This window comes from Astatotilapia calliptera, chromosome 11, assembly GCF_964374335.1.
Source record: "Astatotilapia calliptera chromosome 11, fAstCal68.1, whole genome shotgun sequence".
Lineage (NCBI taxonomy): Eukaryota > Metazoa > Chordata > Actinopteri > Cichliformes > Cichlidae > Astatotilapia > Astatotilapia calliptera.
The window spans coordinates 31,723,961-31,849,556 of record NC_137432.1 but is presented as its reverse complement, the minus strand read 5'-3'; the positions used below and the strand labels follow the sequence as shown (position 1 = coordinate 31,849,556).

The following is a 125,596-nucleotide window of genomic DNA, read 5'->3' as shown; positions in this document are numbered from 1 at the left end:
TGTAGGTGGAGCTGTCTGCTGGTTGCTGTGCATTTATTTTCAAAGACTTGTACATGGAAAAAGCAATTCCTTTTTTTCTTTTTTGAAGCATGTATTTACTAAACAGTTATAAATCTCATAGGTTTATGTAGTGACTGAGACCACAGTTAGAATTTCACAACTATCATATTTAAAAAGTACCAGGTGCTTGTTTAATCATCTTTATTGTACTAATGTGCTAACTTTTGTTTTCTTTTGCCAACACAATATAAGCCAAGCTAATTCTGGTTAATTCTGCTTAACAATTGAGGTAAAAGACTGTCAATTCAGCATTGGTTGTAAGACTTTAACATGTACATATATAGCCATAAAGCTTTTGATACATGCAATAAATTATTGGCGTAGAGTAGCCAAATAATTTCTTATTCTTAATTCAATTGTTACATTTTGGACATTAGAACTTTTTAGAACGTTTCAAGGTTGCTGCTTTGGAATTGATAGCTAACCCTAATGTACATAGGAATGTATCCTTTCCCTTTTCAAACAACACATTTTTCAGGTCTGTCAGTCTTTTTACAGATGTAGTTAGCATGTGATTGCATTTGATGAATCTTTGTTCAATCAAAAATTGCATTGATTTTGCTTTTTATATAAATATATACAGCAGGAAAAAATTTAGCTTTTTATATATATATATATATATATATATATATATATATATATATATATATTTCTTTTGTAGCCATCCCACCCCACCCTCACCCCTTAAAGACACACACACACACAAGCTAAAAAAACATGTGCCTCAGTAACATTCTCACCATTGACAGAGAGAATGCTCACCTGATCATTTTCATCTTGTAAATATTTAGGTCAAGGGCGTTTGTGTGTGCACTGTTCATTCTGTCATTTTATCTAGTTCTGCGGATTAGTGTCACTCAAATAATGCACTCTTTTTGTGTGTAAACTGAACCGTGTAGATGCACTACGCACAAAGCTTTATTATGCCATGAGAGAAGGATGTAGGTCTAAGGATGCAGCATCCACATGTTTGTCTATTATTTGATATCTTGTAAAAATGACTTTTCAGTGATATGTCATTAAAAGCCTACATTTAATTCTGGTGTGTATCCATGTACGATGATTTATTTGCAATGTTATTGAATTAGAGTGTTTAAAAAGCATCTTATCTCTGCCAGCAGATCTTTACCTGAAATTATTCTATTGTTGAAAAAATTGGCAGCTTTTAGCTTTTTTTACATAACGAAAGCGGTAAGTCTATTGTGAGAAATGGGTGTTTCAGTTTGATACAAAACGTAGCCTTGTTGCCTCACTGTAAGACCGCAAAGCTACAGCTGGCACTCAGCCACACAGATGTACATTTGTGTTTTTCTTTTCTGTGAAGTTGAATGATTATGTGTACAGAAGAATGCTGGTATGACTGCCTTTTATTTATTTATTTATTTTACATTTTTTTCCAGAGCCACGTGTACCACATACAAAATTACAAATAATCTATTTAGTTAGACATTTACTGTCTTTTTCCTTCCTCCTTACCTGCATACATAATTTTTAATGCTGACTCTCTGTTCACAACACAATATTGTCCCTGAGTGTGAGATAAATGTTAAATAATGAACCCTCGTTTCACCTTAGCACTCTTCAGAGACTTGCAGTAAATTCACTGGACAGAAAATAATTTTGTTTGTCTAATGCAGTTGCCCAGAATAACCCAGAAAAATGGAGGACAAAAAATGATAATCACGTGTATGAGCAGAGATTTAAACCCTTTTGGATTACCTCTGCATGTCTCAATCTGTTATATAGGTCTGTCTGGCGGGTGCTATCCTCCAGCCCAGCTTGGCCCGTCATATTATCTATTTTAATACAACTATGTGCTCCCATTGGACAGAAAGCCAAAAAGGCAGATTAAAGTGGTGTTTATAAGTCACTCCCCTCATGACTGGCATGCTCACACCACTGAGAACACCGTGGTCTTTGCTCTTAGTTCGTTTCAGACTCCTCTATTTTTAATGTAACTATGGAAACATTTCTTTACAACATAAGGTGCATTTTAAATTTATGACGTTGGTATTTATTTGACACTACCCTTAGTGACACGGGAACAGGCTTAACACCCAGACCATCTAAACTACAACCAACTAACAAAAGTCTCAAAGCAGAGTACTGGTTTTTTATTATTATTGTTCTTTATTTTTATCTTCAAAGAGTGAAAAGTCAAGCTCCATTAATTTAGAAAACACTTTTATCATGATGTTTTGTTGGGGCTGATATTCTTAACTATTTCAGTTTTGATTTAAAATTGGCTTTGTACCCTTAACTGCTGTAATTTTCTCGTTTTATCAGGTGTGACTCAGTTTCAATTGTCCTAGTGTGGACATAAACGGTCTCTGCAGCCCTTTAGATAAAAGACCCTCAGAAAAGAAAAGAAAGAGAAAGAAAGAAAAGACCTCGCTGGCAGTATTACTCTAACTAAATTGAACATGATGCTACATTTTCAAACAGAAAAAGGTGGCTTAAGGCAGATAGCAGGCTTTTTTGATATGAATGAATTTCTAATATGATTACTCCTTATGATGATTGCATACTAGAAAAAATAGTAAAACTACATTGTATAACAAAATGCTGTTACCACAACCAGATATTTTACTGCAAGATTTGCTATTTCATTAGAAAATGAACAACAAAGCTTTATATGTAATACTGACATGCTCAATATGAATATTTTTTCAGGCTTTCTACACACGTTTCTTTAAAGAACTGTTAAAACATTGAGTGAGTAGCAGTCAAAACGCAGGCATCAGCTCTGTTTATTGATGTTTTGTCCATGTAACTCATAGCTTTTTTATGCTGCTGAAGTAAATTACTGTGCTGACTGTTTAGTCACAATTACTAACTCTGTTTGATCACTAAACTCTTAGATGTTCTTTTATTTTATGTTCTATCCTGGTCTTATCCCAGCGCAACACAGTTGAAAAATGTTGGTGGCACTATGAAAATAAAGTCAAGTGAGGGAATCACCAAAGCTTTCAGGCCTAATCCTCTTTAGGGCATCAAGACTTGTACCAAATCTCATCACAATCCATTCAATATTTTAGATTTCTCGCCACACTGGACTGACTGACATTACTGTGCTGTGGTGTGCAGGATTTTTATTTCACCTGCTCAAAGAACTAATGAGCAATGCTATCAGTAATAATACATTACAGAATTTTATGTCACTTTATGACTGTGATATGAAATAACCAAACAAGACTGAAAGTATTCAGTATTGCCTGTTTCCACTGTTATTCTGCAGTTACTCCTACTGCAGAATAGAATAACAAGCATACTGTTATTTACATCACTAATCTTTAAGTGTTTCGTAACACTCTCTAAATAACCATTTTGCATCATTTAGCTTGAGAACCTTTGAACTAAAAGGGAAGAATTAAATTAATTACAAAGAAGACATAGGCACATGCACATACTCACACAAGGTATTTGCTAATTTAATACTAATTTACATGAAACTTTAAGTTTTTCAAATCAAGTTTTAATATGCTTACTTTTAAAGCCCGATCATTATACCTATGTAAACAAGTGCTTAACTAGATTCATTTTAGTTGGTGAGTTTTATTTAATGGTAATAAAATATCTTTCAATAATTTTCATTTTATTTTAATTAAAAAAGATTTTAAATAATTAATAAGTTATTACAATGTCACAGTCAGAAATCATTGTTATTTACCACGACTACAAACTGTGTTGTTAACTGGTTGCTTCACACATTAATGGACTGGGACCCTTTGATGCAGATGACAGTGTTTGAAATATCTATGTGACAGTTTTAGGCTTGTTGTCTGTCCAACTATGGAGAAAACAAAATGAGCAAGCAAATTAATCATACTATCTGTTAAAGGTTAATTCATTATCATTAAATATCAGATTTATCTTGCTTCTGTAAATTGTGTTAACTGTAAACTGCAATTTGACAGAAAGACGGTCTTAAAACTGACAGGACAGCCTTGTTGTAATCCTTAGTTTTAAGTAATTCCCAAAAGGTTGATTCTGTTCAGCGTTTTCAATGAGAGAAACGTTTCCTCACTCTTCCAAGTGACTTCTTCAGTATTAGTTTGAATTAATGAAACCAAGACTAAAAACCCTGCTTTTGGCGCCATCTGGAGGTTGAACATTATACACCCAAATAAACGAGTACATGCATTATTTCATTGTTAAGCGAGGAGATTTGTTTAACAAACACATAAGGGTTTATTGTGTTAAATTGCTATTTGATCAGTAAGGAGTGAAAGCATAAAGAGTGGGAAACCAGTTAGCTAACTGTAATCTAGATACAGTGCATTACTGATACCAAAGCGGAACGCATGCCTCAAACAGACATTTTTTTCCCCTCCATGTCATACATGAATTGAGCCTCTGGATTTGCAAATATGTCTAGATTTGAATTGGTTTGTGGCATTTTCATGCAAAGCAAGATGATGTTGCCTAATTTGTATTATCTAGTTAAAGACTTCTTCCATGAATCCAGATCAAGACTGAGATCTGGATCAATTCCATAAAGTAATCACTTTGAGCTTGGGCCAAGCCCTACCTTTAGTAAATATTTCATGCAAATTTAACCTTAACTATTAACCTTAATCTTACAAAAATTGCTGGTGGATCCATTAAGGATAATAATAAGTAAACATACAGACCAAACACAGTACCGTACAATGCAAAATATGTTGCCATTTGATGGTAAGCTGTTGTGGCCTGAGTGTCCTAAGTTACGTATGTTGTGTACAGTCTATCTGAAATCTCCATATGCTTTTAATAACCATAAACATAAAAATAATAAATAAGTAACTAATCCACATATGGATCAGAATATATCCCCCATGTGCCCCTGTGTGAATTCAATAAAAAAAAAAGCCAATTATGAATGAGTGTGTAGTTGATCTTCCATTAACAAGTGAGGGTGACTCTCTGACTAAGCTCAAAGGCCTTGATTATAAGGGGTTACACAAGGAGACAGTAAAGGCCTTTGAAAGAAGTTAAAAATGGTAAATTGCCCCCCTAGTGGGCGGGATTTCAGAGGCTTGTTTCTTCCAGGATCCACCTGTGTGCCTCATAACGTGCTTTCTCAGTGAGGGAAACACAGGAATGCCTCTAATTTGTTTCTCAATGTGCTATCCTGCTGATTTCCCTCCAAGGAGCTCACTGCTCATAGAAATTTCTCACAGAAGCCCAGATGAAGGTTTAGATAGTGCCTACAGAGAACGATTTTATGAAAATGGAAGCATCTGTTTAGTTGCCTACACTAAGAGGCATTCACCATTAAGAGTGGTTCAGTTTTTCAAATTTGAGTTAGCTTCCGTAATGCAAGCGCAGCAGAGTAAACCTGCTGATTCATTCTTATTCAGGCACTCAGGCAATTTATGGAGACATATTGATTAGATATTACAGTGAGGAAGTTGCTGAAATATCATCATTGGTTGATGGTAAAACTTGATATTTTTTCTGTTAAACTTCCAATCCCAGACATTTGGGGTCTCTCTGATGGTTGCTATGGGTTTCTGGGTATCTTGGGTAAAATATATCAATAGTGTCAAGGTTCGAGTTTTTGAGGAGGAGACAAACGACTGCATGGTCCTCAGTAGATGTCAAAATAGTGGTTTTTATTATACACATCTACATGTGGGGAAGATGAGCATCATAAACCTTTCAAAGCTGATCTCCCCCGAACAACCATGTCACAAGGCTTTTATTGCAATGATGACGTCAAATCACATGATAAGTATCAGTCAGTTGTCAGAACTCAAGAAGTTCTTCTTATATGGCCTCCAGATGTTTCCACTCAGTCCAGCACTCAGAGAAAACCAGTGTGTGCGGTGTGTATATCTATTCGTTTCGATTGTGAGTGTGTGTATGTCAAACAGGGAGCATGTCCTGAGACGCCATCACAGTTCTCCATAAGTGTGTGCGTATCCTACATGACTATGTAGGTGCGTGTAGTGTGGACTTAAATGTGTGTACTCTGTGTAAGTGTATTCAATTGTTGTCCAAAACCAAATATGGGGTTGTCTTTAGTCGGCCTCAGTTTTGACAGCATTACATTGGAATGTGTGGGGAGTGTGTAGTGCATGTATCTGCAGACCTCTTATTATTGCTCAGTTTAACATAGATATAAATCAAAGATTATTCTGTCAACTGATTCGACAATGCTAAATGATTGATTAATTATAGTTCTGACTATAAACTGTCACCATAAGAATACAAAATAAAATATCTCTTGTCCACACTAGGCTTCTAAAGAAAACTCATTAAGTGAAAATGCTGACTCTTTTGCAGAATTATCAACCTCAAGGAAATCCTCTGCAGACATGTAATGATCATGTTACAATGCCTATAGGTGCATAATAGACTGGAATTAAAATTAGGTTGCTTATGATTAAGGACGTTTGAATAATTTAGTTTGCCATATATTTAATTGGCATTAGAACATTTTCAAGGCTGTACGATGACACAAATGTGCATTATACCTTTAAGAGATACCGTGTACGATTCAAAATATCTATGAAAATCATTTTTTATCAGCAACAGGTATAATGTGTAATGCCTACACGCGCCAGCTGTAAAGCAAAAGCGACGTGTTTGCGCTCGTTTTTGCACTCCGAGTTTTCATTCCAGCGCCCCTGCTGAAAGGCTGCGCTCCCCCCTGTGCCTTTTGTTTCTGAGGTGGAGCCTGATACCCCGACTTTACCAAACTGAATTGCCGGCGAAACAGACGGACAAGACAGGACCGGAACCAGCAGTCGTTCTCACGGCTCTGGGACGTGGCATATCTGGGGGGTCAGGCGGCTGCAAGGAAGAAGAAGGGTTTGGGGGAGCGCTTCGTACGGTTTAGTTAATTTCACAATCGACTTCACGCTACAGAGTGACGGGAAAGATGAATTATTTCGTACTGCTGTCGCTTTTCGCCACGGTTATCGTCGGAAAGTCACCTCGGCTGAAATTTGTTCTGCGTGGTAAGTAACTGCTGTAACCTTCATATATCGTGATGTTCTAATACATGCAGCAAATTATTTTTAGGAGTCAAGAATGTTTTGTGTTCTTATTTTGTGTACGGAATGAATGAGTGAATACTTGCACTGCTGGAGAGATGGACGGATGAGTGGATGGAGGGATGAGCAGATGTGAGTTATGTCATGGGGTAATGCACCCGTTTTTCAGTACTTCCTATTATCTTTTGTTTTCCTTTAATTGAAAAAAAAAACCCTGCACACATAAAGCCAATAAAAACAGGGCTACCTCTGGATTAATCTCTGAAAACACCCCCTCCCCCCCGATGTCCAAGTAGTAAATTACGCGCTCCGCCGTTCAGGCCCTGCACACATGTCCCCGGGCTATAATAAGACGAGCACCAAGAAGAAAGCGATTTTTTTTCCTGTATAAATCTCAGTTTTAACAACTGTTAATCTAATGTAGGCCTACTGAAATCAGTTTCTTTGTGTTACCATTTTTTCAGGTTTCTCCGTGAGCACGGTCTGTCCAATCTGTATAAATTGGATATAATTTGTGCAACTCGTGCCTTTCTATCCGTCTTTTTGCCAACTTGTGTGTTCCGTTTATCTCAGAGCATTACAAGTTAGCGGTGTGTTCGTGTCTAGTTTGCATAGACTCTTATTGTAGTGGCTGTCCCTCCATATCTTCACATCTTCCGGACGCACAGAGCGGAATAAAACCACAAGTGCTTAAAAGCAATATTTCCTCTGCCAAGAGGGGGAACATGGCGCCTTTCCCCCCCTAACGCACGTCAAGGCTGTACCCTTTAAACACCCGTCTGCCGCCGCCGAAAAACATCATTACTGTGAAATATGACTCTTTGGAGGTTGGCACAGTCACTGTGCCTCCCGCGTCCTTGCGGAGCTGCAATGCGGGACACGGCAGCTGCTTCACACTGCAGAGGAAGGGTCCTATTCAGTGAAAAAGAGAACTGCTTTAGTGTAGCAGACAAAATAAATAAATATATCCTATATGTGTACACATGTACAGAAAAGCCAAGATGAGGACAGGGAGTGTGGAGCAACGAATGGAAAATTCCAACCCGCCTCCTTGTTATCTATTCCACTCACGCCTTTTTACACCTCACACAGTCCTCTAATATATTCAACAATCAATAGAGATGGGTGCTGTGTGTCAAGGTATTGGTATCTCTAACCCTCCCCGCGGATGTACAAAACGCACAAGATGACGGCCTGGACGTGCGTGTCATATCAATCAAATTCATTGTTACGCAATTTCAGGGTTAGCAATGAACGCCTATCCTTAGGACACACAAATCCAGAGACACACACAATTACACATGGAACACTGTCAGAGGAAATCCATCAAAGGCGCAGTCTGAAGCTTCAGCACCTCGGACAGCTCCGAGGTGCTCTAATGGTGAAAATATTCTCATTTTGTAGGCGTTTGCCAAATGAGGACATTAAACAGGGTTTCATACCTTCACAGAGTTGTTTGAAGGTTATAATCTTTCTTTTTCTTTTTTTTTTATAGATTAAAATAGTAGTGGTTAAGATAGGAGCTGGTGCTTTTGATTACGATATTATAGAAGCAAGGGTTGGAATTACTTTGCATTCATTTGGTATAGACTACACCTTTGTCCAAGTCCATTACAATAAGTGCATTCAAGCTAAGCACAGCAAGCTTTCATCCAAACTGTAAATATCTTCCCCCCCCCAAATGACAAAGAGGATGCAGGTACAATACATTTGAATTTTATGGTGGTCATAATTTTAAGTTGTGGTTTTTAGAGTCTTGACCCTAATTAATTTAATTTGGCTACACATTTTCGATATCCATATCTCAGTATGAATCAAAGCAATGCTACTGCCCAATAAAATACAGCACCCAGAAGGATCTTTGGGCCGAAGAATGGTAAATAAATGGTAAATGGCCTGCATTTGAATAGCGCTTTTCTAGTCCCTAAGGACCCCAAAGCGCTTCACACTACATTCAGTCATTCACCCATTCACACACACATCCACACACTCTTAAGTAAAGTTAAGAAACACCTCTTTAGAATAGTCACTAAAATCAGTCAGTCGATATGTTCTCCATTGTTCTCTTTCTCTTTTTTGTGTGGATGTGTGGACTACCAAGGATGATACAGAGAATTAAACGACTAATAAATCATCATATCCAGTGCAATTATAGTATAACTTACATGTTTTTTTGCAGAGTGCTGTAAGATGTTAATATGCCAACTGTGTGAAAAATAATTGGATTGCTTTTTTACTTAAGAGTGGTCTTTCTGACTAGCTGATGATTCTAAATTGAGGAGTCACTCTATGTTTTCCTCTGTTTTTAACAACAACTACTAACAAGTTAAAATGATCAAATTAAAGGCCAGTTTAACCAAAGCAGCTGGCTGAAATATGCCAAAAAACAAAGCAGAGGGAAATTGCAGAGTAGCATGATAATGCTTTGTGAGCTGTACATAAAAACTACAGTTTATTAGGTAGACCTTGCTCGTACAGGGTTGGACACTGTTTTCTCTAAGCATAGATTCAACAAGGTGTTGGAAACATTCCTGGACATGCAAAGGAACAATAGGAAGGCTGTTGCCTTTAAATGATTCTAAATAGATTGTAAGGGGTCCAAGGTGCACCAAGAACATATGCTCAAGAAAGTGACACCACCATCAGCAGCCTCAAATGTTAATATTAGACAGGATGATGGTGGTTGTGGTGTAATGGTACTTTTAAGGTTTCATGTTGTTTATGCCAAATTCTGACCCTGTCATGGTCCTGCATCATTGCCTATTATTTTGAACTAATTTACTGTGTCATTTCTGTTTATTGATAAATATGTTCTGTTTCATTCTTAGTTTGCTTATTGTTGAAGTTTCCATCTTGTGTATTTCTTTGTTCTTTTGAGCCTCAAACCATTATTTCCAAATTATATTAGAGTTTATTTTTTGTCCTCAGTATTTCTTGTAACATCTTGTCATCTCCCCTATGTTTGGTTATGGTTCTCACTTTCTGTTTTATTTTGGTTGTTCCTTGTTTCTAGTGTCTTTTGTTGGGTTAATTCCCCTCATGTCTCATTGTCTTTCATTATTAACACCTGCGTCTCATAACCCAGCTGTGTTCACTTTCCTTAACTGCTCTCTTTTTGCTAATTTTTTGTCTGCACTTAACCTGCACTTGTGTGCTCCCTGTAAACTCTGGATTCTATTTTCCCTTGCAGATTTTGTATTTTTTTGGACTTTTTCAACTACCTTATCAAATGTCACTATTTGGGTCCCAATTCCACACTTCATGATAGCTGTTAGTTTAACTTCCTGTTACCTTCCTGCATTCTGACCATCCTCCTCTGACATTAAAAAGGAATCTTTGTCCAGAGAACTGCAGCTCACTGGATATTTTCTTCTTTTTTGGACCTTTCTCTATAAACCCTAGAGATGGTTGTGTGGGAAAGTCCCAGTAGATCAGAATTTTCTTAGATATTTAGACCAGCGCATCTGGGATAAACAAAAATGCCATGTTCTTCCCAATTATGATGCTCAGCTTCAGCAGGCATCGTGGCCATGTGCATTGAGTCACTGCCATGTGATTGGCTGATTGGATTATGAGCAGTGAACAGGTGTACCCACTCATTAGTGTGTAATGCACTAGTGAGTGTACAGCACATTACACATAGAGATTTAAGCCAGATATTTATGTAGAATAGTCATAACAGCAGCTTTAATATCATATCAGTAAAGCAGAAACCATCAATATTCACCCACTGTTTTGTTTGCACTTTTTTGTTTAATTGGGGAAAAACTGTTCTGTTCTCCTCACTTCCTTAAGGGACTGAAACATAATAAGGATTTGGAATAAGGTTAACAATAGTTGTTGTTTTTTTTAAAGCAAGCTTAAGCCATGCTTTCCTTTATATTGTGTGTACATACCTAATGAGTGACAGTCACATTTGGCAATTACATAAAATGCATATATTGGCAAAGTAGGACAAACAGAGAAATCAAGAGAGAGGAAGACAGCCAGCAGCAAAAGAGAGTGAACACAGAAAGATAATTTTAAAGAAACACCCTGAGAGAGAGGAACAGCTCCTCCTCTCAAATATAATTTGACATGTACAGCATCTTAAATATCAGACAATTTCCCAGAAGTTCAGCGATCTTTTGTGTTGACCTTTCTCTTGGAGACTTAAACACATCAATACAAAATACTCTTGAACTATGAGTCTTATGGATATTCTCTTGTCATGTTAATAATGTGAGACGTTGAGATCCACCTTTTAAAAAAAACTGAATTAAAAGCTTTTATGCAAGTAAAAACAAACAAACAAACAAACAAAAAGCAGCAAACAGAAAAGCTTCAAAAGATCCCTTACCTTGACTCTGCTGCTATCTGTCTTGCTAATTTTAAGACGCTGTTAAATAAACAACTGTGTTCTACTCTTCTTTAATGTGCACATTTTAGTGCAAATAGAACTTAGCTTCTTTAAAAGTGACTCACTAATATGAAAAAAAAGTATTACATGCTCCTCCAAGAAGTTAAGTCTTCAGCCACTGAGTTTAATGAAGCTTTTTTTAAGCAACCAGCTAAAAAGGTTGTTTTTCTTAGTTCCTTGAAAGCTGACCTTTTGAAAATTCACGACTTCCAACCAGTAGTAATGATTAAGTGTCTGAGTAAAGAAAAAGGAAAGATACACACTGACACAGAACAGCAGAGAACATTTAGGAGCTCAGATTACACCCAGATGTGTCTGGCTCTTTGAAAAATTCTGTGGAGACATGGAAAAAGATGCTGTTAATATGAATGCACAATATGTTCCTACGCTCTGCTTTTGCTCTCGAGGCAGGCCACAGACACTCATATTCAAAAATGTTTTCTAATAAAGGATAGGTGGGGGAGGAGACTACCTGTAGTATAATTATGTTAACCCCTTAATGTCTAGTGTATCGTGTTTAATACATTAGTTTTGGTGGGCTTTTGAGACGTCTGCATCATTAGTGTAATTAAAAAAATTGTACAATACAATTTTATTCAATAAACAGAAAAAAAGAAGCTAAGTGTAGTGAATATGGTGCAAATTCATGTTCTCAATTATTATTTACTTTGTATATTTGCCTTCCAAAGAACTTTTTGTGTGACAATATCTCCATCAAATGTTATAACACAACCCACGAATAAGGTGCAAGTACCCTGTACTTACATGCATTTTCCAGGCAAAAACTCAGGTTTTTGCAGGAAACAGTGAAACAATTACACTGTAAAACCTACAATAAAGGCGCAAATACCCTACTTGCATGCAATTTGCGAGCAACAAGGTGCAAGTAACCTGTACTTATGTGCGATTTGCAGGCCACAAATCAGGTTTTTGCAAGACACAATGAAACAAGTACACTGTAAGTACCCTGTTCTTTCTGGGGTGTGGGACGTGTTCGAGAGCGACTAAGGTGCATGAAATTTGCAGGCAACAAGGCGCTAGTACAACGTACTTATGTGTAATTTGCAGGCAACAATTGAGGTTTTTGCAGGATACAATTACGCTGTAAGTAACATGCATTTTCTGGGGTTCAGGCCTTACTACGGAGTCACTTAATCTTGTCTAATTTCCAGGTATTTTACAGGGAAAGAGTGTGAGGTTGAGCATTTTTATAAATCTTACTTTATGTGCATTTTTTGTGATTTTGCCTGCAGCTTGGTTGGCAGTGATGAAGCCCAAATTGGGCAGGCCGCTGTTACCGTTGCTCTTAGTTTAATTCTGCAAGTACACAGTTAGATTTCACACCTACATCTCTGAGGGCCATGCATCTTTAGACTGTCTAGATTAGGAGAAAAAAAAAGGTGAAGGTCAGATTGAGTGCAGAGATGTAGACACGTAACCAGGGTAAAAGTCATTATACAGAAATAGGAGAGGGATGTTAGTATCCCAGATGCGACCTCGTCTGACCATGGGAAGTGGAATGACAAGAGGTTGTGACCAGCCCGTCCACCAACAAGGGAAGGCCAAGTCTTAACCACGGCCTCTCCCCAAAGTTTTTACCAATTAGATGAACCCACAATTCAATATATAATCCTGTGTAATGATAAGTTAGGTTTTCACTTTCAGGAAGTCGGCTACAGCTAACTGCTTGTAGACTGTGGTTTTCTGCCAGAGGGGGAATCCATGTACATGTTTAAGTATTTATCTGCTTGAGGCAAATAAATACTTAAAGACTGAATTGAGACTACCTCCCACTTTTATCTCAGAAAAAAAAAGAATCCTCAACAAGAGATGCAAATTGTACTTTAAATTATTTTAAATATCATAGCAGCCTAAGTAACTACTGCTTAAGTAATTTTCTGCATAATTTCACTATTCAACTGACTTCATATATTACCTATAAAACAGTAATAATCACTTTTCTCCATTTACTATTGGAAATTATACTTTGTTACGTACAGTCAAACTTTGGAGAGCATAGGCATCATCTGAGCATATAAACAATACTTACACTCAGAACAACCATGGAATTCACAAGTATTTTTCTTTTCAACTTGGAAAATGTCTTTTACTTTGTGACTAAATGTCCAAATCTTTCCTCTGACTGTCAGCATATTTTTGCAGAATCTCCCCAATTAGTAGAAAAGCAGACCAAAACTTTCTCAAGTGATTCCCAACTGTACGGACAAAAACTTAAGATTAAAAATAAATCTTTTTCATTATCATTTGGAGACCCAAAAAGTACAATGTGCAAGGCTAAATCATATATTTTATTTTGGCTTTTACAAACAAGCCATTACTACTACACTTACTGGCCACTTCATTAGGTTTACCTTGCTAGTACCTTGCTGGGCCCCCTTTTTCCTTCAGAACTGCCTTAATGATTCGTAGTATAGTTTTAACATGGAAACATTCCTCAGATATTTGTTCACCATATTGACATGATGGTATTACACAATTGCTGCAGACTTGTCATCTCCACATCCATGATGCAAATATCCAATTCCACTACATCCAAAAGGTGCTTTATTGGATTGGACTTGGTGGATGTCATTTAAATTCAATTCAATTCAATTTTATTTATACAACACAAATCACAACAACAGTCACCTCAAGGCGCTTTATATTGAAAGATTTAAATATAACACCATAATTCTTAGCGCTTCACATAATATGAACCCAATAAGATAGTGTGGATAGTATGTGGTTTAAACTGGGACTTAAGCCTTGTTATTAGATGGAACATAACATGTAATAATAAATATTGCATATTCTTATGATAATATTTAAAATATATATGTATATTTTTGTACATCAATCCAATACAGCAAAGAGAAGATTAACACATTCAGATCTGTGAGGGTCACTGGATTTGTGACTGGTTAAATCCATAAAACAGATCCAGCCTGTGTAAATATTATTTGTCATATGGTATTAAAAAAAAAACACTTCAAAAACCTTAGAAACACTGCTCTGATGTATTGTAATGCATGATTATATATAAGGTCCAATTACTTATTTATTTTTTTAATCAAGCAAAGACGTGCCCACAGTTTTAGCACTGTACTCTCAGGGGAAACATTTTAGACCATTAGCTAAGGAAAACCACACTTAACTGAAAACTGATAAAGCTACTGTTCTGTTTTATGGTATATTCAGATTATGCCACGTAATAATCAGGAGGAAAACAACTCTGAGAGATTAATTATTGTTTTAGATCTTCTACACTCTTTATTCTTGTGGGGTGCAAAGTGACCTTCAACAACAACGGCTATGCTGCTAATAGGAAATGACATCATCTGACTGGTGGCTTTCATAAAAAACAAAATAAAATAATAAAATTGTTGTGCTGAGTAGAGAAAGCTGGGTTTACTGAAACAGTGTCTCAGATGTGGACCAAAGGTTCCTAATTTTACATTTTTGGAAGTCCCCATATTAGAGAAGAGGATTAGGGCCACTGCATGTGGTAAAGCTGTATTTGGGTGAACACCTTTCAATTTTATTCTGATTTTTTTTTTTTTAAATGTTTGCTGTTGTCCAATCCAAGAAGCTTAACTGTTTTTTCCTCTTTCGAAAAAAGAGTGAAGTAACATAGCCTTAGGAACCCGTTTTGCTTCTGTTAACTGCTAAAGCAAATATTCATACAAATCTATTGTGTTTATTCAAATCTGCACGCTCTTATGTCTGCCTTAAGACTATCACTGTGAAACTATACTCTAGTTTCTCTATAGCCCACTTCTTTGTATGTTTCTCACTTCCTTGTGAAGTACCAGGCTCATCAAGTAGATTACTGCCAATAAAAGCGGCCGCTGTTTCCATAGAAACTTGCCAGCAACCTGTATTGCTACCACTCACCACTACTGCATCCTGGTTCCTGCTATCAAACTCGATGTCTTTTTCACTTCAGGGATAAAAAGAACATCTAGTCTCTCAGAAGCATTTATGGGGGCATGATAGTTTTTGATGTAAAGCTTTCAGAGGTTTTTCTGAAGTATCTTTTAAGCAAATAAAATGTTGAAATATCTCCTGGAGCAAAGACTAATCAAAATGAAAAAGGATGGCTGCATGAGATGTTTTATACTCTAATATTTTGGTTCCATAGCATTCACTATCAGACACAGCTTTTAAGAACTCCGGAAAATCATTTGGTGCCATTCTTTATTTAAATTTGTCTTTTAACTAGTGGGTGCGGTTTTAATCTATTTCTAAACACAGGCACAGTTGCAGTGTAGGTAAGTGTGAGTCTGATTGGATCTGTGATTCAGAGATGCCCAAATGTACTTTTGATTCAACCAACAATCTGTGATAGGATTTGCCCACATGATTATTCTGGAGATTTCTGTGCTCCCACCAGATGCCCTTTTCCTCTGACACATAAGCAGGGTTGACTCACTGTTTAATGTAAAACCACAAAGGGCAGTACTACTGGATCAAGTGCTTTGATAAATCAAAGCATTCTTAGACAGTACTTTCTAAACTACTTTCTTGAGCTTTTGTTGCTGTTTTTGACCTTACAATAATAAATTTTTCTATTGATTTCTTATGAATTGGAAACAGCTTTTAAAGTATGATTTGAAAAATCTACATCTCCTTACTTCTCTTTTTTATTCTTAATTATTTTGTAGTAGCTGTGGTATTTTAATAGTTCACAGGTAAAAAGACACACATAAGGAGGAAGGTCCAGAATTAAAAGTTGAATGTTTTCACACAAAAATCCAAGAAAAACATGAAATCAACCTTATAAGAGTTCTGCAAAGAAAACAGAAAGGGGAAGAAACTTTGAATGTGGCGTGGGTGTTTGTGCCAGATGGGTTGGTTTGACTTTTTCAGAAACTGCTGATACAGTTGAACCTTATTTCTCTAGGGGTTTACAGAGAATGGTGTGAGGGAGAAAATACCCAGTGAGCAGCAGTTTTATGGTGTTGTCTTGCTGTTGTCAGAGGAGAATGGTTAGACTGCTCAAAGCTGAAAGGAAGGTAACATTAACTCAAGTAACCACTCGTTACAGCCAAGGTATACAGACGAACATAGTTAAATACACAATAAAGCAGAGTGACACTGGGTTCCCTGTTCTCAGCTAAACCCAAAAACTGAGGCAACAAATTTGACAGGCTCAGTAGAATTAGATGTTATTTCAAATTTGCCTATTACCCGACTATTGTCTATCCCTTTATGACCACAGTGTGCCCATATACGCTATGATGAATTAAGGCCTTCCTTTGAAGGTAAAAGGAAATACAACGGGTAAACAAGAGGTGCACAAAACTGTACTACTGAATAATAACCAAGCATTAACCAAGCAAGAAAGGAGAGGAAATGATGGACAGCAGTAATAAGAATTCAAAAGCTTGACAAATATGTTTATAGCAGTAGGAACGGATTTTATTAAAAACTGAAATGTTTGCTGCTGTCATTGTTTTTTTTTTTTTTAATCTTTTACCACAGGGAGCATTTTAATTGTACATGTTAAAACATAAATTTTCATAACAAAAACAACAATGTACTCTGACAAAGCTCTCATTTGTTGGCTCATCCCTTTTATTTGTCCCTCAGAGCCCTCCAGGTTCCATTTCAACAGACCAGAGAACTATATCAGCATGTACCACCAGGAAGGGAGTGACACCCTTTATGTAGGCGGCAAGGCAATGCTCTACATGTTGACGTTCACATACAGAGGGGTTCGTGACCTGCAGGTACTGTTTGCTTTTAGCTGATTTTTCTGACTTATACCCAGGTGATTAAATAAAGTGGTTCTTTTAGGATGGTGTATTATTATGTATATTTTATTTATCTATTTTATTTTAGATATGGAACTGTAAAGTAAATATAAATGATAAGACAAACTGCCACATAAATACTTCCAAACCTTGACCCTGTCCACCACCTTCATAAGCAACTTCAGCAACTGAGTTTGGACGTGATGTCATTAAAAGTTGTATGACTCACAGCAGAATATTGATCTAAGTAGAGATTTAATTAGGGAGACTGATTCTAAATACCTCTATCCAGACCTTTAAGCCAAATGAAGAATCATTTTTTTTCCACAGCCAAAAATTAGAGACATTCTGCACCAGTTAGTGGGCAGCCTCCAGGTGTGAACAGGGAAGTCAATGTTAGCACAGACCTGCCAGTCTACTCTGGATAGAATAGGAGTGAGCTATTAAAATTTGTTTAGTCACTTTGGAACATTTTCTTTACACATCTACTCTAGCAGATAGTGAGCTTAACTTTGCATAAAGACTCAAGAAGTGGAAAACAGGGGTGTCTGACCTTTTTTATGATAAATTCTTAATGGACAACTGTGTATTTATTCTTAAAATCCCTGGTTTCAATTTTTTGGAATGAATGAAGGTCTAATTAATGAACTGCTTTACCAAAGTTGTCAGGAGGTGGACATTATTGCATGGTATTATTTTATAAGGTAGCATATGAGATTTGTTGAAGAAATCTGTTTGTGGTACTAGTAAGCATTAGATGATGTGTTTATTGTGTTTCTTGGAAAATGAACTGTATTTGGCACTGGGAATTAAATGTAACCAGAATTCCTATACCTGCTGAAAATAGACACCCTGTAAATGCATTTTAATTCACAAAAGTCTCTTGCTTTTGAAAGTATGGCTAACCCTCTTACTGTTTGATATGAGCTGTGGGATGAAAACAAATATAGCTGCTATCCTGCTGTGAGGACGACACAGAGAGCCAAAGAGGGCAGAGAGAGAGAGAGATCACTAGTCTGCTGCTGGCCCATTAAAGCAAATCTAGTCAAGACCAAGGCAGTTAGGTCAGGCATACATTCATTTCTTTCTATGAGGATAGAAAACATAATTCACTGAGCTAATAAGGTGAGGATACTGTAGGCACGAGATTACACTGTGTGCACTACAGCATAAACACTGACTAGCCAAGCAAATTGAAATTGACTGTAAACTCAAATAGTTTGCTAAAAATAAATATGTCCTACTTTTTGGAATGATCGAAGGCTTATTTGGTGGTTGTGACTCAGAGAGAGGTGATGTATTTGGCAATTAGGAGATGCTTTCAAGTGAAATGGTGTGTTTCTACGTTTATTTTCACAGCAAGTGACAGTTTGACAGGATGAGTTACGTGCAGTGCAGCTTAGAGGAGTTGTCATGTCAGTGTGTGGAGAGAGAGAAGAGAGGACCCAAATGCAGGCTGGTGAAGGATGCGGACGGTGTTTATTACAAACACGAGAAAAACAGAACATAAGACACTGAGTGAGTGAGTGAGTGAGTGAGTGGTGAGTGAGTGAGTGAGTGAGATGAGCTGACCTGGAAGCACGCAAGAGATTGACGATGACAAGACAATGAACAGAGGGAAACTGAGGGCTTAAATACACTGATGATAAAAAACAGGTGAGAACACAACTGAACTAAGTCTGACTAATAACACAGGAAGCAGAAATGAACATAATGCACACAGACAAAAACCTAACACAATAAAACAGGAAACAGGGATGGAAAACTAAATGGTGACAAGGAGTATAGACAGAAGAAAATAAATGCCTAAGAGCATTATACATCAAATCTTAATATCACTGACACAGAATGAAACAGTGAGGGATTGTTTATTGAGATTCAACACTTGTAGAGTCAGACATTTGTGGTAAAAGGTCAAAAAACCCAGTTATTTACTTTGCAATGAAGAACCAAAGCTTGTTTGACAGATACAATGCACAAGCATTTTTTTCAAAAGGATAATTTTGCTATGCAACTTAACACTGCTCATTCGTGGAAGGACTGTCCCAGGTAAGAGTGGAGGAATTACACTACACAGTCGACCTCCGCACTATTCCTGGATTCTTCTGTAGAGCGTAACTCCAAATTAGTCAGGGAATATTCAACAATCACCATGCATACCGGAAGTTGACTGTTGGTCATTTGTCCAATAAGGTTAGTATGACTTACAATGTACAGTAAGTGTAGCGATTGTAAATTGTTTAAATTAATGCATATAAAATATGCACTGGTATCGTTTTAGATGGTCCACAAATTGCCAATTCAAAGCAGAGAATTGAGCTAAAACATTTTCATTGTTGTAAAACAGTGTACTTTACCCTGAGAATGTTCCTTTCAAATTCATGGCCATTTCTGTAGGGCTGTTGAAGGATATTCTGTGAAAATGTGGAAGCAAGGTAAGGAAGACGAGGACTCCAAAGTGAAGCTGTCAAGTAATAAAGTGACTCTTGAAGGCACTGAAAAGCCGTAGTGTCATATAATATTGTGTGTATTGTATTTTAGAAGCTCCAGCCAGCTCAGTGCATGCTGAAACAGAGAATATTGAAGTAAGTTGGCACAAACTAAACAATCACTCCTCCCACAGATCCCAGTGGTATCGGATCAGACTGCAATTGATACCTGCAAGGCAAAGGCTGCACCACTCGAGGTAGAAAGTCCTCTTCACCGTCAGCACCTCCATCACTTCAGCAACACCCCTCATCCATAATTGATATCATCCTCTTTCTTATACCATCATCATTATTATCATCCGCAGCAAGGTTTGTGTCCAATGTCAGAATGTTCACGTCTGACTTTTCAATTCAATTATTCACATAAAGCTTATGTTAAATCTTAAGAACTTAAGACACCAAATAATTCAAATGAGCATTGTAAAAACATGCACTAACAAACAACAGCATAGAAAATGATAATCCATGCAGATGAGATAAAATTACACAGGAGACACTGTCACCTCGATAAACAAACACTGTGCAGCTGAGTGAGCAGTGGATAATTACATTGAATAATTTGTGACTCCACAGAGAAAATGAGAGAAAAGCAGTATTAAAACAAAAAAGTGGCAAGATAAATCTTCAATTGAGAGTTTAAATACTCTGAGAATAAGACACAATACGTTCCATTAAATACTGAGGGTCAAAATCTGCATTTGTTAAGTAAAGGAAATAAGGGGATTATAAACCTTAAGTTGAATACTTACCACCTACACCTACCAGCTTTCATTATGCAGGCAATGTAAAGGTCAACGTATAGTTTTGGGACTATGATGCCACAAGAGTCCATGTGCTGTACAAAGAAATAATTCAATTCCTGCTGCATGGAAGCACTATAATACCAGAGCAGACAGAGGAAGTCTCTCAATTCAATATTTTATGGAACAATAATTAAATAAGTTGTGAATTCAGTTCAATGCAGTTGTGTTTATGAAGTATACATTCACAACACCACTTATGAGCAACCACTTGTGAGTGGTGAGAAGTAAGCTGCCATGCAGTGGTGGTGTGCAAATGTTAAGATGCTGAAAAGGAGGAATAGAAAAGAAATGCTCAGTATTCACTGGAAGTCACCAGAAGCCTGAGCCTACAGTAGCATAACTAAGGCCCCGGTCAAAGAGGTCTAGAGAGAAGCACCCACCAGTTCAGTGAAAACCCATTGCAACTGGTTGCAGGAGGTAACTGGCAGTCTCTGTGAAATCAACTGCTAAAGCCCCATTCACACAGGCCTATAAACCAATCAGTGACACACTTTAAGCAATCACTAGGGAAAAGCGTGTATTACATAGGTGGTTGGTGATTGGTTGGTAGGGGTTGCTGGCAGTTGCTAGTTTAAAACTTGTCACAACGAGATATAAATTGTTGCACCAAAAATGTCCTTGCACTAGCTTTGTGCAGTAGCAGATTGCTGCAGATGCCCTTACTATAGATGGGAGAAGTTTACATGTCTGCAAACACTGCCAAATTACTCACCAGGTTCCAGTGAAACTGTGAAAAGTGTGACTCAAGCTAGAGATCTACTGGCTTCAAAAAGTTTTTGAAACGTGTTGGTTGCAGTGGCAAGGCACACTGTTAAGTTTGAAGGCAAATGTGCTCCACTTCTGATTTCTGTAGTGAAGCTGTAAGTGAAACTTAAAGAAGCTTCACTATAGCCCAGAAAATAAATGGCCAATATTTACAGACGAGTCAGTGTTTTCCATGCAAACCATTTGTGACCCCAGCAATCTGCTAACAACCAAAGAAATCACAACAAGCGCTTTGGTTCAGCACCTCTTACATTCTTTCCCTAGATGAGATAAATAGAAGGTAAATTACAAATTCTATAGTGATTACTCTGTGCAAAAATGCACTTCTGAATGTATGTGATGGTAACATTTAGTCAGCCTAGAATTCTACTAAAGCAAAAAATTACCCTTCATATCACAAGGCAAAAACCGATAACAAAAAGATGTAGCTGAAGTTATGGCACAGAAGAAAGGGCAACCAGAGCTAAAGCTTACAGAAAGTCTGATAATGACAGATGGTGGAGAATGAAATACAGCAAAACCTTGTCCCATGAAGGACAAGAGGCCAAATTTTCAGTAATTCACAACCACTGAGTGTGTGAAAAACAAGTGAGATGAAGGTTGAAAGTTATCCGTAGGTAGCAGACTGAGTGTAATTTCACAGACTGATCGCATATCCGAGAAGGTTTTAAAGAGTCTGTCCACTTCAACATCAGTCATCAGCACAGTCATTTTACAAAAGCTATGCACAATAAATACACACAACAACAGAAACAAACCATATTGAACACAACAAGAAGAAACTAAAACTCTTTTTTGACACTGTTCTGAATGGGACAGCTACAAAGAAATTTTCTGCATGTTGAAATGTTCTGATTTTAAACTTGAATCTACCAAACCCAAGGACAGCCACTCATTCCATAAAGTAGTTTAATGATGTGGTTTGTGCCTCTGGAGGAGCTTTGTTAGTTCTGAAGAAATGACTCACTTCCCATCAGTTAGTATAGCATGGCTTGGGGACTCTGATATGTGAAGAATGGTTGGTAGTTTACTCAAAAGTACCTCTTGCTTGCTTCTTGAGGAACAAAAACTTGCTTGTTCCTCCGCCAGATAGCTTATAGCATTTCAGGCATGTAACTTGACATTTAAACTCACTTACTTTGACTTCACTCCTGCATTTTAGCCTGAACAACTGAAAATCACTGCCGAAAGTAGTTCTCAGAAGAATAGAAACTTGCATACGCTCAGTGAAAACCAAACATAAATAAATAAATAAATGTCAGCCCACACTATTGCCTACCCAACCACCTACATATCCACCTACTCACACTCACACAAGCTCTGGCCCCAGTCTTTGGATTTTGCGATGCACCTTCACTGTCTCCAGAGACCCATTTGGATTTGTGATAGATTGCTTACGAAAAAAATACACATCTCATTTTTTATTAAACGCACATTCCAACAAACATCTATTAATTGTGAGGATACTAGGAATATATTTTCATCTTCCATCTAGCAGTGGATTTGGGATAGGAGTCTGTTTTTTGTGCTTAGTAAATAAGTCATGCATATGGAATATTGCAGTGATGTACTGCAGGTTTAAGCCTCCTGAGTGCTGTCTGCCAAAAATGTTTGGCGCATGAATGGCTTCCAATTTTTCTTAAATCTCTTTTGGTAATCCACTCTTTCTCTCATAATCTGCCGTGTGTTGTGCTCTTGCTTTGTCTCTCAAGCCCTCTATTCCACATTGGGCTCTTTCCCTGTTTGCTTTTTCAGTCCCTTGGTGTGTTTTTTTGTTGTCTTTCTCCCTTTGTGCTGTACCTTTCTCTCTAATCTCTTTTTCACATACTCTCCTCTGTTTTCCCTTTCTCATTTTAATCTGTAATCCCTCTACCTATCTGCACTTCTTCCCATTTTCATCTTGCTTCTGAATCATTTTCTGCCTTTGTCTATGTCTGTTTATCTCACTCATGTGCCTTTTTCTCTAACAGCTGGAGTGTGATAATTTCATCACAGTCATTCAGAAAGTAAATGACACATTCATAGTATGTGGGACAAATGCTGGAAACCCCAGGTGCTGGATGCTGGTAAGAGATTTCTTTAAGTACGTGTGCTTCCCTTTGTAGTGATGTGAGTGCTTCACTTAGAGTCTAAGTAATCCATGGATCAATTGTAATTAGAATTTATTTATCTTCTTTCTTATTTCCTTAGTTGGTTAGATAAGGGCTGGGAGTTTTTCTTTCCACAGAGAGCATTTTCACTTCGTGATGAATATGTTACCCCATGGCTAAGTTGAAATGTTCTAAACTCTGTGTTGTAGTAGAAAGATAAGTGGGTGCTGGGTGTAATACATTTAGACACAAAATGAAATGAATAGAGTTTAAAAGCTACACCTCCACTGGGCTTGATTGTCTTTGCCTTCTTTCTGCAGGTTAATGACACAGTGCTGACTGATGTACAGGGTGCTGGGCAGATATCTTCAGCCTCTCACATATCACCGCAATTCCCTTCCCATAGGGCCATCAGCTTGCCTGCAGGTAACACAAAAAAGACCTGCAGTAGTGTAAGTTCATGTGTATATGATAGAAAAGAATACTGTTTTGATACTAGCAAATGAAGGCACTGCAATAAAATATGCCTGACAAAGCAGACTCAGTAGACCCAACAGATCTCAGCTATAGGCAACATACAGCATACTGGCGTCCAATGTGGCTTAAGTGTTCAAACCAAAGGAGAGTTTGTGGTAGTTTTTGATGGTTTGATCTGAAGAGAATGACCCTCATCCACACCAGCAACAAAAAGAATATAATTTACAACTATAAGAATATTAGTACAGTGGTGGTAGCTATTAACTACACTAACAACTAAATCCACAATCCAAACTTAGCCCTCAATTAGGATTTGTTGCTTCATTTCGTTCTGTCTTTTATTTAGTTAAATCACAGTAAAGTCTTGGGATTCACTTAACACAGTTTACTATGATGAGCTTGGTTCAACTGCATCAACATAGAGAATATAGGCAAAGGCTACAGGAAGCGCAGGTGTTATATACTCCATGTGTCTTACTATGATACTACAATCCCACCTATATTTTAAAGAGCAAAACTACATGTGACATTTGTGAATTACTGAGCCCATAAGAGCATGTGACTTGAGAATGGTGCAAAGGTAACGAAAATAATTTATATAGCTGTAAAATAAAATACATCTTCAAATTTTGAAGGCAGTCAATCAAATATACTGGCGTTTAGTTTAGTTATGTAAAAAAATCTATCCTGTTCAATTCATTTTACTGTCAGTATTGATGTTAGAACTGGACATCAAACTAGCATCTTATGAAAGCAATCAAAGCTCAAAATTAATTGTGCTACAGCGAAGCCTGTAATCAGAATGAGACTGAATGATGATTACAGGTGTGATGGTTACCAACAGTGAAATACAGAAAAACTCATCTGCAAGCAGCAATAAGAGGGCAGGGGGTTCAACAGGGTTCAGTCACCATGGCAACTCATGTGATCTTGTTAAACGTGTGTCTGCAAGCACGTGATAAGAAAGAAAATGCATTTTTGTGTTCATTGCAGCGCTTCCCAAGAAATCTCGAATGTCAGGGAACAGTGCTGCATCTGTGGACCAAGTTTGGTACCAACAAACAGTTGCTGAAATTTGATCTCACTTTCTGTCTGGTAGTTTTGCTGCCAAATTTCATTGGCAGTAGGAAACAAATGGCTTTGAAAATCTTGAATCCATCTTATAATTTCACTGAGGGTTGGCCTAAAGATAATACAATCCAATTTTAATAAAGATCTGAAGAATAAATGTGACCTGTTAATAATTATTGACATCCGGCAGCTATTCATGAAAATTCGATATAGCTTACATCACAAGTTGACCTTGGGATTAATCATTTGGCCTTTGGGCATCTTGAGGCTTCTGGTTTTGAGAATAGAATAGAATAGAATAGCCCTTTATTGTCATTGTACATGTACAACGAGATTGTGGGTTGTTTTGGGTTTGGTTTTGTTTTTTAAAAGTAGAATAGCCTGGCTGTGGCTGTGGCTGACAACTGATTTTAGAAATGCCTTTAAAACAACCACGACCACTAAGTGCTGTACAGAAGAATAAATGAAAGATGTATTTAAAAAACAAAAAAACAATGACATACCAGCTCACATGAGGTATAAATTCAACTAACAAAATGAATAAAAGGCATAAAACATGAGCAGAACAGCAAAAACCATAATAAAAGGTTAAAACAACTATGGGTGCGCAACTTCACTGCTTATCCCCAGTGATCATTCTTTTGGGATAATAAAAGAAGAAACTGGTAGTAATGATGAATTAATGTTATTGTTTTTTGTTTTTTTTCTCAAATCTCACTCGGTTCATTTTTGTACGAGGGACTCTTACTTTCTATGGCAAAGTGACAGCTTTGCCAAAGATCTTATTTTAGAACAAAGCCACCTTCAAATCTTTATATTAACTTTGCTCATTTGCGACAGGAGCAGCAGTGTGACACTTGTGTGCCTCTGACTCCCAGGAGCCATCTGTCTCTTATTATCAACCTCTATTCATGTAATGCAAATGAGTGAATGCTTTTATCTGAAGTACCTCACAGTGTTTTAAAGAGTCAGTGCTTTACAGGACTGATGTGTTTACAGATTTTAAAAGCCAATGTGTTACTTTTCTAGAGCACATGGTGTCTGGATTAAATCTGAGTCTTCTGTTCAGTTTGCGCCATCAAAATGACGTAAATGCAAATAGGTTTGAAACTATTATTGTACTTTAAGAATGAATAATTACCATCTGGGTTAATTCCTTATTGTTCAGATTTTAAATAGTTTCTTCAGCATAACACTTTTGAACAAAAATAAATCATGACTCATTTCTAATGACTCCAATCTAACAAGTACAGACCCACTTGTGCAACCACATAATGTATTATATAAAGCTTACTGTGCAATTTATCACTGTCACCATGTGCCAGTCATTAATAAAATGCTATATGTGGACAGGAGCCATAGGCCAGTATATTGGTTTTGAGGTTATAAAAGTAAAACTAATTAGCCAGCCTTAGAATATATGTCATCCATTAATTAAAGAATTAATGACAAATCAATAAAGGAAGTAATGAAAGTAATGATTTATTAATTTAATGCCTCCAGCACTTAAAGCTGTTAAATGTTTTTTGTATGTTTTTATCCATCACAGTTGAGCAACATAAGTCATTTCAATCAATTTTATATAGTTAAAAGTAACGCTTAGTGGAAGGCAGTTGAATGAACATGGCATTCACCACATCAATCACTTAATGAGTTTACTTACACAATAATACCTATAGCATTTAGGTGCACGTAAAAGAGGACACAAACACTAAAGCATTGATGTAAAGTGCTGCATCTGACACCCTGAAAAGCTCATGTCTTCTTGCTACCACCAACTATGCTCAAAAGGTTTCAAAATTGTTTGAAAATGGAGAGTTTAATGTGTATTCCTGTGCCTTAATAGATCATGCACATAATTAAACATCCACAGACCAGTGAGTGTCTGTTATGTGAGTGAATTTATTTATTTATTGTTTTTCTCCAATTATCTCATCTCTGTTCATAGCAGCGATGATGGATTTCTACATACCCTCTTGAGTGGCAATCCCAGTTCATATTTGGTGAAAATGCAGATCTGCTAATGAACTGTAATGCTCTTAATTTGTATTTCTCCTAAATCAAAGGCAAATTTCGGTGATATAATTCACCCGTTTCATGAGACTGATTTACAAGACCTAAATGCCCCGCTTCATTCCCCAACAAATAGAGCTCCTGGTTGTGCGGTTATTTGGGATCACATTAACATAATAGAGATGTTTCTAATTAAACTAACATTTTATTGGTCATACTGCCTGATGAGAGACACTATCTGTTAAACCGCACTCTTCAGAGGGGTTGTTTGAAGAAACACTCAAATCAGTGAGAGGTCGCACTGCAGGATGCTCTTTCAGATTGGGATCGATTGTGGAAGCAACGAGCCGGCCCTTTGCTTGAGCTGAGCAGCATTCAAATAAAGATCAATCCTAATTAAGATGTTAGTGCCATGATTTCAAATGCTCCCCTCTGCATTGCTATGGAGACGGAGCTCTAACTGGGGTTTGGTGATTGGTAGCTGCTCATCAGTGCAGTGAGCTATTCTGGCTTGATGTCTTCTTTGCTCTGGCTATTCTTTCTCTCCCCTGGTTTTTTTTAAAATTCTGTCTTTGTCCCCTGATCCTCTTTTTTTTCTCGACTCCCCTGCTTTCTGTTTAATGTTCTCTTCTCTGTATCTTTCTCAGTCACTCTTTTTCTTGTGTCACTCCAATCTCTCTTCCTCTCCCCTTGAGCCTTGTACAAATCCATCAAGCTCGCAGTATGCCTTCTATTTTTTTTACCCACTGTTCACCCTCTATTTTCTTGTCCATTTTTCTTCCTCGCCATCTCAGATGGGAGTCTGTATTCTGCTATGTCGTCGGTAGAAGGTCATTCCGGCTCGATACGGCGTACGTTTGGCTCCCAGAAACTCCTGAAGACAGAGAACGTTTGGCTGTTAAGTGAGTAGGAGGAGGGAAGTCACGCAGAAACCGTACAGGTTTAGACTAATGCATATGGAGATGGTGGGTGGTTCTGTCTGTAAATCATCTACTATTATTCCCTTGGGAAAAAACATGTAGGTGTATTCACTCTCAGAAATCTAACTACTGTGATTAACCGTTTACACAGCTACTGATTCTCCCAATTCTTTTTTTTCACTAATAAAATATGTTATTATGTAAAATAATCAAGTGTTGCTTATCTGCCTCATTATCAGATCCACAGTTTGCTGGAGCATCTATAATCCCCTCCTCAGAAAAATACAAGGAGGAAATCTACTTTTTCTTCAGTGAATTCAACAAGACAGCCAGAGTGGACGAGGAGCCATACAGGGCTCGCATAGGCCGAATATGCATGGTAAACATCCTGCTCGTTTTTGGAAATTTTCTGCTCTCCTATGTGATTCCTGACTGACTCACTCAATTGATTGTTAAATGAATTTCAAAATAAATAATCCTTAATGAAATTATTGATGGTTAAAGAAAAACATTGAGGCTTTCATTGATTACCGTTGCAATTAGGAGTTAGGAAAGTGTGTCAAACTAGAACATCATAATAAGTCCTGACCAGTCTCTCTTTACTGAGCAGAAACTCAAAGGCTCAAAGACTCCTGCCAAGTGCTTAGTAATTCATAATTAAGTCATATCCTTCCACAGACAGCTTTAGAATATTGTGGAGGTGACTTTTAGGAGAGCTAGTCCACCCTTCTCCATCAGTTGGTGTGCATGTTCAGTTACAATAAACAGCATTAATGTGTTTGCTGACTGCTTGTTCAGTGGCTCTGTCTTGTGTCCCACTTTGCCGAATGCACATAATTCAGTTAAAAGAAATCTGTTAGAGGGCAAGTTTTAAAAAGTTAGATTTGATGTGCCCACCTGTGTACTGTGTACTATAGGTTACAGGACCATCCTGTATATTCAAGCAAAATTACTCTTTCCCAAACTGACAGAGAGAAGAGAAAAGGATTGCTGGTGGCCTGGATTAGAGGACAATATCTTTGCAGAGGACACTTTAATTTTGTTCTGGTTTCAGACCAAAATTCAAAGGAAAAAAATCACCTTCAGGACATTGTTATGACCGTCTTTATTTATATTTCAAGGTTGATGAAGGGGGTGTCAAAAATCTGATGGCAGACTCTTGGACCACCTTCTTGAAGGCACGGGTGATGTGCGGTGCAGGAAACACTCAGCAACAGTACAACAACTTGAAGCAGGCAGTAGTACTGACTGCTCAGGATAAAAGGGCTGGGGTTCTGTATGGCCTCTTTTCCAATGCATGGTAAGTATGAATTACCCGATCCTGCTTTTTTCTGATTCCAGATCTGGCATATCCCTCACTGTGAGGAAGAGATGGGAATTTATCTTTCAAGTGCAAAGAAATATTAAGCTCAATTTTCCCATCTTATAAAATAAAATGTAACAATTGAATCCACTGTAGAATAACATCAAAGGAGATAGCAGAAGTGAAATAGTTACATAACGTGGTGTTGATAAGAACCCTATGTTAGCATATGTAACTTAAAATCTTAACTAACAAGTGTTATATCAAACCAACATCCTTCTGGCTTCTTATATAAGCTCGCTGATTGAACATAGAGTGAAAATGAAAGAGCTCTTGAGAGACAGCACTGGATCTTTTTTATTCTTGCCAGCTCACTTTGACCACAGTTTACAGTTAAGTAATAAATAAATAAATAAATAAACATACAAATAGAAGCTGCTGGTGTAGCAGCATGAAGTAATCCAAACTGCTGTCGCTCTGATGTTAGCTTATGGATCAGCTTATTGTCACCGATATTTGATCCAGCTTTTTTGGTCAGTATCGGACCAGTCATAATCATCATCAGCATCATCATCTCCTTCATCTTTGTGATTGTCTTCATCATCTTCTCCTCCTCCTCTGCCTCCTTCTCCTCACTGCTTTCTTTAGGGTTTGCCACAGCAGATCATCTGCCTCCATCTCACCCATCCCTAGCATCCTCTGTCACACCACTCCTTTGCATGTCCTCCTTTATTACATCCATACATCCATGAAAAGAGGAAGATCGTGTGATCACGTACTGATCAAGCTTTTAGGAAAATAAAAATGAAAATAAAATAAAAATGAAGGGAAAATAAAATGAAGCAGATGTATAACATAACAAAGTAACCTACATTTCTCCACCCACACAGTACACACCACATACCACACATTTGCAAGAAATGTTCTTGCCAGAGAACATTTTCTTTCCTTTTAACTTCAACAGAAAATTTGTGTTGGATTCCAAGTCCGTTAAATAGTTTTCGGTAAATGCATATTCCATTCCAGAGATATCAGTTGCCATACACAAAACAATATCATAAACCGCTGGAGGCATACATTAATTGTTGCTCATATTAAATTTAGTGCAAAGGAAATTCCAAAATAATACACACAAGTTTGCAAACTGTAACGTATATGGATCCATATATCAGCTAAACATGAACAATATATAGTGACTGCCCTTATTTACAGTATTATAGACATTTTACAACCTTAATTATAAAAAGTGTAGTTGTATAGGCTTGCTCAGTGTAAATGTGATAAGCATTTAATCAAATCGTTAATTGACAAATGCCCTGTATTAGATTAAACACTCTAATGAAATACAAAGCTCTTTGTGAGGATTGGGCTATAATACTGAACAACCGATCTATACAGGGAGTGCAGAATTATTAGGCAAATGAGTATTTTGTCCACATCATCCTCTTCATGCATGTTGTCTTACTCCAAGCTGTATAGGCTCGAAAGCCTACTACCAATTAAGCATATTAGGTGATGTGTATCTCTGTAATGAGAAGGGGTGTGGTCTAATGACATCAACACCCTATATTAGGTGTGCATAATTATTAGGCAACTTCCTTTCCTTTGGCAAAATGGGTCAAAAGAAGGACTTGACAGGCTCAGAAAAGTCAAAAATAGTGAGATAACTTGCAGAGGGATGCAGCAGTCTCAAAATTGCAAAGCTTCTGAAGCGTGATCATCGAACAATCAAGCGTTTCATTCAAAATAGTCAACAGGGTCGCAAGAAGCGTGTGGAAAAACCAAGGCGCAAAATAACTGCCCATGAACTGAGAAAAGTCAAGCGTGCAGCTGCCAAGATGCCACTTGCCACCAGTTTGGCCATATTTCAGAGCTGCAACATCACTGGAGTGCCCAAAAGCACAAGGTGTGCAATACTCAGAGACATGGCCAAGGTAAGAAAGGCTGAAAGACGACCACCACTGAACAAGACACACAAGCTGAAACGTCAAGACTGGGCCAAGAAATATCTCAGGACTGGTTTTTCTAAGGTTTTATGGACTGATGAAATGAGAGTGAGTCTTGATGGGCCAGATGGATGGGCCCGTGGCTGGATTGGTAAAGGGCAGAGAGCTCCAGTCCGACTCAGACGCCAGCAAGGTGGAGGTGGAGTACTGGTTTGGGCTGGTATCATCAAAGATGAGCTTGTGGGGCCTTTTCGGGTTGAGGATGGAGTCAAGCTCAACTCCCAGTCCTACTGCCAGTTTCTGGAAGACACCTTCTTCAAGCAGTGGTACAGGAAGAAGTCTGCATCCTTCAAGAAAAACATGATTTCCATGCAGGACAATGCTCCATCACACGCGTCCAAGTACTCCACAGCGTGGCTGGCAAGAAAGGGTATAAAAGAAGAAAAACTAATGACATGGCCACCTTGTTCACCTGATCTGAACCCCATTGAGAACCTGTGGTCCATCATCAAATGTGAGATTTACAAGGAGGGAAAACAGTACACCTCTCTGAACAGTGTCTGGGAGGCTGTGGTTGCTGCTGCACGCAATGTTGATGGTGAACAGATCAAAACACTGACAGAATCCATGGATGGCAGGCTTTTGAGTGTCCTTGCAAAGAAAGGTGGCTATATTGGTCGCTGATTTGTTTTTGTTTTGTTTTTGAATGTCAGAAATGTATATTTGTGAATGTGGAGATGTTATATTGGTTTCACTGGTAAAAATAAATAATTGAAATGGGTATATATTTGTTTTTTGTTAAGTTGCCTAATAATTATGCACAGTAATAGTCACCTGCACACACAGATATCCCCCTAAAATAGCTAAAACTAAAAACAAACTACAAACTACTTTCAAAAACATTCAGCTTTGATATTAATGAGTTTTTTGGGTTCATTGTGAACATGGTTGTTGTTCAATAATAAAATTATTCCTCAAAAATACAACCTGCCTAATAATTCTGCACTCCCTGTACAGCCATGAGCTAGGTGCAAACACAAATACCCTCTTTTGTTCCAGGTTTAATTACAACATCAACACAATAATTTGGTAACAAACACAAACTTAAGTTTAAGCTCAACCCAAGTCTGCGCTGAATGTGTGTATATTTGTATAGCCGTGATTAAAGCTCACTTACAGCAATATTTAAAACAAAAGAGTTAGAGTTGGAAGGTATTATAGGGGAGCAGTTACTGACTATGTGGTAGTGACAAATATTATCAAATTCAGTGAATGTGGATTCACTGAAGACAAAGGAGACAAAGGAGAAAAGTCGGAAAACATAAACTGTAGCAATTTTAAGTCTTTGTACAATTAATATAATTACTTGAAATGTTGTATCTATAATACATTGACCTCAGACACAGACTCAAACTTCTTGTCTTCTACTTAAAAGCCATTTTCCATGCCTTTATTGTGGTTGTAATTACTCCTTCCTTGCTTTTGTTCAGGGGCAGAACAGTGATCTGTGCCTACTCCATTGAAGATACTGAACAGGCCTTCTCCACATCTAAGCTGAAGGGCTACAGCGGTCAACTCACTGGCACACGCCCTGGGACTGTAAGTAAAACCTAACAACCATCAATCCTGCTATTTTTTTAATTAAAGCCCAGTGCAAAAAATGTAATGAGTTAATTCATATTTTTAAATATAATTCAGGTGTTATTTATAAAGGAATGACTCAATACAAAATAAATTATTTGGAGTCCATCGGAATAGAGTTCGTCACTTTTTCCCTTAGTGTCTCCGCAAAACCCCCGGAGCAGCGGAGAATCAAAACAATGTGAAAACTCTTGGGGTGATGAGATACCACCCAGAAATTGAGGATGTGATCCGGCCTGTTGGTGTGGCTCCACTTGACCTGCCCTCAGATGACCAAATCACACATACAGTGGCGGACATCGTACGGGCAGTTAACGATGAACACTACAGCGTTCTTTACCTTGGAACAGGTGTGTGTCTGAGTGTGTGTTTATGTACAAGCACATGTGCTTGTGTGTTGTTATGTGTGTTGTTAGCTTACAATGTCTCTTGTCATGCTAAAGGGTTTTGTTAGCTATCTGAAAGCAACTAATGAGTAGCTATTTTCTGTTCTTTAGCTGCACTGTCCCCACATCAGTAGTATTTACATTTACCTCTGCAGTCCTTTCCTTAAGAATTGTTTTTCTTTACAATATAATATTCTGCGCTTCACTTCAAATACTGCTTCTGATGAGCAGCATTTGCATATTAGCCACTCTCTACTGTCCCGGTTCAACATGCAACACTAGATTAGAAACGAAAAACAAACACAGACTAAAATATGATTTAAAAAAAATTACCGCTAAGATATTCTTAAATTCTCAATACAAGCTGTGAATATTAAATGTGAAAAACTGACAAACTGTCAAAATATTTTCTTCTCAAAATCTAGTCAAACAATCCATAGCCTTCACAAGACTATTTCTATTTGATCAAAGCAGCAATTCTGAGCTGCTGCTTCCCATAGCAGTTACTGGAAAAATTGTGTTGTGCCTAAGGGAGATCACTATGGCAACCATCACAAGTCATATGCTCGTGTGTCCATGAGTGTCTCACCACTCAAGTTCACCAAAGATGAGTGAGTGTCATCTTTCAAAGTGCAAATTGTGACTGCTGCAGTGTATATGTGCTTGTCATTCATAAAGCTTTTCTGGTGGTATTAAAAAAGGCAGATTGATTTCCTCTCACTATGAGCTCTACAAACTGTGCCAGTAATAGGAGGGAAAGGATGGTGAGCTATGAGCAGCAATGGGTCTCTATGGTGGCCTAAAAAGAAAGTAGAGCAGTTTGAGTCACACTGGTATCTGAGGCTGTGGGAACACATTGTACTGCTGTTTCCTACTGACAAAATATTTCCTGTTTCTTGTTTTTACTTTCAGGGACAGTAATTGGCATGCAGAACAGAGCTTGTGTTATCCATTACAACACAGGTTATATGTTACAGTTCAGCTTTTACAATTTTCAGATTCCCTTTGTGATCACTTCTGAATTGTCGTTTAAGAGCGTTCATTTTCCCTTCTGTTTAATATTGCATCACCTCCACCTCAGAGTGCTGGATAAATATTCATTCTGTGTATCCCGTCAAGCTCATCAGTCTGCATAAATTATTTCATACATGCTCTTGTATCTGTGTAAATGATGGTGAGAAGCTGCCTTCTTAAAATAATTCAGTCTTTAGTGAGTGAAGAAGACAGGCAGCTCATGCATAGTTGGGTAGTTGCATTGTTACAGTCTTAATTTAATAAAAGGGGTACAAGTGATGAGCGCATGTCCACCTCGAAACCACAGACAATGGAATCATAGAGAGGCATTTTCTTCAGACATTAGTCTTTCTTGGTAAAAACCCTGGTAAGTCTTATTTAACTTATTCTGCCTCATTTACCTTGCTTTAATTTAATTATGTGCAAAGTTCTTCTTAAATGAAAAAATCATTTAAATTAAAAATATCTTACAAAGCTGAGCTTAAAAAACAAAAAGAAAAGCAAAGCAATAATTAGTAGGCAGGACAAAAAACACCACGAGTGCTGCAATGTTCAATATAATTACTCCCAGTAAGGAGTGAGCGGAAGACCAGCTGAAGCTGGCGTTTACACTTTGTTGTACACTTTGTTAGTTTGCTTTAAATCTGTTATGTTGTATTTGCTATTGTTTGGACAAATTCATTTAGTTTGATAAGAATGCTGCAATTCAAAGTCCAAAGCAGACCAAACAACCACTTTGATTCAATCTAAAATGACATGACTGAGAACACAGACATATGCTAAAGTATTTAGAAAAAGGATCGTCTGATGAAAAGTTTTTGTTTTTTGTTTTTTTTAATTATACAAAGAGAAATTGTACAGAAGCAATCAAAAGAAAACATTGCAACAACAGCAACAAAATAACAACCAGTTAGGTTGTTGGCAATAGGTCAGAAACAAAAATTAGGGTTTAAAAGACCATGGGAATTAAAGTGAAGAGAGGGAGGGATTTAGCACTCCCACTCACACTTAAAGGCTCAAGTAGAACGACAAGACTCTTGTTGCTGTTATGCAAAACACCAATTTGATGGCAGTTTCTATGGAAGTGGAAAACATCACTTACTCAACTTCCTCTCATCTAATTTCTGCACCAACCTCTTGTTTATTCTAGTCACAGCTCTTTGCCAAAGTGATGTATTTGAAGGCTAATTGAACTCCCTTTAACATGTTGACCTAGAACAAGCTGACAGGGTGGTGCCCAACTCCTAATTAGCTAAATAGTGCACTGTATATTTTGCTTTTTAAACCCATGTAACTAGTCTCAGTGGGACTACACTATAAGATATAAACTGACAAAACACAACAGTTTTTGACAGAGTGAGTTTCTTAGTCTTTTGATCTCTAGCCAACAAATATTTCAACAAAATTTATGCATATAATAACTGGCTACTTCAATAACTGTAACAGGATATTTTCTGCAAGCTGCTGCAAATCTGCTTTCATACAGCAGAGTTATTGTAGTGCTAGAGTGGTATAGATAATGTACCCAAATCTCAGCCAGGGGTTGAGTTTGATAATGTACAGTAGGTGCTGGGTTTTCACAAGGACGAAAATTACTTGGAATAGACAAAATGTTGTCTCTAGCTCCTGTGTGTGGATTTGGATGCCATTTTAGTAGTAACCTAATTGATGGAATTTAAAAAATGTATCCCACAGTCTTAGCTACATGTAGAGAAGAAACCAAGAGCCAGGGCTACATTTAAGATAAAAGTCAAAGTCTTGGCCAAGGGCAGCTGCAGCCTGATCCCAATCTGAATGAAACAAAGCTAAGGTGGCAGGAAACTGACTCTTTGAAAGTTGCTGAGGCATCAGGCGTAAAAGGAGAGATCAAATAACCCCTTCAGCAGAAAAACTGTCTCAACATAGCTGTGTGGAGAGTAAAACAGTAGACCCAGAATGCAGAATGCGGAGGAGTCAAGCAAAAGCTGTTTACTAAACCAAAAATTGTAACTTAATCTAAGACACAGAAGAACAAAATACTCAGTCAATATGAAAATAGACACGAAGTCAGACAGAGAAATGTAGGAAGCGGAACTAAAACAAAACATGATAGAAAACTAACACTCTGAACCGAAAACAAGGCAAAAGAAACTAATAAAGGCACGAACACTAACACCTTAGAAGGAAACACATTAAGGCCAGAGTTTAAATGTGAAAACTGACACAAAGAAATTCTGTCGAATCCACTGTAAGATTCAATAGCACCGTTTTAAGACACACTGGGACAGTTATCACTGTCACCTCACAGCAGGAAAGTTCACAGTTCAAACTAAGCTGCCAGCTGGGACCTTTCTGTGCAGAGTTCGATGTTCTCCCTGTGCCTTTCTGGGTTCTCTCTAGGTACTCCAGCTTCCTCCCATAATCCACAGACATGCATGTAAGGTTAATTGGTGATTCTAAATTAGCTGAAGGTGTGAATGTGAGAATGAATGGTTGTCTCTCTCTCTCTCTGTGATGGACACTTCCACTTCTCCAATTCAGGGTGGAAAAGAGGGCTGAAAACTATTCCAGCTCCAATAGGGCGAGAGGTAGGATACATCCTAAACAGGTTGCCAGTCTGTCACAGGGCTAACACAGAGAGATAGATCATTCCCGATCATTCACACTCATATTCACACCTATTGGGAATTTAGAATCACCAATTAATCCAAAAACACGTGGAGAGTTGGTGGTTTTGAACCCAGGACGTTCTTGCTGTGAGGCAACAACTACTGTTCCACCATGATGCCCGAATTGCATAATTGATTCAGAAAAATGATGAATGAACACGGGTTTCACTCTCCAAGCCCAGTGTTTTAAAGTATTCTCTCTGTACCTTTTCTGCTCATGTAAGCAGACAATAAAAGTTAGCAGTTTTGGATGAGTTTTAAATGAGGGAATTCAAAGATGTTAATGTTTAAGAAAGACTGTAGTTATGGCAAGGGAAGCTTATGATGGATGTGATTACTACCCCAAGAATCATTTGTTCACAAAGAACTCTCTTTGTTTTATCACGCCTAAAAACCGTAGAAGTTTCTTCAATATGAAAAACATTCCTGAGATATTCTGATATCTATAAAGACATATAGACTCAGTGTTATTCATGTATACAAAGGGGAGAGAAGGAAAAGTGAGCTGCAATTGGCCCCTGAAGTTCAATAGCCCAAAAAAGCAACAAAGGAAAAATAGATCGCAACCTTTGAGAGGCAGTGGAAAAAGTGGAGCATTTAGCCTTTGTTACAGGGGACTACTTGAAATGGAGCAAAGCTAAAGGACAGTAGTGAAAGATTTGTTTTCCTGCTTTACCTCAGTGACATAGTGAACACTACAAGATGCAGAACTGCCTGGACCATTTCAGTCATCGAGGTGATATAGCAGAAATCTCCCTTGAGGGATGGAAGAAATGTCATCTGTTTCAAGATGACTTTATGTTATTTTCTGTTAAGACAGTGGCACACGATGTGTCAGTAACTTAAAGGTAAGACACAGACCAATGAGCTATCTGACTAGAAAAACAATCTGGGGAAGTGAATGTACTGAATGTATTGTAACTTAGAGAGAAGAGAGTTCAATCTTGTTACCAAAAACAGGCCCATTTTAATTATCGTTATCATACCTGGAAAGCTTTTATATAATAGGTGCACATAACTGCAAAGTTTTAAAAGGGTACTGGGATAAGAATTTACAGTAAATGAGTATGATGTGTCAGCAAACCTCATCTGAAAAAGCTAAATATAACAAGAAAAAAACTGATTTACTCAGCAGATGCCACTGAGTTCAGCACTGTCACCCTTTTCCCCCTCAGAATATCTTGCGGCTGTCTTTGTGCTGATATACACTGTTTAGATAAAGGAGCTGAAAATAGCATTTGACGGGATTAAAGAACCACATAAGAATAAATTAGATAAAATATGAAATGTTATCTTTGACAACAGGGGATAAAAGATTTGAAGTTTATGAAAAAGAGACGAGGCAGTTTGAGGACAAAGGAAGTCCAAGCGGCAGCAAGAACCTGCCTGTCTAATTATAAATGAGAAAGAGCCTCACAGAAGGAGCATTCAGGAAATGAGGATGTGAGAAAAAAAAATAAGGTATCACAGTAATCACATTTTCACAGTAGGGAGAAAAAACATTGAGAGAGGAAAAAAAGATGCAACAAAAGAATAAAACAAGTTTGAACTGTTTTGTTTTCTGGCATCAACAAAGGCCCATCGAAGTGCATGTACTGCACTGAGGGTAGAACATTTACATTTCAATTTTTATGAAACAGTTTGCAGCAAAAAAAGAACTAAAAACAAGGAAAATATGCAGAAGAGATTATGAAAAACTTGGCTGTTTAGTAGTGTAACCTGATTGTACAAATCAAAGTGGCTCAAAGCTAGAATAGTGACTTGTCAGTTTTCAAACTCAAGCTGAATGCAAAGCAACATTATTAACCAACATAAATTAGCAAAGCTAAAGAATGGTGTACTAAATCCTCCAAATAGGGCTTACTTCCTTCGCTCTAAGTGACAGTTGGATCAAGTATTTACATGGACGATGTGCTGTGAACATGACTTTGCTCATTTGTGCAGCAATAAAAATCCCCTTTCCATGTTGGAAACACAAATGCAGACAATCCAAAAGAAGAGAGAGCAGCTAACAGTTAGTAGCAAGGATACAGTTAATGAAATACAAAAAACACATTCAGTGCATTTTCACTCGAGCTCTGTGTTATTGTACGCAGCAGTAATGAGAAAAACAGATGTTTAGTAGAAGTAAGTTGTTTTGCAGCAAATTCGGTGGCTCATAGTAATAGAACAATAATAAATCGAGGCTTGCAGAAGCATTTTCACACTAAAAGCTCAAATTTGAAAGTTGCTTAAAAGTATGACTTCTTGTCTCATTCTTGAACTCATTAAACTTGCAGTAATTATTATTATATATTGGAGGATTAATCTTCCGACAGCCACTGGCTGTTTTTAATCCATGTTCTTTTTGATGTTGGAATACTATCTGGCATGAGGATTGCTGAGTGGTAGTTTCATAGAGGATGAGATATGCATGATGAGATATGTAAGAATAAAGTTGAAATAATGCAAGTCTTCAAACAAAATGTTGACATGTGGCCCTTTTAAGACCTTATTAATGCCAAATGGCATTGTGTTCTACTGATGCATGTTGATGTAATGTGTTTAATTAATAAGGACAGACCATTTGGAACCTGATTTGTGCAAACCCGGGGCAATGAATTGAGATTTACCATAAGTCTGTGTTATGGCCAAAATGTTTCAGCTCAGTTTGCAAGAAATGTACTTTTAAAGCGAAACTGCATCCTTTGCTTTTGAACATTTAGTATCCAGAGGGGATACTAAATGTTCTCGGTTACTAAAAGCTGTGACATTTTTATGAAGAACAAAACAAAGTGCCTAAGTTATGAAACCGATCCAAAATTCATTCAGAATCCAAACCTCTGGGTTGATTTCCCCTGCTGCCCATAGAACTCAGACATTTAAGGTTACATCACCATTGGTAACATGACTTCCTGTATTACGTTATTTTTCCAGGTAATCATTTTGCACAGTTCAACTAAAGAAAAGCTATTTTTGAGCTGAAATTCTTATCTGCCATTTTGTATTTGGACCACCTATCTGTCATAAAACCTCAACAGAAGCATAACAGGGGCTGGAACTCAGTTTTAACAAAGAAATTGAAAAAGAAAATACCACAAAGAATGTGTGGCTTTTTCATATGTAATCGTTTCCTCTTTTCTCCTTTGTCTTATACAGAACAAGGCAAAATTCTCAAAGTTCTTCATACCAGTGAGGATGTCTTCATCATATCTCAATACTCTCTGTTTCACAATGAAGGCCCTGTTCTAAACATGGCTATTGATACCCAAAAGGTATGAGTAATTATGTTGATTTGTGTGGTAGAATGTGATTTTAGCTACATTTGTCATTATAAATATGCATTAGGGCTTGGGCTATGCTAGGAACGGCCACAGCCTGTGAAACATTCAAAGAAAATTAATTGTACTAGAGCTGGTTATCCTTGCCACAGCACACAAGCTACTTCATTAGGTACACCTCTCTAGTAGTAATTTAGAAATTACATGATTTACAGTCCCCAGTATGTTAAGATGGATCTAGTTTCTCTTTGAAATTGCATTTAAGGGTTTTTGTTTGTTTGTTTGTTTGTTTTTTCAGAGAATCATGGTAAATGTGAATACTACATTATGAGTAGTGGGCGGGGCATCCTGTTTGCCTTCAGAACTAACTTGATCAACAAGTAACTGAAAATATTCTTCAAAGATTTTGGTCCATATTGACATGATCACACAGCTGCTGCAGATTTGTCAGCTGCAAATGTCCTGTACTGAATTGAGATCTGGTGACTTTGGAGTCCATTTGAATACAGTGAACTCATGGTCATGTTCAATAAACCACTTTTTTAACTTTTTAAAATTGTGCATTATCCTTCTGGATATGGCCATCGGACGATGGGTACGCTATGATCATACAGGGATGAACATAGTTAGCAACAATAAACATGTAGCCTGTGGCATTCAAACAATGCAGTTAGTACTAAGGTACTCAACGTGTGCAAAGGAAATATCCAACACACCATTAAACCCCAACCAGCAGGGACCATTTTTACAAGCCAGGGTGGAAACATGCTTTCATAAAGTTTATGCCAAATTATGAGCCTGCTTTTTAAATGTTGCAGAAGAAATTGAGACTCGTCAGACTAGGTAATTTTTTTCCAATCTTCTATTGACCAATTCTGGCGAGTCCATGTGAAATGTACCCTCAGTTTTCTATTCTAAGCTGGCAGGAGTGGCACCATTGTGATTGGCTAATTAGATATTTGAATTAAGAATCTGTTGAATAGATGTATCTACTGAAGTGGTCAATGAGTGTATTACACTGAGAGATTTGGGATATTATATTATTATATAAGCTTTGTGCAGCTCACAATCCTTTTTTTTATTATGTATGTAATGTATGTAATGTAGCTTGAACAATATATATAATACAATACATGTTGAACAAATTAATCATCCTTTTCTCCAAGATGATTAAAGACGCACTGGAATACATTTATATATATGTGCCACCTCATCAGCTATGCAGTGCAGAAAACTTCTAGAGATAGCAAGGACATCTTCCCACCATCAGCATTTTTATTTCCATGGGGGATTTTTTTGGGTGGATATTATGCAACAAGAGCTATAATAATAACAATGAGGAATAGTTCATTTAAAATTGTTCCCTGAATAAGTTTCCCACATGTCAATTGCCTTTTTTTTCATTTTCTAAGCATAATTAATCTACAAATACATTCTCTATTTGCTATCTTATTGTAATTTGATATAATTGAGGCTTAAATTGTTAATATTAAATAGTCATTTGTCCTTAGTTTGTCCCATGAAATTATGTTAATTTGGGTATTAGTTTCATTGTCAATCAAGATGACTACTTGCAGTGGTTTAAGTATAAAGATAGCTCTGTCTGCTATTTATGGCTTTAATATTGATGCTACTATATTGCATCATCCTCCAAAGGGACACCTGTATGTTGCTACAGCGATGGAGGTCCAGCGACTGCCTCTGGCTGACTGCAGTCGCTATGGTGACACCTGCAGAGAGTGCATCCTTTCCCGGGATCCATACTGTGGCTGGGACAAGTCCAGGAGGAAGTGCGTCGCCATCCCACCCGCGTACAATTCCTCAACTGGGTATGATTAGATGTGATGTTACTGCTATTGTTGGTTTTTATTTGAGCAGACAACAGGCTTTCATTAGCAATCTTAACAACACAGCATCAATTCCAGCAGAAAAATTACATTTCATATATTTTGATTGACAGTAAAAATGGCTGCAAATACAAAGTAGCTTCAGTTTTGGGGGGGCATGACATGCTACTGCTACTTCCACTGTTTGACATGATTAATAAGTTTTCACTTGGTTTAATACATGTTGTTTATTTTCAGTTAGAAAACAAATTACAAGTTAATTGTATAGAGTTTTAAACCTTTAACTCCTTTGTCCTTCCTCTGCCACATTTTGGAGTCATTTGTCTGCATGTTTTAATTTTTAACAATGCAGTGGCTCATAAACCATTTGTGGCACTAATAAGAAATTTGTCCTCTGTCTTATTTTCCAACAGGGGAATCATTCAGAATTTGGACGATTCAAACTCCTCAGTTTGCGAGGAAGCTGCTGGTGAGCCTTTATCAACTTTCTCCCACTTTCTCTCCATCTTAATTAAACCAAAATAGGAACCTTTCTGAGCAGCTACAGTAAAAAAGATGATTATCATATAATTGAGCAGATTCCAAAAACCCAAAGGGACAGATTTTTTTTAGCATATTATAGCTTGCCCTGTTTCAGAGTTCAAATCCAGTTATGACCTCATAAAATGATTGCAGTTTGTAGTCTCTCAAGAGAAAGCAATCTACTCAAGTGATCTGACCTTAGCATTGCATTTATTCCAAGTTGTGCCACTGGTGTCAAATGACCTTCCTATAAACACAGTAAGAGGTTGATCTATTTTCTTGAAAAACAGTATACAAAGATTATGAGAAGCAAACGCCTTTAAACTCATGTCAGGATTAATCTAAGAAACAGCAGTAATGCAAACCAGTGCCAAATCTCATAGCACGCTACTGCCTGCCAGGCTTTCTCGCCTCAAAGGGCATGCTGTTTACAGTGATAATATTCAAAATGCAGATCTAGTTTCTGGTCTTAAGACAAAGCAGCCTTGCTTCCTTCATCTTTATGAGTAGGTTGAAAAATTCAGATGAGGGGGTTTGTTATCATTTTCAGTGACTTCTTGGACAGTTGGTTACATTATAATTGTTTTAACTGTGAATTGTGTAGTGGAAAACAGTAAGAAATATTGAATATGGAATTATACAAGTCAACAAGAAAAAATTAGAAAATAGTGAATATTGAAATCTGATAACCACCAGAAGCTGGATGATGTTATGTGAGTAATGTGAGTTCTATATTTGGTATTTTCCAGTACTTATTGGTCTTGAATATGATGTGTATTTCAAGATCTTTTGGTTTTTACTTCTGTTGAACCAGTCGCATTTTATTCTGCTTACTGTAACTGAACTTTTGCAAAGTTATTATTAGATGAACTCACCAGAGGCCTCAGCCCAAAAATGATCTGTGGGTCCATTTTGAATACTTGAAGAGACAGGAAATAATATAGAATTAGCCTTGGGCTCCAAAATTATAATAATATTGTGCTGTGTAAAAGTTCCCAATCAAATTTGCACTTGATTTTAAATAATTATAAACAAACAGGAGGCATAATGAATATGCAGACTTCAGATTTTTGGGTGCCTGAACATTTGACAATTGTCAGATTTTTTTTTACTGTTGTTGCTTTTTTATTCTGCCTCAGCAACAATTTATAAAACAATGCTAAAGGTTCAGAGCTGGAAATATGAAAGATGAAAAAGCGTTACGTGGGTTCGGTTACCAGGTGTCCACGGAGAGATCTTCACTCAGCATTTACAGCTGTAATGTTAAATTGTGAATTTCAGGTATAAAATTCCTTATCTCTCTTCCTTGACAGCTCTGAAGCTGCGTCGAACTTCCCCTAGAGAAGTATTCGTGCAGTCTAACACATCAGTCTTTCTCCCTTGCCCTGTGCACTCCTTCCATGCCACTTATCGCTGGGAAAAGGACAACTGCATTAAGAACTACCCCTGCATTTTTTCTGGAGACTTCTGTGTCCTGGGGCCAGTTGTTGACACACCCCTAAAGGAAGGTGTCTTTCGCTGCATGGCTACCGAAGACGGATTCAAGGTGGAGGTCATTTCCTTCAGGCTGGTAAACGATGGGAGGCTTCTGGCTGCCTCCCTTGCCTTCACCTTGGGGCCATCACTCCTGCTCGCCATGGCTACCCTGTGGCTTCATTAACTGCAGCTAAAACTAATGCTAACTCCTCATCCTTACTGGCTCCCAATGACAGGAAAGACAAGGAGCCATTGCTCAGAGATGAGGTTCGCAGAGCATTAAAGTGCACAGTTGCGTTGTACAGCGGCAATTTGCCGTTTTCTATTTCGGTTTTTAGAGAGGGTCCAGAAAATATCAGTGAATACGGGGTTTATTCTATATTTTTTAGAATAAAACAAAATAGCCGCAGCTTTAGCTGTCTTAATCAGATCAAAAATAGAAGACGGATACAATGCCATTTAAAATAAAGTGATTAGGAGTTAGTGTCCATGAACTCACATGTTTTGCAAGTTTAAACGTAATTCAACCATAAAGTGCTTTGCGAACCTTTCCTCTCTGACAAATAAAGATAAACATATCTTATAAGTTTGGCAAAAAACACCAATACCAGGCCACTTCTTTCTACCATTTATCTACTTATTTTGAAATTGATTGATTGTGCTTATTTGTGAATGTGTAAACCTTTAATACTGCTCTTGCATCTAATCATTCATCTTGTTATACTTGTAATGAGCTATACATTGGTATAGCTCATTAGTACTTAGAAAAATGTCTGGTATTGAGATTTCAAAAGCCTTAACACTTCTGGGACATAACTCCTAAGCACAATTTTGCAGTTGAGGCAGAATACTGCAGACTCAGTTGGACTTGGCGCTATAATTAGTGCAGCTGAGTCTAACAGCATTGCTGGGAGGAAGTGTCAGCTTTTTGACAGGAAGTAGGCGGGTGAGCGCGAGCTCACCCTCGAACATCACTGTGTCTCTGCACCTCCTCTTCTGACAAAGCAGTTCTTGCATCTTTTAAGAAGATTTTATCAGACATTATTACGCCTTGTTCACAGCTTTGTCCATTTTTTGGTTTGTTTTCTTTTGATGCCCTAAACATCAGAATGTGAGAAGTATCACAACATTGTTTCTAGCATACAAGGGTTACTTTGTGAGAACTGCAAAGCAAACTGCAATTTACAAGCTTTTAACCGAAAAATCTTAAATCTTAAATATAAGTATTCAGTAAAGACATTAATCTCTGCAAAGCTGCATAAATAACTAAAAGCTGTGTGAAAGTTATGTTAACAATCATCATTGAGCTGGTTTTGGGTATGCTGTCTGGAGGTCATTAGTCTCCTGTGTCCATTAGGTTTTTGGAAACAGAGCTATTTCTTCTAAAGTCAAGCTAATGTGCTGCACATTAAATACAACATCTTCCAGCCTGGCAATGTGTAAAGATGTGAACAAGGTGTTACAGTATTGCAACTTTAAGAATGACATACTTACATTATCATAGGGGCAGATGAAGCTAAAAGGAAAGCATAACAGAGTTGCATTCAGTTGTTTTTCAGCAGAAATAAAGGCTTGTACTTAGATGTGAGATATATGTTCTATATTTTATTGTTCTGCAAATGCTGATTTCTACCATTGCTGCCTACATATGTGATAATTTGTCTTGATGGTTTGGGTTTTTATACCATAGTTAGAATGTGAAATGTGACCATTGATTGCTTTACCTCTTTCCAAGGGACATCAGAGCAAACAGACAAGACAACTGTTATTTTTCCACACTTGTATGCTGTGAAACAAAAGGCTTATTGGACATATTCAAAAAGTATTCTTTACTAATGTACAGCAGCAACCACTACCAGGGGTGAGAACAATGGGCTTAGAACAAAACGTCTCACTTGAAATGCACCTAGTGCATCGTCTTTTAATTTTTTCTGATAACATTGGGGTGGAATTATAAGGAAAACAAATTAAAGCCAAATGCAAAATGAATGATTTGTCAATGTAGCTGCAGTTGAGCGGTACTGAAGTGCCCAAAACTATGCCCAACCTTATGAATACTGATCAGCTGACTAAAGAAGTAGACTTGTGTGGTAATGAATTATGCAGTGGATTAGCATGTCCTCCAGAGCTTTGAGAATTATCATTCACTAATGGTACATAAATCTAGCCATGCCGAGCTTTCCACAGTGGCAGAAATGTCATTAATAGCTAATTAGACAATAGAGCTGGCTTGTCATGTCCTGTATTAAAGAACTCATTTTATATCATGAGGGATAGGGCCAGCAGACATGTTCCCAAATGTGAAAATTGTGAGACAGACTTACATTTCTCACTTTTCTTGGTTGTGTGTTGCTGCTCAGGGATCTGCTTATTTTATGCCTTGCACTGATGCAGCCTATTGACTGTGCTAAAAAGGAAAAAAAACAATTGAAAAAAAAACAAAGCTGTGTTGAGCCTCATCCGCCTGGCACTTACCGCTTCCTCTTATGCTTATTTGTGAAGTCCCGTGCTCCATACCATGCATAATGTTTCCTGTCAGACAAACCCTGAGCACATGTACAACATCGGTCTTCCTCTCAGCCAAACAACATACGCAGATATACTGCAGGTCTAACATGCATATTAGTTGTGTCTCTGTGTTAACACCAGGTTTGGAATATAACACCAGCCACCAGCCTGGTAAACTGTTAGTAGAGGCTGTTAACAACTTTTATCCTGCCAGAGAATTTTGGCATCAAACTAACTCGGCATACAAAGATGTGTTAAAATAATTTCCTCGATAACCTTATCTATATTTCGACTAATAAGTACTGTATGGGTCGATGTAATTTCATCCAGATAGTTGTTTTGCAGGACACTTTAAGAAGAATTGCCTATTCTGTCCAGTTCTAACAAGCCAAATGATCCTGATATCTTAAGCTTCATCACTGCGCCCCTTGTCCATACAATCTACTTACTGAAAGCAACAGATAAAGAAAAGCTTTAGTCATTTGTTCTGATGCTTAAGAATCAGTTTATATTCTCAAATTTACCTTACCTTATGGATAATTGCTTTCCTTTACAAGTAGCATAGACTGACGTAGCATTACATTGCTACTAGAGCATGGCATATGGTTCATGTCACTGTGAGAGCGAAGAAGTGGTTAATTTTAAGATGAATGTGAAGATCTAAGGTGGCAGATATCATTTTCAGAGGAAGTTGTGGATGAAAAGTGTCAAATTAAACTTCTGAAAAATCGTTATGAGAATGAAAATTTTTTAATCTTCTTAGTGAAGACTGGTTTATGTGTAACTGCTAGCTCTTTTACTGTTAAAATCTACTTTGTTAAATGTATTCTTCTTTTATTCGTATTGTTGTAGTCAGGTGCAAACCTTGTATACAAGCTTTTGATCCTGCAGTGATATTTTTCCTCATAGTTTGCTAGGTAAATTGTAACAACAGTTTCTAAACGAGCATAATAACTCAAAAATAAATACAGTACTGCAGTAGATGCATTCACAATAGTTACTTACCTAACCAATGACTTCTTCTGATAGACTGGTGACTACAATTGTGACTACATAGGAATTCAGTATATATAATCATTGCATCTGAGAATAGGATAAAAAGAAAAAAGTCAAGAGATTGTTGACCACACTTTTATGTTCAAGTCTGAGAGGTTGTTAAGTCTCTCATTCTCAGCCTTTAGTTTTTCTAGAGTATACTAGACTGCTCACAACTTTGCTTTTGTATGGATTTGGGACACAGGGTTCACTTACCTAGCAGGAGTGATTACCTTGTTACGCTGTGTTAAATATGGTTAGTGATTTGTTGTTCAATGGAGCTGATTCCCCTCTTCAGGCTTCCTTTATTCAAATATCCACAATGAAGGTAGTACAGCATTTAAACCCAAATAGCATCTTGAGACGACATCTGCAGTTTATTTTAGGTCTTGCTTTAATATGGATGCTCATACAAATGCTGAAATTAGGTTATTTCACACTCATAACTGTCATTGGAGCCAGTTTGATCAAGGCTAATATCCTTCAAATCAAGCACTTGATTTGCGTCAGGAAACCATTTTTGGTTAGATCATGCTGTTTGCTGTAAATGAGCGAGGCGGGTCGCTGTTTTGTCTGCTCTGGGGTTTTGAGTACACTGTACTGTACATGATGTGTGCCCATGATTCTGTGTCTTAATATATCTAATTTTAAAAGTAACATGCCAAACTCTATTATATAAAAAAGAGATTTATATTGGTGCCATGCCAGTCTACATAACGTCATCTCATAACATGTATTTTTAAATAAATGATATCTATAGTACAATAGATATTCATGTAACAAATCCATATTTGACATGTGTTTCCCTGAACATGTGTGGTGAACATTAATAAAATATAAGTATAAATAAATGATGTATTGTTTTTATTCGAAAGCAACAAGTATAAATATAAATAATTGATGTAGGAAGCATAATAATTATTTTTACATATATTTTATACATTTCTTTTACAAAGGTCTTAATTGTTTTATGCTACCATTACTACTTATTTGATAGATGTTTGCATTTTGTTCAAGTTCATTCAAAATCTACTTGTTGTTTACACCACATTTTACAGTTCACAAGAGGTTGCCACTCATTTGGATTTGCCTGTCAAGACAAGCAGGTTTTGTCATCTGTTGCCCAATATTTGGCATATTGACAAGAGTATTACAAAGGCTTTACAGCCCTAAAGGATTCATAAAACCAGTCTATAGTATTTATTTCCTTCTTTGTTTTTTGTTTCCATGCCGTTTAATTTTATTAGGTTGCTTCCATGTACCTTCAAAGCATTCAGCTAAAATCCTTAAATCAACAAAACAATAATCTGCAGGTCAAACCTGACTTCGGCAGTAATCAGCAATGAAACAGGTCATTTCTCCCATAAAAACCTCAAGTGCTTTATTGTTTGTGTGGGCTGGTATTTAGGTGAGTCAGGAAGTAAAGTATTTGACGGAAAAGAGCACAGAGGCTTTGTTTTGATTTCTCATAACTTCATTTCCTCATCACAGTGGGCCATTATGTAAACAAACAATGAACAGTGAGGCGATGTTGCGCTGCATTAACACCTTGGCATGTGCATGATAGGCACACATAAATAATGACGTTTCATTGTTAATTTTCAAGACCTCTGAGTCTGACTTATGAAAAATAAATGTACATGTAATTATATATAACTTTTACATTACTATACAGCTTTAAACTCCATATTTGAACTACTACAAATATTAGAGGGGAAAGGGGATAAAAAAATAAATGTCTAGTGCTGAAAGATGAAAATAAAATGTTCACCGAAGGTTTCTCACTGAAGGCCACCGATGAATTGTCTCCAACACTGCATTCTCTAATAGACTGCAATCATTAAGGAACAGTAAGTCTAACTAAAGCATGTACATAAAGGCAAAAATTAAGGTTTTTATAAGCAGTAAACTCCCTCCCATGGCCAAAACTAACTATAAAACAAAAATTAGGTCAGTAGAGAAGCTGAGCTTTCCATTACAAACAAATCCAGATTACTTTTGGAATGTGCATCATCACAGACTTCAAACCATTAAACTCACAAAAGGCTCAGAAAACCTGTGACTAAGCACAGCCTCAGTGAGCTGAACAGGCAGACAGTACTACAGTTGGTAGTGTATGATGAGAGCAAAAGCAGGGCTGAATCAGTCTCACTGAAACCTCTGGAAAATGTCTGCAATGTCTGAGTCATACCATAAAACAGAAGGTATTACAATGAAAGCAAATGAGTCAGCATACAGCAGTGACCTTGTAAAAGGAGAGGAAGCACAGTAAATGAACAAAGCTATTAAAAAAGCATAATAAATGGCATCTACTGGAAATACCTTTAAAGTAGCTTTAATACCAAACACAATACTGTCAAACCAGCTGTGCCACATTAAGTCACACCTGCAGCAGAATGGCTCAAGAAGGACTCATCATCAATCAGCTGATCAATCAGCTCATTATTGTAATCCAGAGAGAAATAATGTTGGATGGACTGCAATAAAATTGTGTACAGACATTTATCTTCCACGGAGGAATTATGGTGTTGACTTTGATTATCTAACTTTCCACTGTGGCATTTCCTTTGTGAATCTCAGCAATTACTGGATGGATTGCCATCAAATTTTGTAGGAATTCCCTGGTGAATTCTTTGTAATAATGTCTATGCCTATGCTGGAGTAAAGCTTTGCAGAACCCCCTTTGACCTGAAGTTATTTTTCTTGCTTAGCTATGTGAAATAATAAAAGATAATGGGCCTAAGTGTGCAGTAAAATGAGCATATGTCTCCTCAACCGAAGACCCTTTAAGGCAGCCTTAAGGGCACACCTTTGATTTTAGCAATAATTTGGCTCATGCTTCGGTCTTCTTTTTAAAATGAATATAAACCACTTGAGATCTTCCACAGCTAAAAGGGGACTTTCTTTTTCCCACAGGTCAATTAGTTTTTAGACTTTCCACTTGAGAACAAAGAGACACTATCATCAAGAATCTTGAATATGAATTGCTGTCTTATTCCAGAAACTCGCTATGCAAATCTTTCTCCATCGACAACCTATTTTCATAAAAAGCTCTAATTTCATAAAACAAGGAAAACCAATAGTCATTAATAGCCACAAATAGCCATTAAATAAAACATAAGTCTGTCATGGTCTGCAGTCCTTCTGAGGTCCACCTTTTTCTCTCTTTTCCTTCTCTATTCTTCCTGTTCTTTCCACTGATTTTTAGTAAGCAGGTTCTTACCACCTTCCTAGATCCCTGGAAGGTGTGGCTGCATACCAGTCTCAACAAGGTTTCTAACAGGTGCACCTGCTACCCAGCTCACTAGTTTGCAGCGTATTTAAGGCTTTGTCATAGCATCCATTTTTCACCACTGCTGCCATATTTGTGGTAAAAATCTTCCATGCTTAGTGATTGAGTTAGCACTTGTTTTATTATTACTCATTGTGTTAGTCAGTCGGTCTCTGCCCAGCTATCTCTTACCATCTCTGGATCGTTTACCACTGGAAAAGAAAATAACAACCCCACTCTTCCTCCTCTCAGGTGACATTGCCAGCCTGCTCACTTGCTCAATCCTCACTGTTCCTTCTTCACTGCCTGGATTCCTCCTTTAACTGACAGCGTGCTCAGTGAATACCTCAGGCAGCAGAAACCCAAGAAAGTGGAGGAAGGCAAGGAACCATCATGGAAGGACAGGCCCCTGCACGGTATGTACCACCGGCAGATAGAGGAGGTGGCTGATATCCAGAAATCCTACCAGTGGCTGGACAAAGCTGGACTGAAAGACAGCACAGAGGCACTAATCATGGCAGCACAAGAACAAGCTCTGAGTACAAGATCCATAGAGGCTGGGGTCTATCACACCAGGCAAGACCCCAGGTGCAGGCTGTGTAAAGATGCCCCAGAGACAATCCAGCACATAACAGCAGGGTGCAAGATGCTAGCAGGCAGGGCATACGTGGAACGCCATAACCAAGTGGCCAGCATGGTATTCAGAAACATCTGTGCCGAATATGGTCTGGAAGTGCCGAGGTCAAAATGGGAGACGCCCCCAAGGGTGGTGGAGAATGACCGAGCTAAGATCCTGTGGGACTTCCAGATACAGACGGACAAAATGGTGGTGGCTAACCAACCGGACATAGTGGTGGTAGACAAACATGAGAAGACAGATGTAGTGATCGATGTAGCGGTTCCGAATGACAGCAACATCAGGAAGAAGGAACACGAGAAGCTCGAGAAATACCAAGGGCTCAGAGAAGAGCTCGAAAAGATGTGGAGGGTGAAGGTGACGGTGGTCCCTATGGTAATCGGAGCACTAGGTGCGGTGACTTCCATTCTGGAACAAGGCTTTAACATGATGTGGAATAAGTGATGTGCTGTGAATACTTTCTGGACACGCTCTAATTTCCTATATTTCTCAGTTTGTTGATGTATTTAGAGACAAAACCTCACTCATAGTTTTATAGGGATGTAAACCCACAGAGGAAATGACATAATAACTAATAAAATATACAAATGAATAAGACAACCAAACTGTGAAAATGGCCCGAGGGCAGAGATGAACTGAAATTCCTCCACCCAACAGATTATCTTCATGGGCCTGTCTAATTACACAGGCAGTTTTTGGCAGAGGTGTTCACTGAAACTTGGAACAGCGTGGACATGCTTCTTCTTTTTTCAGCAGTTGTTATTTTTAACTTTTTTGTTTTTGCTATCAAAATAGTCTTAGCACATACTCAACCTTTATTTTTAAGTGGGTTTTATTGGGTTAGATTTAAAAAAAAAAACAAAAAAAAACAAAACAATATCTCAAGGTTTTAACAAAATAAAATCAAATGTATCTGCATGACCAGAGTAATGGCTATGATGAAACTGATATTTCCCAACAGTTCTGGCTCTAATGTTTGTGTTACAGAATAGCAAACATGATTAAAAATATGTGGAGCCTCTGAGGCAAAAAAAAAAAACTACTTTCCACATTCCTGAGCGACACACACACACACACACACACACACACACACACACACACACACACACACACACACACACACACACACACACACACGTGCTCATGCACAAAGACTGAAGAGTGAGTGAGAGAGAAAAAGAATCAGACAGAGAGGGAGGGCCAAAAACACATACAGACTAGCAGAGCTAACAGAGTGCCCATAAGCTTACAGATCCAGTGGTGAGTCACTTCTCACTAAGCACTGACAACAGAACAGGTTAGAATGTGTTATGAAAAGTCCAGCTAAGGAAGACCTGAGCCTGTCCAACATGAGGTGAGTGTAAACATATTGTTTTCATGTCTATTTCAAGCTTGTTTTGTCTCTTAACATTTAAAACAATCTACCTGGATCACTTGTAGTTCCAATCTTTCAGCACATTCTAAATGTTGAATAATAATTCTAATTGCTATATTTGAATTAGAATATATTAGAATGGTAGCATGGCTCAAGATCCTAAAGAGATGTAGTTTATTGTGGAGGCACATAAAATTCACTAGTTGATCTAAGGGGTGGAAAATGTTAACTTGATGGACTTCCTCTACTTGATAGTAATTCTAATTCAATACAGTGTTCCAGACAAAATAGCGTCCCATACTTATCATTTAACAGTACACCAGTTAGACAGGAAGTGGGAAAAGTGGCAGGTTTCAATGCCCAGTAGTAACATTTTGTAGGTCGTTTGACATATTGACTCTATCTTGGCTTAAATATTTGAGCCCAGACACAGCTGTAGTTGTCCACTAGTTCAGGGATAGTTCAGTAGGTAGAGTAGTGGCCCCATGATCGGAAGGTCGGGGGTTCGACTCCACTGAACGGCTACCCTGAGGTACCCCTGAGCAAGGTACCGTCCCTACACACTGCTCCCCGGGCGCTGCATTGGTGGCTGCCCACTGCTTCACTGGGTGAATGGGTTAAATGCAGAGGAACTATTTCCCCATGGGGACTAACACGCACACTTTTTACTTTACTACAAAAAATAAATAAATAAATCAAACAAAAATAACTAACTAACAAAAACAATCTCTTCCAGTGGTCATGCAGTAGCTTCCCTGGATAAATGGGGGTTAAAGAGGAAATGAAACTCAAACTGACATAGATGTAACACTGTCTGTGAATTTTTTAAACACGTTTAAACAAGTTTTTAAACATGTTTAGTGCCATCTTCTGTCAGTATGTTTATGTTTGCTAGTGACAGAATGGATAACTCTGAGGAAAATCAGGACACTAAAACCAAAAACCAGTCTAAAGGGATCACTTTTGGGCTGCCCCTGGCTGCAACAATAAGTTTTATGTCAAGCAATAATTGGCTCTAATGTTTGATGGCTAGCTGCATTCAAACAGGAAAATCCATGTGTTTGCTGTAATGTTCATTGTTTTAAACCACATTGTGAATAAGATAAGTGTGGAAGAGCCTGTTTAAGTCATGTGACAGGTTGTTCACCCAGACCGACATGCTGGAGTTGGAAACTGAGTTTTCTTTCCTTTTTAAAGGTTGCATTGCTTAAGGTTTCCTTAGTATAGGAAAGCAGGAAGGTGTGCATTTTTCACTTCCTCTATTGTTTTTATGTACAGCCTCACACAGCTGGTAGCATGGCTAAAGATCCTAAAGAGATGTATTTATCCAGTTATTCACTGAGCATAGAAAAACACTGAAAATCCCTCTTTCCAATACCTCAGCTGTGTTAGAAAGGAATGAAAAGGGTATTTCAGTGCTATGAAAGGTGTATAAGCTCTTGTGTTAGGAAGGAAGTGATATAACACAGAGCATCTTGTTTTGTAACAAATAGGATATTTAAATCACAAAATAGCATTAAAATATGACTTTCTTGGGTGGAACAATTGTTCATCACAATGAAAATTAAGTTTTTGAGACATCTGGAGTATGTTGGCCTGGAGGCATTCACTATTTCAGCTTTCACTACACAGGCTACAGGTAAGATGGCTTGGAGTATCTCTGCTTATATCCGTTTTTCATCTTTTAATGAGTTGTGTTGATAATTATAAAAAGATAAAGATTTCAGGTTTACTGTATGCTTAGAGACACTCCTAAGGCAAGCAGCCTCCTTAATTGCTGGCACCTGTGAAGCCCCTGTGGTAAATAAGCTAACATTGGGGAGATTTGAACAGCTGCTGGTGTCTATGTTGCCTGCCTGATGGTGTATGTAAAGTCTTCTCTAAAGATCTGAGCGGCTTAGTCATTTTGAGATTACAGGTTTTAAGGTATATTTAGAGAAAGTAGAAGGAGTGTCCAGGATGTGGTGATTATTCAGGGATTTGTTTGTATACTGAACTCACTGGATGTCTCCTGCTGCTCTGCCCTCTTAAATGTTTTTCAAACAGTTTTACTTTTCCCTGTGTGATTTATTTTAGTTCTTTAATGCTTCAACTTATGTTGAACCTTCGGTTATTATTTAACTGTAATGCTGAATGCTCAGAAGCCAACCCAGTTAATCTTCTTATCTTTTAACTGAGAAGATGTCCAGAGAAGCTCATCCTGAGCAGATATAATAGTTGATGCAGTAGTGGACCTGTGCCCACTGATACTGCAGCAGCTTAGAGACGATGAATGCAGTACATGTGAGTGCTGCAGCTCTGCCCTACTGCAGCTGCCTCCCTTTTCCCACTGTATCTAATTAGTTTTTCATTGTAATCAGATTTTATCTCTATGGGGGAAAGTAAAATTATCACATAGCTACTATTTTATCTTTATAATTAATGTCAATTTTCATGGCAATATCTAAAATGTTATTGCATATTTTATGACTTATATAAAGATATGATCAAGATGTTTGACAAGAACACAATTATCATGTTTCTCAACAGGGAACATTTACTACAAAGCAGCCTTCTGTGCTTGTGTGTTGTTGTCACACACATACATATACACACATTTATGGCTTTAGAAAGCAACAATGGAGGCTGCTCAATGAACTAAAGTGAACCCCTGAATCCCCAGAGTGCTGGATCACTCTAGGGCTACTTCAGTTAAAAGGAAGCTTCTTTAGTAAATAATAAGATTTTCATCAGTCCTTTGCTAGTTAGTGACATTACTTTGATATTTTTTTCATATGTTTCATGTCATATTCAGTGCCTGGTTTTAGTCAGTCACTGAATATGACCATTCATTGATTACTCATTCTCTGGCAGCATTAATAGGACACAAAACAAGGGCTTATAGGTGGAGTCAAGTGCCACTGAGACAGCACACATTTCTCTTTGCTGAGTAGTTTTTCCTTTTGGGTTTTGCAATAAGACAGAATTCATTTTAAATCCCTCTTGCTCTTTGTTTGTAAACTCCTCCTTAAAATGCCTGAAACCAAAGCACTTAAACAAAACACAAATCTACCCACACTATCCTGTTTAATAGAGCTTTTACGTGGTGGATGCTTTGATTTGTTGGGTGTGACTAATGACATCTGCAATTGTTATGTTCCACTTGAATGTAGTATTTTACCACAACATTGAGCGAGCATGTGCAACTGGAGAGCACTAGCAGTGAAACACGGAAGCAGAATTTAAAGTTCGTATTGTTTTCTTTAATGCTTTCCTGACCAGAGTATTGATTTGAACAGAGCAGACTGTAATGATTTAGTAATTATTCAAGACTCTCCAGAATACTTTTGTTCTGTTTTGCTCTAACGCCCCAATATAGTATCACACTCTTTCTTTTCTTTACTTGTCGTGTGGTAATAGAAAGAATTTGTCTCATCAAGCACAGGTGTTACTTCTATCAAATTGTGACTATCAAATATTTAACATTTACTAGAATGCTTTTTCTGTTCTTCTAAATCTAAATGTCTGTTGTAACAAAGCTGTATTGAGTTTGAATAATTGTTGTTATTACTTTTCTTTTCCTAGTTTGAGGGATGCTGATGGGAATATACAAAGGCTTTGTGATTTAACTTGACATTTCCCTTCAGAAAGAGTCATTCCTGCCATTTTTATACCCAGTCATCTGTTAATGGATTGGATGTTTTTCACTGTTTGTATAATTTGTGATTTAGTTCTTCAGCTCACCCTTCTTTGGCATTTCTCCCTCTAGAAGTGTCTAGTTAGTAAGCTGTTTTTGCTGGTATTTGTTCAAGTTTTCCTATCTGTCTCCCTTATGGTAGAAGGCTTTTATTGGAAATTCTTACAGGAAAGTCGTGATTCTTGAAAACAACTTTCACAGTAAGCGGTTTCTTTAAAAAAGTAACTGTCAGAGTCAAAGCGAGAAGACGATAAGCAAGTGCTTTTGATGATAGTTTAGATAACAGCAACTTAATTTCATTTAATGTATTTATCTTACTGCTCTTTGTCTATACAGCAACAGTGCTGGTAAAGAACATTTGATATATGATAGAAAAACAACCTGTGCGCATAAACATGTGTAGCATCTGTCCCTGCGGAGGATGAACATGATAACTTAAACAGAATCATCAACCAAGTGCAGCTGTGTTTGTGCATAGCATGTAAACAGCCTCATTAAACCAGAGTAAAGAACACTCATTAGTGAAAAAAGTCTGCTGCCAGATACATTTGTCATATCAGGGCAGTGGGCCCAGCACTGCCAACACATGTCAATGAAAGAACTGTTTGCCACCAACTATTGACTGCTGGGTAAATATCAGATGCAGTAATAGATCTTTACACTTACTGGATGACGCTTTCCATGCATATCAGAGAGATATCGCGACTTAATGAATGATAGAACTGTTTGCTGTGTCTTTCACAACCTGGTTACTAATTTAGTGCATAGCTACCCTTGTCAAAAACTTACATTGTATTGTAGAAATTATATATTACCAGGAGAAGACTGACTTGTTGATATTCATATATATATATATATATATATATATATATATATATATATATATATATATATATATATATAGCCCTTGGTATTTCTCCAGCTTCTCGTGTTCCTTCTTCCTGATATTGCTGTCATTCGGAACCGCTACATCGATCACTACGGCCGTCTTCTTCTGTTTGTCTACCACCACTATGTCCGGTTGGTTAGCCACCACCATTTTGTCCGTCTGTATCTGGAAGTCCCACAGGATCTTAGCTCGGTCATTCTCCACCACCCTTGGGGGCATCTCCCATTTTGACCTCGGGACTTCCAGGTTATACTCGGCACAGATGTTCCTATGCCGGCCACTTGGTTATGGCGTTCCATGTATGCCTTGCCTGCTAGCATCTTGCACCCTGCTGTTATGTGCTGGATTGTCTCTGGGGCATCTTTACACAGCCTGCACCTGGGGTCTTGCCTGGTGTGATAGACCCCAGACTCTATGGATCTTGTGCTCAGAGCTTGTTCTTGTGCTGCCATGATTAGTGCCTCTGTGCTGTCTTTCAGTCCAGCTTTGTCCAGCCACTGGTAGGATTTCTGGATATCAGCCACCTCCTCTATCTGCCGGTGGTACATACCGTGCAGGGGCCTGTCCTTCCATGATGGTTCCTCGTCTCCCTCCTCTTTCTTGGGTTTCTGCTGCCTGAGGTATTCACTGAGCACTCGGTCAGTTGGGGCCATCTTCCCAATGTATTCTTGGATGTTCGTTGTCTCATCCTGGACTGTGGTGCTGACACTCACCAGTCCCCGGCCCCCTTCCTTCCGCTTAGCGTACAGCCTCAGGGTGCTGGATTTGGGGTGAAACCCTCCATGCATGGTAAGGAGCTTTCTTGTCTTTATGTCAGTGGCTTCTATCTCCTCCTTTGGCCAGCCTATTACCCCAGCAGGGTACCTGATCACGGGCAGGGCGTACGTGTTGATGGCCCGGATCTTGTTCTTACCATTCAGCTGACTCCTCAGGACTTGCCTGACCCTCTGCAGGTACTTGGTGGTTGCAGCTTTTCTAGCGGCCTCTTCATGGTTCCCATTCGCCTGTGGGATCCCCAAGTACTTGTAACTGTCCTCTATGTCTGCAATGTTGCCTTCTGGTAGTTCAATCCCCTCAGTTCTGACTACCTTCCCTCTCTTTGTTACCATCCGACTACACTTCTCCAGTCCGAACGACATTCCAATGTCATTGCTGTATAGCCTGGTAGTGTGGATCAGTGAATCGATGTCTCGTTCACTCTTGGCATACAGCTTGATGTCATCCATGTACAGGAGGTGGCTGACAACTGCTCCGTTCCGTAGTCGGTATCCGTAGCCAGTCTTGTTAATGATCTCACTGAGGGGGTTCAGGCCTATGCAGAACAGCAGTGGGGACAGAGCATCTCCTTGGTAGATCCCGCACTTGATGGTGACTTGTGCTATGGGCTTGGAGTTGGCCTCTAGTGTTGTACGCCACATCCCCATTGAGTTCCTGATGAAGGCTCTTAGGGTCCCATTGATCTTGTACAATTCTAGGCATTCCAGTATCCAGCTGTGGGGCATTGAGTCATAGGCCTTCTTGTAATCAATCCAGGCAGTGCACAGGTTGGTCAGTCTGGTCTTGCAGTCTCGGCTGATTGTTCTGTCTACCAGTAGCTGGTGTTTTGCGCCTCTGGTATTCTTGCCAATTCCCTTCTGTGTCCCGCTCATGTATTGACCCATGTGCCTGTTCATCTTAGCCGATATGATGCCTGACAGGAGCTTCCATGTAGTACTGAGGCAGGTTATTGGTGCTAATGCAGCACTACGGGCAATACCTACAACCACGATTACCGACACTAACAAGCTCATATATATATATATATATATATATATATATATATATATATATATATATATATATATATATATATATGTATATGTATATGTTGCCTTGCCAGAAGGCAACATTGCAGACATAGAGGACAGTTACAAGTACCTGGGGATCCCGCAGGCAAATGGGAACCATGAAGAGGCCGCTAGAAAGGCTGCAACCACCAAGTACCTGCAGAGGGTCAGGCAAGTCCTGAGGAGTCAGCTGAATGGTAAGAACAAGATCCGGGCCATCAACACATACGCCCTGCCCGTGATCAGGTACCCTGCTGGGGTAATAAGCTGGCCAAAGGAGGAGATAGAAGCCACTGACATAAAGACAAGAAAGCTCCTGACCATGCATGGAGGGTTTCACCCCAAGTCCAGCACCCTGAGGCTGTACGCTAAGCGGAAGGAAGGGGGCCGGGGACTGGTGAGTGTCAGCACCACAGTCCAGGATGAGACAACGAACATCCAAGAATACATTGGGAAGATGGCCCCAACTGACCGAGTGCTCAGTGAATACCTCAGGCAGCAGAAACCCAAGAAAGAGGAGGGAGACGAGGAACCATCATGGAAGGACAGGCCCCTGCACGGTATGTACCACCGGCAGATAGAGGAGGTGGCTGATATCCAGAAATCCTACCAGTGGCTGGACAAAGCTGGACTGAAAGACAGCACAGAGGCACTAATCATGGCAGCACAAGAACAAGCTCTGAGTACAAGATCCATAGAGGCTGGGGTCTATCACACCAGGCAAGACCCCAGGTGCAGGCTGTGTAAAGATGCCCCAGAGACAATCCAGCACATAACAGCAGGGTGCAAGATGCTAGCAGGCAAGGCATACATGGAACGCCATAACCAAGTGGCCGGCATAGTGTACAGGAACATCTGTGCCGAGTATAACCTAGAAGTCCCGAGGTCAAAATGGGAGATGCCCCCAAGGGTGGTGGAGAATGACCGAGCTAAGATCCTGTGGGACTTCCAGATACAGACGGACAAAATGGTGGTGGCTAACCAACCGGACATAGTGGTGGTAGACAAACAGAAGAAGACTGCCGTAGTGATCGATGTAGCGGTTCCGAATGACAGCAATATCAGGAAGAAGGAACACGAGAAGCTGGAGAAATACCAAGGGCTCAGACAAGAGCTCGAGAGGATGTGGAGGGTGAAGGTAACGGTGGTCCCCGCGGTAATCGGAGCACTAGGTGCGGTGACTCCCAAGCTAGGCGAGTGGCTCCAGCAGATCCCGGGAAAAACATCGGAGATCTCTGTCCAGAAGAGCGCAGTCCTGGGAACAGCTAAGATACTGCGCAGGACCCTCAAGCTCCCAGGCCTCTGGTAGAGGACCCGAGCTTGAAGGATAAACCGCCCGCAGGGGCGTGCTGGGTGTTTTTTATATATATATATATATATATATATATCTGATCTGCTTCTCAACCTTAATAATCAGAAATTTATTTACCCTACTGAAGCAACCATCTGATGTGAGGCCCTCTATATCATCAATCAAGTCCTAAATAGAGTTGTTTGGCGTGTTGTGAGCACATCTTTGTGTATTTTCTGTTGGTTTTATTCTTCCAGGAGTTTTATACTAACCTCATTTCTCCTTTCAATTACTGTACACAATTGGATCCTAGTCTTTAAAGTATTTCCAAAAGATCTTTTAAAAAGTAGACCATTCAGTAGACCATTCATAGGGGCAGGGATAGCTCAGTAGGTAAAGTGGTCGCCCCATGATCGGAAGGTCGGCGGTTCGAATCCACTTAACGGCTACCCTGAGGTACCCCTGAGCAAGGTACCGTCCCTTCACACTGCTCCCCGGGCGCCTGCTTAGTGGGCTGCCCACTGCTTCACTGAGTGAATGGGTCAAATGCAGAGAAAAACAAGTAATTTCCCCATGGGGATCAATAAAGTATCCATTATTATTATTAAATTTTGCTCTTCTTGTAACAACAAATGGAAACCATGTCCTTGTTATGCTCTTATCTGTTGTTACCTGTTTTAGATACCGGATGAGCCAGTGCAGCTACATGGTGTCCTCTATCAGCAATTATGGAGCAAAAGCAAAGAAAAAAAAAGAAAAAAGCATTCACTCATCTTATTTCTTATTTGGTTATCCATGATAATTTGAGCACTTCCACTTGGTCATAGTTAGAATGCAAACAGTGTCATAGTTGTAAAATTTAAACGTGACACAAACGGTGATAACAAATTATCTTTCTTTTTTTTTCTCACATGCTTGGGGAGATTCCAGCTTGTCTTATATGAATTTGGCAGTGAGCCAGCCTGGGGAGAATAATTAACTCTGAAAAGATTTTGTATAGTATACTGTGTACACAAAAGAGATTATGTGTAGGTGTTTTGACTGCACTACGTACAACTCTATTTTGACACACCACATGACTTTGTTAAACAAATGAAAATAATACTAAAAATTTGAACAGAGAAGTCTGCAGCTTTGCCAACATGTTTGTGCAGATTCCTTTCACCGATAAGACTGTACACCGCAGAACAGAAAACATTTCTCTTGTGGGAATTGTACATTCATGAGAACCACAAAAAATTCAGCAAGAGGTCACAGAGAACAAAAGTACGGTTCATAAGAGGAGTTAAACACAGAAGCTCATAACCTGCTGGTTAATATAAAATCTGATAGAAATAACTTAAAAGCTCTCAGTGTTTGCAGGAATGTGGCAATTTGGCTTACCTCTGTTGGAAACATTAATGAGGAATTTGCCTGAGGTAAAAGGTTTTAGTTTTCTGTGGTGGCCCTGAGAGATCAAATGCAGTGGAACTTGAGGAAACACTAACAAAAAGAAAAATGCTGCAAAGGCACACAAAATGTAATAGATGTTGAATAAAAAGCAAAGGAAGCTGAATAAAACACAACAGCAGTAGAAAAAAAATAAAACTTTACAAAGCAGAAGTGTTCTGTAGGAGACAGCAGAATAGCTACGGAAGTGACAGAAACCAAAAGAAAATGCTTAAAGAAGCAGTGAATTTATCAGGTTTGTGAGGGAGAAAATGATGCAAAGCAATGTGTGAAGATCACAGTACAACAGGTCACACAGATCAAAAAGTCTTGACCTTTAAGTTTTTCTAATTAAAAAAAATCTTTATTAAACCATCCTATTGACTGCAAAATGACCTGTTGTTGTTTAGATTTATGCCTAACAACCACAAGATAAAGCTATCTGAGACTACACTGTGGGAGTTGCTGACTACTCTAATGTTTTTGCAAACTTATCCCCTTTTACAACTGGTGCACTGATCTGTATCCGGATGAGTAATCTGAGGAAGGGCAATTCTTAACCTAATGCTTGGCACACAGTCACACCAGCCAGATTATATTTGGTAACAATCAGACTTAAATTGCTGCTATGTGTAAATGAAATTTTTGCCACCAACAAAACATCAGTCCCACAACTTGAAAGGTCAACTTACAATAAGCAATAGAAATGATTCATCAGATCTACTCATGACTTCTGCTGCTGTGTTCTATATCTGCATCTAGGCAATCAATATAAAGTATGGCCAGTGTAACTAAACTAAACTAAATTGCATGTACAGTCAAAATTTGTTTTTGCTCCATTATATACAAGAGCAGCTGGTGAATGACATGAGTTTGTTTTGTCTGGATTAGCATTGTTTTCACATTTTAGCATTACTATTCACCACTTATGTATCACACAGGCAGGCCTACAAACCAAAATATAAATGTAAAGAGAAAAAGCAAGAGGAATGCAGATAGGTGCTTCTGAACCCTGATGGAGTTATCACAAGACAACACATGGGATCAAAGAAAGATCTTGCATGGTCCGTGTGGTGTGGCGTGGTCTGCGGTGCCGTGCAGGGTTAAACAGTTACCTATTAATAGTCCTGCAACAGGCAGGTCTTTCATGTTCACATACCATGAATGGGTATTCATTAACCATGTCCACTTAAAGTAAAAATTGTATTTCACAATTTAACACTATTAAGATCAAAATTGAAATGAAAATGTTAACACTATCAATATTTTTTAGTGATATCTGGCAAATGATCTGAAAGACTTGGTGCCAACTTGGGGTTAAACTTGAACTTGGCACTAAAATGACCAAAATAAATGGAAAATGAAAACATTGTCTCGTGGCTTGAAATATAATTGCATTTCAAATCATTTAAGACAAAATTAGCATTGTTATAATTAGAGATGGCACGATACCTTTTTTATGTCCGATACCGATACCGATATCATAAATTTGGATATCTGCCGATACCGATATGAATCCGATATAGTGTTTTTTAATCAACAAAACTGTTTTTTTTTTAAATATCTTGCTGCATTTTGTATATGTTCATACTCAAGTTTAAAACAACAACTACACTAAAGCTATTCTGTTATACCTATATGCAAAAAAAATTTCATAGTTCAGCAATACTGATCAATCTAATAAACTTAAACCTACACCATCCTCCCTATTCTGGTATTTTAAAGAGTACTTAGCGTAAATATTAAGCAACCTAACTAACAGGGTTCCAACTCCCAGCAACAACAAAAATAAATAAATAAAAAATAGGGAACCACCCCTCACGCGCCACCTCATGATGCTTAATCGACGTAATCAACCTTAATTTGATGCAGTGTGAAAAAATAAATGCACAGAAATCAATTATTTTTCAAGAAATATTAAATAGATTCAACATCTTTCTTCAACAAAATTGCAGACTGTACAGATGGTACCTTCCCAAAGTAAAAAGTACTATAGCTTACTAGGGTATATATATTAGACTTAATAGTCACTATATACAATAATGGACTTCTATACATTTTACATCAGATTAAAACTTTGGGTGTAAGATTCGGATAAATATTAAATAATTAAAAGCTAGACATTTTAAATGAGAATAAGAAAGAAAAGTATGTCTTTGTGCCCCCTTTTCCCTGTTAATGCCCTATCGGCCCCCCTGGCTAAACTTTGCTAGATGCGCCCCTGCACAGTTACCAGCGTCAGCTACGTAGAAAAAGATCCTCGAGTAGAAAGTAATATTAAATACATTCTAACAACAGCTGATCAAGCTTAAACGTGCTGCTGTTGTTCAGCCGCTGGTTTCCTCTGTCTGGTGCAAAGTGGGCCAAAAGCAAACAAGAGACACGGACTCGCGACAGAAAAGCCGATCAGCTGATCATTAAGCAGTTTCATGATTGAAGTAGCAGCCGGAGAGCGAGAGGCAGTCGTTTGTTAAGCTTAACGCAGGAATGCTTTACAAACATTCAGAGATGGACTTACACACTTGCTTTACTTCTCTCGGGATAACTTTGTCGGAGATGAAATGCCGGGTTGCTAGCAAAACTCCACATGCTATCTAGACCACCGACAGGTCCCGCATGCCACAGCCGCTCTATCACGTGATGCATACTGCTCCAACGTGCTAACGTTCTGAGGTGAGTTACGGCGTGTTGCAAGTTTTGTGAGGTGCTTTCCTGATATTTAATGGATCGGATTACATTTTTTATTTTTCTCCGATATCCGATCCAGTAATTTAGGTCAGTATCGGACCGATACCGATACGTAATATCGGATCGGTCCATCTCTAGTTATAATATTAGTATAATATTGATAATGCAAAGTACCACAGCTGCTTTATATGGAAAACATTACTTTACAACAGTGCCTTTATGTGACGTGTCTTACTAAGTAAATGTTATTGATGTTTTTCTAATCTACTGTCAATTTCCAGGAACAGCTGTCCACTGAGGCCCAAGTCATATAGCTAAACAGTATTACTGTTGTGTTACTTCCCATACAATGTTTAACTGACAAATAAGGAAGAAGATTGCCAAAGTAACAAACACAGATATTGATTCAAAGAACTCATCTGTCATGTGACACTTTTTCCCCTAGAACAATACGTTAATTCACTCATTCACATGAATAATTAGAAATGATGAGTAACTGACTCAAATGTCAGTGGAATGTTATGAGAAATTACATTTCCCCAATGAATATATTTGTGGATAAATTATATATTTGTATTTTTTATCTATTTATGTATTTTTTATTTATGTTTCTGAATTATAATTCAGAAATTAACACATCAGTTTATCATGTACCATCAATCTGTTAGATGTAGCTGAGTCAATGAATTAAACAAAAATTATGTTTGACAGGATGATGATATATATATTTTTTTCCTATCCAGACTGTCACAAATGAACAGACAGTGCTCTAATACAGTATAATGACCTACAATTATCTAAAATAAACAGGGCAACAATGTTTTTCTACTCTAGCCATATCCATGCAGAATTGTTTATTCGACTCACATCAATTCTGGAATAGATAAAACAACATTGTTTTATGAGCGTTATAAAGCTTTCACGTAAGGGCACAAACAATGTGTAACCTTGAGCTACTACTATAAAAGGGGAGGAGAATTTGAAAGTGTCTGCATTACCAGCCCTTAGCAGAAAGGTAGACTTCACAGGGTAAGTGCTGTGTAATGACAAAGTTGCCGTTGTTGATGTTTACTGAGGGACCAGTGGAAATGTATATTGTAAATGGATGAAACTAATGTCTTTTTAAATGCAGGTTTGCTGCCTGAGTGCATTCAATAAATGCGGTGATGTGTGCGGTTTCTAGGTCAACTTAACCTGAAAAGAAGCTAGAAATCAGTGACTACCAGACACACTTATAACCCAACAGGAAATTATGAAATTAAATATATCAGAAAAAAGTGTTGCATTCATGCATCTTACAGGAATTAAACATTGGTTTTGTTTACTGTTTTGTAGAAGTGGTGTACTGTTACGTGTCACAATTTTGCCCAACATTGATAATGCAATTTCAAAAGTACACATTTTTCTCTGATTTATATACTTGCATGTGTGTGTGTAAATGTTTAGACGTCTTTGTGAGGACAGAAAAATTGGCATGCCACTGTACTTGTCGGGACCAACAGTCACTTATGGGGAGAAACGGTTGTCCCCACGAGTTTGATGGCATTTTTGTTATGCTTACTACTCAATCACATCTAAAATTTTTGGATTCAGTTTACTTTGATTTTTTATGCCCTCAATTCAGTTAAGTGAACACAAGGAAAATTGCAAAGAGATCTGAAGCCATGAAATAGATTTTTTTTTAAAGTACAGAAGAAGTCTAAGAAATACAGGAAAGGGGATTGAGGGAAAGCAGGGAGCCTAAAAGAGCACTCAAACACAGAATAAAATCTGAATGAGCATTAATGTTAATGTTTAATGAAATGTTAATCAAACTATTACGTGTATCTGGCATTTACTGTCTACGAAAATCAATAAAATGTTTTGATAATCTTGCCTGATCTTGTTCATTTCCAGGTCTAAAACAATGATTTGGAAGTTGATCCATTTCAGTGGTGTCTTTCTTGGAGCTCTCACACTCCCAACTCCATCTTCACTCCCCACTACCAACACTGAGGAAAGACCCTGTCAGATCTACAACTCTGACCGATCTGCAGATTGTCTGGGAAGACAGCTTGACAGTATCCCATGGAGACAATTTCCACCCACACTTGAAGAAATAGACCTCTCCTATAATAAACTTCAAGCTGTTTATGCTGATGACCTTTTCCACCTCCCTAAGCTTCGTATCCTCAAGCTTCAGTACAATAACATTTCATACATTGACAATGATGCCTTCAGAAACAACACACTCTTGGAGTATCTTGACATCTTCAATAACTCCCTGCAGGAAATTCCTGCCAGAGCTCTGACACCTCTCGTTAATCTAAAAGAGCTCTACATGTCTAATAACCTTTATATAAATGCAACTTTGGCTGACTGCTTCTCCAAACTTTCCAGACTCCAGGTTCTCTCCATGGGCGGCCCTTTGGTGATGGGCCTAAAAAAAAAAGATTTCCAACCCCTGAAGAACCTTAAGCTCCAAGGATTTGCTATTAAATGTTCCTCCCACCTCCATTACTATGAGCCTGGAAGTTTAGAAGTCATTCAGACAAGTCAGATGGGCTTTGACATGGCTATAGACCAACACCCAAATGCTCTTGTTCATATGCTACAGGACCTAGCTAACAAAACATTCACAGTCATTCAATTTCGTAACCTCTTTGAATTCACATACTACATGGGACAGGAGGACATTTTTCAGGGTTTAAAACACATTAAAGCCAAGCAACTCATCTTTCACAGAGGAAAATTCAATGAGAACCTTATAAGGATGGCTTTAATCAATTTACAAGCAACCAGCATCAAAAGATTAAGACTTCAGTACATTGACTTTGCCCGTTCGCCAACATTTGTTGATAGTGGTGCAAGTTCCAGCATCACAGATCTTGTACTGGATAAACTGGATCTTTGGTGAGTATTTTGGTGTCCTACAAGATTGCTCTAACAGTAGTTTACACATCTCACTGATCTAAACTGCACTACTGAATAATTCTGTACAATAATAACTATAGTTCTACAACTGTTAACAACTGTTTATAACTTGTATAGTTCATATTTCTGTATAGTTTCATATTTATATCCTGTTCGTAGCCTGTACATAGCTTGTACACTCACTAATCAGAATCAGAATCAGAAACTTTATTGTCATTGTCATGAGAACAACGAAATTAAGAATGGTCCCCGATCATTGCATCATCCCTAGCAATATCAACATATAAATAAAACAATAAAATTCAATAAATAAAATAGATAGAATACTTAAAATACTAATAAGATATAACAGTAAAACATTCACATACATTCCCACACACATGCTTCAGACCGTGCATAGATTAACACAAGAGTGGCGTGATGGACATTTTTTTGTAGTATTCAGATGTGTTATTGCAGTTGGATAACAGCTGTGTTTGAGTCTACAGCCTGTACATACTTATAGTTATAGCATATTCATAACATACCTTCATACCGTGTACATTGCAACATACCCATAATAGACCCATTTTTGTAATATATGTATTTTATTACTAAGCACTTTCTGGATGAATGCAAACTGCATTTCGTTGCCTTGTACGTGTGACATGTGCAATGACAATAAAGTTGAATTCTATTCTATTCTAATGGACCGTAAAATGTGATTTTGTGATTTTCATCTTGTAAATTATGGTTATACTTAAACAAGCAATTTTAGTCACAAGGTTGTGCAGCGCAACATAGGGCATGACTATAAAGGAACATACCAGGGCTTTAAATTAATGATCCAAAAACAGCAGCTGCACTAAATACGGTAGAGCTGCACAAGAAGATGATGCTATGAAATAGTGGGTTTGACAAGTATTTTGTTATAGTTATAATTCAATACCTTGTTACAAAGTGAAATTACATGAATGTGAAGCTCACTACTAAGGTCATATAAAAATACGCAAACTAAATATCTCTGTTTCTTGTAGGTACATCAGCAATCCTGATGTGCTACGATTTGATTGGCGTTTCACCTGGTTCAAGAAAGTTAAGCAACTGTCTATTCAACATGTGTATTTCAACTCTGCACCCTGTGATTCATGGGTTGAGATGAACGGTGTGGAATTACTAGATGTCTCCAATAATCGACTAAAAAATGAGTTTGTATTCAACCAGCGATGCGATTACAAGAACACCATGCCGAATCTTCATACATTCAACACAAGCAACAATGAGTTGACCAGCTTAAAAGACTTATCATCCCTCACAAAAGAATTCCAGGAGCTAAAGGTTTTGGATTTCAGCTACAACAAATTAGGATCTGCTAAAGATAGCCAAAATTGTGTCTGGAAACAAAATATCACCAAGTTTATTGCTCACCATAATAACTTTGTAGGTGAAGCTCTCAGTTGTCTACCAACCACAGTACAGTACTTGGATCTGTCCTACTGTGATCTGGACCAGCTGGACATGAACTACTTTGAGAAAACCACCAACCTCAAAACCCTTCTACTGAGTGGGAATAAAATTAAATTCATCCCATCTAAATGGGAAAGTGCATCACTGCAATCGCTAGCTTTGGATGGGAATTCATTTGGCCTAATTAGCAAAAAATCCTTTGAAGATATGCCTCAGTTGTCTCAACTTCAGGCAGGGAACAATCCTTATCATTGCACATGTGAGCTTCATGCTTTCATCCAGGACACAATTTCAAAAGGAAAGGTAAACCTCACAAACTGGCCTGAGAACTACAAGTGTTACCACCCAGAGGCTTTGCTCAACACAGTCATAGCCAAATACTTTCCGGGTCATGTAGCATGTGACATCAGACTGGTTATCATTATCTGTGTTGCAACCACCACAGCAGTGATCTTAATACTTATGCTGATTTGCTATATTTTTGACCTCCCATGGTACACTAAAGCAACATACCAGATCATCAGGGCTAAATACAGAGCTCACAAGGAGAAAGCAGCTGGTGATCTGGAAACTTTTACCTACCATGCCTTCATATCCTACAGTCACTCAGATGCTGACTGGGTGAGGCACCAGCTCTTACCCTGTTTGGAGAACAACACGAACCCCTATCGTCTATGCATTCATGAGAGGGACTTCATGCCTGGAAAGTGGATCATTGATAACATCATTGAGAATATTGAAAGCAGTCGTAAGGTACTAAAATGTATTATGTAGTAAAAGCACCCCACTATACACCAGCACATTAAAAGTTACAGTAAATTTTTTTTAGGAGCTACAGTTTTAGTCAGTTGATCTATAGCAACGTCACTCAGTGGAAGTGTGTGTCATTTTCACATAATTTTGTTCATTCAAAGGCAAAACAAAATAGCTTATAGTCACCTGGTTCAGTAGATGCCACTTCTTCTTGGCACTTCTCATTTTTTAAACTACATTGCAATTATAAATGATGAAAACATCATCTCAAAACTTGCCTGACAATTTGTTGACTGTTGGAATACCGAGTCTTAAAAGTCTAAAAAAGTAAGTAATGGTGATATGAGTTATGCTAAATGGTTGATGAATATAGTTGCCCTGTTATTCAGCATCTCATCATTGTTGTTTGGAAATTGGTAGGAAAGCATAAGGTAGAGACCCTATAATAATTTCCTTTCTGTTGTTTTCTTTATTCCTAGGTAATGTTTATTCTCTCACGGCACTTCGTTAACAGTGAGTGGTGCAACTATGAGCTGTACTTTGCTCAGCAGAGAGCAATGGGAAAAACCTTCAGTGATGTCATCTTAGTGGTTAAGGAGCCTATTGATCCAAACTCCTTACCCAGCAAGTATTGCAAGCTCAAGAAGATGCTGAGTACAAAGACATACCTGGAGTGGCCCCAGCAGGTTAACCAGCAGGCATTTTTCTGGGCACAGCTGAGGAGTGTCCTGGGAAAGCCAACAACCCAAGAGCGGGCAAACAGTGTTAAGAGAAGAACCCTATCTGCGGGAAGAATATCTGTGATTGGTCCCCCTATTGAGGAAAGGGTGCCAGAAGAAGATAAGATGACTGTGGAAAAAGAAGCAGAACCCACAAACGAAGCAAATGAAGAGCCATTAAATCAGATACCACTGGTGGCATTTTAGCCATTAAATTAAAAAGAACTATTAAACAAATGCCTTTCTCAGTATTTTCTCAGTAAAGACCTCCCCTCAAGTAACCTTTTTGTTTAGGCTATGCCAACAAGGGAGCAAAATACAGCATCTCATTGTGATAACAAAGAAAAACAAACAACCCCTGCCCAACAATCTGTCTGCCCAAGGCAGTCTGTCATGTCATCCCTGACAGCTGAGCTGATGGCCTCTGCTTCACTTTCCCTCAGTGTCTCAGGCCAGGTGCCCTGCTGACAGGCGCTGAAAGGCCGGCTCACATGAGATCTCCCATGTTGCACTCTGGATAACAAGCAAGGTCCCAGCAAACCATGGTGACAGGTGCCACACTGTGAAAGGACTGTGCACTGTTACATTCTTGGCCCTCAGAGGTATGAGATCATGAATGTTCAAACTCAGATCAAGCCGAGTCAAATGAAACCATATAGTAACAATACAAGCGATATCAAGTTGTAGAGCAAAAGCTTAGAAACTGGAGAATGGTAATGCTCCATCAATCAGTGTTTGTATCAGCACTAGTCATTTTGAAGTTTTCGGTGCAATATTCAATGTGTTTCAAGCTGAATACTATTCCTATTTTAGTGAATACTGCACACAGGTAGTCACCAATTTAAGTTACTGCCAAATGTCAGTCTGAACTTGTGTGCTTGCTGTTTGTTTATTCCTAAAGCCATCCCTCATGAGTTACTATTAGCTTTGCTGTTGGCATACATTGCAAAAGCACACTCACAGAGATTGCTCACTTGACACATGTCATACTTTCACTGGGTCCTCTATGAATCACTGTTTCATATAATAGTTAATGTTTATCAAATATTTGTTCAGTTTTCAGTGTTATCATTGTCACCAGGTATAATATAACTAAGGGAATTAGAATGAGTTATACAGACAGATAGCAGATACATGTCCAGTGCCTGAATGAAGTTAGATTTAGTTGTCTTTACACATGCTTTAAATAAAATAAAAGCTGTTGTATGATTAAGAAAAATGGTTTTGCCAGTTGATAAATGTGAATGTACGTTTGTTACATATTGAGTCATTATGTCTACCTTACTACTATTTTTAATCATTTGGATTCAGTAATGTAATACTTTGATAAAAAAAAAAAAAGCAGCGTTATTTCTTTTTGCTGTGCTCTGACTTGATTCATGTTGGGCCATTTTAAATTTAACTTTTTTAAAACTGTTTTTTTTAATTAATTTAACTTTTATTTAAAAAATGACTTAACTGATATGGGTTTTGCTATTAATGGTAAGTGTGCAGCCTTGCTTACTTACATATGTGGGCAATAACAAAGTTTGAAAATGGCCAGTAGATGACACCCTTGAACTTAGGCAGAAATGTGACACCACACAGCTAAGGTGTGATGTGCACCCATTTACCAGTTTTTGGTAGTAAGGGGAGTAAGCTCATATATTTTACTTCCCTCTGCATATGTGTATAAGTAATGTTAACATGCAGTCTATAGACTTCAAGTGTTTTTGTATTAAACCGCAAATGAAGGACATGTTTGTTTTTCATGAAGAGTCATATTATACATTCTCTAAAATAATGCAGTGCCTTATTTTATTGTCTTGTATAATGCTGGTCATTCATAATTCATACTGTGCAGATGTTGAAATGAATGAATAAAAACATATTTAGTTTCATTTGGCAAAAGAGTGATCACCATAGGCACATTGTTTAGAACAGCTTTTATGAGTAATCGACAATGGATGGTTTTATTCCCCCACACGAAACACAGAGTGTTTAATCTCCAAGTATGTTCCCCACACCAAAAATAAAAGGCCAGTCTGGTCTCACCTGCTGTCTCAGACCAGAGAGGACATTTTTTTAAAAAACTGTTGCTGTAGATACCAAATGCAAGTCGGTTTGGTAAATTTTTAACTAGCATGCAAAAAGCATTGGCATTACACAGGCTACCAGGAGATACTGATGCAAATCAACTCTTAACAACCTGACCCGCATTTAATTTGTATTTCTGCAAAAGTCGAGCTGTCATTCAAATACAATCAATATCTGACTTGCAAATGATATTTAAAAAAGCATTAGTCATGCTTGATAAGCTTACACAAGACCTCGGAGAGGAAAAGAGGAGGAATACTTCAGCCAATTTGCTTTATTCTTTATGTTGCTGATTTTAATTTTGGTTGTTTCAGATTAACAAATTTTCAGCTTTTAGGCTGAAATCAGGGATATTTGTAGGCACTTTAAAATGGAAATTGAAAAACCTTTTCTATAGATTTTTCAAGTTGCACTCGAGTAATATTTGTGCTTCTAATGCAACATTAATACATAACTGGTATATATAATGTAGCATACCCTGAATTACATATAAACACATGTACCCTCACTAACCATCTGAGTATCTACTTAATTTGTAACTAATCCCTGTTGCAACATAACTATATAAGGTTAGGAAAAAGAGTGAGTGGTGTTTGTCCTGCAAAGTTCTAAGAGCTGAGGTTGTTGCCTTTAATGGCAATCCAGTTCAATGGTGAAAGCGCTGATGATGCCGTTCAGAGGGAGGTGCCTATCTGATTAAGGTTCATTTGCACACAGGTGAGAGTCGCTATAAGTAATGAGGTGAGAGCTGTGGTGAGAGCTCAATTTGATCTACTTTCAACAGAACCGGTTAGGTGTCACTGTCCAGGTGAGTTACTGATCTTTTGCTTTTCTTTTTCCCTCCATTGTTTTGATGTGCAGTGGTAGTGTGAAGGATTTTTTTTTTTTTTTTTTTTTTTTTGTAGAACTACTTGTGCTGTAGTTGGAGTCACAGTTAATTAACACCAGCTTCTCATTTGACATTCAAAGACTTAATTAGCTCCCTGATCACGCTGGGAATAAATGATTAACAGCAATCATTGAGAATAATTAGGGGAATCTGATGCCACATCATTTGGAGAAGTGATTTTGCAAACTGTAGATATTCACACAATCTCTCACATACACTATAGATCATTAGATACATGTTGCTCTTCATATAGGCTAAACTATCATCTAATAGCTTTGATGGAAATAAGACCATACTCTAAAATTAATCTGAGGTTAAAGGGTATTTATATAATGTAATGCAACAAAGAGCAAAATCTATACTTATCTTACTGTATGTGCGACCTGTCCTGGAGGGGGTCTGGCTCTTGTCTTCTACTGGTTTGTGAGGAGGGGTGTGTGAAATGAAACTGCTCTCTTGTATAGGCTTCTCAGGTGTCTGATAGTGAAAGGCTGGTATAAGGTTAGACACTAGACCTGTCTGGTTACCATGCTGCATTCTCCTCTATGTATTCTGTTTGGCACCATTATTAGCAGGCTTCAGCAATTGAAATCTATTTGTTTCATGAGACAACATGCTTCCCCGGCAGTGCCATATTATATAGAATCAACACGCCTAACCAAGAAGTGGTCCCTCATCGCGTGTGTTTTACCTTGTTTTGTTTTTAATTATTATTTAAATGTCTTGAGAAAAGTGAGCAAAAGTGAGTACTTGCCCTTTAATCTACAAAATGTAATCTGATTCTGGCTATAGTCCACTGTACAAATAACCGTAAGCCATGCTCTGCCAAAAACTGTCCATACCACCATCAGCGCCAATCTTTCTGTCATTGAGAAATAAAAATGCAGGGAGGGAAGTGAAACACTGTCATGTAACCTGAGTTTTTCTATGATTACATGGTAAGTGTGTGAAACAGTTTTGCATCCTCATTCCTTTTCTAATTTGGTTTTGCTAGACTCATCCCAATCTGTGTGCCAGTGTATTAAAACAATTGTAATGAAAGGTTTCTCTTAAGCTTTTATAGAAACTGAATGACTTTTAGTCCCTCTTTGTATCTGTATATCAAATGATGCTGGTCACCCTGATCTAAATGGTATATTCCATGTTTGGAATAAATCTCTTTTGTGGTTAATTTATCCTTTCCTTTCTGATTTTTAGAATTGCAAAATGAGTGCCAATCTGAAAGGAGCAATGGTGGACCTCATTGATGTGTTCCACAAGTATTCTGGAAAAGAAGGTGACAAGTACACGCTCACTAAATTGGAGCTGAAGAATCTGTTGAAGAATGAACTTGGAGAGTTTCTGGAAGTAAGTATCTGTTGCTTAATCAATTTTTTTTTTCTCCTTCTGAAGCTGACCTGAATAATGTATAATTTTAATGTATTTTAAATTTTAACAAAGGTAAATCACCATGGTAATTTCCAAAAGAACCTGATGGTTTCTCAGTTTCAGCTATATTTTGAGGAAAAAGTATTTTATTTGCTTTTTTTAAACTCTATAATGTTGGCCAACAAGTTGATACCTGGGCAAATGAGGAGAACATGCCTCTGTCTAAAGTAGAAGTTATTTCCAGACTATGCAAATTAAAGACGACCAGCTCCATCATTAAGATTTGCACTTGGGGAAACTAAACTTGTTGCTCCCCTTTTAGGGCCCCAATGATGCTTGCGTGGTGGAGAAGATTATGCGTGAACTGGATGACAATAAGGATGGTGTGGTGGATTTCCAGGAGTTTGTTGGTCTGGTCGCTGCGCTGACTGTCGCCTGCAATGAATTCTTTAAAAGTGATTCCTCTTAAAAAGGGGGGAAATAAATGCTTATTACTAAATAACTTTTACGGCAGAGTTGGTCAGGGGTTCGGAGGGTTCAATCATTTTGGACACTAGAATGTTGCAGAAGATCCACTACAGCTAATAAATGTTTTTGTTCTGTCCTTGGAAATGCTTCCATCCAATAAAAGTAATTAAATGTGTGTGTGTGTTGTCCTTGGGAAGCATTTGTAATGGCTCAATAAGTTTACCCACATAATTTAAGTATAATAAAACCTTTCAACAGGTTTAATTGGCTTCATGAGCTTTCTAGCAACTTCAAGCACCACCTAATGGCTAAATCTTGGCTAGGAAAAGCGTTGGTCCTAGAAAGTAATTTTAAAGTTGGCTTTTGTATCTCTCCCATATTTAAAAATAAAAAAAATAGCCTGGAAAGAAATTATGACAGGGTTTAAAAACTTATAATGGCTGTGCCACAATGGGCTTTATCATCTTTTAAATTGGAGTGTTGGGCGGGGTCTATCCTCCACTCTCTGATATCTGGAATCCATCTCAGTAGGGTAAGCATTTCATGTGCGTCTCATCCTAAAATCTGCACTATCGAGGATGCACAGAAGTATTTCTACCTTCAATACAAAGAAACCTACGAACTGTGAGGGAAGGGGGGCTCCTTAACAGCATGTCCTTCTCATTCACATCTTTCATTTAGATTATCAATCTTCTGCCCTTTGATTTGGACTTCATAGATCCCCCAGCGGGGAAATTTGTGCGTAACCTCAGCTCAGGTTTCTGTGAATAAAGAGATGCTGTATCATGTTGTGAATGTAAAGTGGCCTTATAAAACACACCAAGAGCATTGTTACACCTGAGCCAAAAGTGGACTATAAAGACACTACTTGGAATGAAGCGGTGTTACATGTCATACTGAACTGTTATAGCTTCTAAATGACAGGTTATCTTGGTTCGTACTTTAATACTCTCATGTCTCTTCTTCGCTTCATCATCATAGGAGCAACAAACACGCGAGATGGGGAGTTGAGGTTGTGCAGTTTAGTAAATGGGGGGGGCAGGTCGTGATAGCTGCCATGACTTACTTGTACTTAAACCAATAGGAATGCGGCTCTAGTTACCAATGATAATTTAGCGTAAAACAACACTGCTGTTTTTAGCCTCAACACTGACTCTAGTTTATTTAATCCGTTTTGTGTTTAGTGCCCTTAACTATGGGCTTACAAGCGCTGGTCTCTTTTTGTTCTGAAAGGATTATCCGGATCAGGGATAGTAAATGGCATTATTCCAGGGGGCTTTTCATTACATGGCTGCATGCCTTTTCAAATGAGGAAGATTGTGAAACTGATAAACATTCATCTAGGCAAAAAGTCAAGGTGTGCTATCCATGAATGCATGTGTGTCCCTGAACAGGTGCAAGGTTAATGGGTGTTTGACTCCTAAAATCTGACTTTGTCCTCACTTCTGCAGCTGAAGCACTAAACATGTAGAAAAAAAAATTCACACAGAAAAAAGTGTTTGAATTAGCATAATACCCTTTGATAGAAAAACAATCACTGCTTCACTTTGGCTCAGCACAGCAGTGTTCCACTAGAAATTTCTTTTCAAGCATGAATCAAGAAATTGCTTTCAAGATTGCTTCATTTTTATGTTATTCAATTTAAATAAATTGAGTGATTTGTTTAGCCTGACACGTAGCCAAAAATGTATACAGATCAATAGACCTACGTTTTTAGGTAAATCTGAACAATTAAATCTGATTTTCCTCAAAAAAGAAGCTTTGCTTTGCCCTGCCTATCCTAGCAAAGCTAGCTTTGCCTCCTTTGTTCACACTGACACAAGTAGGTCAGACAACCATTTAAGGTTAAACACAATGAAACTGCACACAATGAAGTCTAAAGAAACTCAATACAGCTCCTTATAAAGCTGTAAAGCTTCATTTATATTGTAAGAGCAGGTTGGTTAACTGACATTCTCCTCGGAAGCACAAGCTCGAGTTTCATGACACTGCTGCTAGCAGACAAGGCAGGTTTGTCTATACTGTCAAGGTCCACCCTGCTGCCACGTGGTGGCAGTGGATTAAGCTACAAATGCAGCTTCATAACTGATGAAGCTAAACAAATTTTTTGGAAAATGTCAAGATATAATTTCACACAATCTACCCACCCTTTCTATACAGTGTTCTGAAACAGTGAATGCAGCAGAATTCCCAAACTGTAATTTCAGTTTCCGCTTTATTGCAATGAAATGTGAAATGAAAATAATAATAATAATAATAATAATAAATAAATAAATAAAATAATAATAATAATAATAATAATAATAATAATAATAATAATAACTATATATATATATATATAAAACACCCAGCACACCCCTGCGGGCGGTTTATCCTTCAAGCTCGGGTCCTCTACCAGAGGCCTGGGAGCTTGAGGGTCCTGCGCAGTATCTTAGCTGTTCCCAGGACTGCGCTCTTCTGGACAGAGATCTCCGATGTTATTCCCGGGATCTGCTGGAGCCACTCGCCTAGCTTGGGAGTCACCGCACCTAGTGCTCCGATTACCACGGGGACCACCATTACCTTCACCCTCCACATCCTCTCGAGCTCTTCTCTGAGCCCTTGGTATTTCTCCAGCTACTCGTGTTCCTTCTTCCTGATATTGCTGTCATTCGGAACCGCTACATCGATCACTACGGCCGTCTTCTTCTGTTTGTCTACCACCACTATGTCCGGTTGGTTAGCCACCACCATTTTGTCCGTCTGTATCTGGAAGTCCCACAGGATCTTAGCTCGGTCATTCTCCACCACCCTTGGGGGCATCTCCCATTTTGACCTCGGGACTTCCAGGTTATACTCGGCACAGATGTTCCTGTACACTATGCCGGCCACTTGGTTATGGCGTTCCATGTATGCCTTGCCTGCTAGCATCTTGCACCCTGCTGTTATGTGCTGGATTGTCTCTGGGGCATCTTTACACAGCCTGCACCTGGGGTCTTGCCTGGTGTGATAGACCCCAGCCTCTATGGATCTTGTGCTCAGAGCTTGTTCTTGTGCTGCCATGATTAGTGCCTCTGTGCTGTCTTTCAGTCCAGCTTTGTCCAGCCACTGGTAGGATTTCTGGATATCAGCCACCTCCTCTATCTGCCGGTGGTACATACCGTGCAGGGGCCTGTCCTTCCATGATGGTTCCTCGTTTCCCTCCTCTTTCTTGGGTTTCTGCTGCCTGAGGTATTCACTGAGCACTCGGTCAGTTGGGGCCATCCAATGTATTCTTGGATGTTCGTTGTCTCATCCTGGACTGTGGTGCTGACACTCACCAGTCCCCGGCCCCCTTCCTTCCGCTTAGCGTACAGCCTCAGGGTGCTGGACTTGGGGTGAAACCCTCCATGCATGGTAAGGAGCTTTCTTGTCTTTATGTCAGTGGCTTCTATCTCCTCCTTTGGCCAGCCTATTACCCCAGCAGGGTACCTGATCACGGGCAGGGCGTACGTGTTGATGGCCCGGATCTTGTTCTTACCATTCAGCTGACTCCTCAGGACTTGCCTGACCCTCTGCAGGTACTTGGTGGTTGCAGCCTTTCTAGCGGCCTCTTCATGGTTCCCATTTGCCTGCGGGATCCCCAGGTACTTGTAACTGTCCTCTATGTCTGCAATGTTGCCTTCTGGTAGTTCAATCCCCTCAGTTCTGACTACCTTCCCTCTCTTTGATACCATCCGACTACACTTCTCCAGTCCGAACGACATTCCAATGTCATTGCTGTATAGCCTGGTAGTGTGGATCAGTGAATCGATGTCTCGTTCACTCTTGGCATACAGCTTGATGTCATCCATGTACAGGAGGTGGCTGACAACTGCTCCGTTCCGTAGTCGGTATCCGTAGCCAGTCTTGTTAATGATCTCACTGAGGGGGTTCAGGCCTATGCAGAACAGCAGTGGGGACAGAGCATCTCCTTGGTAGATCCCGCACTTGATGGTGACTTGTGCTATGGGCTTGGAGTTGGCCTCTAGTGTTGTACGCCACATCCCCATTGAGTTCCTGATGAAGGCTCTTAGGGTCCCATTGATCTTGTACAATTCTAGGCATTCCAGTATCCAGCTGTGGGGCATTGAGTCATAGGCCTTCTTGTAATCAATCCAGGCAGTGCACAGGTTGGTCAGTCTGGTCTTGCAGTCTCGGCTGATTGTTCTGTCTACCAGTAGCTGGTGTTTTGCGCCTCTGGTATTCTTGCCAATTCCTTTCTGTGTCCCGCTCATGTATTGACCCATGTGCCTGTTCATCTTAGCCGATATGATGCCTGACAGGAGCTTCCATGTAGTACTGAGGCAGGTTATTGGTCGGTAGTTGGAGGGGACCGGTCCCTTCTTGGGGTCCTTGGGGATCAGGACCGTCCGGCCTTCAGTTAGCCATTCCGGGTGTCTCTCGTTAACTAGCAGCTGGTTCATTTGTGCTGCCAGACGCTCGTGGAGTGCAGTCAGCTTCTTCAGCCAGTAGGCGTGAACCATGTCGGGCCCTGGTGCTGTCCAACTCTTCATACTGGAGACCCTTTCTTGGATATCTGCCACTGTGATGGTTACTGGACCCTGTTCAGGGAGGTCGCTGTGGTCTGCCCTCAGATCCTCTAGCCACTGAGCATTGCCGTTATGGGTTGCATCCTTCTCCCATATGCTCTTCCAGTATTGCTCCGTCTCCAGCCTTGGTGGTGCTGTTCTCTTATTGTTCCCTTGCCACTGAGAGTACACCTTTGCTGGTTCTGTGGAGAACAGCTGGTTTATTCTCCTGCCTTCTATCTCTCTGGTGTACCTCCTCAAGCGGCTGGCCAAGGCTGTGAGTCTTTGCTTGGCAGTTTCCAAGGCCTCAGGTATGGACAGCTTGCTGTATTTCTTAGGCACCTTATTTGTCGCACCTTTCTGCAACTCCGTTAGTTGGCTAACCTCCCTCCGTGCTACTTTGATCTTGCCCTCTAGCCTCCTTCTCCATGGAGGGTACTGCCCCTTGTTGCTGTTCAACTTGTAGCCAAGCATCTCACTGATCACTGCTGCCGTATTGTAGATCAGCTTGTTAGTGTCGGTAATCGTGGTTGTAGGTATTGCCCGTAGTGCTGCATTAACATCATCTAGCAGACCTTCTGAGGGTACTTCACGTAATCTTGGTAACCGGCTACGGGAGATACAGGTTTCAGGCTTGGCCATGATCCTATTTTTCAGGTCAGTTCCTCTCGCACTCAACGATCCTTCTCCTATCGCACTTGGGGCTATGTACCCAATCTCGGGTGGGGGTGATGGTATCGCCCCCCTGACCTGGCGTCCTGACTCCTCCTTGCCGTAGCATTTGTGTTGTACCTCGTCAATCTCTAGCTGTGAGAGCAGTCCCTTCTTTCGAATGTTGGAACAGTGAGCTACTTGTTGTTTCGCCGTCATTGTGGATGTTGGGTATCGAAGAATCCATAGGTCCCTCATCCTATTCATGTAGCCCCTTCCGCCGGGGTTACTTGCGTAGTAGCATTCCAACAACGCCCTGTTTTCGTCTCTTGCCCACCGATGCCTTCTTGTTCCAGTAGCCCACTTTTCGTCAGGGTGCCCTGGTTCCTCAACACCTGACGCGGACCTTGTTGATCCGGGCGACGTCCGAGCCGGCATGCCTTCATATTTATTTGTCTCGCTCATGTCTGCAGTAGGCTCGCTTAGCATAGGGGGTCTAGCCTTAGGACCCTTACTCGATACAGACGCCCCAGGCAGGAATCGAACTTGCGATCCTCTGTTCCAAAGGCGTGTAGTCTAACCAGGGACGCCTATCCAGCTGCATTGGCGTCCCTGGGTAGATATAGATATATATATATCTATATCTATATCTATATCTATATCTATATATATATATATATATATATATATATATATATATATATATATATATATATATATATATATATATATATATACATATATATATAGGGCTCTGGATCAGCACCACAGTATATACAGTATTCTGGAGAAGGTATACAATGTCACTGTATGTGCATGTGTGTGCCAGACATGCCTGTGAGGCCAGAATTTTAAAATTTTGATAGAACAGTAGCAGTATAATGTCCTCGTAAGTGGATATCAGGCCCTTGTAGAGCAAAATTGAGTATTTTGGTCTAAATAACCCAAAATGTGATGTCCACATATATGGACGCCAGGTCCTAGGGGGTTGATGCAATAGCAAATTGTGCCTTGTTCTCAGTTGGACAGCAAGTGGAGAGTAATAGATGAGATGAGGAGATGAAAGGAGGAAGAGAGGCAAAGAGTGAGTCAGTTTATTTGATCGCTTGACTTGTGATTACAAGCGCTGCTACCAATCTTTGCATTTTATTATTATCTCATAATACTTGCTTAATCAGCTACTATCTCTCCTATGAACTTTTTAATGTCTACAGTCTCAGATCAACACAGCCCTGCCCTCCAGCACTAACAGCAGCAGGAGCAGCAGCAACCCCTCAACAGCAACATTGCACCCCATCAGTAAAACATAGGCTCCATTTGCTTTGCATTGTCCTCACCCTATAACAACGATATAGCATGATGCGATTACATATTAGATTCTTGATGAATATGGGTTGTTGTTATTCAGCCTGGTTCTAAGTGCCCCTTAACTTTGAGCACCTGCCCCTTCAACTATCTCTGCATGGCCCTGCTTATAACTGGCTAATAGGCTGACTAAAAGGTAGGGCCATTATTTCTAGGGGAAATAAGTTATTGTCTCAAAGCGATCCTCTTTCTAAAGCTGTTCTCTAACATTTTATGGCCCAAAGATACTGGTATATGTAATAAATGTAATGGTTCATTTGACAAAAGTCTTTAAAAATAATTTGATAATATTAGTAATGTTTCAAACAAAAAACGTCCCTGCAAGATAGTCATGAGCACCACCTAGTGACTGTTGGAGTAAATTTTTTACATGTGACATAATCATTTATAGCATTGTTCTGTTCAGCAGTTCTGGTTCATCTGTTACCATATAGCTTAGTTTTTTCTGATTAGGTCTACTCACGACTTGTAGCAAGTAGTCTGATTACTGTTGCATTTTTATAAAGGCCAACTGGGACCTTTAAGCAGCAGCAAAGATTATGGTCAGTAATAGTACCCAGAATATCCTGGTAGCCTGGTGGACTGAAGTTTGCGTGTGTGTGTGTGTGCCATGTTTACATATCTTTGTGGGGACCAAAAATTGGAATTTCACTACACCTGTGGGAACGAAGAGTCCTTATGTGGACAAAATGCCTGTCCATGAATTTGAAGGCATTTTTGAAACTCAAAATGTGGTTTTAGTGTCGGGGTTACAATTATGGTTAGGCTTAGCCATTCATTTTTGATTGTTAGGGTTAAGGCAAGCAGCTAGGGAAAGCATTGTGTCAATTAGCTGTCCCCACAAAGATATGAAACCAAAGGTTAGGTCAGAAGTTTATACTTATCATGGGCATTAATGTCATGGTCATTTAGGGCTTTTACCTTTTTTTTTCTATGAATGACTGCACAGTCTTTAATGACTGAAAGAAGAAGAAACAAGCATTGGGTGCAGAAGTTTAATGTATTTACCATGTTTTCAAATCCACATAGGGTCAGAAAGATGCAGGCGCAAATATATACATACATCCTCACTAATATTTGGTTAAATGTCTCTTGGGAAGTTGCACATTGACCAGACACTTTTGGCAAAATTCTGCCTGGATATTAAACCACTGTTCTTGGCAAAAATTAGAAGTTTTCATTTAAATCGGTTTCCTGTTTTGTGGTTACTTGTACCTGGCCTTTAGCTGTAGCACGCACATTTTCAGTAGAGATGAGGTCAGGGCTTTGGGAAGGCTATTCCAACCTTTCATTAGTCTGCTTTAGCTAAACCAAAACCAGTTTTAGAGGGTGTTATGTTGTCCTTTGAAACACCCACTTGTATCAACCATCTAACCTCTGGACCATTGGTACCTGTCAGTATATAGTTGTGTATTGTTGTTGAATGAGCAGAAAATGTATAGGTGGACAATTCATTAATATTATTAATATTGTTTTTATTATATTTACTTTAATTTACTTATATTTTAATACAATTTGTTTGTTTTGTGGGTACTTTTTAAACTGAGTGGGGAAAACCAAAAAGCCTGCAGATGGACCAGCAGATGGAGACAAAGACTTCATGACGATCTGCTCTGCTCACAGGGCTGTTACCAAATTGTCACTGATTGAAAGTTCACAGAATACAGTTTTGCTGTGTAATTGGTCCGACGCATTCTAATTTTACAAAATCCAAGAGATATTACAATAACACACAGTAAGAGCATTTAGGTAAATCGTCTATTTTTATTCACTTCCAGTTTGTTTCAAGTGCCATTAAATTATACACAACTAGCAGGTTTACAACTGAAAAAGACAGGAAATGTGCTGCGTTATTAACAGAAAGAGTCAATGAAAATTCAATATCCTGACTGCATATGTGGAGCAATGGTTGTTAGAAAGTGTTTGCACATGCATATATGAATGCTAGCTCTCTGACATCAGGTTGCAATAAAACATATTTAAGGAGCTGTATATGTGCAGCAGCAGTGTAGACACATAAATACAAAGTTCCATAAAACTAATGGATTTCTATGTATATGTGAGCAAACAAGGGTTTTATAACTTAAATAAACATTCATTAAAATCAAGGTATGCACTGTTAGAATATCTTGGAATAGAACAACATGAATATGCACCCATGTCAAATATGCAGCAATTGCATGAAGCTTTCATGTCAATATGGACCAAACTCTATGAGGATTGTTTCTAGCACCTTGTTGAATCTATGCCACAAGATTTAAGACTGTGCTGAATGCAAAAGGTGGTCCAACCTAATACTACTAAAGTGAACCTAATGAAATATTTAGATTGAACACAATTCTCTGAAAAAAAATCAACTAAGGTGAGATTTCACAGAAACACTAAATTCATCCTAACATATTGGTTGTAAATCATGTAATTGGAAAATTACATTGTGGCTGTTTTACTCTTTGGGTGATAAAATTGTGTACAAATGTATTTTTATGTGCACATTCATTTATTTGCTTACAAGTTTGCATTGGGCTCATGAAGAAGGGCAGAGTGTGTACTGATCCAGTTACCTATTAACAGACACACTGGGTCATCTTGTATTACCTTCCTTCTTTTGTTTGAAGTAAACCCCTGGTTTTACTGCTCAACCTCTCATTTTAGTTTGCATGTGCTCTCTGCTTGCTGCTTACCTTTTACTGCACACTGGAGCAGCTCTAACCTGGAAGACTTTATAATTACACTGGAAGCCCTCTTTTTTAATGAGTCATAATAATCAGTCATAATAATATATAGATGCTATAGTAACAGTAATGAGCTCTTTAATATATAGCATAGCCATATCTCTATTATTTTCCTGTGTCAGGGAAAGGGGCGGTTATTATTCAAATTATTCAAACAACCACAACTTACTTTAGTGCCTTTTAGTTAAGGAGAAACATTCACTTTATTTCAGCTTATTAGTCGATCTATATGTTACAATCCCTATCAGTATACCACAGCACTTGCCTTGAGTGGATTGGGGAAGCCTTCTAGATGGGTTAAATTAGCTGCTGACCCTGTTTCCTTCAGTGGGACATGCCCTCTGATACCAACCTCTTTCAGCAGCCTTACAGCTGGCTAAAAAGCCCCTGCAGACCATTTCCACTGAACAGACTTTTACTTTTCTTTGCCTGTCTTTTTCGCCTGTCTTCTTACTTCACCTCTTATAATTGCAGTATTCATCCTTTCGTATGCCTCCTCCAGCAGGAAATGAACCAGAGCACCAGATGTGGGTGGAGGTTGGTAACTATGATTTCAGGTGAAAAGGTAAGGTTTTTATTGAGATCACCCCTCATTTCCCAATCTCTGGCTGACTGCAGTAGGCCTCTTTCAGATGGAGTTTGGCATGCTCTTTCTCCATTTCCAAGGTGAGCCAGGGTCCAATTTTTTTTCTGTTAGAACCATTTTGCTACCTACCATAAACGGTTTGGAGTTGCACATAAATAACACACAGCCCTGATAAAGGAACTCATAATCAAAGTGCCTCCTTTCCTTCTCACTTGCCCCTGCAACCATGTCAGGCTTGAGAAACTGTTGTGGCACATCTTGATGCCTCGTCCAATCAACACACCAGATGGTCTAGTTCACTTGGTGTGGCCCTTTGCTAGGTGGTACTGTTGTTCCCTGCCAAAATCCTCTGCTGGCATGTTGGACTTGCGATGTCTGAAGGAACATTGATTCCACTACTGTTAAAGCTGAAACCCTTTTCCTCCAGGTTACCAGGGCTGGTGCAAAATCTCTTCTGAAGAGATCTATGGATCCTTTGAGTGTCACCTCCAGTGCTTATGTACAGTTAAATGCCTCCACAGGACTTGATATTGAAAAGGAGGAGGATCCATTCCCATACATTTGTATTCTGCTCAGGTATCTTGGCAGCCCAAGCCATTTACTCACCTGTGCATTCATAAATGGAAACATGAAGAGCACCAGCAGAAACACTTTATCTGAACAAAACTTTTTTTGATTGAATGCCTAATAATAAAACACACAAAAAGGTAGGTTCTGGGGGTCTAGTTCTCATAATCAGACCATACTTAAAGTTTACTATTTGGAGTGAAAGAGAATTATCAATGCATCCTTGCTGTTTGCATAGTTTCTCTAGTAAAAGATGGACTTGGACAAGCAGTGATATGACTCAGGTCAATGTTTACCTCTCACCTTTCTTATCAGGCTGGAAGTTTGCACTCCACCCAGGCTTAAAGCTCCTTGACTCTACCCTCAGCCTTTCCTCTCTTCTCTTCGTTGCATGTCCAACTATTGAGCAACAGTGTGATTAGAACACTAACACAGTGAGACATATGAGAACCAAAACCACAAAAACAGGAGATATCAGTGATTTTATGTTTAACTACGGCAGGTGGAAAACAGACTAAAGGGCACAGTGGAAGAATGTGTATTATGAACTTGAAAGATTGCGCATTGTGTTGTCAACTATTAACCTTTTTCTGGGAGTTTAACCTTAATCCATAACATTTACTTCTTATCTTTTTTAGTACAAAAGAGAAATCCATACATATATTGAGAAAACCAAAAGAAAAGAAAACAGCTAAAAGAAAACAGGTTGTTCTAAAATGACAGGACTTCATAAATTATTTTAGATTAGATTTATTGTAATTGGATAACTGCTTGATCTCAAAGCCCACCAGCATCCAGTTATTACCACTCATATTTGCCACTGCTCAGAAAATGATCCAAATTTGGGATTACTGGAGTTAGATATTTTTTATTAGCTGCTGGGGGTAATAGCCAGGATGCGGTGATGAGTGTGTTGCAGTCATGAGGTGGCCAGAAACATGTATTACTCTAATGTAAACTATGTTCTGTGATGTTCATATGAACCATATGAACATGAATATTAGACTTCCCAATCAACCATGTGGAGTGACCTGCCATTTTGACCCCCTATGACAAGGAGGAGCTGAAAGTAGCTATTAACTATGACTGGTAATTTATTAGTGTTTGCTTCTTTTAGTGTTTGCAAAGTCTTTGCTCTGTGTTCTTACAATGAACAATAGCATAGATGGTATTCTTTCTAACTGTGTGTGTGTGTGTGTGTGTGTGTGTGTGTGTGTGTGTGTGTGTGTGTGTGTGTGTGTGTGTGTGTGTGTGTGTGTGTGTGTGTGTGTGTGTGTGTGTGTGTGAGAGAGAGAGAGAGAGAGAGATGGTCAAATGTGATCCTTCTGTGGTTGCAGGAATAACTACAAAGGCAGCCATTCTTTGGTAGAGCTTTAGTAGATCTTTTTATGGCTACCTGGCTTTATTTTCCCTATGGATAGATATTGTCACCACACCGGTATCACAACTATGCGAGATACAGTCATAAAACTCTACAGATCCATTGCTAAGATCGAAATTAAGGCCAAGTTTAAAGGTGTGTTTCATAAAACCCTTTAGTTATGAGTACTCAGATAATCATATACCTGTGACTACTGAGTACTCATAGGTTGCAACGTCACCATGTCGACAGACACGCCAAATGGCAATATATTTTTTACGTCAGTCGTGACTCTGTGTGTATGGATCCGTGTGTGTGCGTGACAAACCTTGGCCTTCGCCAATGCAGCAGTCAGGACAAAGGCATGCCATCCCACAGCAGACAGAGAGTCTGCAGCTAGAGAGAACACAGAGATAAATTATGTCGACTAATGGCTCATCAAACTGTCACGCTGAGCCAAGACAATGCACGCAGCACTGTCCAACTCCAGAATAATAATAAGATAACACAGAAGCAAAAGGAAGACTATACTTAAATTGGCGGATGTGTGTCACTCAGAATTGCTCAAAGAGAAAGCATGTACAGGCTTCCCTCACTCAGTGATTAACATGTAAGACTGTATGTGTCAATGTATAGACTGCACAAAACAAAAACAGAGGAAGCTCTTTGCAGTAGAGATATTAGCCTCGTTTGGGTTTGCAGAAAGTTTACATACATAAATACTTTAATTTCCTCTAATTGAATAACGATGGTGCACCTGAATCCAATGTATTTACAGTGACTATCAAGTAGAGGAGGTCCATCGAGGTGACATTTTCCACCCCTTAGATCAACTAGTGAACTTTATACATTATTATTTTAGTAGGTGTTTATTAAGTTTAAGTAAATTCTTTGAGAATTGCCTCCAGCTTTGAAATGAAACCCTGAATAAGAATAGCTTCTGTACTTGTAATAGTCTTTCAGCCATTTATGACTGTCGCACCTCCTTGGCCACAACCCTTTAGGTCATGGCCGGCTTTGCGTTAGCAAGATATCTTTTAGCATTTACAATTATGTTAAACTATTTTCGTTTTAGAAATGTCCTCAGTAATGTGCTGCTCTGAAATGTTTTGACTGGTTAACTTATACTTTGTAATTTAAGCTCTACTAGCACTACAGAATGTATATTTTTTGTCTCCTGATATCTGACTGCAGGACATGAAGGTTGTCATTTGATGGTATTCAAAACAGCTAAGGTCAACAGTGTGAACTTTCTCTTCTTTATTCGGCTTATAAACAGACTGCAACAATATACTAGTATCTTGACTGGGGGCTCACATCATGTAAAGAAGTAGTTTACGACAAATTAGTTAGAAGATTTTAGTAAAACTGTTAAATAATCAGGTAAGAAAATGCAAAAAAAAATTCTAGGTTAACAATGCAGCAGTTCCTCCTCTACTGAGTCCTTATAAAACCTTTTACACTAGTATTATGCATGATAATTCATGGAAATTGTACCCACAGAGGTTGTGTGTAGGATTTCCATAGAACTGGAAGCTCTGTAGAACTTGAATCACTACCTGGGCCAGTTTTCATAATTGCAAACACATTTGTGTAGAAAGAACAGAATGAATTTACATGCAGAAGTTGATCAGTTTGTTTGGATATAAATCTGTTTACACTTTTATATTGTGAGAACCAATGGACCAAATTAATGTTTCCTTAATACAAATCATTTAACTTTCATGTGCAAACATCACACTTACTGTATATATCCATCATAATAAAGGCAATATTCCCTAGATGATGGAGACAAACCAGGGTTTGTGTAGTCTTATTTAAGATTCATTTAAGCCAGACTCGCCTTCTGCATTACAAATCTGTGTTAGGATGTAGCCCAGCTGGAGACATTTCTCGAGAAACATATTCTTGAGATATGTCACTAAAGCCTGCTTTTCTCAAACTCCCCCAGTTGGAAAGACTGAAAATTTTCAGCTATATAGTGAGTGTGTTCTTCCAGCCTGACTATCAGACCTTCCCAGACCATCCAAGAGTCATCAGTCACTGGAAGGGCATCATTCATTATTTATTTGTATTTATTTATGTATGGAGTTAGTTAGTTAGTTAGTTAGTTAGTTAGTTAGTTAGTTAGTTAGTTAGTTAGTTAGTTAGTTAGTTAGTTAGTTAGTTAGTTAGTTTCATGTGCAAATACTGGCAGTCCCTTATGAATGTACACTATTAGCTCCTTTACATTAGTACCTACTGTGTACTGTATGGTATGGTTGATTATAATACATCTGCAAATAACTGAAAACTCGATTATAAACAAGGAAGATCTTTTTTATGGGTTCAGGAGATTTTTTTTTTGTCATTTTCCTTTGGTTTGGAAAGTATAGGTGATAGGAAATTGCTCATTTATAGAGTTTACAGAAAATGTTAAACATGCTGAACATGCACCACAGTACTGTAAAGATAGGACAAATCAGTGCAACCAATCAAAGGAAAATAAAGTTCTTAAACAAAACAAACAAGCAAACAAACAAACAAACAAAAAGGCAGAGACCAGAAGAAGAAAAGAGAAGAAATGAAAAGTTGCTTTTGTTTGACAAATATCAAATCTAATCTTTAGTGTCCTCCTTTGTGTGGATAATAATTACAGATAAATAAATACATTGCCATGACTTTACTGAGTTCCAGTTTGTCCAGTACCAAGAGTCACCAGTGGGTGCTAAATCAGTAACTACAGCAACACATTACCAAACAGTAAAAACTTTTCTAATGTAATGAAAAAAGTGATTTTGTAAACATACAATACCTGACTTTTGTTTAATAAGCAAAGACTCACTGTGGACAAACACTGAACTTGTTTCCAGCAGCACCACCCTGTTTCAAAGTATGCTTCTGTCACCCTTTGGCTATTAATTTGAAATGCTGTGAGTCCAATCTAACTGTGGCAACAAATTAACTGAATGTGAATTTTGGTTAACTAAAGGACTCAATTTTAATTTATTGTGTGTATTTAAGGTGAAGAACATTACCAAACAGCTGTTAAGCTTAAAATTGTTCTGCAGTTTGAAGCAGCAGCACCAAGCCAAAGGACCATTACGTTTTCTGTCATCGTTGTGACCGGTCAGTACAACTCTTGGTCAGGGCAAAGTGAGGACACTAATACCCCTCAGGGAGAAGTCCGTGTGTGTGTGTGTGTGTGTGTGTGTGTGTGTGTGTGTGTGTGTGTGTGTGTGTGTGTGTGTGTGTGTGTGTGTGTGTGTGTGTTAAAGAGTTGGTTTTGCAGAGTTGTTTAAAGACTGATGGTGGCTGTCACCCCTTGCTACCCTCACCACCCCTGGCAGAGTCCACTGCTGGTTATAACTATCACACAAGCTGTGTCTGTCTCTCTCTCCTCTCTCTCTCTCCATATATATATATATGTATACCACAAAATAATATTTTTTATTATTATTATATATAATATATGTATATATATATATATATATATATGTGTGTGTGTGTGTGTGTGTGTGTGTGTGTGTGTGTGTGTGTGTATTATCAGAAATGGAGGGCATCCTAATGAATGGCCTTTGACCACCAGAAAGGGGAACCGGACAGAGGAAGTTCAGGGGAGAGGTGAAGAGGGGAGATGGAGGCTAAGGGGGCGCCAGGCGCCACATTATACCTCCTGTCAGTCAAACAGACACCCACTGCTGCCCCACTCATGAGGGATCATCCACTGAAAGTGAGAACCACCAACCTTAGAAAAGATGCTTTAAAAAAAAATACACTGGAGTTTAATTGTCACTGTCCCGAAATGTTTTTTTCAGGTCACGTAGAAACTAATTGTAAAATAAAATAAAAATGAAAAAAAGCATTTCCACAAAGGCATTTCTTACATTGTAAATTTGATTAGATCATAGATGCATTCATGTTAAAAGCAAGGGGCAGTTTCTTGAGCTGACGAGTTAAGCATTAAGAATAAGTGGAGATATATTTACAGATGGGTACAAAATGCACTTTTGTCCTATGTGGATAGCTTCCTTCTTCATAACAACTCTGCATTGGACCAATTTTGTTTGTACCTTATTCCCTATGTAACTGATTTAGGGATGTGGCTGCACTAATTCACAGGTTGTCCTAACATTTAGGCAACTAGGCTTCATCCAATACTTCAAGCAAAACTTAACTGGACTTCCTCACCATTACATGGCTAATATTAAGACTTGCTGTGTGTGATAGACCATCCAATTAGTTTTTGCTTCAGTTTTGCTATTTTAATAGTCAGTTATTTAGCACTAATTAGCCTATTTGCATGTGTGTGTGTATCCCCCATGCAGCTAACGTAGCCAGGCAGCGTTAGACGATAAAAGGGCATTGCATCATTCATATAAAGTCATGTATAGATAAAACACTAACACTGAAGCTTCAACATGTCCAAAACCGATGAGTGAAGTCATGGTGGCTACATCCATCTTTTTATACCAGCTTAGTTTAGAAGTTGAACATTTAGTTGACTGTCTAGACAGAATATATCATCAGGAGTATATTTTGCAACTTGTCAACACACAAACCGTTCAGCACATTCAGCACACAGTTATTTAGTTATTTATCTAGCCAATATTTTCTCAAAGAAATCTGAACCTTTAAAGGAATAATAGGCAAAGGCCAGTTTAAAATATTTGCAGTATTTTTGTACAGTGTTTGTGCAGCAGGTTTTTCAACAGACATTTTCCTTGTTAGTAAAGAACAGGATTTAAATGTGACTTGAGCAGTTCCCAGCCAAACTTTCCATCAAAGGTTATCATGAACTGAACGCAGAGCATTTTAAAAGTCTTAGAATTGAACTACCCACAATTCAAGCAGAACTGTGGCAGTGAAAGTGAAAGAATAAATGCTTCCTGGGAAGGTTTTCCTGTCACTGAATGAATGTACTCAGTGTGCTTCAGCAGGCTGTCCTGTAATTTTTGGTAACTGCAAATACTTGAATATCTAAGCCAGATGAAATGCAAGATTTGGCTGCCAAACTTCAACAGCGCTAGAAGACATGTATAGACACAAAGTCACATAGACATGCACAGAAAAACTTGGAAAGTACTGGATGTCTTTCCAGATCATATGCGATTGGCTGATGCATGGTCTGACGATCCCATGCCCTGACCTCTAAGTCTGGGATTTTAATGCAGCTTCAGCAGGGTCAAGGCTGGGACACCACACAGAAACCTAATGACTTCCTCCAAATAAAGACGTGATGTATGAGTTCTGTGATCAGCCCCTGACCAGCAGTTAACCCATGAGATCAGGTGAAATACACAAAGAAATAACCCCGCTTAAGTTAAAATTGTATTATATATATGCAGGCAATATGAAAGCAAACTGAAATTTAAATGAACAAAACAAGCTGAAAAAATTCACTTGATGGAATAATAGTGTCCATTTTAATTTATATTTATTATTGAAACTTGCACCAAGGGAGTGGCACTCCAATTTCGCTGTACTCTGTACAATGACAATAAAGGCTATTCTATTCTATTCTACTCTAATTTGACTGCACTACATCCACTGACAAACATTCACTAGGGTTTGTTTGATGTATGCAGCATTTTTGTGTTTGTGCAGTGGAAAAAACTAGTTGGAAAAAGAAGGGAAGGAGGCAGGAAGAACAGGAAGAAAATTAATTAAGGTAGAGGAAAGTTAAAGAAGGTACCAACAGAGAAGCATCCCATCAGAATATCCCACAGAGTATGGTCACCACTAGATGATAATTCACCACAGCCATGAGCCACAGGCTACTTCCTCTCACTGCTGTGGTGCTTAAGAAGAGGGCATGACTGTGTGTGCTTTTGAGAGAAGGGGAGGGGTTCATTTGAGCAGGATGCTTGGAAACTCTGATTCATTCAGATTGAAGTTACAGCAGTTACAGTGGACTGGTTTTACTGGAAGGGTAACATGGCATCATAAAACCAGAAGACACCCCCCACATCTCACAACACTGTGTTCTATGTTCACTTCAGGCAACTTGTGTCTGTAAACAAAGGTTGTATGACCTCAGCGTAGCTCAGTAGAGAGCCTGACCTGTGTGCCTATAAAAATAAAAAAGTTGAGTTTATTCAAATAAACAAATTTTTGAACAGATGTGAAAAAAAGGTTGAGCTGGATCTTTATTATTAATGATGTTGTCTTAAAGGCAAAAGTAGAGAAACTGTATGTGTATGTATCCACTCTCTAAAAGAGAGAAACAAGAGATTAATGTTTTACATATTTGCGTGCATGAATAAACTAACTCAAGCATATTAGTAGTTTCTAAAATTTTAAAAAAGTAATATCTTATTTTACACTAATTAAAACTGAATTGTGTAAGCATGCTATTCATATCATATTCTTTTTGCATGCTCAACCAAGTGATATCACGAGATTTGCCAGAAATGTGTATAAATATAAAAGTGTGTTCATTTAGATGACAAGATCAGCACATAGATAGAGAAAAGGAGGGCCAGGAAAGAATCTTCTTAAACTATGTTCACTTTTGGTTACACTATTGCACTGCAATAAAGTCATCAAGAACAACTGCATCCATTAATCTCTTTCTTTTTTTATCATTGCACAGTCCTGATATGACAGATATTGGCTCACAAGCATGGTTTGTTGGAAAGATACTGCTTTGATGGTATGTTATAAATAATCCAAAATTTCTGAAAGGGAAAATTCATATTTTGAACAGAGCAGACACAGAATGAACACTAGGTGGTGACACACAGTTATAAACACAAAACCTCTCATTGTCTCCCTACTTCACACATACACAAATACTCACTCAAACACACACAAAGACTCATATACAAAATCATAAAGTATTTTAAATTTACTTTATTTGTTTTATTGGTTCATTTTCAGTACATTTATTTAATGCTATAGATTTATAGCACTGAATTAAATCTCAATTTTTAGCGTGAAAAGTGTAAATGACCAAACAGATCAGAAAAATTGGGGAAAAGTGCTAAAAGGAGAAATGGATGAGGAAAGGAAAGAGTTAGAGGAAGGGAAAGAGGAGGAAAAGAGGAAAAACAAGACGCAGTATAGAAGAAATGGAGGAAAGGAGTGAAAGGAGTGTGAGACAACATATAATAAAAATGGGGAAAAATATGTAGGGATTTTGAAATGGAGAGAGAATAAATAATGGCTAGGAAAAAAGTAACAAAAACGGACGATAGAAAAAGTGAGGAAGAGAGATTAAAAGAGGAGGAAGAGAAAAGGGAGAAAGAAGGAAGAGAGGGGGACAGCATCTGTTTCCTGTCTGGGGTCCAGCTGGAGGTGGAACAAACGACAAAAGAAGAAGAAGAGGTGGAGGAGGAGGAGAAGGAGGAAGTACCGGCCAGCCTGAGAACCTGTCTCATACACACATGCAGGCTTCCTCAGGGAAAAATTGAATCCTACTTCCTCCTGTGTGTGCATGTGTGTGTGTGAATGTGTGTGTGTTTGGATTAAGCTTAGTTGCATACACAATTTTTAAAAATATCAGGCTAGTGTTACAGATACAGATGGGGCGATCGTGGCTCAAGAGTTGGGAGTTCCCCTTGTAATTGGAAGGTTGCCGGTTCAAGCCCCGGCTTGGACAGGCTCGGTCGTTGTGTCCTTGGGCAAGACACTTCACCCGTTGCCTACTGGCCCGGTGGTGCCAGTGTCCGGCGGCCTCACCTCTGTCAGTGCGCCCCAGGGTGGCTGTGGCTACATGTAGCTTACCATCACCAGTGTGTGACTGAGTGGATGACTGGATGTGTAAAGTGCTTTGGGGTCCTTAGGGACTAGTAAAGCGCTATACAAGTACAGGCCATTTTACAGATATGTGTTTTTCCAAATTTATTCACATATTAAACAACTACGAGGCTAAATCAGGCTGGCGCACTTAATAACACACACACTCACTGTAGTAACTGATGTCAGAACTCACCAGTTATTTTAAATGCCAGAACAAACATGAACCTGAAATTTTGGGTTTAAATTCACATGCCATTCCACTGCAACTTTCTTTTGATTTGTTATGCAAATATGCTTTGTCTTGATCATTCTAAAAAACACAGATGTTGGACAAAGGGAAAGTCCCCCAAAATCTCCAACTGACCTTGAGAAATCCAAAGATCTCAAGCACTAAATTCCATGAACTTGTCTTGGACTTTTTCATGTTTCACTATGTTTCATTCATGGTCCAGGTATTACCCGTTTTGTGGAGATCCAATCTGGTGACAGTTGTCGTACATGTACAAATGTTCATCACAAAAACCTTTCCATTCTACATTATTAGGTTATTAGATATTACTTTATGTAATAAACTAATAACTGTTTGTGTGTGTGTGTGTGTGTGTGTGTGTGTGTGTGTGTGTGTGTGTGCAGCATAGATGGGGGGTGGGGAGTAGGGTATCCAGATTTGTTTGTTCCTCTCACACACTTTTCTTCCTGGTCCAGGCTAGATTTAGACTTCCTGCTTGGAGCTATTCTCAGAGCACACACACTCTCTCTCGCCCCCTCACACACACACACATTAAATGCACATCCCTACATATAAATACATTCCTCTTTGTAGCTCATGTGTGTCTGTGTTCGCAAATATCAAACTATCAAAACATAAACTACATCTTAATAACTTACAGCAGCAGGTGCTTAATTGCAACAATACCAGCACAGACACGTAAAGCTCGAAGCTCTAAAGCCAGCTTTTCTCACAAGCCCTTAACAATCAAAGGAATTCATTTTTTCTTTCATTGTGTGCGAGTGCATGTGTGTTTCCTGTTTACCTATATAAACAAAGAACCCCCTCTTTCTCAGGTCATTGTATCCCATCGACACTCTCTCCTACGTTAAGATCAGTCATCCCCTTCCAGGCTGATGTGATGATGTGTTAGCAGACCGATATGATTTGGTGAAAGCGGCAGTTGGTGTGTTTAATGTGCTCCCTGTGTGGTCTCAAATTTTAGGTTGCACGTGTACACCTGCATGAATTTCTGTCCCTCATACCTCTGCGGACTAACACAGCTTTGGCCTTGTTCCTTCAGATTATCAAAATATGAAACTGTTTAAGCTGAAGAAGCTTGAAGAAGTTTAAGTTCTCACCATAACAGTATATGCTATTGTGTTAGATTTACTTTTTTTACATTAATGTTTCTGAAATTGATAGTAAAGATTTTTGTGAATTAGTGATAAGTATAATCATCTTGAGCATGTCCAGTTCTCCTGGGAAAGTTAGATTAAGATAACATGTCAAGAAAAACTTGCATGCGTTGTGTGTAATTTAACTGATGGATACCAAAGTTAACTTTACAAGTATTAACTAACTTCGAGGATTTTTTTTAAGTTGACATTCACGTAAACTCTGACAGATAGTAGACCCACCTGCGGCAGGCAACGTTAGAAATTTTTTCATCCACTCTTAGGCCTGCGATTTGCACAAGTGTGTGTGTGTGTGTGTGTGTGTGTGTGGGGGGGGGGGGGGGGGGGGGGGGGTTTCATCAGTCAACATTGTCCATGGAGTCAGTAATTACTTTTGGGGATGTTTGTGTGTCTGCAGGATCCTCCAGCGACAAAACATGAAACCACAACAGAAATGTAGTGTGTCTCATCTTCTCATGTTATTTATAGGCCTTTGTATTAGAGACACACACGCAGATTTTGTTGTGTGTCTGTGTGTGCTTTCTACAGTGTGATGGATGAATTTTGTGCATGTGTGGATGTACATGTGTGAGCGTGTGTGCTTGTGTCTTTTGATCGTCCTGATGAATGACTATGTTCACAACATCTGCATGTTTGTGTTTGTGTGTGTTGGTGCAGCAGAGAAGTGGGATGATTTTGCTGAAACTTCAAAGCAAAAAGGAAAAAGGAAAATTCAGACATCCTGCACCCCCACACAGACGCACACACACATACACTTGGCAGCGCATTTGTACCTCTGCAGTTGTGGAGACTCTCATTGACAAAACACATCATAGCCCTTAACCTTAAACCTAAATCTAAACCGTAACCCTATAACCAAGTCTTCTCAACCAAACCTCAAACAGCCCTTTGAAAAAGTTAGGACTGGACGAAATGTCATCACTTTCTAAAAATGTCATCACTCAAAAGATCTGAAGTTCTAACGGGTTCACACACACACACACACACACACACACACACACACACACACACACACACACACACACACACACACACACACACACACACAGTGAGTCTGAGTCAAAGCTCTCAATAGAAGAGGATGGCTGGACAGAGCGGATACCGTCAACCAAATGCTATATCATTACCACAGATCTGCTGTGTGTGTGTGCATGTGTGTGTTTATATCCTTCAATGCATCGGTTTGTATTCTTGTTTGATCTATTCTTAGTTAATTCTTTCTGCAAGTTTTTACATTTCGATTTAAGAAGCAATCTTACAATTGTAATGCTTTTGTCATTCAAATAAATTGTTCCAAATCGTTGAAAAAATGAGTGATCCCAAAAAAGTTACACAGTCATCACATATATTCAGTCATTAATCATCATCAACTTATTTTGATTGAATTCATTCATTCGTTTTGGTTAAATTCTTTTCAGTTTTATTAATATAGTGTCAAATCAAACAACAATATCGAGCACCTCAAGATCCCAACAATCAAATGACCCCCTGTGACAATGGGAAGGAAAAACTCCCTTTTAACAGGAAGAGACCTCTGGCAGAACCAAGCTCAGAAAGCGGCAGCCATCTGTGTCAACCCAGTGGAACTAATGACTGAATGCAAAGTGGTGTATAAGCACAAGGAAAGTGAGAAGATGTGGGTAAAGAAGAAACAATTCATTCATCATGGGAAGCCCCCAGCGCGCCTACTGCAGCATAACTAAGGGAGAGTTCAGGATCATTCGATCTAGCTATAAATATATGCTTTATCAAAAAGGAAAGTGCAAATTTAATTTTAAAAAAAAAATGGGTGGCTGTTTCCCAAATTGCAACTGGGAGCTGGTTCCACAGAAGAGGGGCATGAAGAGGATGACGTCTCTGCCTCCCATTCTTGTTTTAAATATCGTAAGACCCCCAAAGTAAGGCAGCAGTCAGAGATTAAAGAGCTCTATTGGGGTGATAAGGTACTATAAGGTATTAAAGATAAGATGAGGCCTGATTATTCAAGAGCTTGCATTTGAAGAGAAGGATTTTAAATTTGATTCAGCGATTTTAACAGGCAGCCAATGAAGAGAAGCCAGTATGGGCGAAATTTGCTGTCTTTGTAGTCCCAGTCATTTCTCTCAATACAACATTTTTAATAAAAAATGAAGGCTTTTCGGGGAGCTTTTAGGAAATCCTGATAATGGCTAATTACAGTAGTCTAGCCTAGAAGTGATAAATGCATGAACTAGTTTTGCAGCATTACTCTGAGACAGCAAGTTTCTAATTTTAGAAATATTGCAAAATTGTTAGAAAGCAGTCCAATATATTTGTTTAATATGCATTTTGAAGAACATATCCTGGTCAAAATTGACTCCAAGATTCCTCACATCGTTACTGAAGGCGCAAGGTAATGCCATCCAGAGTATGTATCTGGTTAGACATCGTGTTTCTAAGGTGCCTAAGGGACAAAACCATATATAGAGCACAGAACCCTTTGGAGCTCCATAATTACCCTTAGCATGTGAAGAAGAAGCCCCAACTACAACACGCTCTAATCTTAGCTCTAATCTTATTGTGGTCTACAGTATTGATCACTGCACATGGTAATATGGTGGTCCTACGCACAGCCTACTGACTGCTTTGCACACTGTGATCTACATGTTGTAGCTGTTCATGTTAACCAGAGGGCAGCCTCACAAATAACATCTCTGTAGACTACTGTTGCTTGTTGATGAAGAGTGAAATTATAACTTACAAAGAACTGAAGTGATGCTAAATGTTAAAAACAATGAAAAGTGTCCACTTTGTGATTCTCACGCTGTATTTTTTCATGTCTTTTGGGTCCTTTGGCTGTCTTTCTGGTCATAGCAAACTCCACTGCCACTCCCTTCCCTGTTTCAGCCCACTTTCCAAAAGGTCAGCATTTGCTTGGTGTTATCCACACAGAGCTGTGTGCTGCTCTATATAGGCAAATACCTATGCAAACAAGTATTGACTGTGACTCTGATTTCTAAATTCTTTTAGATTTTTGAAAAATCTAAAAATTTGCATTCTATCATTAGCAGCATTTAACACGACTATTACCTGACTACTATGAAAACATAAGCTTAATAAGAAATCTATTGCATATCTATAAATCTAGTATATATCTATATAAATGTATTTAATATATAATATTTATCTCTTTTTTTAAAAATTTGGGGGCTTTTTTTAATCATTTTATTGCATGGTTGAGGTTGAGTGGAGAGATTGAGGGGGGGGACACACAGCAAAGGGACATTGGTCAGGCTCAAACCTGTGCATACAGTCACTCACTCCACTGACTGAGCTAAACCAGCACCCAGTGTCATTTAGAATCATCAGAATTAGAATATTTTATTAATCCCTGAGGAAATTATGTGTCCACAGTGGCTCCAAGACAATAAAAACAGTAACTAAATTAAAAAATAAAATTACAAATTTTGATATTTTACAAAACATACCACAATTGCTCTAATAGATACAAAAAGCTCTAAGTATAAATATCCCACAATTTCTAAATATAGAAATTCTGAATAAAAAATGACAACAGTAAATATTTTTAAGTGCGGCAACTCATGTGTGATTCAAAAGTACTGCTCCTGTAATTATCCAAGAGTTCTTTCATTTTTGTGTGTATGAGTTTGTGTTAGTCAGTGAATGTGTTTGTGTTTGACACAGCTCATCAGTCACTTAAGAAGAAATGACACCATAGCTCTCAACCTAGCGACAACAAAACCCAAGTTAGCTAATTCCGAGCATTGCTTTCAATGCAGTCTGACCGCACATCAGTCAGCCTTCACATTAGCAAGTTGAAACTATTCAAAAAAAACAATCCTTGAGGATCAAAATGAAAAGGGGGAAAATACACTAATACTTCTCCAAACCAATGTTTCATCACACAGTAATCCTTAAGGGTATTGTTGACTCAGAATAGCTTAAGCTAGTGCCTGTGGCTGCGGGACTGGTTATCCTAGAGGCCAAGGCCACTGAGCCAGGGGCTAGAGCGTTGGTTGGTACTGGGCAAGGTGACTCAGGCTAGGGTTAAAGGGTGGCTGATGTGGTCATGAGTGTCCATAGGGTGTGGAGAAAGGGAGTTGGAATTATTAGGATCAGGAAAACAGTCTGATTGGGACATATTTGAGTCATATCTAAAGAAAGGAAGGGCAAGAATGAATATACTTGGTGATATTAGGTAACTGTTATAATTTTGTTTGTCTGAGTCAGTCACAGCCTCTCTGTGGCTCAATGTGGAGTCATTTTCAAAATGTTTCAGCGCTGAAGTCCAGCTGTTTACCTGTAAGCCTTTCAGAGGGCTTGCTACAATATAAATATGTCTTTCTTCAGTAGGTTGGGGTGTGGATGAACAGAGCATTGTGAGGGTTTTAGGACCAGCAATAGGGGATGTTATCAGAACTAGGTCCACTGAGATGGGAGGGAATGTGTACTTTACATATTTTGTGCTCTAGAATGAGAAAATGGCACAAGTACAGTAAAAAAAATTAGATTTAACCCTCTGGTGTTAAGGATACAACCTGTAGGCCATAACTGAAACACCAAAGGATCCAATCTCGCTTTCGGATGGCTTTGAAAATTTTGGAAATTGCAGTGAAGTCAGTATATTTTAGTAGTTTATTTTTACAATATACTTTTTCACACCATAGATAGGTTTATTACCTAAATGTATTTCTGGACATCTGGTGGAAAACCGCTGACTAACAGTTAAAAACAAAACTGCAACAAAGATTGGTTAGTGAATGAGAGTGAAAACTGCTGTGGCCTGGGATTTGTCTCCTTCCAAAAAAAAAACTATGTGCAGTGTGGAAATAAAGAGAGTCATTGTTTCCCAACATTGTGAACTTGAGCGTCAAGTCCACATTAAAATGAAAAGTGTGAGAAATGTGTGGTGGATGTGGCATTGCGACGACACAATGCGTCCATTCTTTTCTGCGCTGAAGTGCAACATCCTTCCTTTTGTTTTTCTCCCCCAGCCTGTTTTTATGAATGAAGGTCTGACCTGAATAATGCACCTGCAGCAGCAGCAGTACAGATGGGAATGAACAAGTGAATGAATGAACGGGAGCACACACATGTCCATACAACTGTTTGTGCATGAACACACAGGAAGTGGAAAGAACAATTAACTTTAATGTCACCTCCACATGCATGACAACAACTACAGTAGGAACAGCCTATTCTAACACTTAAGATAAGTCCCATTACTTCCAGTGTTATGAGCACCAGAGAGGCTATCAGCTCACTAGAGAGGCTATCAGCTACTGTGTTATGTATGTTAATGTCACCTCACTTAAAATAGTATGTATATATATGTATATACAATAATACTTTCTTTCTGTGTGCTAGAGTTAGTTTTATTGTATTTTTTTTACCAATTTGTGGCTCACTTATAAATACTGTTTGTAAAATGATGTAAATGTAATAAATGCCATTTATTGGAGTTACATGCTGCAGATTTACATTCACAGAAATGTGAAGGCCAGTCCACATGTACAATGTAAGTTGACTACTCTTTCATCTTTTTACCTCTACTTTTGTGTTTATTTGGTACAGTTGGAGTCAGCTGCTGCACCGCAAGCATTTAATGTAAGAAATATGTAGTTTTATGTTGTCCAAAATATTGAGATGGATCATTATTATCATATCAAGTCCAATTTTAATATATTTCAGTGAAGCCTTTGGGGAAATTGACACATTTTACTTCATGTTTAAGGCAAATTACATAATTTCTTTCTCTTTTTTTTGTACAGGATCATGATATGAGTACTGCCTCCGAAACTATATAATGTGCTTATTATGACCATGAAACTTCCTAGGAAGCTGTTAAGGAAGTTGTCAAAGACATGATTGCTTGTTTTTGTGAACCAGACTTAATTTCTCAACTGTCTTTTAGAAACTTACTCACTGATCCCAGCTACAAAAGAATGCATTAGGGTGGTGTCAAAGTGTGCGATGATGCTCAAAAGCATCCAAGAGTAAATAAAGTGTAAACAGCAACTGGTTTCAGTCTTGTTCATGCAGCCAGAGCCACAACATGTTCTCTTGCTTTCTGAAGGGATTTGAACCAGCAATCACTGCTGTTTACATTCCTCAGTCTGTGTCTATCGCTCACAGACGCTGAGTCACCTACACACGGGAATGTCCTCAATTTGTGTGTGTGTATGTGTATGTGTGGTCCAGGTACTACTTGGGTTGTGCAGACCTAAATTCATTTACACAGTCACATTATGGTAATGTGTATTCTAGGTTAAATTTGGACAAGTAAGGCTGAGAGTCAAGTAGGTCTTTAGGAAATTAGCATAAATCAGTAAGGTGTGTGTGTACACGAAAGTGTGCATGTGCATGTGTTCATGCATATTAGAGTGTTTGTTTGTGTGTTTGTCTGTCCTTCACCATACCGCAGTTAGCAAATTTCCCGGTGCGTGGGTGCCGCTATGTGTATACTGAATGTGAGTCATTAATAACCAGACATGCATCGAGTGAGTGAGTCAGTCAGTCTGACAGCTGATATCGAGAACCACAGGTTAGTGGCATGAACAGGGCTTTCCCTGATAGCCACACCTGGAAACTAATGGAGTAAAGATATAAACAGGCCACCAACAGGAGAACTGAGAGTCGAGAAAACAAGAAAGTAGAAAGCCGAAAATCTTTTTCTGTATCGGAAATGTAGATCTATTGGATGTTCCACTAGCTAAAAATCAGGACTGAGTTTTATTTCATAGCTGTTAGTCTGAAATTATTTGATATTTGATATGTATTTGTTTAGCAAACAAATAAATAAATATGTTGAATGCTACTTGGTCCACTACTCTGGTCCAGATATCTCTGTACTGTACAGAAAATCATGTATGGTTAATTTACCTTGTTATTTTGAATATCCTTATTTTACCACTGTACTCAGTCAGTTGTTTATAAACAGAATATATACGCATGCAACAGTGACACATACATTTATATTTATTCATTGTGCTTGGAAGCTAATTCAAAAGAGCCATTTAAGGGACTTGGTACAGGTATTGTTTTCTTTAGTCAAGAATATGAGATTCCTACTGGAATACAAATTATACCCTAATGGTTTCACATCTTGGCCATTGATCTAAATTTACCCAAAGGATTGGAACACAGGTACCTAACAAAATATCTGGTTCAAGGCATTGAAGCTTGACAACTTGGATCCAAATGCAACTTTTGGTGTGGTTTGATCTAAGTTTAATATAAATGTTCTCCTTTTCATAGGAAATATGGAACATTTCAGCCAGTGGAAAATTCTGCAGATACAACAGCACTGCTTTCACTTGATCAGGTTGTGTGATCCATTTGCATGCACAAAGAAATAAAAGCAATACATTTTGGCAAATACTGACACATAGGAATGAAATAACATGTCCTGTCACATGTTAAATGATTAAGGTTTTGTGGCTTTTGAAAACAATATTTCATACCGTGTGCGTGTGTGTGTGTGTGTGTGTGTGTGTGTGTGTGTGTGTGTGTGTGTGTGTGTGTGTGTGTGTGTGTGTGTGTGTGTGTGTGTGTGCCAGTGAGCAGCTATTATTTATTTTATGGGTGTAATCAGTCTTCCACTTTTTTCTCAACAACTTGATCCTTTTCATTTGCCGAGCTCCTGTCATAGTTACACAATCCCTCTTTTTTATTTACTCTTTTCTCCCTTTTCTCTTTCTCAATCCTCCTTTCACCTTTTCTTTCTGCCTTCTTGCCTTAGGATGTCAGTGTTCTCTTCTCATCCCTCTCTCCTTTAATTTTCTCCTTCCATCTTTTCTTACTCTCACTGATTTGTCCTTTTTTATCCTGATTTTTCCATCCACCTCCCAACGGTTTTATTCTCCTCATTTATCCATCTCCTTCACTATTCTGTCAGTGCCTAATCAGACACTGATAAAGAGAGATGGATAGAGAGAGTGGGTTTTCATCTAATCTGCCATCCCAGATTTTTCCGTGACCCCAGGGCCAAAAGTGTGGGGTGATTTAAAGGTTGCCAGCCCTGATCAGGTTTGGGCTGAAAACCCCCCTTTTTCTCACAACTCATCTACCTTCAAGGACACACACTGACATACAACACAGTACAGGCAGGCGTAATTCATTGCTGTGACATTATGAACACACTCACAGTTAAAGCATACACACCTGCCAACGTAAATCCTTCATACACTGAGTGCGTTGAGAAAAAGTGACACTATTTTCAGACGTGAATTTTTTTGAGTAACGTATATAAACATTGAAAACATTCTGATTTTGTGAAAAAATGCACTACCAGCCAACTGACTAAAACTGGGATTTTTTTCTGCCAATTCTTAAGGTAAGGCAGAAGCAGGGAGGATTTCGCATCTGTACATCTTCAGGATGTCAGAGGGGAGGTTTGAGTTTTTATTGGCAGAAGGAGCATTATGAGGTATGAACACACTTGTTGCTAAATTCAGTAGTCTGATTGGTGAGATCTTTATTTGCATGAGAAAAATTGAGCTTGATCTGAAAAATAATGAAGGAAACTTGCCCTGCAAAACAAGTTTAACGTAAATATCTTTAATGCACAAAATATTTGGATTAATTTCACATATGTAGTGTGTTGTGTTGGCCTTTAAAGAGACAACAGTCACTCTCTGTTAATTCTGTTTTTTAAAGGGGTTTTCACCATGTATGTTTTTATATATATATATATATATATATATATATATATATATATATATATATATATATATATATATATATATATATATATATATATATATATATATATACATATGATTGGTCACTTGATCTGGGAACAACACCAACACAACGATATCAGATCGTGCATATATATATATATATATATATATATATATATATATATATATATATATATATATATATATAGATAGATAGATAGATAGATAGATAGATAGATAGATAGATAGATAGATAGATAGATAGATAGATAGATAGATACATACCCTCCTTAACAGGTGGGCCAGTCTGAAGAAACATTCTACATATATCATCACATATGCAGCATTTATTAATATCTCTATGTTTTTTAAAGATTTATTATAAATCCCATTTTTTGTGTTATATTCATTTTATCATCTCACTCCACAAGTAATGTTACATTCTCCGTTTGTTTTTTCCATATGTCACGATCAGTGTCTGCAACTTTTGTTAAATCACCACTATAAATACAGAATGCAGACTTAGAAATGAAGTTTTTAGATATCACAGACATGTAGCTTGATTCATTATGGTAAAGCATCAGGACTGTATGAACCTTAGAGCAATTTATAAATAATTCTCTGACCAAAAGTTCAAAAGAAAGAGCTGTACTCTGAGCACAGCAGCCCACCTACAACATCTGACTGTGATTTCTATCCACCACCTAGTTTAGAGTACTCCTCAAAATTGTTTGGTTATTTTGAAGGAATGATTTTTAAAAAGTCAAAATATATACAGTACCGATGATGTACCTCAGTATGTAAGTACCTCACTAAGTAAAACCAAAATAGAAAAAAGAGAAATCTAAATTCTGCTATCATAAGAGGATCTAAAAATAGAACAGACTGGAATCAGATTATGATGACTATGATGACTTTTCAATCAGCACGGTGAAACCACTAAATAGATACTTTATGTTGTCATATGACTCACAAGTGAACTGTTTGTCATCACAGGCACGCATAGCAGTCCATGTAATTTCCAGGTGCAATAGGACAGTCCCTTCTCATCAGCAAATACACACACACACATACAAACACCCACACACGTGTGCACACACAGAGGATATGAGTTCCTGTTCTGATTGTCATTGTGGATGTCAGAGGTTTTATTTATTTATTTATCGTCCTACAGTGTGAGGAAACACATTTCTGTACAGTTACCTATTTGACTGGAGATGGTCACAAACAATGCATGTGCATGTGTCTCACTTAAATAGCATGAATATGGTAAGTAATATGATCTTGTTATGTACCACATATGCATACACAATAATCCTTTTTGCTTACTGTGTTTAAAATTGTTCCAGGTTTTGATTATTTGCTTTGAAACAGGTAAAAAATTGGTGATATTTTGGAGCCGATAGAAATGTGTTTTATATGATTAATTGATTAATGATTTAGTTTTTCACATGTGGGTTTGCCTTTGATGTAAATAAATATCCTGATAATGGTTAAAAACATGTTATTCTGATGCATTACAAAGTCTGATTACTCTCCTAATGTGAATAACGATGGCTGAACTTATATCATGGTGAGCTGGCATCTAAAGTGATAGTACAATAATACAAAATTCAGAACATTGAAACTGTGAAGACAGTGAAAATCATTAAGTAAATTATTTAAAGCATGAGAAACAGCCACCCTTTAGGTGCCCTTAGTTTTGACTCTGGAAGCTTTTTCAAACAGAAGGGTCAAAATAGGGTTTCTTGGGGTTTCTGAAGGTTTTATGAAGAGAACAGGCTCTTTCATTGTCTGCACCTATAACTGCAACAACTGATGACTACAGAATATCTGGAACTTCTGGAAAATGTGGGTGTGTGGCACATCCATCCTCAAAGCCATGAGTCATTACTGATATTTGCAACATTTCCTGTGACAAGAAAAAAAAATAACCTGCTTTGTGAACACCTACAGCTTTGTTTTGTTATTTCATTTTTCTTTTTAAATATCTAATTACATCTCTGCCAGTGTTGAAGTAAGAATTTATGTTACCGGCAGTTATTAGAAACACTCCTAGCCCTCAATGTTTCTGGATGAGTTGAACATTAAAGTGTTGCTTAACGGGGGAAAAAAGGAAAATAGCGTGATTAAACATGATAATCAGCAGCTTGAGAAAGTCACATACAGTAAATGGGCACATGCATATGTATTTAAAGTGAATTATACTGTATCACTGAAACCAGTAGTTTTCCCTTTGCTTATGTGCATTCATAGGAGATGTGTGTTGTGTGTCCCGAGGGCCTCACCTGTCATCGCTCTGTGATTGGGTGTGATTTCTGGAAACAACCGGTGGCTAACTGTTTTTAATGTGTTTCTAATTTCAAGAGAGAAGCGAGAGATTTGATGGTGTGTGGGTGTGCATGAAACCCTTGAAGCATTTATGTCTGGGTCATGAAGGTGCGTGTGTATCATTTGTGTATCAGTACATTATGTACGTCTAAGTTTGCCTTATCTTTGTGCTTGATTGACCTGCACTCTGATTGGTTGGTGGAACATTAGCATGTTGACAAAATAAAAGGCATTCATCCAGTCATTTCCTACAGGCTTGTCTGCTTTCAATTTGTGTGTGTGTGTGTGTGTGTGTGTGTGTGTGTGTGTGTGTGTGTGTGTGTGTGTGTGTGTGTGTGTGTGTGTGTGTGTGTGTGTGTGTGTGTGAGCGAGCAAGTGAAACCACGCAGCAGACACAAACATCTCATGTCAGGAGCAACTGTCTCATGACACCATTGGAAATTCACACTCTGACATTTGAACTAAAATCTGAACATGTGACTTGCAAAATTTATACTTAATACTTGCCTTTCAGCTTAGGTAACAGTGTCTCCTACCCATGTGAGAAATCTTTGTCTCCCTTTGACTGCCTATGTTTATTTCATCATTATTTCACAACTATGTATATGATTTTGTAATCAAATTTAGACAGAAATCCCTTAGTAGATTATGGGATATAGTGAAACAGGTCAGCACTGTAGAACTGAGTCCCTAATCTCGATGAGCCGCATCATCTGATAGCTCTTTGTTAGTTTACTGACCAGTGATGAAAACCAGTCGGGCCCAAATTACTCATTACTCATTTATTGAACAATAACATAATTATTAACATGATATGGCTAATATTGTTTAATATTTGAGTTCATCTCAGACTTTTTTGTTTCTATTTGTTCAGAAAAAAGGTAACTTCTGAGACAATTATGTTTGAGACTTATGAAATGCAGAAAAAACAAGTGTGATTGCATCAGGTCAAGACTTAATTTTGTGTTCAATAACTAAAGATATACAAAGGAACATGATCAGGTAATGCATTGTTAGTTGTATGTGTATTATTGGTGCATGCACATTGTTCAAATTGGAGAGAAAGAGATGGGGTGAGGCATAACTTGTGAAATATGTCATGAGTTAGATTTGAGCTTATGATACTGTGGTGAAACCCTGTGAGAGGCTTTCTGGTGATTGCTGTCACTTGAGCTTGCACCTGCTGCATTCGTTTTATTTGCTCTGTGGGATTGATAGCGTGAGATCATTTTACTGTTTGTGATACTAACTTGACCAGTCTGCTTCACCTTTCACTCATTTGCCGTACTTTATTTATTTACAGTTTTTGAATCACAGTGTCTTGCCTTCATATTCAGGAGGATCCTTGTCACGTGTCAGGAGGATCCTTGTCACGTGACCTTATGTTGACACATTTGAAGCCTGTTACACAAAAGAGAACTGACACAGTAGACGCAGGATGAGCTGTGACAGGATATCTCCTACACATTGGGATCTGACAGGAGTTTATTGTATGACAGAAGGCATAAACACAAATACGTAATAGTTACAGACAGCCTATCCTGTTCCTGTGTGACAGAAGCACAACTCCTTTCATCAGATGTTCTTAATAAGATATATAATACTAATAAGTGTGTATTGCAAATATTAGAAATCTATTTATTACAAGTATGACATGAGTCATATTACTGGAGCGCAAATCAGTAATCTGAGGGCTTAAGGTTCTGCAATTCAAGTTTGACTTTAATACAGCAGACTGTTGTCATCAACTCTTTCTCTTTATTCCTCTATGGCAGGTGAATCTGTCTTTACAGCACATTATTTAAAACAGTGCAAAAGAGCGCACTGTATTAAATTAGTATCAAAGATTCTTTAATCTGAGGGGTCTTCTGAGTTTTCTGTCCTGATACAAATATAAGGAACTAGACATTTTAATTTCATGGAAAAAAAATATGGATTTATAATATAGCAATCTATACATAATAATGCCTAAAATATAATAAAACATAATAATGGAGCACTTTAATGATTGGAAATAAATTACATTTTCCTTAAAAACAAGATTATAAGGTAATTAAAGATGGGGGTTTTTTTCAAGCAATAATCACAGTTAGTACCGCACTGTCTGAGACACTACCTGAGGTACCGTGTTTCCAGAGTGTAGGCTAATCTGCTTTTTGTTAAACAGACTCCTCCTCATTTTCACTCTAGCAGGAACATTTTTTAAAAAAGTATCATTAGAATGAAGTACAACAGCCAGCCAGTTAAGTTAGAAAACTATGTAATGAAACACTATGTAATGTGTCAGTGTAACTTTCTTGCCTATATTTTATTCAAGCTGAGCTTCTCCTTTTTAATCTGTGCTCACTCTCTATCTCTTTGGCTTCCCTATTGTCTGTCATCATGTCAGCACAGGCAGAAGAAGCCAGGATGTTTTATGTCCCTATTTGACATTACCTAAATAAATTATGTTAAGAATAGTTATAGAAAATATTTACATTTATATTTAAATATGAATATGGATTCAGCTTTAACTACAGTGTGTCTAAATCCTTTTATAGTAAACCTGTTAGAGTCTAGTGAATTAGAAATCAATTGTTTAAAAAAAGATTTTATGTTTTCCTTTCTTAGTTTTGATTAGAACTTTGGCGTATTTTACACAGTGTATTTTATTCATTTATTGTTATTTTAAATCCATAGAATATTAAATCTCACTTTTATTATTTAATATAATACTGTAGTCATAAGTGTGTTTCTGTAATCAGGTTGAATAACTACCTTACAAGTGAAAGATCACCAAAGCACAGACACTGCAAACACATGTAAGATGAGCACTATCAGGGTAGACATGCTATAATGGTAATGGTGACACACATATAGTGGTCTCTCAACCAGACACAAGAACTGGACACCTGGCACTGAAACGTATATAGGTGTAGGGTGACACAGAGACAAGTATAAACAGACACGCGCACATACTGAAACACAAACACAAGATGCACTCATTTCTAATAGCTTGGAGGAGCTATTTAGTTGAAAAACACAATGTCATCAAGTTTTCTGTGTACAGTCTGCGTGTATGTGTGTGCACACATGTGTTTCCGGTGGTGTGTAAGTGGAGAGGAAGCTGATCCGTCAGTGGAGCTGAAGGTAAACGGTATTTAGTCTTTCCAAGCCCTGTAGTCATGGGACTTTGATGTGAGGATGGAAATGTGTGTGTGAATGTGAGAGAGAGTGTCTGTGAGAAAACGAATAGGGGACTGCGTGTGCATTAGTGTTTGTGTGTGTGCATGCATGTGCGTGCGCGTGTGTGTACACTTTTGCCACCAGAGGACAACACCACCAATTTGGCCTCCAGGTGTGCCCACTGTTTTTGGGACAGACGCCAACTTCAAAAGGGAACTTCATCGTCCTCCTCTTCTCTGTCCTCTGAAGGATAAAAGGACAAACCAGGAAGACATAACACAGACGGAGAGGGAGAAGAAAGGGGGTCAGGAGTTGGGTGTGGGGTGGAAGAGTAGCAGAATTAAAGGAAACAAGAAAGGAAGGAAAGGGAAGTAAAACGTCTATAAAAGATCTAATTAAAAAAAATTGAGGATGGAAATAAAGTATTGCTCTGTAAATCCGTTCAGTTCTTGTGCTTTTCAAAATCCGATGTTTGTTCCTTAATTTCTAGTGTTTCCAGTTTACTTTCTTATTAACGTCTCTTAAAACGGCCACACTATACTTTGGAAGAGAAAAATTATTGCTTGTCTAGCACAGCTAGTATTATCACTGCACTTAATGAAATAAGCTTAACAAAAAACAAGTGGTGGTGCTTGAGAAACGATGAGCTTACTGAGCTCTGGATTTAGCCTGTAACTCTACTTAAAAGCAATTAAGTTTCATTCCTAAAAGTACCTCAACTAAAATGCAAGTAGAGCTGAGATAGGTACTTATCAAATCTATGTTGCTCTAGTTTTACAGTGTTGGGTATCGAAGGTGTATCAAGGTCAAGTTAATCTTTCTGATGCACAACCTGTGCTGTGGGTTTTCTTCAGAAGTTCAGCTCAGGTAAATTTCCCCTTTGTTAACAACCCGATTGAATCCCAGTTGTTGCTATAAGATACCAAACAGCATCAACCCGAGAACGCAAACAAGCCTGTTTGCAACTCATGCATCACTGCTCATCTTCATCCCTGAGTTTTTACTTCAGTGCCTGTAATCCTTCTTCAGAAAAACAGACGGTTAACCCCTTGTACTATCAATTCCAGATAATGCTTTGTTTTGACATAAGTCAGAATAAAGGGGAAAATCCCACAAAAAAAAACAGACTGCAAAACAAGAGGTTTTGTTCGTTAACTGATTTTTCTGCTTGCCCACTTCTACTAAAGTCTGAACACCTGTGTCCAGTTTGCGCTCATCTAAACCCAATTAGAGCTTTCCACAGTTTGGTCTACTTATAATATTGTTCAGAGGTGACCATCAAATCATAAATAATGACTGGGTCAGTAAAAAGTTCATTTGTGGTGCTGGAACCAAGATCAACAGACGAAAATGGTAAAGCAGAGAAGAAAAATATTGGCATTTGGACTCTGGTTCTCATTTTATGGAAATCTTGTGTTTGCACTGTCACAAATTTAAATAGAAAACAAATTGGACAACACAATAAACCTTTTCATAGCTGCACAAAATAAAAAATGGGCTTCCCAACATTCTGTTAACCTGAGTCCAGAAGTTAAAAATGAAGACATGTCTATTTTTATAGATGAATACCAATAATACAGTATATAGCGTTTTGGGGTTGTTGTTCATTATCATTATTATTATTATTATTATTATTATTATTATTATTATTATTATTATTATAAAAAGACTCAGTATGAAGTATTTTGTAGGTTTTTATTGTAGGAGCTAAGTGTACATGGAAAATAATCAAAATAGTGTGTTTATGCCACACCGTACGACAGCGATGTTCATTGATGTGTTTGTGGGCACACACGTGTCAGAAGGATCAGCCGCATGCTCCGAAACCTGCAATGAAAGTATTGTTAAGATTTCTTGAAATTATCTCTCTAATAATCCTAAAAAGGTTTGTGAACGTAGTTTTTAATGCTTATTTTCAGCCAGGTTTACTTTAAAGAGGACTGAGGCTCTGAGGACCTTATCATACTTTTTCTGTCAAATAAGTACCACCACAAGATGGATGATGCATTTAATAAATCCTGAAAGACTTAATAGATGTTAAACTGTAGTATTATTATTAGGTTATTATTTGGTGTCACCTGTTGTGTGTGTATCAACAACACCCATTGTCTTTCTGGCAACAGAGCAAGTCTAGCCTTATTGAGAAACGCTAAAATGCAAGTCAGACGGGGTTGAAAATCACATTTTTTGTGACTTCAGCACCACAGTAGACTGTCTGGCTGACTGCCTCTCCTTTCCCTATCAAAACCACTGTCTGTTACCAAAGCAGAGCAACAATGAAAACTAATCACATTTAATGCTGTGGTGATTAACCAGGTAAAGTGCAGCACGGTGAGTCACAACAAGATAGACACAATCGAAAGCAAGAGGGATTTCAGAACTAATAACCTGATCTTCAGTCTCCACACACACTTATGGTAGACAAAATGAAATGAGCAGAGACTGACAAAGTGCAACACACACATTAACACACCCTGAGTAGGTGTCAGTTGCCGTTACAAACATAGGAGAAAAACAGATAGAGACAGACTGATAGACAAGCAAAGACAGGCTTACACACACACACACACACACTGCCTTGAAAAGCGCTATATAAATCCAATCCATTATTATTATTATTATTGCACTAGAGCAACAAATTCCTAGAAATCTACAAATTATGTTCAGCTGAACTGCAGCAGCAACCACCTTTTGAAGTAAACTTCATTGTGACTTATTTTAATGTCATGAGAAAATATTATTAAACATTTTTGGCAAACCCGAATATCTTGGCAATGAACACAACATAAATCTGGCTTCATGGTGACGCCAACATCATGGTTTATGGCTATTTTTAGGCACTGAAACTATGATTACGGTTAGGAAAGGTCATGAAAGACTGTGACATTTAATCAAAGCCATGATCTTCCTAAACTTAACCACAGATGGGAGTTTCAATTTATTACTTGAAAATTTTAAAGCTCACATGAAAACCAGACCTGTTAACACAAAAAAAAATTCCAATGAGTTTTATTGCACAAATGCAAAACCGAGCTGTGGACAAACGGTAATAGCATCAGGAATGGGGAAGAAATCAAATATCACAGAGATGAGAGGTCATCAGAGTAGGAAGAATAATGAGGACAGAAAAGCCATCTTCATTAAGGAAATACTGGCGATTGTTTCTACTAACATTATTTAAATTTGTACGTATAATCTAAAGTATTCAAGTATGATTTTTGTCTCTCCTGCTCAGTAAGACACGCACTCTGTCCATCAGGATCGCCGGCATCTTCTTCCCGTTAACACATTGTCTTTAGTACCAAAACTGTAGCATAGCATGCAACACACTGAAAAAAACCCAAACTAGAATAAAGACCAAATGTTTTATAAGTTATTGTTGGTAAGTGAAAGTGTAATTAAATTATAAAGATAAAGGAGAGTAGGATAGACAAAGAGAATGAGAAAGAGAAAGATAGAGGCGAGGTTGAACGCTGCTGTCATAGATCATGTGCAACAACTACTTACGGCAAAGTGAAGCCCACACACACAGAAAAGCCACAGACAAACACGTGACTGTAGACACACACACGCACAAACACACCCAGAACCTGATCTGTACACAGAAAACCTTGGATACACACATCTTCAAACACAAAGCATGTCTGCACACAGGGCTTGCAGTGCAGACAGGGAAGCACGTATACACACAGACACAAAGACAAAGGCATATTTGCACACATACAAAAACAGACACAACAACAACACTGTAGTTGCAGTGTGTGCAACTGAGACTGAGTAGTTTCTAAAGGAGTCTCATTGTCATTAAAATAAATAGTTTATCAGCTTCTTCGTGAACTGACCACTCAGAGTCAAACCTTTGTTCACATTCACATAACGATCTGTTCTTTACACTTGTAATGTACTTTCCTATCGACACATCAGAATGCAGAATGTGGACCACAGCAGCAGCACTTTGATTCGTGAACAAACTTCTCTCCCTCTTGAGCCAAAGGACATGAAGATTTCTGGATATAATTCTGTACATGCCTGCACATGTTAAAGCTTAAATATCACTAATGCGCTGTTAGAGACGCAACAGGGACTTTCTAGGAAATATTGCACAATTACATACATTCTTTGGATATATGCATATATGTATGTAACCGTCTGTATGTATCACCTGACTTATGTCTCAACTGTATGATAGCATTGTGAGTCAGTTAGACAGACAGATGGACATGTGGAAGTAACTGACCTGGATCCAGACAGGGAATTTCCACCTCTCCTCCTTCTCCCTCATACCCCCCACTCCCACCCCCACACACACAGGCACACACACCAGTAAATAATTTCTGCTTTTTAAATTAGAAAGCAGAATGAGAAGAAAATTAGGAGAAGGTGCTAGCAGAAAAGGGAGACAGGTTGTAAAAATTTTCGATGACTTGTTTTTCTTGACTAAAAATACGGTTTCTTTCCAGTTCATGTTGATTTTCTTGTCTTTTAACAATTAAATAAAATGAATGTACAAAAACGTTTATTTAGCACATTCTGCTTTATTTTTGTTATGTGACTCATTTGTAGAACTCCCCGATTTTCCAGAATTCCCCTGAGAAAAGGATTTTCACACAAGGACAGCCCGGTGGTTAGCACTGTTGCCTCACTGCAACAGGCCTTTCTGTGTAAAGCTTTCATGGATGGGTTCTCTCCAGGCAGTCTGGCTTCCTCCCACAGTGGGGTTGGATTAAATGGTGATTCTAAAAGGCCCATAGGTCTGCATGGCTGTCTGTCTCCCTGGATAGCTCTGTCAAGGGTGTACCCTGCCTCTTGCCCTATGGCTGGGATAGGGTCCAGCCCCCCAAGACCCTGAATTGGATAAGCAGAAGAAAATGGATTGATGAATGCAGGTTTTCAGACAGACCTTTGATATATGCATGCATTACTCTGCCTTCTCTCTTGTGTATGAATATTTTAGCAGATGTAAAAATAAGTTTAAATTGTTTTTTCTGGCATTCATCATTAAACATTTTTTAATTCCATTAAATACTTTACTTCAAGCAATTGAATTGATTTTATATTAGTATTTTTAGTTTCTGCACAGTAACCTATATTCACAAACTGCAAGCATATTTTCCATTTTTTATAAAATCCACTGAAATCTATTGAGTTAATTAGACAGTTTAGAAAGAAAGGTTGTGCAGGACTGACTAATGATTAGACAGAGGAGGTGTATACAACTGCAAAAAATCTATATTATTAATTCTCACATTAAAATCTGCTATAACTGATAATCAGTGATATTCCACTAAACTGCACGATTAGTGTTTTGTGATGTTTTCAGTTCACATTTTTCAGTTCCTGGTTTGCTGCTTGACACTGCCTCATAATGGAGTCAAGTCAAGTCATCTTTATTTATATAGCACATTTAAAAGACATCAAGTGTTGGCCAAAGTGCTGAACAGAAGGAAAATATAATAAAAAGAATTAAAATAGATAAGATGAAAACATTATAGAAACATTGTAACACATCCATACATGTTTGTAAAAAAATATGTGTACATGCAAACATGCACATAAATATACAAAAATGTACACATTCACACACAAGCACACATACGTGAACATAAAATACATGTATATGTGTATACATATGCAAACATCATCCAATGAGATAAAAGACCAGAACAGCTAAAACCAAAATAAAAGAGGTGTCAGAGAGATCCGAAAGCCTTGGAAAATAGGTAGGTCTTCAGATTTGATTTGAAGACTTCCAAGGATGAAGAGGATTTTATGAAAGGAGGAAGACTGTTCCAGAGTTTTAGGGTGGCAATGGAGGAAGCCCTGTCACCTCTAGATTTGAACTGGGAGCGTGGAACTAATAACAGCATCTGACTGGAGAAGCGCAGAGTTCAAGTGGGTAAGTGCAGGCTAAGGAGATCTGAAATGTAACCTGGAGCCAAACAACGGAGAGCTTTAAAAACAAATAATAAAACCTTAAAATCAATTCTATATTTAACTGGCAGCCAATGTAGAGATGCGAGTATCAGAGTAATACTCTCTCTCTTTCTAGTACCCGTCAGGAGCCTTGCGGCTGCATTTGGAACAAGTTCCAGGCGGGACAGGCTTGAGTGACAGATGCCCAAGTAGAGAGAGTTGTAGTAGTCAAGACGTGATGATGTGAAAGCATGGATAACAGTTTACAGGTCTTTAGAAGGCAGGATATTTTTGAGTTTAGAAATGCTCCTAAGATGCTGGAAAAAACTGCCACGAACAACTGAATTTATTTGCTTGTCCAGCTTGAGGGTAGAATCAAAAATGAAACCAAGATTCTTCTGAATGCTTCTTATGAGAGTTCTGCTTACCGAAAATTATAATGTCTGTTTTGTTGTGATTTAATTTGAGAAAGTTCAGAGACATCCAGCAATGTATGTCGCTAAGACATTTTGAGACTGTCTGCAGTGTACTATCAGCACCTGGTTTTAGAGAGAGGTAGAACTGTGTATCATCTGCATAAGAGTGATAGGAGATCATGTGTATATATAGTATATATAAGGAGAATAAGACAGGGCCCAGAATAGAATAGTGAGTGTAGCTGGGGAAGAGTATTTGTTACCCAGCATCACAGAGTAGGATTAGCTCTCCAGGTAAGAGGCAACACATTTTAGAGCAGAGCCTTGAATGCCGACACGTCTTTAGACAGCTTAATAGGATTGTGTGGTCGGCAGTGTCAAATGCTGCACTCAGGTCTAAAAGAATTAAAACTCTACTTTTTCCAGAGTCAGCAGCTAAAAGCACATCATTGAACACCTTCAGTAGAGCAGACTCCGTCCTGTGGAATGCTCTGAAACCAGACTGATATTTATCCAGAATATTATTTGTGTCTAAGAGGATAACTGGTGGAGGACAACTTAACTTACTCGAGAACCTTAGACAAAAATGGCAGCTTAGCGATTGGTCTAAAATGGAGCGTTTGTAATGTGGAAAATTATGAATGCACTGAGAAACACAGTGACAAACGGGTTTGGGGAGTTTATTTAAGTAAAAACTAAATCTCTGTCTCTAATAGTATCCGGTGTTTTTTAATCATTAAACATGGACGATAAAATGATCAGTCAGGCCATTAGTGGTGCTGTTGTAATGAGTAGACACATCATAATATACTTATAAAAGAGCCATATATGCAGCTAATTTGCATGTGTGTGTGAAAGTGTGTGTGGAGGTTGCTAGCTCTATCTGGTGAAACTGGTTACAAAGAAGGTGCAGAATCAGAAAGTCAGTGATTAGTTAGTGATTGCTTTGGTTGCTAGCAGATTGCCCCAGTTGGATGTAGTTTTTAATGTTGGTCTACAAATACTCAATAACTACTAGGTTGTTAGCATGTCGCTGGTCGATCTTTAGAACTGCGTCAATGGGGCTTTAGCAATCATAGGGGTACTCCTATTACTTCCCAGGAGCTTTGTCAAGAAGACCCATGTGTGTTGCAATCCTTTGAGAATAAGGATGATATATTAATTTTCAAGATGTCCTCTCTCTAAGAACCACATACACCTCCATAAACAGTAGTACAAGTTAGGCAGATTTAGTTTCAAATGTAAATAAACCATTTTCAGACTCTCCATTGGCCAGTTGACCATCTGAAAAAAATGAAAAAATGGTCAAAAGAAAAGCTTTAATGATGTTAACAATATTGGGGTGAAAGAGAGAAAACAGAGGAGCAGTGACACTTAGTGGAGGAGGCAGCGGTGAAGTGGAGGAAACCACACAAACACACTGCTAACACTGATGTGGTGAACTCAGAACTCTGTCATCTACCCACACATGCACACATATTCACAGTACATATAGAACAGAGACATCAGCATACAAACCAGAGCTTTGTGGATTTCTTCAGACACCATAAGGGCTTTCTAGTATGTGATACATGTATGATGAGCTGCAAAGACATAAGAAAACTGCATATTACTGAAATCATCTGTCCTTGAGCTTATTCCTTGCATTGGACACACACGAAGCTTGGTGTGTGAGAGCATTGTTGCAGCAATGCACGTAATGTGAAAGAAACATGAGGATAAATGTGGACCTTTGCTCAACCTTTCTGTCTTCCTGAAATTCTGTATCTTGTCTGAAGTGCAGCTCTTGTCCAGAATGAGCGGAGAATGAAAACAGGCCTGGTGGATAGACAGACCTCTATTGTTCCAGAACATGTTTGAAATAAAAGACAACAGCATAGAGGGGTTTTTTTTTCTTTACTCCTGGGACCAAAAGCACATGAAAACAAAAGTCACAGCAATGATTCCCTAAAGAGTGACAGTCTGTAAAAATTCTTTCTAGTTACCTTTTGTTTCATTTATATTAGGTTCCCCACATATTTTTCTTTTTTAATGCATTCATTAAGTTGTTGTCCATGGTGTAATTGTTTCATTCCTTTCTTTCATGTAGAAATGAGTGGGGCTTTTTTTCAGCTCAGGGAAAGCCCCAGCTCAACCTAAGAATTGTGCCTTGGTTTGACTCATTTGGAGTGCAAAAACTGGATCTTCCTCTGGAGTATTCATTTATTTTTTTTAATGAATACAAATATTATTTCACCAGCATTTGTACTTGAGTGGTGGCACGGTGGTTAGCCGCACAGCAAGAAGGTCCTGAGTTCAATTCCAACATCAGGCTGCGGCCTTTCTGTGTGTAGTTTGCATGTTCTCCCCGTGTTTGCGTGGGTTCTCTCCGGGTACTCCAGCTTCCTCCCACCGTCCAAAGACATGCAGCTTGTGGGGATAGGTTAATTGAATAATCCAAATTGTCACTAGGTGTGAATGTGCGAATGCAAGTGAGTGCGAATGGTTGATTGTCCCTGTGTGTTGGCCCTGCGACAGACTGGCAACCTGTCCAGGGTGTACCCCGCCTCTCGCCCTATGACAGCTGGGATAGGCTCCAGCGCCCCCCGCGACCCTGAAAAGGATAAGCGAATGGATGGATGGATGGATGGATGATTTGTGCTTCTCCCCTAAACTCACTCTTTTCATTTCCTAAATGACTGTTCCTGTCAATTTCACCTGCACACCAAAGTTTAACAGCATCAATGCCTTAATGTATCCTTTGGATTTATTTCAGTATGTCTCTCCATCAGCAGTAATGTGCAGCAGTGTGTGCATGTGTGTGTGTCCTGTCATACCAGCATTTAAACTGGGTTTTCTCACTTTCAGTCTGTCCTTGAGCTCTGCCAGCACCTCTTGCAATATTTTAATTACTTCCGTTACCTAAAATGATTGCTGGCAAATGTATTGTTTTCATGGGGTGATATCTGATTTAGAAACGTTACAATTTTTCTTCGTACTGCTTATTTTTACATCTTCTGTGTGTTTATAAATTAGGATCAGTGGGTTAAATCCAGCAGTATTAGTTCTTCTAATCACACTTTCCTGGAGTTAGTTGTTTCTTTCACTGTTACGTTATACCAGCTGACTGCAATACCTGGCTTTTAACAGATTAAACTTTATCTCTCTCTTTTTAGTGTTTTATCACAACATCGAAGCAGGCAAGCCATATCAGCACTATGATTGGTGTTAATTGGATGGGTATGAGGATTTAGTCATGACTTTCATAATGAACTTATTCTCTCTTTTTTTCTTCTGTCATTCCTTCCTTCTCTGTTCATTTATTTATTATTGGTTTATCAATGGTCTTTTTTAACTGCCTGACTGATTGATTGCTTGTGTCTCAATAAATTTATAAATCAGTTACTTTTTCTTTACCAAATGCTTTTGGTCTGATTCTTTCAGGTTCACAATGGATTCTCGTCTCTCTGTGACTATGTTACATCTTCATCGTCTGTCTGTCTTTTTGTCTGTATCGGTGTGTCTCCATCTCTCTGGGTGGTCTGTGGTCCAGCAGCCTTCTCCTCTCTCTCCAGTGGTGGTGCGAGGGAATGGAGGGTGGGGGTACAAGCTTGGTATTGGGGGACTGGTGGCAGTTACTTCCTCATATGTTCTCCTCCCACTCCATTTTCCCTTCACTTCCTCCCCTCCTGCTTGCTTTGGGCCCATAAAGAACATAATGTGCCCACACACCAGTGCTGATGTTAAAATGCCCCCCACTAATCCCAAACTCCTCTGAAAAAATAAAAAGTTTAGGGGTTAACCGCTGAAACCCAATGACTGCTAACACCCCTGCTTCCCCACCAACACAAACACACACACACTCACCATACCACCCCTGCTCAGCTTTGTGTATCTAAACTGCGGTTGCTCACGGGCGGAATGACAGACAACTAGCCGTGCAAAGTCACATATATACAATATGGTCACGTTCACCCACACTGATGCAGACACACACACACAAAGAGCAACATATATACACATATACAGACAGATATATACATGCCACACGCAGATGCTGTCCTCGACGCTGCCATCAAAGAGCTCCATGTCGCTTCCTCTCCTCCATGTCTTTCCTTTTCTCTGATCTGTTAGACATTTTACCATCAATAGCCTGGTTGCATTTAAGGGGGATTTTCCCCCTCAGATCTGGCGACCACAATTGCCAAAAAAAAGCTTGCAGAGGCCGAAAACGGAGAAAGCAGTGAGTGACATGTGGTGTGGGCAATACTGTCAAGTTCCTTTTTGCGTGTCTTAAAATGCAGATTACAAAACAGACACAAACATGTGCGAGTTGGCGTGGAGGTAAATCACTCTCACATGGTTCGCTGTTTGCCTGTTGTTAGCAGTAATCTCATACTAAGACAAGCTGATGACAAAATATTCTCTATTCAGACTCACTGCAGTACCAGTTGATTTATTTCATACAGGCAACTTTTAGAGAAACAAGGACTAAGATCTTCATGTCATATTTGCCTCATTCATTCTAGCATCCATTGTTTAATGCAACGCTTGACATAGAAGACAAAGTGTCCTGAATAAACAAATAAGATCCCGACTGCCAAATATTTTTCCATGTACCAGTTTTTTTACACAGAAACTCTCTGTGATTAGTCCTGTTTGAGTAAAACATGCACAGAGAATATACACAAAAATACTAAAGCTAAAAATGTTACTTTTGTGGTGCATTACAGTGTTAAAAAAGTAAATTACCTTGGCGCCATTACAAAAAAGTGGCTGGCTAATGTTCCCATATGAAAGATTTTAAGACAGTTACCTGTCATTTGAATATAGACTAAATAAGGAAATAAATAATTTGAGAACAGCATGTGCCAACATGAAATAGGGTTTACTGACATGGTCTAACCCAGCGGTTCCCAACCTTTTTTCCGCCACGGACCGGTTTATGCCCGACAATATTTTCACGGACCGGCCTTTAAGGTGTCGCGGATAAATACAACAAAATAAAACTAGTACCAGTACTGAAAAAAAGAAGATTTATTCATAACACATGTGAAAAGACCCAGGAAAACCGAGTTAACGATAAAAACGATAAGAAAATAACGCTAAAAACTGATAAAAACCCTGAAAACCACACATTTCACACCCGAGCCTCAACTCTCGCGGCCCGGTACCAAACGACTCACAGTCCGTGGCTCGTGGGTTGGGGACCGATGGTCTAACCCATAATATAAATTTTAAAAAGGTCAAGTGTTTACAGTTAAGCTTAAGAGTATGAATAACTCATTCAAGATACAAAATAAAAGCTATACATGTAAAGATAAAAATGTATAGAATTGTTTACAACAGTTTTCCAACTTGACACTATAATTTCTAAATATAGCTACTTAACAGTTTAATTTGTTACAGTCACTTAGTCAATGAGAATCTAGGATCCCACAGTCTGCAAACTGTGATAGCAATGGAATTTTTTTTCTGGTGTAGCCAGTGCCCTGTACTGTGAAGCAAGTTCAATGTAACCATCGGCAATCAGGCTAAGCATTAACACAAAGGTGGTTATTAACTCCATAAGCCAACCCAGGCTTTGCCAGTCTAGTAATGACCGAGTTCAGATGTAAGTGGTAGTACTAGCAGCATCTGACCAATCAGAAACATGAATAAAAGATGTCTATAATTTAAAGTTAACAGACTATCAATGCTCTGCCATAAAGACACTGATGGATTACAGCTGTTATTCCATTAAATTAATATTTAGATGGACAAGTTTTAGGGTTTTTTTTAGTTGCATCCCTGATGATGTTTAAGACACAGAGAGTAAAGATTTCAGAATTCAAGTGTAGGCTTAGACTATGTGCAAATTTGAGAGGGACAGATTTATAAGGTCACAAAAATATGTTCCCATTTTAGGATCATATATCAATCTATAGAACAATAAAAGTGTTGTTAAATTATTTGCAGCCAGCAGGAATAAGAGTGCATGTAAGAATCTGTATTTCCTGTTGATGATAATCAAGGAAAGACAAATATTTTATATGCTTTCACAATACATGCGCAACGTTTCAAGGGATTTTCCAGGAATATTTTTAGAGATTTGAGTGGTCACTAGGTACGGATTTCATATCTGTTTATTGCTAATCTCAAACATAAGATGCTCCATCACAGTATAGGTTACCATGGTGATGTACGCTGGGAACCACTTTCATAGAGTTAAGCCTGAGGTTACCTGCATAATTCCAAATCCTGCTTCATACTACAGGCCTCTGTTCTGACCACTGATGATTATTTAAAAATACAGGCAAATTTTAATAAAAAACGAATAATAGCTAAATGTCAGAGAACAGCTGGCAGGTCTTAGATTGTAATCTGTTTTTTGTTCTCCATCCAGACTAATCAAACATGAGTGTTCATTAAAACCAAAAGGCCTCAGGCACCAAGAAAGTTTGTTTCTTGCCTGAAGATCTTGCTAATGTGCAGACATCTATTTTTTTAGAATTTAAATTGTTGATGATGACATGTAAAATTTTGGGAATGTTTAAAAAACAGGCCAACTCTTGGTCTTTAAATTGACTTAAACTATGTGTGAATCATAAAACAGAACGCTCAAATGAATTAAGCTGGTGGGAAATTAACAGAAGCTTAGCTGCCTCATCTACTTCATTACGTCAGTGTTAACAGCTGATGACAACTTAACTGATTATGAGCGAAAATGATGATCACCAAGCACACGTCTGTAATCTGCGATTATTTCACAATTGTCCCTCTCTCTCTTACATACGCACACACACAAAGACATTAAGATGAATGAAGCAGCTGCAGAGGAATTTCCTTAATTTGCTTCCCATGGATTAAACGTCTCTGTGAGACATCTTGAAGTGACTCATTACACTGCTCTGTGAGGATTACCATGAATTTTGCTCAATTAGCAATTAGCAAAGCATAAGCTACCCTAATGACTCATCATCTACGGATTACCGTCAATTTAGCATATAGCTTAATTAGCATTTAGCAAAGCATCAACTGCATCAGTGAGTCATAAAATATAGATTAGCATAAGTTAACATTATGTCCAGTTAGCAAAACTATCAAAGAATTTTCCTATGATGATGCATTTGTTTGGGGAAAATCGCAAGATACAGTTATGTCAACTGCCACACAATATTTAGAATTTAAATATGCTAGACCTGTATCTGTAGTTAGTTTCTGAGCTACTAATGCTTTTTCGCACAACTTCTTTGCCTTCTGCGGTTTACAGTTTTCCATAGTAACTGCAAAAATGTGAAAATAATAACGGCCACTGACTAATTGCAGCAAAAATGCTAGACAGAGCTAACCATACAGACATTGAGTCACCAACACCTTCTTTAAAACACTTCTGCTTTTTTCTGTTTAGGGAGGATGGAGAGTTTGAGAGAGAAAAAGCCAAAAGTTGGGTTATTTCAGTTTGTCTGCGTGAGAATAACGTCACCGAAAAAAGTTCCCTTTTCTTCTCACGCAAAAGCAAACAACTGACCCACTTCCTGTGGGTCCTGAGCAGGAAGCAGAAAGGCATCGTATGATGTTTGTGTAATTGGTTATGTCAAAACACGAACCCAACTTTTGTCCTTTGCTGTGTCTTCACTCACTTTCAACATAAGGTTAGTCAACCTGCAGCCACAGCTATACTCAAACTCTTCTGCATAATGTTTGCCAAACACTTCCACACACTATTAGATGTATCTGCGACTTTCAGTCAGTGTTGTGAAAAACTGTTCATTATTGAATGCAGGTTTAGAGTTGTGAAAACTTCATAAATAAAGTTACTAAATTTAAAGACGACATAATGGCCAAATTTTAATTTTAATGAACAGCTACTATTTTCAATTGACATTAGGCCTAGAGTAGACAATACAGGTTCAGTTATTTCAGAATTACATAGCTGTTATATTGCATATTGCATGATACAAGTTATTTTTGGGGGTTCAATCGTAGGTTAGATATTTTCTAGGATCTGAGGACAAAACAGCATGAACCAAAAATTGCTCTGTGTTTTCTTGTTAACTGCACATTGGATAACAGACTGCGTTTCCCCACAGACTGGTCGTACAAGCTCTTATTATAAACCATGGGTGATTTTTAGAAATTGTGTGAATAAGAGAAAAATCACAGTTTTTCAGTCCCTAAATTGAACCAAGCAGAAAGTGAAGCGAAAGCAAAAGTTCCAGACAAGTCTGGTGTGTTTGTGATATGACTGTTGAGTTTGGGGACGCGTTGGATAAAATAACTTCTTTGCACATGTAATTTGCATAAAATTCTATCAACATTCCTCTTAATAAATTGCTGATTTGTTGGACAAAATCAATTCCAATTTGTGTCGCAGGTTTGGTGTTAACAGTGAAAGTGAAAGCACAGTCCCCCTTCAGAACGCTGAAAAACAGTTTGGACAACAAAGATATTACTTTTCTTTCTTTCATCTTTTTGCAACTCTTGCAGTAACTGACGTGCCCATCAGAGCGCTGTCATATGGATCCCATTGTGATAACAACCATGTGGTAAAGCGGTCCAGTCATTGCTTCACTTTTATTGTTTCCTGACTGTTTACTTACCGCTCTGCTACGAACGGTGATGTATATTTGTTGTGTGCCCAGTCCTATCTTTATTTTATTCTGTGCACTGTCATTTTGTTCTCAGTGTGGGGTCTTGTCACCCTGCTGCACGTGCCACTTTGCAAAAGAAGGGATCTAAAACAACACAGTCAAATCAGAATTCAGTAACATTAAGCAGACACTTTTCAGTGAGATATCTTTATTTGCCAATGAGGCGTGGGTGCAAGTGATTAATAAGGAATTTTATAAAAGAAGCCATTTGCGTAAGAAGAACAGATGTACAATAATTAGAACAGAGTACTTATGTGTCATAATGCTTGGTGCTTCTCATACATGTTCATTGAAGTAGAAACCCCAACAACACACTTTATTTTGTATCTTTCAGTGGTTTAAAGAATGGCATGAGTCTGGTCAGACTGGAACATGATGACAGGGAAACCTGTGAGCACTAGACAGACACAAGGTGTCTGCTATTAGGAATTTTAGGTATGTCTCACCACAAT

At 38.4% G+C, this 125,596-nt stretch overlaps 4 protein-coding genes across 7 annotated transcripts in view; all 4 read left to right on the top strand.

Moving 5' to 3' along the window:
• Positions 1–1,097, top strand: part of lingo4b (leucine rich repeat and Ig domain containing 4b) — an 18,009-nt gene extending 16,912 nt beyond the window's left edge. For all 4 annotated transcript variants that reach the window (XM_026183512.2, XM_026183513.2, XM_026183514.2 and 1 more), the window contains one exon: positions 1–1,097. This exon is cut by the window's left edge and continues 2,083 nt beyond it. The gene's annotated coding sequence lies outside the window, so the exon portion shown is untranslated.
• A 5,480-nt stretch (positions 1,098–6,577) lies between these two features.
• On the top strand, positions 6,578–48,263 carry LOC113031438 (semaphorin-7A). The gene is made up of 14 exons (XM_026183511.2): positions 6,578–7,007; positions 17,035–17,174; positions 19,822–19,884; positions 23,226–23,321; positions 23,666–23,771; positions 27,701–27,808; positions 28,066–28,205; positions 28,948–29,126; positions 32,566–32,674; positions 32,856–33,066; positions 39,903–40,018; positions 41,681–41,853; positions 42,285–42,340; positions 43,707–48,263. The coding sequence occupies exons 1-14, from the start codon at positions 6,929–6,931 to the stop codon at positions 44,051–44,053; spliced, it is 1,923 nt and encodes a 640-aa protein (XP_026039296.1). The 5' UTR covers positions 6,578–6,928; the 3' UTR covers positions 44,054–48,263.
• Positions 48,264–52,417: 4,154 nt separating this feature from the next.
• On the top strand, positions 52,418–72,204 carry tlr18 (toll-like receptor 18). Its single transcript, XM_080308485.1, has 4 exons — positions 52,418–52,674; positions 66,390–67,385; positions 68,423–69,605; positions 70,085–72,204. The coding sequence occupies exons 1-4, from the start codon at positions 52,631–52,633 to the stop codon at positions 70,529–70,531; spliced, it is 2,670 nt and encodes an 889-aa protein (XP_080164611.1). The 5' UTR covers positions 52,418–52,630; the 3' UTR covers positions 70,532–72,204.
• An 846-nt stretch (positions 72,205–73,050) lies between these two features.
• Positions 73,051–75,300, top strand: LOC145431957 (protein S100-A1-like). Its single transcript, XM_080308487.1, has 3 exons — positions 73,051–73,208; positions 74,487–74,636; positions 74,980–75,300. The coding sequence occupies exons 2-3, from the start codon at positions 74,496–74,498 to the stop codon at positions 75,124–75,126; spliced, it is 288 nt and encodes a 95-aa protein (XP_080164613.1). The 5' UTR covers positions 73,051–73,208; positions 74,487–74,495; the 3' UTR covers positions 75,127–75,300.
• The last annotated feature ends 50,296 nt before the right edge of the window (positions 75,301–125,596 follow it).

Excerpts from the sequence above, each read along its gene's own strand:
- LOC113031438 (XM_026183511.2), top strand. The coding sequence starts at position 6,929 with ATGAATTATTTCGTACTGCTGTCGCTTTTCGCCACGGTTATCGTCGGA. Across the intron at positions 19,885-23,225 it reads CAAAGGCTGCACCACTCGAG|CTGGAGTGTGATAATTTCAT; the intron begins GTAGAAAGTCCT and ends TTTCTCTAACAG. Across the intron at positions 32,675-32,855 it reads CTGGCACACGCCCTGGGACT|TGTCTCCGCAAAACCCCCGG; the intron begins GTAAGTAAAACC and ends TTTTTCCCTTAG.
- LOC145431957 (XM_080308487.1), top strand. The coding sequence starts at position 74,496 with ATGAGTGCCAATCTGAAAGGAGCAATGGTGGACCTCATTGATGTGTTC. Across the intron at positions 74,637-74,979 it reads AACTTGGAGAGTTTCTGGAA|GGCCCCAATGATGCTTGCGT; the intron begins GTAAGTATCTGT and ends CTCCCCTTTTAG.
- tlr18 (XM_080308485.1), top strand. The coding sequence starts at position 52,631 with ATGAAAAGTCCAGCTAAGGAAGACCTGAGCCTGTCCAACATGAG. Across the intron at positions 52,675-66,389 it reads CTGAGCCTGTCCAACATGAG|GTCTAAAACAATGATTTGGA; the intron begins GTGAGTGTAAAC and ends GTTCATTTCCAG. Across the intron at positions 67,386-68,422 it reads CTGGATAAACTGGATCTTTG|GTACATCAGCAATCCTGATG; the intron begins GTGAGTATTTTG and ends TGTTTCTTGTAG.